Source organism: Panicum virgatum, chromosome 6K, assembly GCF_016808335.1.
Source record: "Panicum virgatum strain AP13 chromosome 6K, P.virgatum_v5, whole genome shotgun sequence".
NCBI classification, from domain to species: domain Eukaryota; kingdom Viridiplantae; phylum Streptophyta; class Magnoliopsida; order Poales; family Poaceae; genus Panicum; species Panicum virgatum.
In genome coordinates this window covers 19,479,438-19,621,136 of record NC_053141.1, presented here as the reverse complement: position 1 = coordinate 19,621,136, position 141,699 = coordinate 19,479,438, and the positions used below count along the sequence as shown (strand labels likewise).

The 141,699-nt window shown below is 47.9% G+C and overlaps 6 protein-coding genes and 1 long non-coding RNA gene across 11 annotated transcripts in view; 4 read left to right on the top strand and 3 right to left on the bottom strand.

The window, feature by feature from the left end:
- LOC120712006 (flocculation protein FLO11-like) overlaps positions 1 to 4,581 on the bottom strand; it is a 5,341-nt gene extending 760 nt beyond the window's left edge. The window contains exons 1-4 of the mRNA XM_039997688.1: positions 4,359 to 4,581; positions 4,191 to 4,242; positions 497 to 2,854; positions 1 to 235 (exon numbers count right to left, since the gene is read on the bottom strand). The exon at positions 1 to 235 is cut by the window's left edge and continues 760 nt beyond it. Coding sequence (XP_039853622.1) covers positions 1 to 235; positions 497 to 2,854; positions 4,191 to 4,242; positions 4,359 to 4,520 — 2,807 coding nt within the window. The 5' untranslated portion in view covers positions 4,521 to 4,581. The remainder of the gene's footprint in view (positions 236 to 496; positions 2,855 to 4,190; positions 4,243 to 4,358) is intronic.
- Positions 4,582 to 38,967: 34,386 nt separating this feature from the next.
- On the bottom strand, positions 38,968 to 80,166 carry LOC120713325 (maternal protein pumilio-like). The gene is made up of 5 exons (XM_039999308.1): positions 79,966 to 80,166; positions 41,452 to 41,645; positions 40,847 to 41,150; positions 39,798 to 40,319; positions 38,968 to 39,021 (listed from the first exon to the last, which is right to left on the bottom strand). Exons 1-5 carry the CDS (start codon positions 80,164 to 80,166, stop codon positions 38,968 to 38,970), a joined length of 1,275 nt encoding a protein of 424 aa, XP_039855242.1.
- A 4,293-nt stretch (positions 80,167 to 84,459) lies between these two features.
- On the top strand, positions 84,460 to 90,884 carry LOC120712004 (probable WRKY transcription factor 32). 2 transcript variants are annotated; one of them, XM_039997687.1, is made up of 5 exons: positions 84,460 to 85,052; positions 86,722 to 87,377; positions 87,469 to 87,615; positions 90,128 to 90,405; positions 90,502 to 90,846. In XM_039997687.1, exons 1-5 carry the CDS (start codon positions 84,546 to 84,548, stop codon positions 90,519 to 90,521), a joined length of 1,608 nt encoding a protein of 535 aa, XP_039853621.1. In that variant the 5' UTR covers positions 84,460 to 84,545; the 3' UTR covers positions 90,522 to 90,846. The 2 variants fall into 2 exon arrangements, with proteins under 2 accessions (XP_039853621.1, XP_039853620.1); XM_039997686.1 differs by having other exon boundaries at positions 90,128 to 90,884.
- A 3,131-nt stretch (positions 90,885 to 94,015) lies between these two features.
- LOC120713323 lies at positions 94,016 to 96,073 on the top strand. Its single transcript, XM_039999307.1, has 2 exons — positions 94,016 to 94,391; positions 95,388 to 96,073. Exons 1-2 carry the CDS (start codon positions 94,016 to 94,018, stop codon positions 96,071 to 96,073), a joined length of 1,062 nt encoding a protein of 353 aa, XP_039855241.1.
- A 5,655-nt stretch (positions 96,074 to 101,728) lies between these two features.
- On the bottom strand, positions 101,729 to 104,533 carry LOC120712003 (photosynthetic NDH subunit of subcomplex B 1, chloroplastic-like). 2 transcript variants are annotated; one of them, XM_039997685.1, is made up of 6 exons: positions 103,462 to 104,394; positions 103,008 to 103,198; positions 102,639 to 102,896; positions 102,434 to 102,551; positions 102,227 to 102,312; positions 101,729 to 102,132 (listed from the first exon to the last, which is right to left on the bottom strand). In XM_039997685.1, the coding sequence occupies exons 1-6, from the start codon at positions 104,062 to 104,064 to the stop codon at positions 101,955 to 101,957; spliced, it is 1,434 nt and encodes a 477-aa protein (XP_039853619.1). In that variant the 5' UTR covers positions 104,065 to 104,394; the 3' UTR covers positions 101,729 to 101,954. The 2 variants fall into 2 exon arrangements, 1 of the variants encoding a protein (XP_039853619.1); XR_005690585.1 differs by adding an exon at positions 104,493 to 104,533 and having other exon boundaries at positions 101,771 to 102,132; positions 102,227 to 102,551.
- Positions 104,534 to 110,305: 5,772 nt separating this feature from the next.
- Positions 110,306 to 114,071, top strand: LOC120712002 (transmembrane 9 superfamily member 10-like). The gene is made up of 7 exons (XM_039997684.1): positions 110,306 to 110,558; positions 111,337 to 111,501; positions 111,653 to 111,762; positions 111,853 to 111,961; positions 112,044 to 112,156; positions 112,262 to 112,415; positions 112,544 to 114,071. The coding sequence occupies exons 1-7, from the start codon at positions 110,448 to 110,450 to the stop codon at positions 113,699 to 113,701; spliced, it is 1,920 nt and encodes a 639-aa protein (XP_039853618.1). The 5' UTR covers positions 110,306 to 110,447; the 3' UTR covers positions 113,702 to 114,071.
- Positions 114,072 to 115,677: 1,606 nt separating this feature from the next.
- LOC120711999 lies at positions 115,678 to 118,889 on the top strand. 3 transcript variants are annotated; one of them, XR_005690584.1, is made up of 3 exons: positions 115,678 to 116,803; positions 118,097 to 118,560; positions 118,667 to 118,889. It is a non-coding gene; the product is annotated as an uncharacterized LOC120711999 (long non-coding RNA). The 3 variants fall into 3 exon arrangements; XR_005690583.1 differs by having other exon boundaries at positions 116,885 to 118,560; XR_005690582.1 differs by lacking the exon at positions 115,678 to 116,803 and having other exon boundaries at positions 116,810 to 118,560.
- Positions 118,890 to 141,699: the final 22,810 nt, after the last annotated feature.

The following is a 141,699-nucleotide window of genomic DNA, read 5'->3' as shown; positions in this document are numbered from 1 at the left end:
TGGTCTCTTGGTAACTCTTGTGTGGCTGGTTCTTCCTTGTATGCTTTATTATTATCTTCTGGTGACTTCACTGGTGGAGGAACAGAAGAAGCTGCGCCAGCATTCCTGGTAGCTTGCCCACCCGGTTGATCATTGGGCGATACCACACTAGTTTGACTGGCTTCAGCACTACCAGTCTTCTTGTTCCTTGTGTCAGATAAGGAAGATACTGGTGGAGATGGTTTTGTCATTTGACCTGCATTATGTCATGAATATACCTATGATTAGCCAGCACACTGAATATTAGCTTACGGAGGTTCTTATATTATCTCTGTCCCTAAGACATGGACAAATTTTACATTTAGGACACAACAGCTTAGCTATCTAAAATAATATTGTACTTAAACCTAATTTGTTCCATAAGAGGCGCCTAATAGTTTCCTGCTATATGAGAAATGATTTTAAGAGTGTAAAATGATATAGTATCAATGATTCAATAGAAATGCATAATTTTTACCTGAAGTATCAGGAAATTGTTTGTCAGGACTTGGTGCTAGCCTTCCTGGTGTAGTTGGGCGCAAGCTTCTTGGATGACTAGAAGATGATTTGGCTGCCTCGTTCTTGCCATCAGCATCAAGATTTCCTTCATGGAGAACTGCAGAAGCATTCTGCCCACCAGAAGCTGGTGCTCGCACCGGTGCAGGCAGTGCTGCACTTGGATCAGCTGTTGCTGCTCTGGTTGACTTATCAGCAGGGGTTCCAGCTGAGGTAGGACCAAGTCCTTCAACTGGTTCTGTTATTTGTAGAAAACCTGAAGTTGGTTCTGCCGTCCTGTTTTCACTAATAGAATTTTTGGTTGTATCACGATCACTGGTATCTAGAACACCAGGGATTTCTTCTTGGCTAACTGGTGCTTGCTTCCCAAGGGTTTCAAGATTTGCTTCTTGGATTGATGCTGGAGAACCTTGACTGTCAGTAGCCTTCCTTTCTGCATCCGGAGCTTTTCCACCCATGGCGGAACTCTTGTATGTCTGTTCATCACTGACAACATGAGCACGTGGATCAGCTCCTTGCACCAATACTGAACCACTTGCATCAATTGGGGTTTGCTGATGCGCTCCTTGTGGTGCTCTTATGTTTGCACCTTCTATTTTGTCCAACTTGTCAGTGCTAGTAGCAGCCGGTGGTAGTTGTTGTATGAGTGATGTTTTTTCTGGCCCGTCAGTAGCACGATCATTGTAAGCCACTTCTCTGGGTGGCAAAATGACTCCCCTTTCATCTGCTACCTCCTTAGTGTAAGGAGCTCTTGTGCCTGTTGGTGGAGAACTGTTCATTTTGTTGGCTGGCTTTTCTCTGTCATGGACATCTGAAGGCGTATTGGATGGGGCAGCTGCTTCCTCCATGGCAGGGTCTTGAGAATCCGGAGCTTCTGGATTAAACATTCTTCTGAGCCTCTTAGTTGAGAATCTTTCATCTTCATCAATGCCATCTTGAGATGATGATGATGATGATGGAGCGCGATCTTGATCAGCCTCTGTTGCTCTCTTTGCAATAGCTGGGGAACTAGTGTGTGTAGATTGTTTTTCCGTTTTACCTCGAGCATAAGGAGAGCCAATCGCACTTTCTTGTTTTTCACCTGATTCAGGATCAAAAATAGTGTCTGCTACTCTCTGTTCAGGAGGCTTTCCATAAGGTGTTTGCTGTTTTTGTTCATCAGGCTTGTCAACATGAGGATGGACACCAAAAGGTTTGCTCTCAGTTTCATTGTAATCAGGTTCAGTAATTCTGTGGGGAGATTTGGCTGATCCTGGACTGGGCTTGTCAGGAGCAACTGCTTCACTGGCCTGCCTGGCTCCAGGGATCTTGGAGGAAGCTTGGGGACTGGGCTTGACAAGGGATCCCGCCTCAGCATTGTAGCCGATCTTGGAAAAATCGGAAAGGTGGGGCTTATCAGGAGCTTCTTTGGGTGATGCTTGATTGTTTTTGCTAGGAGATGAGGCATCTTTGCGGCTTGACTTCTCAGCATCAGTTCTCTGATGTATCTTGGCAGTGGTAGGACTGGAAGGCTGGGTGAAGAAGCTACTTTTAGTGCTCTGTACACCACTAGGTTGTTTCTGTGTGGTAGAATCTGTCTGCCCTGATGTTGGTTGAGTTTTTTCAGAGGTTGTAAAGAAGCCTCCTTGATTTCTTTGCATAGGTGAGGAAGGCTTAGGGTCAGAGGTATTTTCATGATCTGGTGGAGCTGGTGGAATGGAAGTTATGATGGTACCAGTGCTGGGAGGTGCAACCAGCACTGTCTGTGACTTTGTGCCCTCCTGCTGCCGATGGCTTATGTGAATGTCGCGGACACCAAACTGTGGCAAATGTTCTGTTTGCCATTGCTGCTGCTGCCTCTCATGTTCCTCCTTTTTATGCTCCTCCTCCACGGTCCTCATGTCCCTCAGCACCTGCTGCCAGGAATCCCGGGCTGAGATCCTGTTCCACCACTTCTGCACATTCTTTCTTGAGTCATACAGGTAGGCGAATTTCTCAGATGTAATGACATGGTGGGTGCCAGGCAGATGAACAAGGTCGGCCAGGGTGAACTTATTCCCAGCAAGGTAATTGCTCTCACCAAGCCTCTGCTCGTAGACTTCCAAAACTTCCTCCAGCTTCCGCTTCTCTCGGTTGATGTCTTCGTTGTTGTCGTCATCCTCATCATGAAATGGGAAGGCAATATGGCAGAACAATGCTCGGCTCGGAGGGTCGAAGGCATGCTCCTCGTTCCGGAGCCATTGTTCAATGGAGGCCCTCTCAAGGACATCCTTTCCCAGGAGGAAATGATACCCCTGATGCTCGTAGGTCTCTGCTAGATAACGACAGATTGCTCTTGAATCTGCAGTTTGCAGGACAGGTCAGTTCTGCATTCTGTCTCAAGTCGCATCATCTATTTTTCTGGTTTATATGTTTCACACATTTATATTTCTGGTGTAATTTTTCTTGAGAAACAGAATGTTGCTACAATCCATTTGATTTGTATTAGGGAAAGAAGAACCATTTTGTGTAGCTACCATACAAACCTTGCTAATACAGCCATGTAGAAGAGCATCATGTATATTTTCATTCTCAAAACATATCTAGAAAACATGTAAACATCATTGCATTTCATTTCCAAATCATTATCCTAGAACAATTTGCTGCTAATGTTTCATGCATGACTGGGAACAAATGGGTGTACATTATAATGAGTCCATTGTAATCAAAAGAGAGTGAAAAATTTGGAAAAAGAAGGATGAAGGATAAACATCTAATAAGAGTAGTCTTTGTTTTGTTTTGTATTTCATATTACATTGCTAAGCAGTGGAAATCCTATATAATCTTCTGAAATTCCTGTAAGAAGTTAGATTTATTGGACCTACAGACTGTTCCCGCAGTATTTTTATTCTTTCTGACAAATAGCTTCTGGTATAAAGAAGTATACTTATTGGAATATTATGCAAATTCCCCATACTTATTTGGCTTGAACAAGATCTGCACTAGGAGTCTGGGGACTGGAACATTAGTCTTTGTGCATTCCTTCTTTGATGTATCCTGCTACTTTCAGATGTTCCATCTTAATTGTTTCAGGCTGTAGGTGATATTAGACCATATGTTTTTTGTGGCTGCTAATATAGTGATGTCATAACAATTTTAGATGGACAGACTGGTACAAAATGTTGGCTCAGACTACGGTTTCAGCCTGAACTAATATTGAAGTAATTTTTTGTAAAAAAAGCTAGAACTAATTAGAAGCATTTTATGCAAGATTCTGCCTTGGAATGATAATAACAATGCCTTGTAATGATATATTAAGAAGAGAAGGGTGTAAAGAAACCCAAAGTTACATCACAGGGTTTTGTTTTGGGCAAAAAAATCTCTACAAAAAACCCAAAGTTACTTCCGCTCTTGTAATCTGATTTTTTTTTCTAATGACACAATCAGTTTACTTGTGGTTTACTTTGTGTTTTCTCTGAAAAATGTATATGGCTTTTACATGAAAATGTTGTTCACCAGGCTCCTCATACTGTTTTTCCTTTTGGTATGTGATTCACCTTTTTAAATTAGTCACTTGGACAACATATCATTCTAATATGTGCATGTTTAGCTTGCAACATATTATGTTACTGCAATTGAGACTTTAAAGAATTATATAATTGGGATGGCTCAATGATTACACAAGCTAGTGACATTACCTTGAAGAAATACAGGTCCATCGTAGAATGGAACTGGAACACTCCTCGATGCCTGCAGATGAATGAACAGGATACAAAACTTGAGATGAGATCGAGTTGTTTTGAGCCAAACAAACTTCTGCTTCTACTATTTGGTTGTTGCAAAGAACATTGGGGTATACAAATTACCTGGAGGCTTAGTATGTCCTTGTAAGAGGCTTTGATTGTCTCAAACTTGACATTTTTCTCATACAGGCATGTGAGCACCCTTGATACATCGGGTAAGATCATGGACTTCTCATGGTACACATTCACCACTGGAGGCCCCGCTCCAGTGCTAAGGCTTGCCATGGCGGCAAGAGCTCAGGCTCGCTGGCTGGAAGAACTGAAAGAAATGGTGTGCAAGCGTGGTGACCCAACCGTCATTGTTTTAATATTAGAAGTCTTGTTCGTGCCTGCTTGAAGAAGCAAAGAGAAGATGCTTAAAGTGTGGTAGAGTGAGAAGCAGGACTAGAAATAAAAAAAGTGAAAAGTAAAAAAGAAAAAGAGGAGGAAAGGAAAAGGTAAAGTGTACCTGGAGGATTTGGTTTGTAGATGATGTTATTTATGTATCCACTCCATACCATAAGCTTATATCTATTATCAGGAGGTTTGTTTTTTTGAGCATTCTATTATTAGGTGGTTATGGATTGTTGGTGATGTTTAAAGGGAAAGAGGCAAAAGAACCCCATTTGCCAAGGAACTCTGATGTCGCTGAGCTAAGCGTCTTTACCATTCTGCGCAATTGGTTCAGCTAAGTGTCTTTATTCATTCCTTGCCGCTTTGATCAAAGGAGATGCAAACTGCTGGTACGGAAGCACACAGGTTCTGCCCAAGAAGGTACTAGCATCAGAGACACATGATGCTCCCCTACATGTACCATCAAAACCAGCAGACAAACTGGATGGGTGATGGAAGTCATGGGTGCCCTAGGCTTTTACCTTGCAGAGAAACTTCTTTTGAAAAATAATATTGGAATGTACATGTAGCGTGATAAATATTGACTACTGTTACGCTGCCTTCCAAGTTTTTTTCTACTGAAATTGCTCCCCTATCGAGGGCGTGGGCACCCTTGTTTACTTCACATTTCATATGAATGATTTCTTGATGCAGCGTCATCGGTTTAATCTACATTAGACTGATCTGCTTTGAAAATCTCTTGCACGCAGTCCCTGCTCAAGATAGGGTTATCTAATATAGCATGAAGCTTAGAGGCTGCAATTAGTGTGGTCCTACAAAGCAAACAGGGCAGCATGAAAGGAAGAGCTTCAGTTCGTAGCAAAGGAATAAATCAGATTACAATGTTTATTGGGCATGCCTTCTAAAACATAGCGGTTGAAAAAAGAAGGAAAAAGTTTAGTTTACACTTTCGAACTATAACAAAAGTCCGATTTTCAACCTTCAACTATAAAACTGAATAAGAGAGGTCATCCAACTGTTGAAATCGGGTAAATTTGGCCCTTTAGGTGGTTTCGAAGGTGGTTTTTCATTTTATAAAAATTAAAAACATTCAAATTTAAACTAAAAAATTCATAAGTAATTTATGTTAAATAAAAATATGCAATAGGTATCACAAATTTTCTAAAAAATGTAACCAATCTATTGGTATGATATTTGCAATTATTCAGATCTAATATTTTTATGTTCATAATATTTGGTTGTTTATAGTTATGCATATTATTTTTGAACAACTAATATTCAAATAGAGTAGTAATAGATCGGTTATTTTTTTAGAAATTTTTTTTGTACCAGTTTCATAATTTTCCAATTTAAAATAACTAGTTTTAATTTTTTCAGATCTAGTTAGAATTATTTATTTTTTTAAAAAATACAAAACCACCTTAGCAACCATCCTAAGGGACAAATTTACATGATTTTGATAGTTGGATGGTTTTTGTTATCCGGTTTTCTAGTTGAAGGTTGAAAATTGAATTTTTGCGATACTTGATGGTGTAAATCAGACTTTTCTCAAAATAAAGAATTCCATACCTGCTTTTCAAGGAAGACTACAGTGAATAGTAGATGCAGTTGAGGGTGGCAAGTGGAAACTTCAAATTTTACATAGAGATGTTTGGGGTAATAGTTGTTATCTTCTAGAACAATTCAAAGTGAATGCAATTCTAGTGCGATGCCCAAGCCGTACTGTGCTGCTATATGCCCTAGAAAAACATTGAATGCCGCATACTAACATGAATGCTCGAGCCGGCAACGGGCGTTGTTAGTTCATGGGTATTTTCCGGGCCGGAGATGAACCAATGCATTCGTTAAGCGGGTAGCTAGCTGGGTACCTTCGACGCAACATCGATTCTGTGACAGTTCAGGAAATGACTAAGAGTCATGGCAAGGCTTCGCCAAAAACATTTTGTCTGCCAAAAATATACTGCGTAGTTAGAATGATTTAGTACAACTGAGAATTACTCAATTACAGCATGAAGGACCCACACAGACACCAGCGAATTCGGCACAACTTTCACCTGGAGGATAGTAGTACCAGTACGAACTTTGCACAAAAAAAAAGTTGGTGATTACTGCAATATCCAGAAGTGCTGCTTTTTTGACTAGGGAATTTAATTAATTTTTAGGAACGTTACATCAAGATGATACAACTAAATCTAGAAAGAATTCCGACCTCTGCTGTAAAGATACACAATCTTACAAAAGGAAATAAGACAGACACTCTAATAACTAGCAATCCCAACATTACACTGCCACTCATGCGTCCGAGTAAACAAATCTATATTCGTTTTGTACAAAATGCCCCGAAATCTTGTGTAGTAGGCCTCCCAAGGATGATCCAAGTACGGATCCAACGTGCCATTGTGAAAATAACCTGCAAAAAGATAGTTTATTTGTTTTCAAGTATCGGTGCATTGCGAGCCAACCACAAAGATCAACACATAGCTGACGCTCCAAGTAACACAAGAGATTTAGATTGGACACAAGAGATCAACCATCTACCGAACATATGTTTCACAATGCGAGGCCCCAAAGCTGCATGCATGGCCGCCCAAACTAAATGACGAGCATCTCTAACGGATTACTCATCCCTCTCCTCAATACCAAAAATTGATATTTTGATAATTGGAGGTGCTCCAGTAGATTACAAATCCAACCACTATTATGTAAATTTTTTTGGTAATCATCAAAACACACCCCCCTCTCATCTAAATGAAGGGGATTTTGCCTCTATCCTATTCTTGGTGATTGCATTTTGGTAGTCTGCTACAACAACCATTACCAAAAGCACAAAAGTAGTTATTGGTAATGAAGAGAGTATGTTTTGAGTATGAGGTATGAGTAATCTGTTGAAGATGCTCTAAATGGCATCAAAGAACATATGTTGACTTGTCTTATCATGATGAAAAAACAACAGATTGCACTTCCTTGCCAATTTCTTTTGACTAAATTATCTTTAGTTAGGATTAATCCCCTTTGAAGAAACCACAAGAAGATTTTAATCTTTAGAGGGATTTTTAGTTTTCAAATGCCATCGTTATTATTAGGGATTTCACTATGGATTAGTGACATCTAAAGAGATCTCATTGAGAAAACTCCGTTCTGGTGGAAGTTCCATTGAATTTCATATTCGGCCTGACTTAATGCAATATTAGCAATACATATAAGTAAATTATTCCACATTGCTAGGTTGTTGCCAAGAAGGTTTCGATGCCATAGTCTTCGGAAAAAAAAAAGGTTTCGATGCCATGTGATGTTTGGTGGGCTGGTACCCAGAACTTCTACCATAGTAACTTTTTTTCGAGGGGCAACTATAAACCAGGGTACGGGTCTTGTAATGTCCTATTCCCTAACCACTTGTCTTCTCAAAACCGTACTTGGAAACCATCATTAATAATAAATGTTCCGAATTGGAGAATACTCGCATCTAACCATACTTGGAAGCTACTCCCTCCGTTCTAAATTATAAGTCATTCCAAAAATCATGGAGAGTCAAAGTTTTTCAAGTTTGATCAAATTTATATAACAAAATAATAACATTTATGATGCCAATTAAGTATCATTAGATTCTTTGTTAGCTATATTTTCATAGTGCAACTATTTGATGTCATAAATTTTTATATTTTTCTCTATAATTTTGGTCAAACTTTGAGATGGTTTGACTCTCCAAAATTCTTGTAATGACTTATAATTTGGAACGGAGAGAGTACCATATATATATATATATTACTAAAGCAAGTAAGATTTTTATCTAAATTTTTTGTTTTATATGTTGGTTTGGTCCGCCTGTGTTATTTACAGGTGAGCCTTAGTTCATCCCGTATGCGAGTAGGACCAACCCCCTCCGTTCACAACTCGATCACGTAGATCTCTACAAATTAACACATGGTCACCAATATCTATCCAATACTTATACTAACTTTGTCCGTAGTAATGCGCGAGCATAATTGCCTAGTTAATAATAGATGTCCTAAATTGAAGAAAACCCGCATACCGCATTGAACAACTAGACGGAAACAAACCGCAATGGCCCGGTGAGCACCGGCCCATACTCGCAGGGCCGGGAAAGAATTCTCGTATCTGATCCAAACCTGTTACAAATTTACACGATAATCATGCTTGTAATTGATTAAATCACAGCATAAATGCATCCATTTTGTGAGAAATATATCCAGGGCCTTAAGTCTTGTGTGTCTTATAGGCATTCAAAGCTACTATGGTCATGTACCTTTGCGCACATTTATTTGTTGGGTTGATAATGTCTAGTTTCTGTATACTCGAATCTAGGTGATTGGAGACTCGTCCACGTCCCCTCCGCGTCGCCTCTCAGGGCGACGGGAGGGGCGACTCCACCGTCCGCCAAAAACCACACCGGCAAGCCTTGTCCCCAGCCGCCGCCGCCGCCACCGGCACCTGGTCGGCGTGTGGCGGCGGTGGCCCATGGCGGTGCCGAAGCCGGCAGCCGTTCGCATCTCTTTGCTCTGCTGTTTCGTCCCCCCCCCCAATTTTTTCCCTCATCTGAAGTTCTCCGCTTGATCTGTGCGCTGCGGCCGGAGGACGACGGATCCTTGCTTCCGCTGGCTGGATCTTCGTGCTTGCAACTGGATTCAAGCAGCAAGGTGCGAATCTCCCGCGGTGCCCCCGCCCCGTGTCTTCACCGCGCCAGCGCCGGGCTTGGAGGCGATGGCCCGGGGCTACAGATCCGGTGGCCTGGGGTCCGGATCCGATGCCCCTGAGGCCGGATCTATGCGGGGCCGTGGGTGCGGCGCGATGGGTCTAGCCGCCGCCGGTCGGGGGTGCCACCATCGCCGGTGCTTTGCACGCCATCGCCGTCGCTGCTCGTGCCGTGGGTGGCATGCCCGCCACGCGCGTGGGCGCCGCTGTCGCCGGCTGCGACACACTGGCGGCGGCCAGCACTCACGGGTGTCCGCCGACGCAGCTGTGCGGCTGCCGCGTGCAGCCGGCGCATCGGTGCCTCACTTCGTGAATCCACGTGGGGGTTGAACCGCCCATGGATCTGCGCTCCCTCATCGGTCATGCTACTCGTTGTGGATCTGCGGGTATGGTCTTCCTCGTTCAAGCTCGGTGACAGCCATGGCTAGGGCTGTACGTGGCGACGATTCTGGGTGAAAGCTCTGCCTAGCTCATGCTTAGGCCGGCGACAGTGGTGTCTTTTGGTATCACACCCCTCGGTGGAGGCGTCGTCGAAGAACCTCATCTATCATGGACTCTCTTGGTAGCCTTCTTTCTCCAGGTGAAAATCAAGATCCAGCTCTGCCAAATCGAGCAATATTGGCGTCCTAACGTCAAGTCCTCGTTGGAGGCATTGTCTCAGAGATGGGCATCTCGAACTTGTGCATGGTGGTTGCTGCTACAACTTGGAGCTTGTACTTTGCATAGTTGTGTTATTTGCGGTTAAGTCGTATGTTTGTCCTTGTGCTAGGACATGGTGTTGTTATCCGTGGATATGCCATAATTTACCCTTGTGCTAGGGTGTGTTGGCCTAGTTTAGCTAGGTTCAGGGTTTTAGCTCGGTTTTCCAAAATTAACCGAGCGTGGTAGGGTTTTGTCTTATTTTCCTCAAAAAATGAGGCCTTTGATTTGTGGTCTGCCACACTTTTCAATACAATTCAGGTGGGGATGCTCCCCCCCTTGACCATTCAAAAAAAAGTTTCTATATACTCCAGCAGCAGTGCACACATGATGTTCATTCCACGTAGCAGCAGTGCACACATGATGTTCATTCCACGTGCAGAACGTGGAGGGTTACGAGTTGGATAAAATAACGTGCTTTGAAAATAGGGCACTGTTATATATCCAAACGTGAAGAGTTACGATGGCACTAAACAGGGCTGCTACCATCTGAACCATGCAGTGATACAACAATCAACAGGTAGAGTCTAGTCTGGACACTATGTCTACAACCTTTTTTACCAACTCTAGAGTCGTACAGAATTACCCATCTTCATTAGGAGTCCTACTCTAGAGGCATCCACTAATATTAGTGAACAAGCAATCCAGTAAACAACTAGGGAACTAGCAACTACTTAACTAAGAAATTAGAGCACAAAGAAGATCACGAACACTTAGTATGATTGATAAGCATCCGTCGAGGTACAAGCTGGAGAAGAATGTGTCGACGGTCATTATTTTGCATTTTGACCGTCAATTTCTCGGAAATAAATTGAGCTTTATAATATGTTCCATATATATTTTATTTAATTCTAACGAGTTCTACAAGTTTTGGATGGGTTTTGATTTTAGGAGCAAATGTGCCAAAAATGGACGGAAATGGGCAAAATCCCAGGCCGACTGGCTTGGCACCTCCACAAACACGGTGACATCTTCGATCAAGGGGCACAATGACATGTCAACATTGCCTCTACACCGTGAATTGAAGGTCGGTTTGATCAAATGAACCGAAAGGCATTGTCATGGATCAAAGGACCCACAAATCAGTACCAACACGAGAACAAGTCAGTGATCCACCACCCTGCAGTAATGACAAGCGTTGAAATTCAACGTCGGTGCAACGAAGGACCCAAAAGCACCAGAGGCAGGCCGCTTGGCCTCCCTCAGGCCGACCAGCCAAGGTATTGCCTGCGTTGAAGCCAAGTAGCTGAACATTGACTCCAGGAGCTGATCCAAGACGTCCACCAGAAGGTTGGTGCCAGATGGCACAATCCCCAGGCCGGCCGACCTAGAGGAGGCCGGCCGGCCCTACTCTGCAGCTTCTGAAGCTGGCCTTAGCGTGGAAGTTAAGCTCAACTGTCTTACCTGCTTACAACTGACGCCAAGCTTCGTATCGACTCTAAAGTGCTATAAATAGGCAGCCATCCTTCAGTTGTACACTCACAAAGGAGCTCTTCACTCTTCACTTTCTAGAGTAGGTTAGTAGCTTGGGATTTAGAGTCGAGTTGAGCTAGTCTCGGGATTCTAGAGTGATCGAAAGTTTGGTAAAACTCTTGTATCTTTCTTTTGACTTTATTAAATATAAGTTATCTTTTCTACTTTTCTAAGTTAGCTTTACTTTCTGCATTTATTTATCTTTCCAAGTCTGAGTGTTCAGCTTGTGCGCGGAAGTAAGTTTTTCTCTAGCTTAGAATAAGTTATCTTTCTCTTTTATCAGGATCTTTGTGGTAGAACACCCCCAAATTAATCCGGCTCAAGTGCAACGATTAATGCCATAAGGATAAACTAATCTGCCTCGCACTTCAAATGGAGTAAAAAATTACTGTAATGAGTTTATAATTTTCCTTTTCGTTTGTTTTGCTCTGTAAGTATCCCCTTCCACATGTACGTATTCCCTCTTTTTTTTAATGCAAGTGTTGCGGGGAACTCCCCCACAGTTTTATCGTAAAAAAAGATGAAGAAACAAGTATGCCTTCAATCTTTTCCCTACCCTCTACATAACCTTATTAGAGGTAGGTGAAAGATAAGGCATCACTTTGCCTTGGCGAGGAATTCATAGAAACAAAAAGAGTTATCAGAGTGCATAAGTTGAGGAGCTAAGCTATGTTTACCTTTGAAAAAAATAATAAAATCCCAAGTTTTTAAACAAGGAGGGCTATGGAATCTGAAGTTTGATCATTACAACTTTCAATTATCAAGATAAGTCCAGGAGAAACTTGGAATAACTTGTATGCAAGTTCCATAAAAAAGGAGTTGCATCCACTTTGGTCCTTCAACCTTTACTCGAGGATGAGCAAAGGGCCAAGTGTGGGGGTGTTGTTGATGATCCTTAAGTCATAAAATCAACCGTCAACTCCTGCAGTTTTTCAAGTTAAATAATCACCAAACTTAGTTATAGGGCATATAGCTAATGAATCCCACGAGTTTTGGTGAAATATGCTTTGCAGGCACCCATAGTTGAAATACAAAGGAAAATACATGTGAGCGCAGACCCATAGTTGAAATACAAAGGAAAATACATGTGAACGCATAAGAAAATGCACAGATGATCTAGTCCTGCGTTTCACTTACAAGAAGGGCCCACAGACCATAGGAAACGGGTGCACCAAGGCACCAGCACCCAAGGGATAAGGTTGGGGCCCACTTGTCAGCCGGGCAGAGGAAGATGGGCATGGGGGAGTACCATCTGGGGTCAGCCGACCCCTGGGGTCGCCCGAACCAAGAAGGACTCCCGTCCAGGTGCATTTTGGCAAAGAGTAGCGCCTACTCAACCTCAAGCCCGGTAGGATATGCTTCCATATTAATTCTGGCAGGAACCAGACTCCTTAAGCTATAAAAGGAGCCTCCCTCACCCCCCATACCATTCACATTCACCACCCATCCATTCTCTCATTCATTCATCCCACACACCACTAGAAGAGAGATGTAGAGGGGCTCCACTTGTAAGTTTAGGCTAGGGAGCGTGCGAGGAGAAGTTCAGGAGGAGTGCCGGAGTTGTCAGCTTCCCTCTGCTTGTACCTCGATGGATATGAGCCTCTTTCGAGTAAGTATCCGGGTCTTTGTCTACTTGAGTTCTTATCTAAATTAATCTTTTGTTATCATTTGCTTGCGGGATCATCGTCCATCCTCGTGATGGGTGCTCTAGTCTGATGGCTCGAGTCTTGGATGGTGTCTGGGCTAGGTAGTAACCGATAGAGTAGACATGGTGTCTAGGTTAGATATTACCTTTGTTTGCATACCATCTCCACGGTCTGTCGGGGTAGGCGGCAGGTGATGGCAGCACTGTCCGTCCCTTGTAGTCCCCCACGTGAGGGTTAGGTGTAGTGCTAATAGCCAGATACTCTTGGTAGACCAGGAGTAAGACGGTGCCCGAAGCAAGCAAGTGAGAGCTGGTTTATCTGTCTTAAGTATCTCTTCTCTTAGACAACCACACTACCCAAAGGCCAACCTTCTCTCTGTTACTCCATGTAAACTAGTTAAAAGATTGTTACACCTCTGTTCCCCGTGGAAAATACGACACCCTAAATACTCATGGGTGAAGTGCTACAATTGTATTTCCATGTGCTTGCAGACTTCTCTGTGAGAGTTAACAAGTACCAACATGCACACGTTCAGCTTGCCCAGCTACTAAGTAAGGGTAGCAAAACCGTACCCTTGGATGAAGTTGTACCTCGGGCGGAGATTGGGGGTCCGCTGAAGCTGGAGGTGGTGGACTGGTGCCCTTGGGTTTGCCGTGCCCACCCATTGGAGCTAGCACTCTGCCACAAAGAACCACTAGCCTCATGTTGCTGAGGAGGCTGTGGTTGTGGCTGCTGAAGTTCTTCCCTTCTAGCCCAGCTTCTTGCGGTTCTGCCAGGTAAGCCAGAAACACTATGCCTGCAGCTTTCCTATTGTGGAACAAGAGGAATGGTTAGAGAACGGCAGTTATACAAATGATACCCCGCGTTTGACAACAGGATTTCATTTGCATAACCAAGAGAGAAGAAAACCAAGGAATCATCCGGGCCTTTCTTGAGTCTATGGCCTTGAACCAAATAAGCCTCATCGATCAAAGCCCAGGGATCCTCGATGAAAGGAACGGAGTTCCCATCTAAGGCTCCCATGTTTGATTGATGCGAGTAACCAGACAAGTACACTCAATAGGATTGTTGACGCTCACTAACGACCATTTCCAGGCGTCAACTTGATCAGAAAATCATGAGAGTTTGCATTTTTTATACGCATCTTTATCCAATAAAGTTCCTAAACCACACTTTACCTTCTAGAAAATGCAAGTTGTGTTTTTGAGCTAATATGCATGTTACAAGCACACTTTGGCCCGACATAAAATCACAGAAATTATCAGAGCACCATTTCAGGCTCAGATGGACCAAAAGTGGCTCAAGAACCCAGTTCAGACAAGCCAAGATAGACCAAGACCAACATGGACCAGACAAGGATTCCCAGGACAGCCCACCAGAGGAGGTTGGGGGCGGTTGGCGCCACTGGCAGGCCGGCCAACCAGCCTGGTCGGCTGACCGGCCTGTGGGCCCCACCGCCTTAATCTAGACATGTGGCGATGTCTCATTGGCTCCCAATAGCGGTTCACCAAGGAATGGCAGCTTCTCACCCATGGCTCCCTGCTATAAATACAAGGGAAGGGGTAGAGAATGAACACATACACACACACACACACACACACACACACACACACACCCCTAACAAAACTCACCTCTTGCATAGTCTTTAGGCTTAGTGGAGTTTAGGAGAAGTCTAGGAGTCTTCGAGTCGCCGGAGTTGCTCGAGAGTTCTGGTATGGGTTCATCTCTAGCTCTATCTTGTAATATTCGGTTGTTTGTAATAGAATTAGACTATGGTTATCGATATCTGCTTGAAGTATGTTCTGAGTTATCAGATATATGCTTCTTGATCTGGTTGTGTTATTGTTCAATGCTTGCATTGCATGATTGCCCTATGCTTGCGATGGTTAACATATCGTTCTTAGAACTATATCAACTGCTCTAGTATTCGTATGTTTACTCTAGTGTGATGTTTGTCCATCCGGAGGGTGGGGGCTCCATGCGGGACACTAGAGTATCGCTTACTAGTGTAGACATGGTGTCTAGATTAGCTAAGAGTTGCTGGATGTCAACTATACCCACGATTTGTAGAGGTAGCCGGCAGGTGGTGACAGCCCTGTTCGAGCCCTAGTAATCCTCCACGTTCGGTATGGGTGGTAGGAGGTGCATAAAGTCGCCGGGGTGTATAGGTTCCTCCCGTTGCTTCGATAGCGGTCACCCTGTTGTGTAGTTTAATCTCTGACGATCTAACCATAAGATGGCATAGATATAGCTAGCCTAGCACAGTTGACTCGGGCTCTAACTTCTGCCTTGCTCCCGGCCTAGAGCATCTTTTATCTTTTCTTTTATTTATTTATCCAGAGGGTAGTTTGTGTGTGTGTCACACTGCCTCCTACCATGTTATATATCTTATCCCTTTTTATGCATGAGAGTATCCAATCTAGATAAAGTTCATCAACTAGTCTATACCTCTTCATTCACTGCCTTCCCTGCAGAAATATAAATGACACCCCGGTATACTCCCGAGTAAAATGCTACAGCGGTATTCCGTCCGCTTGTAGATTTATTCGTGGCTCATGAAATACTGCCACCCCAAATTGGCATCTGCGGGCGTCATCGCTATTTTCCCGGTGGAGACGTTGGTAGGCGCCAACAAGCATTTTTGGGGCCGTTGCCGGGGAAGGCACAGATTGAAGTATATAGACAAAGTTATGAACAAAATTGAAATTGGTATTCGCTTGCTAAACAGGCTAACTTGGCTTTGTTTTCTTGTCTTCGTTGATATGAAAACAGGGTAGTGTATGAGCGGTTTCGACTTGACGCAAAACTTTCATTCCGATCCAGAGTCACTTTTGAGAAGAGTTCGACCTCATGTCGTACCCCCTCAAATCTCACTCTCGGCAGCTGAACCAGTCATCGCATCGTCGTCAGCTTCTCAAGCTATGGCCCAGAAGACACTCTGTGATTACTTTGCTCCGTCTGCTAACCAGGTCCCAATGGGGCCCGACGTTAACACCGGAGGAGAAAATTTCGAGATCAAGACGGGTCTCATTACGATGGTGCAGGCCAGCCCTTTTTGTGGCAAGGTGAATGAGGATGCCAGCGCTCATCTCCAGCAGTTCCTGGAGCTCTGTAGTACTTTTGTTATAAAGGGTGTATCGCAAGATGCAATCCGGCTCCTTCTGTTTCCGTTCTCTCTCTTCGGGAGAGCAAAACAGTGGTTTTATGCTAACAAGGCTGCTGTGGACACTTGGAACAAATGTGCCAAGGCGTTCTTCTCGAAGTTCTTCCCGACGGGCAAAACCAATGCTCTTCGTGGACGGATTTCGAATTTTCAGCAAGCATCAAATGAGTCAATTTCTGAAGCTTGGGAGAGACTTCACGAGTACATTATAGTGTGTCTGCATGACGGAATGGACAATTGGCTCATTATTATGTGGATGCCGCTGCAGGTGGAGCTTTCTTCTCGCTGACCATTGAAAGAGCTACATCATTAATCGAGAAGATCGTGTCCAACTAAGGTTAGAGCGATGATCGCCTCCAACCACGCTAGCGAGGCATGCACTCCGTCAAGGAGGCTGACCTGCTCGCTATGAAGATTGATCTCCTTCTCAAGAAATTCGAGGATTATTCCCAAGATAAGGCTCAAATGCAAACACTTCAAGCCTTAGAAACTCGCATGACGTGCGAGGTCTGTGGGAATGTTGGACATTCGAGCGACAACTGCCCGGAAACCCAAGAAGAAGCATTATTCCTCAATGCCAACAATAATGAGTTTTGTCCACAAGGAGGTCAGGGGTGGAATCAACCACGCCCATACTATTAAGGAGGTAATGGAAACTCAAATTCTTTCAATCCTAACCAGCCTACCTTTAGAGATCTTGTCTACGGCCAAGCGAAGATCAGTGAGTCCCTTCAGAAGAAGTTGGCCGCTACAGACAAATCTATGGAGACCATCCATGCCAAGATGGACGGATTCTCCACCGCTATCAAGAACCAACTGAGTTTCAACAAGATGCTCAAAACTCAATTGGCTTAGCTAGCTGCTGCTACACCTGCTGCTGAATTAGGGAAGATTCTGGGGCAACCCGAATCAACTCTAGAGAGCGTCAATGTCATAAATGCTATGTGGAAAGAGCCACTTAGCAGGACACCCCTCAGCTACGCAGAAAAGTTCACACGCCCAAGAAGAGGTGTTTGGGGCGAGTTAGCAGCTACAGTAAGAGAAGATCTTGGAACCCCAGTGATAAATTGCCCAATCTTCGATTGTGAATTTGATCATGCCCTGTGTGACCTTGAAGCCAGCGTCAACATCATGCCCAAGGTAATGTTTGAAAAGCTAGGCTATCCATCAATTTCCCCTACTACTATGTGTGTTCAGCTGGCGGATTCCACTGTGAGATATCCTGAAGGAGTCATGGAAAATCTTATGGTGAAAGTCAAGAATACCTATATATTAGTGGACTTCATAGTCCTCGATATGGAAGGAGATCTTGGGATCCCGCTCATACTTGGGCGCCCGTTCCTCAAGGATACAAACGCCAGAATTGATGTAGGGATAGGAAGAATCTGCCTCCGCATCATGGGAAAGACCATGAAGTTCAAGTTCCAAAACAAGAGGGAAGTATTCCTGATTCATGAGGATAGTGAGAAACAGGGGTTATGGCAGAACCCGGTTGGAATGATCAAGACTATCACTCCCCTTCCAAGCCTGCTTGGGAGGATTGGGAGATTCATACTCCCCCAACCGAGCCAGTGGAAGACGACCAGAAGATCCCCGATTTCATCACCAATACAATATGGGAAGATCTAGAGATCGTCTATCCTACATCCGAGGATCCTATTCCTGCGTCGTCAACTCCACCAAATAAGAACAAGAAGAAATGGCACAAGAAGAACAAGACGTCATCGACCGCTACTACTTCTCCAGGTACGGACGAAATGACCTCAAGCTGATCAGGTATGGAGAAAGGTCCTGCTTTTCGGACCCTAAACCAAGAGCTAGCTTGGGGGAGGTTCCCTCCCCTAAGTCAACTATATTCTTTATTTGCTTTTTGAATAAAATTTGACAAAAACTTCCAAAACAAAATAAATATTTATTGCTTTATTTCTCTTTTCATCATGTGCGGTAAGAATGTTTTAACTTTTTATGGAAAGTTGAAAGGATGAGTTTTGCTTTGCTCTACCATGTCTGTTGTGCTTAGTTTGAAAATAAGAGTTCTCTTGAGTTTAAATCTGTTGGTTATGTATAAACCTTGCCAATGAATCTGAAAATTCTGTGGATTGCATATGCTTGATCCAAGTCTAAGTTGTTGTGAGTATAGATATGGTAAATAAGGTTGTACAAGTTTGTTCGAGTGATGCTTGAAATCTAGAGTTGTTTTCGAAAATCTAAAAAGGCAAGTTCCCCAGTGATAAGCAAAATCCTACCAGAGTCATATGTCTTACTCCATGAAAAACCTTACACATATGCTGCTTGATGTTCTATTGAGTTTTGTCAAATTGTGTGACCCTAGTGAGATGCTTTTCATGCTTTCTCGATCATAAGCACGTACACGTCCCATCCATTTGTGGCATTCCTACACTAGGAATTGAGCACCACCATCCATCCACCATCAATGCTCCATGTCTTGGTAATCTCTCTCATAGAACATCCCTGAAATAAAATAAAGTCAGATTATGGTTGCCCCAAAAAGAGAAAAGATGGCATGCCAAAGAAGCATGACCCAAAAAAAAGAAGAAGGGAGAAAAAGGGGGTAGCCATGTCTCGAAAAAAAGGGGGGATGTTTCAAGAGAGAGGACCAATGTTTTAAGGAGTAAGCCACATCCATCCATCCATCCACTCATACACTTGCACCTTTTGATCGAGATTGCATGACCTATTTCTCCATGGATCATCTCTTTGACTTTACAATATATGGAATGCAAGTATGCCCTGTTCTTACCCTACCTTAAGCTCCACAAAGGCTTTTTAGCAGTAGGTGAGACAGAAGGCATATACTGCCCTGGTGAGGATAATAAAAGTTGAGTGCCTCGAGAGAGTCATCCTGGGAACTTTGCCATGTTTTCAAAAATCTTTCAAAAAGTATCTCCAGATGGATTGCAGATCTATGCGCAAGTAAGTACTACTCTATGCACCATTCTATCTCTCGACAGCTCAAGACAAGGAGACAGCTAAGAAGCCCCATGAAGGAGTAAGGTAATTGTGCAAAGGTATGGTAGCCAATCTATTTAAGCTTATAGATGAACATCTTTGCTTCAGACTATGACATGACAGGTAAGGTACGAGTTAAATTGATTTTCTGATCAACAACCTGATTTGTCCTACTTTGCTCGGGACGAGCAAAGGACAGCTTGGGGATCTTGTTGACGCTCACTAACGACCCTTTCCAGGTGTCAACTTGATCAGAAAATCATGAGAGTTTGCATTTCTTACACACATCTTTATCCAATAAAGTCCCTAAACCACACTTTACCTTCTAGAAAATGTAAGTTGTGTTGAGCTAATATGCAGCTTACAAGCACACTTTGGCCCGACATAAAATCACAAAAATTATCAGAGCATCGATTCAGGCTCAGATGGACCAAAAGTGGCTCAAGAACCCAGTTCAGACAAGCCAAGACAGACCAAGACCGACATGGACCAGACAAGGAGGCCCAGGACGGACCACCAGAGGAGGTTGGGGACGATTGGTGCCACTGACAGGCCGGCCAGCCTGGTCGGCCGACCGGTCCGTGGGCCCCACCGCCTTAATCCAGACACGTGGCGACGTCTCATTGGCTCCCAACGGTAGTTCACCAAGGAATGGCAGCTTCTCACCTGTGGCTCCCTGCTATAAATACAAGGGGAGGGGTTAGAGAATGAACACACACACACACACCTCACAACACTCATCTCTTGCATAGTCTTTAAGCTTAGTGGAGTTTAGGAGAAGTCTAGGAGTCTTCGAGTCGCCGGAGTTGCTCGAGAGTTCTGGTATGGGTTCATCTCTAGCTCTCTCTTGTAATATTCTGTTGTTTGTAATAGAATTAGACTACGATTATCGATATCTGCTTGAAGTATGTTCTGAGTTATCAGATATATGCTTCTTGATCTGGTTGCGTTATTGTTCAATGCTTGCATTGCATGATTGCCCTGTGCTTGCGATGGTTAACATATCGTTCTTAGAACTATATCAACTGCTCCAATATTCATATGTTTGCTCTACTGTGATGTCTGTCCATCTAGAGGGTGGGGGCTCCGCGCGGGATACTAGAGTATCGCTTACTAGTGTAGACATGGTGTATAGATTAGCTAAGAGTTGCTGGATGTCAACTATACCCACGGTTTGTAGAGGTAACCGGCAGGTGGTGACAACCCTGTTTGAGCCCTAGTAATCCTCCACGTTCGGTATGGGGGATAGGAGGTGCATAAAGTCGCCAGGGTGTACGGGCTCCTCCCGTTGCTTTGATAGCGGTCTGCCTGTTGTGTAGTTTAATCTCTAACGATCTAACCATAAGATGTCATAGATATAGCTAGCCTAGCACAGTTGACTTGAGCTCTAACTTCTGCCTTGCTCCCGGCCTAGATCATCTTTTATCTTTTCTTTTATTTATTTATTCAGAGGGTAGTTTGTGTGTGTGTCACACTACCTCCTACCATGTTATATATCTTACCCCTGTTTATGCATGAGAGTATCCAATCTAGATAAAGTTCATCAACTAGTCTATACCACTTCATCAACCGCCTTCCCTGCAGAAATATAAATGACACCCCGGTATACTCCCAGGTAAAATGCTACAGCGGTATTTTGTGCGCTTGCTGATTTATTCGTGGCTCATGAAATACTGCCACCCCAAATTGGCATCTACGGGCGTCATCGCTATTTTCCCGGTGGTGACGTTGGTAGGCGCCAACAAGGACTCGTCATCCTAAAATTTGTATGCCATTGCTTAACCACTGCTTTTGCAGGGGAGACTCGGAACTTGTTGACCATTGTTGACGCTCAGTAACGACTAATTCTAGGCGTCAACTTGATCAGAAAATTATGAGAATTTGCATTTCTTATACACATTATCTACCAAATAAATCTCAAAATACACTTTACCCCTAGAACAATTGCAAGTTGTGTTTTCGAGCTAATACGCAGGTCACTAGTACACTTTGGTTCGAGATAAATTCATCGACAAATCGAAGCACATTTTCAGGTTCAAATGGACCAACGAAGGGCCAACCTAAGTTAACCGGATTAGGACAGGGAATAGCATGTGGTTTGGACAAGAGGAGGCCTAGGATAGCCTAACCCCTAGCAGTTGGGGGTGGTTAGCGCCACGGGCAAGCCGGCTGACCATGCTGGTCGGCCGAACAGCCCATGGGCCCCACTGCCTCAACTCTACCACATGGAGGCATCCCATTGGCTCCTCATATCAGTTTGCTGCAGCTCATCCCGTGGCTCCCTCCTATAAATATGAGAGGGGGTGAGAATCAACACACACACCTCAAGTGAAGCTCAAATCACTTTCTTGCTTTAGCTCTATATGTTAGTGGAGTTTAGGTGAAGTCTAGTAGTCATCGAGTCCCCAGAGTAATAGATTTAAACTATGGTCACAGATATCTGCATGATTTATATTCTGAGTTATCAGATATATGTTTCATGATCTGGTTGCTTTATCGCTCTGTGCTTACGTTGCGTTGTCGCCCTGTGCTCGTGATGGTTAACATACTAGCTTTAGAACTCTGGCAACTACTCCAGTATTTGTATGTTTGCTCTAGTATGATGTCTGTCCATTCGGAGGGTGGGGGCTTCGCGCGGGATACTAGAGTATCACTTACTAGTATAGATGTGGTGTCTAGATTAGTCAAGTGTTGCTGGATGTCACCCTTTCCCACGGTTTGTAGAGGTAGCCGGTGTTCACGACCATTACTTCACGTTCTGGCTGTCAACTTGTCGGAATAAATTGAGTATTACACTATGTTCCAATCATATTTTGAGTTCCACAAGTTTTGGATGAATTGTGATTTCAGGAGAACAAGTGCCAAATTTGGATGAAATTGGGTGAAAACCTAGGCCGACCGGCCTCCCCTAAGTCGGCCGGCCTGGCACCCCTACAAACATCACAACGTCTATGATCCAGAGACAATGTGACATGAGTACATTACCTTTGAGTCGTGGATTGGATGTCGGTTTGATCAAATGGACCAAAAGGCTTGCACAAGGATCAAAGGACCCACAACTCAGTGCGAACTTGTGTCCAAGTCATCGATCCAGTACCCAGGGGTGATCATAAGTGTACAAGTGTAACGTCGGCACAACGGAGGACCGAGAGGAGCTAGAGGGATCCAAGACGTCTAGAAGAAGGTCGGTGCCACATGGTGACATCCCAAGGACAGCCAGCCTAGGGGAGGCCGGCTAGGCCCACTTTGCAGCGTCTCAAGCTCCGGCTTCATGTGGAAGACAAGCACACCGGCCTTACCTGCTTTCAAATGATGCCACATTCTTCACCTGCCCGGAGCCAACCTTGGAAGCCTATAAATAGCACCCTCATCCTCACTTGCGAACACACACCATTTGGAGCTCATTCTCTCTTACTTTCTAGAGTAGGTCAGTAGTTTGGGAGTTAGAGTTGAGTCGAGCTTGCTTGGGATTCCGGAGTCGTCGGAAGTTTGGTATTGCTCTTGTATCTTTCTTTTGACTTTATCAATACAAGTTATCTCCTTTATTTATCTGAGTCAGCATTACTTCCCTCATTCCTTTATCTTCTCAAGTCTGAGTTTTCAGCATGAGCACGGAAGTTTTACCTATAGCTTAGGCTAAGTTATCTTGCTAGTGTTCGGGATCTTACCTTATGGGTTTTCTCTCTCGGACTAGAGAACTCAAGTTAGTTCTCTAAGTTGAGGGGGATTTCTTTCGAAGGCCTCGAGAGAAATCCTAACATCGAGTACGGATGTGGTGTATGAGCTTAGTGCTAGCTAGATAGTGTGTTCCACCCACAGAACCGTTGTGGTAGGCGGCAGGTGGTGACAACCCTGTCCGTCCGTCGTATTTATATGTTTTCACTAGTATGGTGTCTGAGCTTAGTGTTAGCAAGATGGTTAATATATTAGCTTTAGAACTCTGGCAACTGCTCCAGTATTTGTATGTTTTTTCTAGTATGATGTCTGTCCATCTGGAGGGTGGGGCTTCGCACGGGATACTAGAGTATCGCTTACTATTGTAGATGTGGTGTCTGGATTAGTCAAGTCTTGCTGAAAGTCGCCCTTTAACATGATTTGTAGAGGTAACCGGCAGGTGGTGACAGCCCTGTCCGTGTCCAGTAATCCTCCATGTTCGGATTGGGGGGGTAGGAGGTGCATAAAGCCGTATGGTTTGGTCGGGCTCCTCCCGTCAAGCTAGTAGTGGTTTCCCTATTGTGTAAGTTTAATCTTCTATTGATCTAATCATAAGATAGCATAGATATAGCTAGCCTAGTACCTTTGACTCGAGCTGCTAACTTCTTCCTTCCTACCTACCTATAGAATATATAGAGTTGAGTGTAAACTTGTGTGTGTCACACTACCTCTTATCCTGCTATTTATCTTATCCCTGTTTATGCAATTGAATATCCAATCTAGATCAGTTCATCAACTAGCCTTAGCACTTTCAACTGCCGCCTTTCCTGCGGAAATATAAATGACACCCCGGTATACTCCAAGGTAAAATGCTATAATAGTATTCTGTGCGCTTGCGGATTTATTCGTGGTTCATGAAATACCTGCTACCCCCTTGGCATCTGGGGGCGTCATCACTGGTGATCAGCGGTGTCATTGGTAGGCACCAACAAACATTTTTGTCGCCGTTTTCGAGGAAGGCATAGGTTAAAGTTGCATAGGCAAAAGTTATGAATGAAATTGAAATTGGTATTCGCTTGCTAAACAGGCTAACTTGGCTTTGTTTTCTCTTTAATGTGAAAACAGGGTACTCTATGACCGGTTTCGACCTGCCACAAAATTTCACTCCTAATCCAGAGTCGCTTTTGAGAAGAGTTCGCACCCATGTTGTACCTCCTCAGATCTCACTCTCGGTAGCTAGACCAGTCACCCAAGCACCGTCAGCTTCTCAAGCTATGGCCCAGAAGATACTTTGCGATTATTTTGATCCTTCTGCTACCCAGGTCCCTACTGGGCCTAAGGTCAACACTGGAGGAGAAAATTTTGAGATCAAGACGGGTCTTATCACGATGGTGCAGGCTAGCCCTTTCTGTGGCAAGGCCAATAAGGATGCAAGTGCTCATCTCTAACAGTTCTTGGAGCTCTGCAATACTTTTGTTATCAGAGGAATATCTCAGGATGCTACCCGGCTCCATCTGTTTCTGTTCTCTCTTCTCTGGGGAGAGCAAAATAGTGGTTCTATGCTAACAAGACCGTTGTGGATACTTGGGAAACATGCGCCAAGGCATTTCTCGCGAAGTTCTTTTCGACGGGCAAACCTAATGCTCTTCGGGGAAGGATTTTGAACTTCCAACAGGCATCTAATGACTCGATTCCCGAGGCTTTGGAGAGGGTTCAGAGTACATCCTTGCGTGTCCACACCATGGGATGAACAATTGGCTCATTCTTCAGAACTTTTATAATGGGCTGACTCAAACATCCCGTGATCATGTGGATGTTGTTGTGGGTGGTGATTTCTTCTCGCTGACCATTGAAAGAGCTACAGCTTTAATCTAGAAGATGGTGTCCAACCAAGGTTGAAGCGATGATTGACTTAAACCACATCAGCGAGGCATGCACACCATCAAGGAGGCATACATGCTCACTATGATGATTGATCTCCTTCTCAAGCAGTTTGAGGATTATTCCCAAGACAAGGCTCAGATGCAGACACTTCAAGCCTTGGAAGCTCGCATGACCTGCGAGGTCTGCTGGAATGTTGGACATTCGAGCATTGACTGCTCGGAAACCCAAGAAGAAGCTATGTACCTCAATGGCAACAACAAAAATGGGTTTCGTCCACAAGGAGGTTAGGGGTGGAATCAACCACGCACATACTACCAAGGAGGTAACAGTAATTCGAATTCTTTCAATCCTAACCAACCTACCTTGAGGGATCTTGTATACGGCCAAGCGAAGATCAATGAGTGTTGGTATTTTTTAACTCTTATAGAGAAGTTCGCAAGTGCACAGAAATACCGTTGTAGCACTTCACCTGAGAGTATTCAGGGTATCGTATTTTCCATGAGGATCGGGTGTGTAACTGTCTCCTAACTAGATTACCCCAAAGAAGATAAGAGATAGAGAGACCTTATGATAGTGTGGTTCTGATCTAAGGATGGGTTCAAGGGAAGATAAACTTATGTTTCCACTCGCTCACTTCAGGCACCGGTCTGACCCTGGTCTACCAAGGAATATCCGGTATCGCTCTATGTCGAACCCAGACGGGGGAGAGTACACTAACCACGCAGACTGACTCCATTGCGGACGGACAGGGCTATCACCACCTGCCGTCTACCCCACAATGCCAGCTGAGCTCGAGGCAAACAAAGGTAATTGTTGGTATTTTGTAACGTCGCGAATAAAATCCGCAAGCGCACGGATACTGTTATAGCTTTCACCCAAGAGTATTCCAGGGTATAGTATTCACTGAGGAACGTGAGAACACCATCTACGGGTTCAGGTTGTCCAAGGACACACACGCACACTGGTGTAGGATGATAGGAAAGAGAGGACTTTCTGAGATTTAGAATCTATGTTTAGAAGAAGAGATCACATCGCCGTTATACTTGGAGCTACCGGTTTTGACCGGCTTATACAAGTTGATAGCTCCAATAATACGTGCTCTATCCAATATCCAAATGTGGAGGATTACTAGGGCTCGAACAGGGCTGTCACCACCTGCTAGTTACCTCTACAAATTGTGGGACTATCAGACAACTGAGTGGTATAGTCCAGCCTAGACCACGTCTACGCTATTCCCTACTAACTCTAGAGGCGATCAGGGTTATCCTTTTCTATCCGGAGCCCAACTCTAGAGTCAAATGCTACTCTCTAAGCATACACTCATCTTATAGAAGGCAAATATAATAACTTGCAATCGAAACTCTAATTCTAAATAAGAAAGTCTCGAACACTTACAACCGAATAAGTATCCGTCGAGGTACAAGCGGAGAAGAGCACCGACAATCCCGGCACATCACCCGACTCTTCCTCACTCTCTTGTAGAGGTACAAATTGGAGAAGAGGGCCATTACCGGTTCCCCTCCGGAGTACCTCTACTCCTAAACTCCCTAAGACAACTCTCAATCCTCAAGTGAGGACTCAAGAGAAGAGTAAATGTGTTGTGTGTAGTGTGTCTTCATTTGGAGCCCCTCCCCTTATATTTATAGGAGGGAACCACCCTCATCTCGCCCGGGAATGAAGCCAAACCGCCATTGGGGACCAACCACACCTCGCCATGTGTCACTGAGAGTCGGTAGGGCCCGTGGGCTTCCACCACATGGCCGGCCGACCATGGTGGTCGGCCGACCATGGTGGTCGGCCGACCGTGGGCTGGCCCCGTTTGCCCCGGTCTTCGGTCAAAAGGATGCTAGGTGGGCCCTCATGTCATATATATGGGTATGGGCTTGTCTTGAGTCGGTTTAGGTTGTCTGGTGGGCCCGTAGATCCTCGTGAACTCGTCTGATTCGTTGAGAAGTTGTTGCCTCGGATCAACGACGTGTCACCTTGCTTTTGGGGTGCATTCTCCTCTCATTTCCAAGCGTAAGCAACCTGCACATATATATACACCAACACTTTGTGGAATTCGTTAGCAATAACTCCTACCATTAGTGTTGACGCTCATCTTTCATACGCTCATGCAGGAGCTGATAGCTTGCTTTGATGGTCGGGTTTGTATCTTGATGCTTGAGGCCCGTTTTACCTACATTTCTGCCCAAAATCCAATATAGCAATATTTCTAAGAGGAAATGTGGAATTGGCCCTTTCTGGATAACATAGGCAGGAATGAGTCTTTATTCTCATGATTTTAGGCTCAAGATGATGCTTGAAATGAGTCGTTAGCGAGCATCAACAGTAATCTAAGGCCCAGACACCACGCCTATGCCTTCGACTACTACTCTAGAGTCACGCAGGGTTATCCCGTCTTTATTAGGGGCCCTCTTCTAGAGTATCCGCTACGAGAACGGATGATGAACCCGTGAACAAATGAGAACAAAAGAATAACTTAACTGGAACTCACCGAATAGAAGAACCCGGATATGTACTCCAAACGTACCGTATCCGTAGAGGTACAAGGCCGAAGAGATGTCGACCAACAGGTGAAGCTTCCCTGGCTCTACCTTCCCTGGCAGGCGGACATGTGGGCCCTGAGCCTTATCCTCATGTGCATCTTGTGTGGCGCGCCCGTTTCCTCTTTTTTGTGGACCCTCCTTGTAAGTAGCACATCTGGGTAGTAATATTTCAAGCATTTCATCGTGTGTTCACCTGTGTTTTTTCCGCTTTGCAGATGTGGGTGCCTGCGGATGACTGTCGGTACCCTGTAGCAGGGATACCCACTCCTACTGCAGGAAGGCAGGACCTGCGTAGTTATCCGTAACTATGCGCAAAGGATGAAGCAGCCGGGCCCCACGGGTCAGGCCCTTTCCTCACCAGGCCAACGGCCCCGGACCCGTTCCTCGCGTGGGGACGGGTCCGGAGGCGCCACGTGTCCTAGAGGAAGGGAAGCTCCGAGCTGACAGCCGAGGCCTCGGACGGGGGGTCCGGGACCTCCTGCGTCCATCCGGACCTCCCCTACCGCGTGGGGGTCCGGAGCTGCCACGAGTCCCGGAGGCACGGGTGCGGCCTCGTGCGCGAGTCTTCCGTTGGAAGACTCGCCCACCCACAGCATTTAATGCGGGTGGTTGAGGCGTGCTCTGTCACCGCGGCACGTGGGACAGCCTTTGTCAGGCCTCACTGTGCACCGCGTATTACCAAGGTACACAGTGCAGCCGCCTGTGCCACACCTACGCAGGGCCCGTCTGCCGCATTAATTGGATACGACGGCACGGCACTTTTCCATCATGCCGCCTACGCCGCAAGCTATGCGGCCTGTTCAGCTACGTGGCAGGCAACGCCGCTAGCTATGCCTGGCACCATTCTGACAAGACAGCGCCTGGACACGACAGACGGAGGATTCCGGGAGCAGGCAATGGAATCCAGGAGAGAGATCTCCTTCGCCTGTGATGCCATAATTGTGAATTGTACGTTATCTTGTACTACATCTTTGGGCCCATCTGTCGGGGTCCGAACGGCCATGTACGCATCCCCTTGAGATATAAAAGGGAGGTGCTCGCTGTACACTACAAGCCGAACAAACACAAGCTCTCGCGGACTCTCTCGAGGCAAGGCAATACAACACACAGTGGACGTAGGGTATTACGCTCTGGCGGCCCGAACCACTCTAATCCTGCTGTGTTCATGGTGTTCTTGAGCGAGATCGAATTAGGACTAGCTAACCCCCGAGTACACACCCTCTGGGCTTAGGCGGGTGTATTCTGCCACCCGGTTGTGGTTTGCAGCACCGCGACATTTGGCGCGCCAGGTAGGGGCGGCGGCTGGTCGCAGTTCATCTCTTCCTTGTCTCCATGGTTCGTGTGGACGACGTGGAGATGACGGAGGGTGTGGCGTCCTCCACACCACATACCTCTCGCATTCCTACTCCAGGGGTAACCGTGCCCGTGGAGCAGGCGCTGCTAGCGGCAGCGCACGCTGCTCAACGGCAAGGGTCAGGGCGGCCGTTACGGGCCCCCTCACAGGGTGCGAGCGGCGGAGCGCTGGCAGCGGCTAGGGAGTTGTTTCGCAACCCTCCAGCTGCTGCAGCCTCGCCAGACGCCCTGAGGCAGTGGCGGGACGACGTGGACCATCTCCTCCATCTGGTTCAGGCCTCCCCCAGTTCTGCAAGGACTGGGCAACGACATCCGCCCGGCAATGCGGTGATACCTTACACCAGCGCCAGGGCGGTGCGTCGGCATCCGTGCACTCCCCCACCGTGAGGGGTGCACGAACAGAAGACCTGCGGGCGGAGCTCAACCGCTGGCGCGCGGGAGAGGATGCCCGCATCTCCGTCGAGAGGGCGCGATAGCGCCGTCTCAACATTGAGGGTCGCAACCTCAACGCCGACTTGGACGTGGCAGCACCCAAGCCTCCAATGAACGCCCGGATACAGGCGTGCGCCCCGGTGGCTGGGGTGGGCTGCGCTGCGCTGGCGGAGCACCTCCGCGCAGTGGCATGACCGTCCAAGTTCCGCCCGCACCTGCCGGAAAAGTACGACGGTACCACTATGTAACACCCGGTTTATAAAAGAACATAAACCGAGCAATCATATACGTGCCAGGATCAAGTCACACGTATATACAACAGAATGAACAGTATATCATAGCACATATCACGAATAAGACATAATAAAGCGTATACGAATGTTATTTATTACATTAATGACAAAATGTCTGATACAGCGGAAGCGAAGTACAAAATACGATAAAACTCTCCGAAACTGAAGCAGGGCGCCACAGGGACGTCGACTGGGAGATGAACACCTAGAAGTCCTCGTAGTCCTGGTAGCGCTGGACGAACTCCCTCGTGTCGGCAGGAACTGAGCAGCAGTAGCGTAACCAAGAGGAAAAAGTAGAGAAGAGGCAAGAGTGAGTACACAACTTGTACTCAACAAGTATAACACAAACTATGAGGCTCTAAGGTTGGCTGACTCAACTGCATTAGCTTTTAAGTGTTGGCAAGATTTTATTAAAGCTATTTACTACGAGTTGATGAATTACCATTAACCCAGTTACATAGTAATTAATCAAGATTAACCATGTTACTACTGAGATCCAAACCAAAACCAAGCCACCAAGATAAACCCCGAGAAGCACCTCCCTCGTCGGAAGGAGATAACTCCACTAATCAAAAGGAGGATCTGGGCCGCTCATAACCGTGAGCACGGCTAGTATACCAGTTTTACACTCTGCAGAGGTTGCACATCTTTACCCACAAGTCGTGAGCTACGCCAGTTGTTCATCACACTTCCTTAGGTGAGATGACTAGCGACTCACTACGAGGCCGTTACAAAGAATCTCGTTGGTAAGGCGTAACCGCGAGAGTTAGGTCAGCGACGATGGGGCCCACCTCTGGGGGTACAAGCACAGGAGCGCAATCCAAGCACAGACCAAGCCGGAGGAGCAGGGACCATTGAAGCTTACTACTCTTGCCCCGCAGGTAAGTTACTCCAAACCAAAAAGACCTAATTAGTAAGCCAAGTCTATCCCATTCTAGCCTTGTGGTAGCGCTGTTGTCCCAGGTTGTCGCTCTATGAACCGGTCCTTATGGAGAGTGGCCAACCAGGCAGTAAGCACCGTGCTGGCCCCCTAAACCATGTTTCTACAAAAACATCTTTTAACGAGACGTGAGCCACTCATCCACACAGAGGGCCACTCTCAGAATTAAGTTCAAGTAAACCATTAATCAAATTAATTAAAAAGGACCAGAGTCTGTTATAGCGCAGCAACCTAGCACAACTAATCAAAATGCAACCCAAAGGATATATACAAAGGATATAAAGTGGCTAGGAAAGTCCTTATAGGCATACAGTATTAAAATGCAGTATGAAATTGTAATTAAAGGTGATAGGTTGTTCATGTTACACTTGCCTTCCTCGTACTGCTCTGGCTGCTGCTCAAACTGCTCCGAAGACGGCTGCTCTGGGTACTGGTACTGGGGCTCCTCAGATGGATCAACGTCTACTCACGAACACATGGCCAAAACAATGCACAACAATAAGCATACAAGCAAATACTCACAAAAACTAAGAAGCAGTACATCAATACATAAAAACAGCACACTAAACTAGTCTAAAACTATTCTACGCATTACGACGATCGCGTGGATATAAAGAACGCTAAAAACGGAGCTAAAACGCATTTTCTAGGCTAAAAACAAGTTCTAGGGGCTTATTTGTAAGAAAAACAGGGTTCCAGGGACTTTTCTGCTAAAATCGAGGACTAAAACGCAATTAAGGATTAAATCTGGGGTCTAACTCGTGAAAAGAACGAACCCGGACGGCGGGTCCTATTTTAAAGAAGCTCAGGGGGCTTCGTGCAAAATTCTGGGCCTGACCGCAATTGTTTCTAAACAGAGGTGGATCGCGGGTTGAATATGGAAAAGTTGAGGGGCTCTTTAACAAAATGGCCAGGGCGAAGGGGTACGGGTGGATTTTAGCCGTTGGATCGAGATCTGAGGGTTCAGGATGAAGGGGTACGCCGATCTAATCTGGGGCGTCCATCCGGGATCGAGCGGTCAGGGCTGGGTGGGCGCGCGGGACGGCGGCGCAGGTCACCGGAGTCCTCTGCTCCGCGGTGGCGCGACACGGGGCTCGCTGGACTTGGCCAAATCTGGCCGTCCGGGGGTCAAATCGACCCGTTCTTGGGTCTGGGGTGACCTACAGGGCACGTGCAGTCCACCTGGGCCCTAAACGGAGCTCGGGGAGGCTCGGCTGGGGCTCGCCACGGCGGAGCCATGGCGTGCGCGGCGGCGGAGCGCCGGAGCACGTCGTGCCAGCAGCTAGGGTGGCACACGGCCTAATTAACCTAGCGCAAAAGATAGCGGGCAACGAGGCGGTGCTCACCGGGGGGTCGTGGTGGCCGGAGGCGCGACGCAGCGGGGTCGGCGGAGAAGTTCGTCGGCGATGGCGTGGCGGAGCTCGTGGACCGGTCGCTGGGGCGGTCCTCCGGGCTCCGGATCTCCACGGGTCGTCGCGGGATGGTGCTACGGAGGCCTCACTGGGGTAAGGGGGGCTCTGGGTCGTCGGCGGCGAGGAATTATGGCGGCGGAGGTTACCTGCAGCGGCGCCGAGATCCCCCTGGCGCGGCGGAGCAGAGCAAGGGCGGCGGCTAGGGTTTGCGGTGGCTGCGGATGGGAGGAGGGCCGGGGACCCTTCTTATAGGACGGCGGCCAACCTAGGCGTGCGCGCCCGGGTTTGGAACCTCGCCGAGATTTACGGCCGGGGATTTCGGCCGGGCGTTGCGCAAGCGAGGGAGACGGATCCGACAGAGGGGCCCGGGCTGTCAGCGGCTGGCGAGCACGCGCGGGCGCCGACGCCTTGGGCCCATGAGGCAGGGAGAGTGCGCGGCTGAGGCGAGCGGGGTGAGCTGCTGTCGCGCAAAGCAGGCCGGGGTGGAGCGGCCCGGTCGCGTGCGAGCGGCTGACCGCTCCGCGCGGGCTGAGGCGCTGGCGGGTTTGGAGCGGCCCAGGAGAGAGGGAGAGTTAGCTGGGCCGGGGTGGGTTGGGTTGAAGTTTTTTTTTGTTTTCTTCTTTTGGGTTTTGTTTCTATTTCCTATTCTTTTCTATTCCTAATTCAAACAAAGGTTTAATTCAAATACCAATTTGAATTCAAACCACACTCAATCAATTAAAAGCTATGCACGAGCATGAATGCAACACAAAATTTAAACCTTATGGTAAAATTTTAATTACTTATAGAACAAAATTTAGATTAAATGCAAGTCTAACACAATAAACCTTAGAAATTTAAATAAAGCCAATTAAATTTATTATTAAATACTGAAATTTGAATTAGGGTGTTACACACTAACCCGTCGGAATTCCTGTAGGTGTACGTTACCGCCATCACAGCAGCTGGTGGTAACAACGCCGTCATGGCGAGCTACTTTCATGTAGCCTTGTCTGGGCCAGCCCGGACTTGGCTCATGAACCTCACACCTGGGACGATCCAGTCCTGGGAGGAGCTCTGTGCGAGGTTCACAGCGAACTTCGCCAGCGCATACCAGCAGCATGGTGTGGAGGCACACCTCCATGCTGTGAGGCAGAAACCCGGAGAAACGCTCTGGGCCTTCATCTCGCGCTTCACCAAGGTACGGGGTACCATTCCTCGTATCTCCGATGCATCTATTATCACTTCTTTCCGCCATGGGGTACGTGACGAGAAGATGCTCGAGAAGCTGGTGACGCACGACGTGGAAAGCGTTACTACGCTTTTCTCCCTGGCAGACAAGTGTGCCAGGGCCGCTGAGGGCCGTGCATGGCACTCAGCCCCCCAAGACGGAGATGCCAAGGCTGGTGGCTCCGGTGCTACCGCTTAGGGCGGTGGCAAGAAGAAGAAGAACAAGAACCGGAGTCGCGGGGAGCCACATTCTGGCGGGCCAGTCGTTGCAGCAGCAGCGCCAGCAGCGGCGCTGGCTGCTGCAGCAGCGGCTGGGGGCCAGAATGCACATGACAAATGCCCTCGGCTGCAAGGTGGAAGCGGAGGTTCATGCCCAGTGCATCCCACCGCTCGCCACAGCGCCACTGACTGCCGCGAGATCCAAAATCTCGCGAAGCGGGTCAGTGAGCGGCGTGAGTAGTCCTCCAAGGACGGTTCACCCCCTCCTCGCCAGCGGCCTGTCAAGGAGAAAGCCTCCGACAGCGGAGCCACTGCTGGGGAGAAGGAGCTGGGGTACCAGTCCCCTGCTCGGGAGCTGAAGGGCGTCTACCATGACGATGACTCCGATTCCGACAATGGCGACCGCCGCAAGAAGCTGTACGTAATGTACAGCGGAAGCTGGGAGCTTGTCTCCCGGCAGGACGTGAAGACCCTTCGCCGAGAGGTCCTTTCGGTGAAGTCGGGGGCCCCGAGGGCGGCGCTGCACCAGAGGTGGATGAACACCACCATCTCTTTCGGGCCTTCCGACTGCCCGGAGAATATGGCAGGAGCTGGTGTACTACCTCTAGTCACCGCTCCTGTCATATCCAACATGAGGCTGTATCACGTGCTGATCGACGGTGGGGCTGGCCTCAACGTCATCAGCTATGCAGCGTTCAAGCAGCTGCAGATCCCGGAGTCCAAGCTGACTCCCTCTCGCCCATTCTGCGGAGTGGGCCCACATCCGGTGTTCCCTCTGGGGAGCATCACACTGCCGGTCACGTTCGGGACCGAGGAGAACTTCCGCACAGAGAGCGTTCTGTTCGATGTTGCGGAGGTGAACCTCCCGTTCAATGCCATCATTGGCCGGCCGGCACTCTACCGCTTCATGGCCATTGCTCATTACGGGTATTTGGTCTAGAAGATGCCTTCCCCTGCCGGTGTCCTCACCGTGCAGGGCGACCGCACCGCTGCCGTCGCTGCCGTCGAGAGACTGCGTGCTTTGGCGGCAGAGGCTGCACGTTCCGAGGAGCACCCATCCCCCTCGCAACCCAGGGCGCCTACAAAGGCACCTAGGGTTCAGCCGTCTGATCCGGACGATGTTCCCATGAAGACGGTGCAGATCGGAGCTAACTCCACCAGGACCACCCACATCGTGGGGAACCTGGGGGAGAAATAGGAAGACGTGCTCATCGCTTTCCTACGGGCAAATGTGGACGTGTTCACTTGGGAACCGTCACAGATGCCCGGGATCCCCAGGGAAGTGATCGAGCACAATCTGAGGATCTACCCCGACGCCACGCCGGTGCGCCAGAAGCCTCGGAAGCAGTCCGTGGAGCGGCAGAACTTCATCCGCGAAGAAGTGCACAAGCTGCTGCACGCTGGCTTCATCGAGGAGGTCCACCACCCCGAGTGGTTGGCCAATCCGGTCGTCGTCCCAAAGGCCAACGGGAAGCTTCGGATGTGCATCGACTACACCAGCCTCAACAAGGCATGTCCTAGAGACCCCTATCCTCTTCCACGTATCGATCAGATCGTGGACTCCTCCTCCGGGTGTGACCTTTTGTCTTCCCTAGATGCATACTCTGGTTTTCACCAGATTTAGATGTCTAGAGAGGATAGGAAGCATATAGCTTTTGTAATAGTAGATGGGCTTTATTGCTACATTGTCATGCCGTATGGTCTGAGGAATGCCTTGCCCACATTTGTACGAGCTATGAACAAAACCTTCTGTAATCTAATTAGAGATATTGTTGAGGTGTATGTTGATGACATTGTGGTCAAGACCAAGGTAGGGTCAACACTAGTGGAGGACCTATCCCTCGTCTTCGACCGGCTCCGCGCCACGCGCACGAAGCTGAATCCCGAGAAATGCATCTTCGGCGTCTCGGTAGGGAAGCTACTGGGTTTCCTGGTCTCACATCGGGGCATCAAAGCAAACCCAGCCAAGATCATGGCGATCGAAGCGATGAGGCCTCCCGGCCGCATCAAGGACGTCCAGAAGCTTACTGGATCTCTCGCCGCTCTTAGCCACTTCATATCGAGGCTGGCTGAGAGGGCCCTTCCCTTCTTCAAGATATTGAGGAGGTCCAGTCCATTCTCCTGGACCGAAGAGGCTGAGCAAGCCTTCCAGGAGTTGAAGCAGCATCTCACCTCACTGTCAGTATTGGTGGCTCCAAAGCCTGGTGAGACGTTGTTTCTGTATCTTGCTGCATCGGCAGAGGCGGTCAGCATGGTGCTGGTCACCGAAAGGATGGTGCAAGCTCGCCAGGGGGACACCAGGGTCTCCCCGGCCAAGGATGGTGAGCCGGACCCCGGACACGGGGGCCCGTCATCCTCACCCCTGCCTGAAGCTCCGAAACCCGGACAAGGGGGTCCGGAGGAGCCTCGTACCAGTGGGAACCCAGGACCGCTGGGGGCCCAAGGACCTGACGTGGAGGATAAGGGCGAACCGGACCCGGTCACCAGGGTCCGGACCATCCAAAAGCCAGTCTACTACGCCAGCGAAGTCCTCCACGAGGCGAAGGCCAGGTATCTTGAGACGCATAAGCTTATCTATGTGATACTTATTGCGTCCAGGAAACTGCGCCACTACTTTCAGGCACACCGAGTTGTCGTAGTGACCTCTTACCCGCTAAGAGCGATCTTGCACAACTCCAACGCCACAGGCAATATCGCCAAGTGGGCGGTAGAGCTGGCTGAGTTCCAACTGGACTTCCAGCCTCGCCATGCAGTCAAAAGCCAAATCCTGGCTGACTTCATAACGGAATGGACTCCTTCCCCAAGCAATTCTGGGGGTCCGGACTTCAACACCGGACCCCCAGAGCCGGAAGTCAGGACACCAGTCTTCACCGAGTCCCACTAGACACTCTTCTTCGACGGGTCCGCCCGCGAGAAGTGGGCCGGAGCTGGTGTGGTCCTCATCGACCCAAACGGAGATCAGCTGAAGTACATGGTGCACCTTGAGTTCAAGGCCACCAACAACATGGCGGAGTACGAAGCTCTGATCTTCGGCCTAACGCAAGCCCTGTCCCTGGGGGTCCGGCAGCTTCTGGTGAAGGGGACTCACAGCTAATCATCAAGCAGGTCCGAGGGGATTGCAGCTGCAACAATCCCCAGCTCGCGGCATACCTCATCCACATGAGGAAGCTCGAGAAGGACTTCGACGCCTTGGAACTGCAACATGTTCCCCACGAACTCAACTCAGCAGCAGATGATCTCTCTGCGAGAGCATCTACCTAGGCATCCGTGCCCGAGGGCGTCTTCGAAAGACGGCTGCTAAGACCTGCCGCCCAGCCTCCCGAGCTGGGTGAAGGGGATCAAGCTAGCACCTCGAAGCTAGTGGTCCCGGCGGCATACCACCTCTGGTGCCCGCTGTGGGTTGTGAACTCTACCGAGGATCCTGGAGACCTCGTGGAGCCACTCCCACCTGCTCAGGGAGCTGCCGATGCATGGATCTCCGAGATCCGAGACTACCTGAAAGACAACATCCTTCCTGATGATGATGTGTCCGCTGAGCGCATAGTACAATTGGCTAAACGCTACGCGGTGGTAGAAGGGGATCTCTACTGCCGTGGCGCCAATGGTGTCCTCATGCGGTGCATTTGCTAGGAAGAGGGCCGCGAGTTGCTCGCGGAAATCCATGGAGGCGAATGTGGAAGTCATTCCTCATCTCGCACGCTTGTTGGCAAGGCCTTTCGGCATGTCTTCTACTGGCCAACAATACTCCAGGATGCGGCTGAGCTGGTAAAATCCTGCAAAGCATGCCAGTTCCATGCAAATCAAATACACACACCAGCTCAAGCTCTGCAGATGATTCCGCCCTCATGGCCATTCGCCGTGTGGGGCGTGGATATCCTGGAGCTATTCCCCCGGGCCGTTGGCGGGTACCGGTTCCTCTACGTCGCCATCGATAAGTTCACAAAGTGGTCGGAGGTTACCCCTGTGGTGAACATCACCAAAAAGTCAGCAGTCGCATTCCTCAAGTCCATTGTGTGCAGATTTGGCATCCCAAACCGCATCATCGCGGACAATGGGACCCAATTCAAAAGCAGACTCTTCCAAGAGTACTGCGAGGACATTGGCATACAGCTGTGCTTTGCGTCCGTGGCACACCCCCGCATTAATGGACATGTTGAGAGAGCGAATGCAGAGATCCTCAGGGGACTCAAAACCCACACCAACAACTGCTTAAAGAAGCATGGTGCCAAATGGGTTGACGAGCTTCCGTGCATACTATGGGGCAATCGGACCACACCCAGCCGAGCCACCGGGGAGACTCCATTCTTCCTGGTCTACGGGGCTGAAGCATGCCTTCCCCCAGAAATTCACCTGGGCTCCCCACGGGTCTAGGCTTTTGACGAATCCATGCAGGAGCAGCAGCGGCGTGACGATGTCGACTTCGTCGACGAGCGTAGGTGGCGAGCAGCAATCCGAAATGCACGCTACAACTAGGCACTCAGGCTCTATCATCAACGGTTCGTGCACAGTAGGGAGCTCCGGGCTGGCGACATCGTCCTCAGACGGATCCTGAACCGAGCAGGGCTCCACAAGCTCACCCACAGCTGGGAGGGGCCCTTCAAGGTGACAGAGGTGTGCCGGCCTGGGTGCGTTCGCCTTGCCACAGAAGATGGAGTGCCGCTGCCCAACCCATGGAATATAGAGCATCTGTGTAAGTTTTACACTTAAGCAGGGCAGGGAAATGAACTTTTCCTTTGTAATAAGATAGAATCAGCGTGCGGCCCAGAGCGGTTGGGGGTCCGCCCCCGTAAACCCGACCTCTGGCAACCATCGCACCGTCGGCTAGCATTAACGCGCGGCCCAGAGCGGTAGAGGTCCACCCTCGTAAACCCGGCCTCTGGCATTAATCGCGCAAGCCATGTATGTCAAATTGCAAAGGAAAAATTTACCCCAGTTCTGTCTTTGTGACAAAATTTAATTTCGCTTTTCAATTCTCGAAGATTCTACTTTTCTAACCTCCGCGTGGACTTCCACTCTTGTCGCTACACCTAAGATCTGTATTGAGTTGCTGGACTGTCGTCCAGATGCAGACCCTCTTGCTGCTGGAGAGGGGTCCGGACTCCTAAGGACCTGCTCTGGAGAGGGGGTGCTTGTTTCCTGGGGTGGTCCGGAGTCCTGTGTAGCCGCTTAGCCGGTTCCGCACCCAAAGCCTACACACTCCACCACCCTGTAACGAGTGCCCTAGTACCCGGGGCTGGGTAATTAGGGGCCTGGACCTCGTTCTAGCCCGAGAGTCGGCTTCCTAAGTCCTAAACGACATGTCCAGCTCCATTTCTCAAAGGATCGAGTACGACAAAATGACCTCACCCACTGCTGGGAAGGGTCTGGGGTGTCGAAGCCAGGTCCGGAAAGATCATGTTGTTTCTTGGAATGGTCCGGAGACCTATGTAGCGCCTTAACCTGGTTCCGCACCCTAAGCCTACACACTCCACCACTCTGTAACAAGCACTGAGCTACCAGGACCTGTGCATCTAGAGCCCCGGACCTGGTACTAGCCTGGGACCCGTCCAGAGTAAGTCCCGCGAGCCTGCTACTAAGCTGTAACTTTGAAGTGGTACACAGGTTAAGCCCTGACTGGTGGTAGCCAGCCTCAAATCATTGAGCCTACCTACCAGGGGGTCCCGGCATCCGCTTTAGAGGTTTCATACAGATTGAAGTCCAGTCTTGATGGTAGACAGACTCAAACAGCTGAGTCTATCTCCCAGGGGGCCGGGGCATTTGCTTTGAGCCAGACGCCAACGATTGATCCTGCATGCATCAAACAGCTAAGTCACAGTATCATTACTACCATGCGAACAAGTTGATTCTTCTCTCTGTAGTTCTTTCTGCTACGCAGGGAAAGGAATAAGATGCTCGCTCGGCTTGCAAACTATGCGGCACCTATGCCCAGGGAGGTCCGGAGTATCTTCTACGGCTCAGGTGGCAGACAGGTCCAAACAACTGAACCTATCCGCCAGGGGGCTAGGGCGCCGGGGTGCTGCATACCGCAAACCAGCAACTGACAAACAGCTAAGTTGAAGTTTTCTTCTATTTCAAAAATTTTCAACTAGTACAATGTTTGTTACATAACACAAAAGGAAAAAGATACAATGCCCAGCTCAACGGTCTGCAGGCTCCCGCTTGAAGTAGGCGGCGATGAAGTCGATGACCACCCGCACGCTGTCCCGAGCGGCGGCCTCCGTCTCCGCTATAGGGCCATCGACCACGGGCGTCAGCGAGATGGCCGGGTCGTGGCTCCGGAGGCAGGTCAGGATGTGCTCCGCCACCATCCGGATCAGCTCACGGCCCTCGGCTTCGAGCTGGCCAGCAAGGACCGGCTCCAGACGCCAGAGCCTATCCAAAGCGGAGCTCAGCATTGGAAGGGCATCAACAATCGATGCTGGCGCCTATGCCACTTGGATTGGGCTCATTCCAAATGGCACTAGTGCTAGGCTCGCTTCGGTCGCCCAGTCAGCAATCCGCTGGGCCCCCATGCGCTGGTCCTCCTGGTGCTTCCGGACCACCTCCTGGACCGCCTCGTGCACCCGGGTGTCCAGAGCCCCCTTGGCTACGTCCATCTCGCGGGACCTCTCCTCGAGCTCAGCCTTCTTCTTCGCCACCGACTCCTTCTGCTTTTTGAGGGACTCGCGCTGTATCCCAAGCTGCTTCTCTATGCTGGTGGCGTGGGACTCCCGCTTAGAGAGGGACTTCCGGTCGTCCTCCAGCTCCGCCTCGGCAACAGCCAGCTTGCTGGCCCTCTCCTCCAGCTGCTTCCGCCATCCGGCCAAGGTCCCAGAGAGCTCATCCAGCTCTTGCTTGTGGATCTCAAGACCCTGGCTGCGGGTCACAAGCTCGAACCGCTGGGCAGCGAGCCCGGTCTCCAGTTCGGACCGCTGAGCTGCGAGGCTGACCACCTCCAAGGCAAAAGTCTCCTCCCGCTGGGCCAGGGCCTTCTCCCGGCTCGATATTGCAAGCTCCCGGTTGAACACCTTCAGAAGGTTGGCTCGATAGGCCTCTTGGTCGGCTTTGAGTTTTGACCGAGCTTCTGCAGCATGGGAGGCTTCAGCCTTCGTGTGCGCTTCCAGGCGGGTGTGCCAGTCCGAGAGGCGCGGGCGCTCGCTCTCCAGAGCACCCCACTCCCGCCGGAAGGCCGCCTCGGTGGAGGAGGTTGCCTCCTCTATTGACCGCCGGACTTGGATCAGCACCTGGGGAAGGGAGTCGCTTGCTCCTCCAGGAGTTGGAGCTGCAGGAGTTGCCTGCCAAAGACCACCTCCAACTCCTCTGCAACAGGACTGGAGCTGGAGGTGGGAGCTTCCGCTGCAGGACTTGTCTCCGGCGCCTCCGCCGCCTCCGCGTCGGGTGCGGCCGCGCCCAGCACCGGCGCCTCCACAGCCGCTGCGTCGGGTGCGGCTGCGCCCAGCACCAGCGCCACCGTCGCCGCCGCGTCGGGTGCGGCGGCGCCCAGCACCGGCGCCTCCGCCTCCGCCGCGTTGGGTGCGGCGGCGCCCAGTACCGGCGCCTCCACCGTTGCCGCGTCGGGTGCGGCGGCGCCCAGCACTGGCGCTTCCGCCGCCGCCGCGTCGGGTGCGGCTACGCCCAGCACCGACGCCTCTGCCGCCGCTGCGTCAGGCGTGGCTGTGCCCAGCACCAGCGCCTCCGCCGCCGCTGCGTCTGCCGCGCCCGCCACAGGCGCACCCGCCGCTGCAGCATTAAGCGCTGCTGAGCCTGGTGATGGCGCGCCCGTCACCACCGCATCGGACAGCATCGGGCTGGCAGAGGTCACTGCACCCGAGGAATCTGCACCCGCCGTCGCCGCCGCTGTCGCCGCCGAGGCCACGGTCGCCTGGGCACCAGCCGACGAGCCGGCGATGGTGGAAGGGATGCTTGGGCGAGGAGCCCTGGCAACAAAGAGGAGCTATCAGTGTTAAGCAGAGCACCGAGAATAAGGGATGTGGCCAAAATAGCACTAACCCTGAGACGATGGATCTCCAGCGTCCGCGGAGGCCCGACGACTGCTTCTGCTGCTGCTGCACCTGTGGCTGCTCCTGCTGCTGCTGATGATGCTCCCGTGGCTGCCGCTGCTGCTGTTGCTGCCGGGGGGAGGTGTCTCTCAGCGGTGATGGCGGCGGCGCATCCGCCCCAGAGGTCCCGCATTGGCCGGGGGCCCGGGAGCTGCCCTGGCCCGCGTCCTCGGCGGACCTCTGGCACTTCGCGCCGGGCTCCCTAACTAAGGTCCCGTCGCCCCGCTGCAGCCTGCGCCGGCTCGCATCTCCAGACGGCGCGCCGGAGCTGCCCCGGGCCTGGCTAGGACCGCTTGTAGCGGCGCTTCCAGCCACGGCCTGCTTGCCCTTGGCGGTGAGGTCGGACCCCGTGATGTCCGGCACGTCTTGATTCTCGGACACACCAGGGATTCAGATCCCACGGTTCGGGTCGCTTCCGGTCTGGCGTGCGGCCAGCCCGCCATCATCGAGAGTCGGCAGGGTGGCCAGCACTGCGGTCCTCAGGCGTGAGTCCTCGCAGAGGGGTATGACACCCTGGGGAACGATCAGCTGCTCCGGGATGAAGGCATCCCCCGTCACCGCTCGCTCCAAGACCTCCAAAGCTTCCTGGGTCAGATCGCTCCCCTCTCTGCGGTGGGTTCTGCTGCAGTCATTGAGGCCGGTAAAGTTCCAAGCAGGGCGCGACCTCTGCTTCACGGGGGCGATCTGGCGCTTCAAGAAATCTCCGAGCACGTGCAGCGAGGTGAGACCGCTCTCCGCTAGCGACCTGATCTTGCCCAGCACGGAGTCGAAATCCGGCTGCAGGGACGGCTTGGCCCTCTAGGATGCTCGGTCGGTGGCGGGTCCCTCGGTCGGCAGGGCGAGGCGCTCATTGGCTTCGGTGGTGGCGATCACCCAATCCCTACGCCACTCCTCCCACATTCCGCTTGTGAGGCCGGGAATGTAAGGCGTTGGCAGGTCGCTCCTTGTCTGGAAGTAATACGCCCCCACCTCATCCTTCGCCCTCCCGGACTGCACCAGTATGAAGAAATGGCGGAAGAGGATGATGCAGGGCCGCACTCCCATGAACATCTCGCACAAATGGACGAAGATGGACGTCAAGAGGAGGGAGTGGGGCGTAAGGTGCTGAAGTTGGAGGCCGAAGTCTTCCAGCAGCAACAGCAGGAACGAAGAGATCGGCAGCCCGACGCCGGTGGAGATGTGCGAGGTGAATAGCACAAATTCCCTGGCGCAGAGGTTGCTGAGGGGAACCGAGCCTGCTCGGACCCCCCGGCCAGTCTCCTGCGCACTCCACCCAAGCAGGCGGCGCACCGTGTTCAGCTCTTCCTCGGTCTGGAAACGGCGGGGATGAACAAGGGATGCCATCTCTCTGTGGAGGCGAGGAGCAATCTGCGCGGGGAGCAAGGGGCAAGGAAAGCTCGAAGGCAAAGGGGCGCAAAGGTTGGAAGGAAGAAGGCGAATGCGGGAAAGTAATCGCGGTATGTGGTTCGCCCCATTATAAAGCCTGACTCAATCGGCACGCCCCGGAACCGTCGCTGGAACCCAAGCGACGCCCTGCACCTGGTGTTAACCGCCGGTCCATGACAAGGGGGCCCAGGCCCATCTGTCAGGAAGAACGGGTAACCAGCAAATGTGTGAAAAGGCGGGATCTGAACCGTCGCCCACGCGCGGAGTGAGGCGGAAGCTGAGCTGATGTGTGCGTACTAAGCGCTGGCGTGGCCGAGCTCTTCGGGAACTGTGCCAGTGGTAAATGTTCCGTTTACTCCGGCCGCAACAATGCTGAGCGTCGCGCGCGTGACTAGGTTAACCACTGTGCGTGGGGGCCATGAGTCAGTAAGCCGTTGCGATGTGATGAGGCAGCAAACAACCCGATGGATGATCAAAGCCGGTCAAGACCCCTGCAGTAAGAGGTTTCAAGTTATGCAGAGCCAAATCGCAGTAGGGCCCCACCTGCGGGCTCGTACCTCCCCCGAGGTGGGCCCGGGGGCCACTGTCGGTACCCTGTAGCAGGGATACGCACTCCTACTGCAGGAAGGAAGGACCTGCGTAGTTATTCGTAACTACGCGCAAAGGACGGAGCAGTCGGGCCCCACGGGCCAGGCCCTTTCCTCACCAGGCCAACGGCCCCGGACCCGTTCCCCGCGTGGGGACGGGTCCGGAGGCGCCACGTGTCCCAGAGGAAGGGAAGCTCCGAGCTGACAGCCGAGGCCTCGGAACCCCCATAGGGGTCCGGGACCTCCTGCGTCGATCCGGACCTCCCATACCGCGTGGGGGTCCGGAGCTTCCACGAGTCCCGGAGGCACGGGTGCGGGCTCGTGCACGAGTCTTCCGCTGGAAGACTTGCCCACCCACAGCATTTAATGCGGGTGGTTGAGGCGTGCTCTGTCGCCGCGGCACGCGGGACAGCCTTTGTCAGGCCTCACTGTGCACCGCGTATTACCAAGGTACACAGTGAGGCCGCCTGTGCCGCACCCACGTAGGGCCCGTCTGCCGCATTAATTGGATACGACGGCACGACACTTTTCCATCATGCCGCCTACGCCGCAAGCTATGCGGCCAATTCAGCTACGTGGTAGGCAACGCCGCTAGCTATGCCTGGCGCCGTTCCGACAAGACAGCGCCTGGACACGCCGGACGGAGGATTCCGGGAGCAGGCAATGGAATCCAGGAGAGAGATCTCCTTCGCCTGCGACGCCATAATTGTGAATAGTACGTTATCTTGTACTACATCGTTGGGCCCACCTATCGGGATCCCAACGTCCATGTACGCATCCCCTTGAGATATAAAAGGGAGGCGCTCGTTGTACACTACAAGCCGAACAGACCCAAGCTCTCGCAGACTCTCTCGAGGCAAGGCAATACAACACACAGTGGACGTAGGGTATTACGCTCCGGCGGCCCGAACCACTCTATTCCTGCTGTGTTCATCGTGTTCTTGAGCGAGATCGAACTAGGACTAGCTAACCCCCGAGTACACACCCTCTGGGCTTAGGCGGGTGCCTTCCTCCACCCGGCTGTGGTTTGCAGCACCACGACATCAATTCACCAAAACTCATAGAATTGTTTAGTTATAAGCCCTATATCTAAGTTTGGTGATTATTTATCATGAAAAGCTGCAGGAGTTGACGGTTGATTTTAGCACTTAAGGACTATCAACAACACCCCCACACTTAGTCCTTTGCTCGTCCTCGAGTAAAGTTTGAAGGACTAAGGTGGTTGCCACTCCTTGAACATAACCTGCATACAAGTTATTCCATGCTTCTTCCAATTCTTGTGAACTTTTTTTTGAGTAGCTACCATGCTTTCTTGGGTAATTGAAGAACAGAATGGAACAGACTTTAGGTTCCTAGCTCTTCCTGCTCAGAAACTTGGGTTTTTATTTTTGAAAACAAAAGTATAGTCTTGCTCCTCAAATTATTCTCTCAAAACACACTTTTTATTTTAGATCCTCACCAAGGCAAAGTTGTTGCCTTCTTTTCTCCCTACCGTCTAATCAGGCTTATGTGGAGCTCAGGGTAGGACTAAAGAGGCATATTTTCTTTGCTTATGTTGTTGAGTCAAAAACAAGATCCAAGCAGAAACGAGTCATACAATATGATCAAGACGTGCAAGTGTGTCGAATATTTTTGGTTGATAGTGGATGAACTCCTTTGCATGATCTATCTCTCTCGTATTTTTCTTGGACATGGGCTATATATTTCTTCTCTCTTTTTTTTCGACATGTCTTGTGGACATGTGGCATACCTTCTTTGGGTATGCATCTTTTCTCTTCTTTTTTTCTTTTTGTCATGCTTTTTGAGCATGTGGCATACCTTCTTTGGGAATACATCTTTTATTTCTTTTTGTATAGCCCATATCCTTCATGATAACCTTGGAGAGAGAGTCATGATAGAACATGGAGTTTTATTTTGTGAGTGGATGGAAATGCTTGCTATCTTCTAATGTGGAAGTATAGCATGTGAATGGACGTATACGTGATCTTGATCATGAGAGTATGACAAGTCTCTAACAAGGGTCAAAGAATTTGACAAAACTCAAAGCAAAGTCAAACTGCATATGAGGGTTTGATCATGAAAATCTAACTTGGTAGGAATTTGTAATTTGAGGAGACAAGCCATTGCGCTTTTTTTAGCAAGAAATCCCAAATACTTTGCACGGAAGAGCATGGTTCCATTCATCCAATCATATCGCATTCGTCAATTACTTAGATATCATGGGTTCCCTATGAAGATTATTGTTCACAAGAACCAGAGAGAATGCAAGGAATAAAGAGTATGCAAATTTATTGATGAAAGCGCATGGAGTGCAAGGCCCTTCTTTGCATTTTGATTTGGAGTTGAAATTTTAGATCACAATTTATTTGAATAGGGAGGTGTGAGTTTAGGAGAGCAAACCAGTGTCATGGATGAAGCAGGGCAGTAGGACCCTCATTAGGAGTTCGGTGGACCCCGGGGGTCAGTTGGTCCCTTTTGTGGGCCGTCAGGTCCCGTCTTTGGCGTGTTGCTTGGAGCTGGTCTGTCGGTGTTGTGCGGCATGTTGGGGGAGAGATCTCAAGTGAGTTTACTCCTTGTGCTTTTGAGAGATCTCCCCACACTTATTCTTGTACCTACTTTTATTCAACAAAACAAAGGTGGAAACAAGCAAGGACTCTGCCGGTTGTAAACACTGGGGAGTCTAAATTTTTATTGAACAAGTATTTGAAAAAGCCTAAATTTCTTTTATTTTGTTTTTTATTATTTTTTTATTTATTTTATTGTTTTTATGTTTTTTTATGGCAAACTAGGCCTAATGGGTAACTTGGCAAGGTGGAAGCATGACATGAGGATGCATGAGTTATGGGATTACTTACCTGAGAATTCGCCAAGCATGAACAATAATGCATAGCTAGGCTTGGTGAAGCAAAGTTTTGCATTTTGTTCTGCTTAGTTCCTCGTGCATCTGTCCTCCATGGAACCAAGGAGTGCTGCATGAGTGTTGGGTTGTCGCATGTTGCTCGAAGGTTGTTTTATTTTTATTCCCTCCAAAAGGTTAGTGGACAACAAATACTCGAGGCATGTTTAAAGAAATTTTGAATGGATTTCATTATTACCTTGAGATTAGTTGCTCACATCCATGCTTTAAGGAAAATTAAATTGGAGGTTCAAAAGCCATGGATCCCATATTGTTTGCCATTATTTTATTAATCATTTTATTCAAGAGAAAGATATACTTTTTTCAAAGGGTATTTATTGTTGTTCACCAAATTTTTATTATTTTTTCAGCAAAACTCAAACAAGACTGGGATAAAAATGCATGAACGTAACGGGCGTTTTGTCGAAATACTCACGGTGCACCTTGAAAGGTGATTTGTGCCTCCTTTGTACGTTGTGCATTTGTTTTTCCTTCGAAGTACATCTCAAGCCTTGATTCACCTCCAGTATGAACTTAGCTTCAGGACTTACCCACCTATTTGAAGTCTTTCCTTCAGGGGTTAGTCCGCAAAATATATACATCCAATGCCTATGAAAGTATTAAATCTGATGGATCATTAATCAAATTTGATATGAAGTCTCACTTGATTAAAGATCCCAAGCACTAGGCTAAAACCAGATCATACAAAAAAATAGGCAAAGGTTGCATGCATTTGTAAAATCAAGCTATGTTCAAAAGAAGATAAATATGAGTGAAGGATTGATGAACATTGACTTACCTTTGCACATACCTGAGCGTACTTACCAGCAGCACATATGAATGGAAGTCTTGGAGTTGCTGCAGTGGTAGCATGGTCGCATATGGTTGTTGACGATTCCTCCTTTGATGTTAGCTTGAAGCGGAGGAGAGCACCCAGACCATCCCAACTCAGGCGAACAACCAAGGCCAGGTCGTACACACTGCTAGTGTGTAGAAAACATAGACCTTGGTGGCATGATCCGTTGGCACAATGCTTTTGGGATTGGAGGTGCAAAGTATGTCTCCTTTCTTTGCATATGAGCATGTGCCAAACAAGGTGGAGTAGGAAAGCCCCGGATCAGAAGAGGAGCATTCCTCTTCTTTGCGTGCGTTGGGACTACTAGCAATGCTATGCAAAGCCGGCAGCGGAAGAGAGTTATGGCAAGGCTTTGCAAGCGCGTGAGAGCAAGGTTGGGTCGAGCCAGGTGGTGAAATATTTTTCCGCTGAAGTGTAATGCCACAGCTTGAAGGTGTGCACACAAGACAGCCTTTGATGTGTGTAGAGCTAGCTAGCTCACTCTCACTCCCTTCCTTTCTCACTCCCCATTTTTTTATATATACCCTCTTTTTTCTCTCTTTCTTTTTTCTTTTTTTTCTCTTTTTTTTGACTCACTCTTTTTTTTCTTCTTTTTCTTCATCTCTCTTTTTCTTTATTTTTCTTTAGAAGAGTAGGCTAATACCAACCTTGGTACGGATGGATCTTATTGCGGGGTGATTACTATCTCCCCCCACACTTGGATTGTGTCATACGACACTAAATCAAGTGTGCGGTGTTGGTGCCTCCTTCAGAGTGTGCTCCATCGCAGATGTACCAAAGTGTTGATGCAGCCCCCATATTTTCGGTCATCGTATGTCCCTGTTCTTCTCAATCTTAACCTGCATTGGTTAGGGCCAAGAATACCCGAAGATGCATACTAAACTAAAAACATGTTCATGATTATTATTATAAAGAAGGAATTTTTTATATATATTATATATATCCTCTTTTTTTTTTCTTTTTGATAATCCGGGCTGTCTCCCGGCAGTGCTTCGTTTAAGGTCTCGAGCTCGACCATGGGGGCTTCTTTCTGCAGCTATCAATTTGGTGATGTAGCCCTTACCTTCACCACCGTCCGTCGATTGTGCTTAAGCTGCAAGGTTAGTGCGATAGTGCAACAACGAAATTTACAATGCTTACGATAAACAAAGGCGTCTACAACCATCCTTCTAAATGTTTTGCTAGAGATAGTTTTAAGGAGGTTGCAGCTCGCGACAGCATTCATGGTGCAACAAGTGGCTGTCTCTGGAGGAGTGCTATATCGGCATGGTGTTGGTGATTCAAGGATGAAGCTACCATGCTCTTCTATTGAGTCTTTTTCTTCGCGCTCCAGAGATAGTGCCTCACTAGATTTCCTTGCCCAAGGATTCCCTATCACTAGAGGTTCATCGTGGATGATCATGGTTGTATCTCGATCATGATCGAGAACAATATGATTTGGGCTAGTGGGACGAGGCTCGAACTCGATCAAGGATGATGAGGTTTGCACCATCATCTCGAGCGGGTTTTGCTTGGGAAAAGGCTTTGCCGAAGGATTTTCTAAGCAAGGTGTGGCAGAGGTCATTTTTCCAAGTTTCTCGAATAGGCTCCCTAGAGGTGTATGATGAAGGTTGTCCGGAGGGCAGCCTATGAGGAGATCAAAATAGAGGACATCAAAGATGTAAAAATCAAGATTGACCTCGATTTTGTCTATAGTAATTGGCACAGCACTTGCGACCCCTCGGCACTCAAGAATGTGTCAAAAGGGACAACTTTCAAAGAGTTTACCTAATGGATTTTGTGTAATACTCCCCAAGAGAGAGTGTGCCAAGTGTCATGGCATGATATTACCCTCCATGTTGGGGATAAGCTGGGCTTTTATGGTGATCCCCCGTATGGAACATGGAATGATCGTGGAGGGTGACTCAACCCAAACTGCTTCAGAAAAGTCTATTATTCTATCTGACCATCCCTCCTTGGTGTTTTCCTCGAGAAGTTCTTCATTGAGAGGATCAAGAGGAGAAGCAATGTTTGGAGAGATCAACTGTGACGCAAGCATCATCTCTTCGAATAGGTTGTGGTCGTAATGATGCTCCACCATTGGAATTTCCGGGCAAGAGATAGGAGTGGTGAGAGTAGTTTGCCCAGAATCATAACTGAGGCTCCCTTGCGTTGATGTTTCTTGGAGAAGGTTTTCTAAAGGGAAGCCTATAAGAAGTTCGAAATCGACGATCGGGTAGATGTAGAAGTCTAAGCGAACCTTGATTTTGTCTATCTTGACTGGCACTGCCCGTGCGATCCCCCGACATTCAAAGAATAGTCCTGAAGAACATCGGAGGAGTCTATCGGTCGGGTCTAGAGGCATGCTTCCAATGAAGGTGTCTGTAAGGCATTCGGACATGATGCAAGCCTCGGCAGTGGGGTCATGAAGGGCTTCTACGGTTGTTCCTCTTATTGAATGTTGGCGCTCCTTAAGTACCCATTTTATCCCTTGTTTATCCTTGATAATGGCATGAATTTAATATCAAAATCACTAACCGTCCTAACCCCGGCCTTATTATTGGTCATTTTCACATTTGCACATATATTTTGGAGGAACTTTGTTTTTGTAGGTTTTTGGCCTATTTTGGAGCATGAAATGATGAGGCCCGTGATCGAGCGCTAACACGGAGAAAGACGAAGGCCAAAGCCCAAAGGAAGGACCAAAGCCCATGTTGATTCGAAGCCCATTCATGCACATCCATCCTCCAAGAGAGCCCAAAGGACCAAGCCCACGAAGATGAGATCAAGATACTTCGGGATTAAGCAAAGCAAATGAAGATTTACGGAAGGATTCCCTATCCTGTCCTTTCCTCGAAGATATCTCCAAGATAACGACGTCCAAAGGGGTGCAATTGTGAAGGACATAAACTCTAGAAGATGTGAGGAGTCTACACGCGAAAGATGAGACCGAGGCGGGCCCGAAAGAGGGTAGGCCAGCCGGCCTAGGCCTATGAGCCGGCCGGCCTAGTCCGTTTCCAAGGCGGTTCGGCCTCCCCTTCGACCGGTGGCTTCCTCGGCTCATAAATAGCTCGCACCTTATTCAACTCGCGGCATCCATCCACCCAGAACTCGACAAAAACCTAGTGCCAAGACTGGAGGGAGACGACGGCCGCCGCAAGTCTTCGAAGTTGTCTAGGAGATGGCTTAGGCCGCCCTTAGCTGCCATGGATGTAACACCCGGTTTATGAAAGGACATAAACCGAGCAATCATATACGTGCCAGGATCAAGTCACACGTATATACAACAGAATGAACAGTATATCATAGCACATATCACGTAAAAAGATATAATAAAGTGAATACGAATATTATTTATTACATTAATGACAAAAATGTCTGATACAGAGTATGCGGAAGCGTAGAATACATATACGAAGTCTCTCGGAAGCTGGGCGCCACAGGGACGTCGACTGGGAGACGAACGCCTAGAAGTCCTCGTAGTCCTGGTAGCGCTGAGCGAACTCCCTCGCGTCGGCAGGAACTGAGCAGCAGTAGAGTATCCCCAAGAGGAAAAAGAGTAGAGTAGGCAAGAGTGAGTACACAACTTGTACTCAACAAGTATATAACAAACTATGAGGCTCTAGGTTGGCTGACTGACTGCATTAGCTTTTAAGTCTTGGCAAAATTTTATTAAAGCTATTTACTACAAGTTGATGAATTACCATAAACCCAGTTACATAATAATTAATCAAAATTAATCATGAACTACTGAGAACCAAACCACAACCATACCAAAACCCCGAGAGGCACCCCCCTCGTCGGAAGGAGATAACCCCACTAATCAAAAGGAGGATCTGGGCCGCTCATGACCATGAGCACGGCTAGTATACCAGTTTTACACTCTGCAGAGGTTGCACATCTTTACCCACAAGTCGTGAGGTACGCTAGTTGTTCATCACACTTCCTTAGGTGAGATGACTAGCAAACTCACTACGAGGCCTTTACAAAGAATCTCGTTGGTAAGGAATAACCACGAGGGTTGGATCGGTGACTATGGAGCAGGTCTAGTGGGCGTGAAGAATACCACAGACGAGGCCACTCAGTACGAGGGACATAGAAGCTTACCACCCTTGCCCCGCAGGTAAGTTACTCCAAACCAAAAAGACCTAATTATTACGCCAAGACCGTCCCATTCCAGTCTTGTGGTAGCGCTGTTATCCCAGGTTGTTGCTCTATGAACCGGTCCTTATGGAGAGTGGCCAACCCAGCAGTAAGCACCGTGCTGGCCCCCCTAAACCATGTTTCTAACAAAACCATTTTAACGAGACGTGAGCCCCTCAACGGGCCACTCTTAGAATTAAGTTGCATATACCATTAATCAAATTAATTAAAAAGGACCAAGTGTGTTATAGCGCGGCACCTAGCACAACTAACCAAAATGCAACCCAAAGGATATATATAAAGGATATAAGTGGCTAGGAAATCCTTATAGGCATACAGTATTAAAATGCAGTATGAAAATGTATTTAAAAGTGATAGGTTGTTCATGTTATACTTGCCTTTCTCGTACTACTCCTGCTGCTGCTCAAACTGGTCGGAAGACGGCTGCTCCGGGTACTGGTACTGGGGCTCCTCAGATGGATCACCGTCTACTCACGAACACATGGCCAAAAGCAAGGCACACAACATAAACATACATGCAAACAAAGGCTAACACTAAGAAACAGTACAACAATACATAAAAACAGCAAACAAAACTAGGCGAGAACTATTCTACGCGTTACAACGATCGCGTGGACATAAAGAACGCCTAAAACGGAGCTAGAACGTGAAATCTATGCCTAAAACAAGTTCCAGGGACCTATTTGCAAGAAAACTGGAGTTCCAGGGGGTTTCTGGGCAAAACCGAGGACTAAAACGTAATAACCAGAAAGATCCGAGGGCTAACGAGCAAAAAGGCCCTAACTGGACGGCGGGTTCTATATCTAAAAAGCTCAGGGGTTAAAACGTTAAAAACTGGGCTTATCTGAGAATATTTTTGAACTGGACCGGAGCTCGGGTTGATTTCTAGGAAACTGGGGGGCTCTTTAGCAAATTCTTCAGGCCGAAACGGTATGTTTTGATATCGGCCGTTGGATCACGATCGGGTGGTTTGGATCTAAATGGGGGGATGATCTAATCTTGGACACGGGTTCTGGATCGGACGGCTCAGGGCCATCGCGGGCTACGGCGGCGGCGGGGATCGCCGAGAAACTCTTTCCCGTGGTGGCGCCTCGCCGGACTTCGGTGCTTTGGTGTTCCCGGGCTCAAAACAGAGCGGATCTGGGTCAGCTAGGGACTACGCGACATGCGTAGTTCACCTGGGACAAGATCTGGGCGCGAGCGGTTCTGAGGCGGCGCGAACATGGACGGCGGCGGCTCTGCACGGAGACTCTCGCCGGCGAGCGGAGTTCTAAGCACTAGAGCGGCCTATGATCTAAGACAACAGGTGCAAAAGGAAAGGGGAGGTCTAGGCGGTGCTCACCGGGCGTGGATTGAGTTGGGGACGTCGCGCAGAGCGGTCGGCGATGAAGGCCAGCGGCGGCGCACGGACGGCGTCGGGAAAGGGGTGGCTGCAGGGCGTCTCTGGCTCCTGGAACTCGTGATCCGGTCTGCACGGGTCCTGTGAAAGTGGTTCAGGAGTCAAATAGGCACTAGAGTCGACGGCGGTGAGAAAATTGGGCGGGCGGCGCAACTCACCATCGAGCGATTCGGGCGCGATTCCGGCGAGGTGGGGCCTGGGCTCCGGGGCAAAGAACTTGGGGAGCTCCCTGGGTGCACGGCGGTGCTCTTGCGAGGATCTGCCGGGGTGGAGGGGCAGCGGGGTGGCGTGAGCGCGGCAGCGCAGAGGAGCGGCGGCATGGCGGAGCAAGGCGCGCGGCTTGCTAGGGTTCTGGAGTGGTGGCGGAGGTGGATAGGGTGCAGGGAGGGTCTCAAGGCTAAATAAAGGAGGGCACGGGGATCTTGGGAGTGCGTGCCCGCGGTGAGTGCGGCGAGGATTGCGGGTGGCGGCGTGGCCATTGCGCGCGAGGAAAGCGGGAGGCGGGGGATGACATGCGGGCCCGGCCTGTCAGTAAGGCGACGCGTGGTGAGAGGAGGCAGGCCGTGCGGCGCGCTAGGCTGAGTCGCTAGCGGGGTGCTGGGCGGCCGGCCGCGTTGAGCGAGCGGGCCGAGCGGGAGAGATAGGCCGGCACGGAGCGCGAGGCGTGGGAGAGAGGGAGTTCTGGGGAGCGCGGCCGAACGCGCTGGTGGGCCGCGGGGAAAGAAACTTGGGCTGCGGGAAAAAGGAGAGGGATGAGCGGGCTGGGCTGGTGTGGGTTTGGTTGGGCCGAGGGGTGAGAGATGGGATGACTGGGCCGGGTTAGAGTGGGTTTTGGGCTGGGTTTTGGGTTTTCTTTTCTAACCATTTCTAAAACAAACCAAATTTGAATTCAAAACCTTATTCACTCAAACAAATAAATTAATGCACCAGCATGAATGCACAAACATTTTGACCCTATGATAAATTTTAATTACTTGAGGATCAAAATTGGATTAAATGCAAGTTTAAACACAATACACCTTAGAAATTTAATTAAAGCCAATTAAATTTATTATTAAATAGGAAAATTAAATTAGGGTGTTACAAATCCTACCCCCTTACCGGAATCTCGGGACATTCTGGTGGGATGGCTAGCAAAGAGACCAGGATAGGTCTTCCGCAGCTCACCTTCTCGGTATGGTGACTCCATTGCATTCTGCACATCTTTGTCTTCTTGTCCCGAGTAACTCTCTCAGATGTCTCCAAAAAAATTTTCACCGAGTGCTCGTTGTAAGTCAGATCTGCTTGCGCATCCAACCCTTTCAACGGTGCTTGTTCTTCTGGCACTCTCAAGCATTTCTTCAACTCAGATCTGCATAACTCTTCCGCCTCGTCCGAGTAATCCTCAAATTCTCCCATACTATCTTTAGGCCGGGGTGTCACATCCCTACCCTCTTACAGAAATTGACGTCCTCGTCGGTGAATTTCTGGATATCACATCTTCTTCGCACTATTTTTCTTCAAGCAAGACAGAAGAACCCAAGGCATGATAAGGTAGAGAGGATAGAGTGGATGGTTTTACCCCCAACGATCTAAATCGTTTTATTAATTAATTAACTTTAACTTAAGACTGATTTTCTTTAAACAAATTTAACTACTAAACTATGCAATCATTCAAAAATCCAAATCAAACATGTAGCACAATAACAAGCATACAAATTTCACAACTTAGCCGAGTTTAACATACGACTCGACTAACACATCGCGTCGCAGAACGTGCTATCGTATTATTATAAAGGGTCATTTAGCTTACACCTATGATGGTCAGACGACTGATTTCAGGCCAGAATCTACGAAAACCATTCTATAGAAAGAGAAATCAAGGCAAGACGAGTAAGAGTCTTGGAATTTCAAGAAATATAATAGCAAAATAGTTTCAGCAGACAAGGCTGAGAGAGAAGAAGGCTTAAAACTTGACCAGTCCTATCTAGGCTTTCGTCCTACAGTCGATACGGCTCTGATACCACTCTGTAACACCCGGTTTATAAAAGGACATAAACCGAATAATCATATACGTGCCAGGATCAAGTCACACGTATATACAACAGAATGAACAGTATATCATAGCACATATCACGTAAAAAGATATAATAAAGCGAATACGAATATTATTTATTACATTAATGACAAAAATGTCTGATACAGAGTATGCAGAAGCGTAGAATACATATACGAAGTCTCTCGGAAGCTGGGCGCCACAGGGACGTCGACTGGGAGACGAACGCCTAGAAGTCCTCGTAGTCCTGGTAGCACTGAGCGAACTCCCTCGCGTCGGCAGGAACTGAGCAGCAGTAGAGTATCCCCAAGAGGAAAAAGAGTAGAGTAGGCAAGAGTGAGTACACAACTTGTACTCAACAAGTATAACACAAACTATGAGGCTCTAGGTTGGCTGACTCACTGCATTAGCTTTTATGTCTTGGCAAAATTTTATTAAAGCTATTTACTACAAGTTGATGAATTACCATAAACCCAGTTACATAATAATTAATCAAGATTAATCATGAACTACTGAGAACCAAACCACAACCATACCAAAACCTCGAGAGGCACCCCCCTTGTCGGAAGGAGATAACCCCACTAATCAAAAGGAGGATCTGGGCCGCTCATGACCGTGTGCATGGCTAGTATACCAGTTTTACACTCTGCAGAGGTTGCACATCTTTACCCACAAGTCGTGAGCTACGCTAGTTATTCATCACACTTCCTTAGGTGAGATGACTAGCAAACTCACTACGAGGCCTTTACAAAGAATCTCGTTGGTAAGGAATAACCGCGAGGGTTGGATCGGCGACTATGGAGCAGGTCTAGTGGGCGTCAAGAATACCACAGACGAGGCCACTCAGTACGAGGGACATAGAAGCTTACCAACCTTGCCCCGCAGGTAAGTTACTCCAAACCAAAAAGACCTAATTATTACTCCAAGACCATCCCATTCCAGTCTTGTGGTAGCGTTGTTGTCCCAGGTTGTCGCTCTATGAACCGGTCCTTATGGAGAGTGGCCAACCCAGCAGTAAGCACCGTGCTGGCCCCCCTAAACCATGTTTCTAACAAAACCATTTTAACAAGACGTGAGCCCCTCAACGGGCCACTCTCAGAATTAAGTTGCATATACCATTAATCAAATTAATTAAAAAGGACCAAGTGTGTTATAGCGCAACACCTAGCACAACTAACCAAAATGCAACCCAAAGGATATATATAAAGGATATAAGTGGCTAGGAAATCCTTATAGGCATACAGTATTAAAATGCAGTATGAAAATGTATTTAAAAGTGATAGGTTGTTCATGTTATACTTGCCTTCCTCGTACTGCTCCTGCTGCTGCTCAAACTGGTCGGAAGATGGCTGCTCCGGGTACTGGTACTGGGGCTCCTCAGATGGATCACCGTCTACTCACGAACACATGGCCAAAAGCAAGGCACACAACATAAACATACATGCAAACAAAGGCTAACACTAAGAAATAGTACAACAATACATAAAAACAGCAAACAAAACTAGGCGAGAACTATTCTACGTGTTACAACGATCGCGTGGACATAAAGAACGCCTAAAACGGAGCTAGAACGTGAAATCTAGGCCTAAAACACGTTCCAGGGACCTATTTACAAGAAAACTGGAGTTCCAGGGGGTTTCTGGGCAAAACCGAGGACTAAAACGTAATAACCAGAAAGATCCGAGGGCTAACGAGCAAAAAGGCCCTAACTGGACGGCGGGTTCTATATCTAAAAAGCTCAGGGGTTAAAACGTTAAAAACTGGGCTTATCTGAGAATATTTTTGAACTGGACCGGAGCTCGGGTTGATTTCTAGGAAACTGGGGGGCTCTTTAGCAAATTCTTTAGGCCGAAACGGTATGTTTTGATATCGGCCGTTGGATCGCGATCGGGTGGTTTGGATCTAAACGGGGGGATGATCTAATCTTGGACGCGGGTTCTGGATTGGACGGCTCAGGGCCATCGCCGGCGAGCGGAGTTCTAAGCACTAGAGCGGCCTACGATCTAAGACAACAGGTGCAAAAGGAAAGGGGAGGTCCAGGCGGTGCTCACCGGGCGTGGATTGAGTTGGGGACGTCGCGCAGAGCGGTCGGCGACGAAGGCCAGCGGCGGCGCACGGACGGCGTCTTGAAAGGGGTAGCTGCAGGGCGTCTCCGGCTCCTGGAACTCGTGATCCGGTCCGCACAGGTCCTGTGAAAGTGGTCCAGGGGTCAAATAGGCACTAGAGTCGACGGCGGTGAGAAAATTGGGCGGGCGGCGCAACTCACCGTCGAGCGATTCGGGCGCGATTCCGGTGAGGTGGGGCCTGGGCTCCGGGGCAAAGAACTTGGGGAGCTCCCTAGGTGCACGGCGGTGCTCTTGCGAGGATCTGCCGGGGTGGAGGGGCACCCGGGTGGCGTGAGCGCGGCGGTGCAGAGGAGCGGCGACACGGCGGAGCAAGGCGCGCGGCTTGCTAGGGTTCTGGAGTGGCGGCGGAGGTGGATAGGGTGCAGGGAGGGTCTCAAGGCTAAATAAAGGAGGGCACGGGGATCTTGGGCGTGCGTGCCCGCGGTGACTGCTGCGAGGATTGCGGGTGGTGGTGTGCTGTTGCGCGCGAGGAAAGCGGGAGGTGGAGGATGACAGGCGGGCCTGGCCTATCAGTAAGGTGACGCGTGGTGAGAGGAGGCAGGCCGTGCGGCGCGCTGGGCTGAGTCGCTAGCGGGGTGCTGGGCGACCGGCCGCGTTGAGCGATCGGGCCGAGCGGGAGAGATAGGCCGGCACGGAGCGCGAGGCGTGGGAGAGAGGGAGTTGTGGGGAGCGCGGCCGAACGCGCTGGTGGGCTGCAGGGAAAGAAACTTGGGCTTCGGGAAAAAGGAGAGGGGTGAGCGGGCTGGGCTGGTGTGGGTTTGGTTGGGCCGAGGGGTGAGAGATGGGATGACTGGGCCGGGTTAGAGTGGGTTTTGGGCTGGGTTTTGGGTTTTCTTTTCTAACCATTTCTAAAACAAACCAAATTTGAATTCAAATCAAATTTGAATTCAAAAACTTATTCACTCAAACAAATAAATTAATGCACCAGCATGAATGCACAAACATTTTGACCCTATGATAAATTTTAATTACTTGAGGATCAAAATTAGATTAAATGCAAGTTTAAACACAATACACCTTAGAAATTTAATTAAATCCAATTAAATTTATTATTAAATAGGAAAATTAAATTAGGGTGTTACAATGGCCTCTCTGCGTGGTTGTGCCATGGCGGAGTTCATGAGCTAGTTGGATTCATCGATGGTGTGCACATGGCGGTGATGATCCAAACACATCTATTATGTGAGTAATGATAATCATGTCTTCCGAATCTGTCGGTACCTCTGGACTAAGGTACCCCCTCTTGCTGTGTCAAGACTCGTAGTTATCCGTAACTACGCCCAAAGGAGCTGAGCAACCGGACCCCTGGGGTCCGACTCCATCTCACCGGACCAACGGTCTCGGACCCGTATATACTATCCGGACCCCTCGGCAGGGAGGGAACAGACACCCCGCCTGGGGGGTCCGGAGCCGCCACGTGTCCGCAGACGCGGATACACGCGCGGCTGCCTAGCTTCCTCGGAAAGACTTGGCCACCTACCGCATTCAATGCGGGAGGCGTTAAGAGCGCTCTGCCACAGCAGAGCCCGAGGAGACTTTCGCCAGGCTGTACTGTTGACCGCGCGTTACCAAGGTACACTGTACAGCTGCTGGCGCCACTCACGCCACGCGCGTCAGTCTGCTACACCAGTTAGACATAACAACTCGGCGATGGAGTATCATAACACCTACACGGTAGGCCCAACAGTCTACGCCGCAACCTACACTGCCTCAACGGGCGCCTCACCGATGAGACAGGAGAAGACCCCCCTCGGCCAGAGAGTCTACAGGACGATGAAGTGTATCCGGCAAGAGATTCTCCATCACTGTAGCACCACTACTGTCTAGTAAAGTATACGTCCCTGTTGGGCCCACCTGTCGGGGTCCGACGCTTGTGTACGCGTCCTCCTTGCTCTATAAAAGGGAGATGCCCGTTAGAGGAAGGCTCAAGTCAAAAGGGAGACTTGGGGGCAGAGGATAGATTCATTCATTCCTAGCGCAATACACCACATAGTGGATGTAGGGTATTACGCTCCGGCGGCCCGAACCACTCTAAATCCGTGTGTTCATGCGTTCTTGCCCCGAAGCTAGATCGGCCTAATAGCTTAGCACTTCCCCGAGTACTCCCCCTCGGGGAATAGGCGGGTGCGTTCCGCCACCCGGCTGTGGGTACCCCCAAAAGCCCACGACATTTGGCGCCGTCCGTGGGGAAGATGCAGGCGTTGGCTGGATCTCCAGGCTTCTGAGTTTGAGCTCATCCTCTGCAACAGCGACGAGAAGATGATGCCCTCGGTGCGGCGGCGCGTGGCAGCGGCGCCTGCTATGCGTCGCCACTGCGACACCTCAAGGCCGGCGCAGTGGCGCGCACGGGGGATACCCGCTGTGCGTCACCCTACAACACCTCTGTGTCGGCTCAAGATTTTCTCTCAAGCAACCGCCAGGGTTCCCCGGCGGCGGCATGATGTCGGCTCAAGGCTTTCTCTTAACACGAAGCCTGGAGCCAACCACTGTCGCCCGGGGGAGGTTGACCGTCGACTCCTCCCTCCCCAGGACCGAGTCTCTCTCGGTGCTGCTGCAGACAGGACTCCGCCACGAGGCGCGGGGGCCCAACGCCAGCACCAAGGTCGAGCCGGCGAACGACCGCCCTTCTACACGCTCCGTGCTCATTCAAACGAGCACCCAGCTCGTGATGAGCGGTCATCGGGCCGGCTTCCGACAGCAGACGGCGATAGCTGGCAACGGCAGGGCCATTCCCATTCAAAGCCAAAGAATTTGTTCCCATGCTATCTGAGCATAGGACAACTCTTGTGTTGGGAGGAGCCCCGCAAGCTCCCGAGATGATGCTGGATGATGCTGTACAAGCATGTCCAGGGCGCCATCGCCCCAACGACTCAGAAGAGCCCCCAAGATGGCAGCTCCACTACGGCCAGCAACGTGCATGCCTTGCGGGACGACGGCTGTAGGTTATCACTAGATAGGATTGAGTGTGTTTCTCCTTTGTAATGATTTGGTTCCTACGTGTGGTCCAGAGCAGTAAAGGTCCGCCCTTGTAAACCCGATCTCTGGCTTCATCGCACAAACAGGCGACACCAGCAAGTGGTCCAGAGCAGTAGAGGTCCGCCCTCGTAATCCCGACCTCTGATGTACACCACGAGTCAAGCAATAAAGGAGATTTGCTTTCTCAGTCCTATCTTTACTTTAACCTAATAGCACTTGTTCGTTCAACCTGCATGTTTCTTTCTCCCGCACGGAGTTTTTTCTTTAGTTGCTAACAATCCAAATTGAGTTGCTAGCTTGTGGTCAGGTTGGGACTCCCCTTCTAGCTGGAAGGCAGTTCGGACCCCTAGGGACCTGCTCAGGAGAAATGGTGCCCGTATCCTGGGGTAGAGAAGTTCTGCGTAGCTTAGCCTGGTAATGTACCCTAAGCCTACGTACTTCACTGCCCTGTTACGAGTCCCCTAGTATCCGAGTCTGCTGTCCCTAGAGGTCCCGGGCTCCTTTCTAATATAAGGCCTGGTTTCCTACACCTTGCCGCAAGGACCGGTGACGTAATGCATGGGATCGTCAGCAACGATCCAAGTCCACTCCGGTGGCCCGCTCCGGCGGAGACCGCTCGCCACGATCCCTCCAAGTCCACTCCGGTGGCCCGCTCCGGCGGAGACCGCTCGCCACGGTCGATCCAAGTCCACTCTGGTGGCCCGCTCCGGCGGAGACCGCTCGCCACGGTCGATCCAAGTCCACTCTGGTGGCCCACTCCGGCAGAGACCGCTTGCCACGGTCGCTACAAGTCCACTCTAGTGGCCCGCTCCGGCGGAGACCGCTCGCCACGGTCGCTCCAAGTCCACTCCGGTGGCCCGCTCCGGCGGAGACCGCTCGCCACGGTCGATCCAAGTCCACTCCGGTGGCCCGCTCCGGCGGAGACCGCTCACCACGGTCGATCCAAGTCCACTCCGGTGGCCCGCTCCGGCGGAGACCGCTCGCCACGGTCGATCCAAGTCCACTCCGGTGGCCCGCTCCGGCGGAGACCGCTCGCCACGGTCGATCCAAGTCCACTCCGGTGGCCCGCTCCGGCGGAGACCGCTCGCCACGGTCGCTCCAAGTCCACTCCGGTGGCCCGCTCCGGCGGAGACCGCTCGCCACGGTAGATCCAAGTCCACTCCGGTGGCCCACTCTGGCGGAGACCGCTCGCCATGGTCGCTCCAAGTCCACTCCGGTGGCCTGCTCCGATGGAGAACGCTCGCCACGGTCGCCTGGAGCCGGGTCCGGCGAAGTTGTGCTAGCTCCCTGGGCGGTTCAAGGTCCGAGCAGCCGCTTAGCTCGGTTCCGTACCCTAAGCCTGCACCTTCGCCGCCCTGCGGAGAGCGCTCTGGTACCTGAACCTGGCAACAAGTGCTACGGCCTTGAAGGGGTCCGGAGCACTCGCTCTCAACATGAGCACGCCAACGCAATCAACATTGTGTCACAATAATGGCCCCACCTGCGGGTTCGTACCTCTCCCGAGGTGGGCCCGGGGGCCACTGTCGGTACCTCTGGACTAGGGTACCCCCTCTTGCTGTGTCAAGACTCGTAGTTATCCGTAACTATGCCCAAAGGAGCTGAGCAACCAGACCCCTGGGGTCCGACTCCATCTCACCGGACCAACGGTCTCGGACCCGTATCCCGCTCGGGGTCGGGTCCGGTGTCACCACATGTCCCGGAGAAGGAAGCACTCAGACAAAACAGCCAGGGGCCCCGGACCTCCCACAGGGTCCCGGACCCCCATATACTATCCGGACCCCTCGGCAGGGAGGGAACAGACACCCCGCCTGGGGGGTCCGGAGCCGCCACGTGTCCACAGACGCGGATACACGCGCGGCTGCCTAGCTTCCTCGGAAAGACTTGGCCACCTACCGCATTCAATGCGGGAGGCGTTAAGAGCGCTCTGCCACAGCAGAGCCCGAGGAGACTTTCGCCAGGCTGTACTATTGACCGCGCGTTACCAAGGTACACTGTACAGCTGCTGGCGCCACTCACGCCACGCGCGTCAGTCTGCTACACCAGTTAGACACAACAACTCGGCGATGGAGTATCATAACACCTACACGGTAGGCCCAACAGTCTACGCCGCAACCTACACTGCCTCAACGGGCTCCTCACCGATGAGACAGGAGAAGACCCCCCTCGGCCAGAGAGTCTACAGGACGATGAAGTGTATCCGGCAAGAGATTCTCCATCACTGTAGCACCACTACTGTCTAGTAAAGTATACGTCCTTTTTGGGCCCACCTGTCGGGGTCCAACGCCTGTGTACGCGTCCTCCTTGCTCTATAAAAGGGAGACGCCCGTTAGAGGAAGGCTCAAGTCAAAAGGGAGACTTGGGGGCAGAGGATAGACTCATTCATTCCTAGTGTAATACACCACACAGTGGATGTAGGGTATTACGCTCCGGCGGCCCGAACCACTCTAAATCCGTGTGTTCATGCGTTCTTGCCCCGAAGCTAGATCGGCCTAATAGCTTAGCACTTCCCCAAGTACTCCCCCTCGGGGAATAGGCGGGTGCGTTCCGCCACCCGGCTGTGGGTACCCCCAAAAGCCCACAACAGAATCTATTAGCGATCATGTCTCTCCTTTTTGATTTTGTTCTTGCCTTGGGTGCGCTTATTCCTAGATCTATTCTTGAGATAGATTGCATGGGGTGTTCTTGTAGCTATGGTGGGTAGGAGTTCATACCGGATCTACCCAAGGGGCTTCGACATGTCTAGCGTGCTTCAGGGTGCTTTTGTCCAAAGGGAGCGTTGTGACAGGGCATGGCCTGAGTAGAAGGTTTCCCGAGGGGTTGGATTGGAGGTTTTGATTTAAGGATGCTATTGATTGAGATGCATGATTTATTTGCTCGTTAGCTTGAACTACAACTAGATGACGATAGGCCTAGTCATGTCTTTTGTGTTGCTATGGTTACGCCTAAGTTCATGGATGAGATCAACCTTTACACAACACTCATATCTATCAAAGGTTTACTCTATATGTGCAATTCATGCTTCATGTTAGGATAGATCCGTTAGATTAGATGGAAAACCTTAGGTAGTTCTTTGTCGATCCACAGATTGATAAACCTTGGGGGAATACTCTAAGGGAAAAGCTACCACGATCCGTGCGCTTGCGTTACATAAATTGGGCCGCTAAGGAGCGTCAACAATCTTTTCTGGCGCCGTTGCCAGGGATCGACAACTCGAACCCTAGGGCGATCTATCTAGTTTTTTGGACTAACCCTAATTTTTATTATTGCATATACCCTTGTTTTCTTGTTTGTGTCCTTGAAACCAGGTGAAAAAAGCTAGACACCAAACTTGGACTTCGAGAAGTCCATAATCTACTTCAACAAATTTCAACAATCAGCAAAAAGATGATCGAGGAGCCTCGACATGGAATATCGACAACGTCCACATCGACATGATGGCAACAACATCAAGATTCGCTCTTTAGTGGTAGGTGCAAACTTTTGTTAGTGGCCCAGCATCCGCTACCGAGTCCCCACACCCCAAAGCAAAAGATGATAAATAAGGTATGCCTCCGTGTCAATTAATTTTAAAGACTAATGCTTTTGGGAAGAATTGTTTGTTTAAGCAATAGGTATGAAGCATGCCCGCGAAGAAAATCGTGCGATCATCATCATCTATGAAGTGTTACTGTTGTGATGAGTTTTTCGTCCAAGATCAGAGAAGTACCATGAGCAAATAATAGATTATTTTGAAGCTCCGTCAAGTCTTTTTTCCAATGGATCAAGAACCGTCAACTTTAGAGATCGGTGTGAAGAGTTATGGTAAAATCTTTCAACGCTGCGTGTTCTGAAATCCCTCTGGACAGATTGCAGCGCCGTAATAAAACAAATAACTTCTTTATCCGGAGTCTAATTAGGGCGAATAACCACTTGTTGGAAAGATAATTTGATGCACCTTGTAATTGAGCAGAAGTTTGGTACATGTTATGCACTGGATGAAGGGTAATTTAATGAGGACAGAGGCAGTAGCACCCGACGAAGAAGGTGATGACGATGTCAAAGGATGATTGGAAGGCTGTGTACGCAAAAGATGATGATTTGAAGTTGACCAAAGCTGGTGGCAACAAGATTAGAAGAACCACGACACCACCTATCTTCTCCAGTGGGATGCTCGATATACTTCTAATCGAGTGATGCTATCAAGGAAGGAAACCGTTCGGATCATCAACACGAAGCACAGGAGCATCTTCCAATCCCGACACCTTGGGTAGAGCAAGAACAATGGAGAAGACACATTATTGAAGCCGTGATATTTGCTGATAATCAATGGTGATGACCTTGAAGCCTAGGGATGCACGACACTACGCTCCAAAGACCACATGATCGAGATCATTGACATCTTTGGATGAATTCACAAGAAGATATTGTTCTCATCAATGTCCAGCTCGACCTCAGAAGCAAATAGCAGAATATTTTTGGATATTCAAAAGCTCCACGAAGTTCCCGTTCCAACGAATCAAGAACCAAGTCAATCGGATATTCCTACAAGCGGGTATGGCCAAAACATTGAAGGTTGTGCACTCTGAAAATTTCTGGACAGCACGCAGCACCAAAAGTGAAACGGGCATAACTCCCTCGTTTGGACTCGGTTTAAGATGAATGACTACTCGTTGGAAAGGTAATTTCATAAACATTTCAATAGATCTATATTTTGGTATATGTTCTGTTGAGTATATAGGAGAGATTCCACGAAGAAGAGGCAGGAGCAACGCGATGAGAACAAGATAGAGAAGATGACGATGACAACAATGAAGGGGAGCTTGGGCGATGCTTTCATCAAGCGTACATGATAAAATTCAGAGGCTTGGAGCAGAGGAAGAACCCCAATGATATTGGCAAATGAAGGCACAAGCGGTCGACCTTCGACAAACGAAGATGTTGCAAACAAACCACGACGGATTACAAGAGCGCAACATTCAACACATGGAGACGTGAGAAGCAAACCACGACAGACCACGAAGAGTGCATCAAGATGACATCTCGCACAAAGCACCACGACTTCAATGAGTATGAAAAAGCTCCTAGGCTAAGGTATACATTGAATTCTCAAGCTTCTATTGGTTTTGTTGATAATCTTTAAAAATCTCATGCTCGAACCGATAGTCGGAATGAAAGTTTAAATTCTATGCCTTGTTCTTTTCATGATGGGTTAGAGTTTTTTGAGAATATTGATTTCATACTCATAGAACCTCTACCTAATAATGAGCTCCACGCTATGCAAGAAACACATGCTGTATTTAATTACACCATGCCTTGTTGATGAAATTTAATTGAGGATGTGATTATGTTGCATATGTTTACAAATAATTGCAAATCTCGATCTTGCTTTGCGCTTGGTCAAGCTCATGACCCTAAAAGAGCACATGTCGAGAGAAGCCCCAAATTTCACTAACCATGCAGGATATGAAACTCAAATGATGAGAAGGGAAACCGTGCCCAAAATTTTGAACACCATCATCAACATCTTCAAGTTTCAAGAACGGACGTCGCTAAGCCTATTCAATTTTGTGCACAAGTCCAGAGATTTACAATGCAAGAAAGTTGAATATTCAGAATCTTCATCAATTCCTCGGTTCAACGCATCCATGATCAATACAATTGAAGACCCACGGGAGGAGCTATGTCTCAAACATCGGAGATGCACATGCTGAAATCAGCACGGGGCATATTGCAGTGACGGGAAAAAGGGGCATAACTCCCTCAATTGGAATGCGTTTTGGGCAAATGAAGTCTTGTTGGAAAGAAGATTTCGTGCACCTTGCATTGGATTAATTGTTTGCACAACTCCCAATCCGGACAGAGAGGAAAATCCGTGAAAAGAATGGTAGCGATGAAAGACAACAAAGAAGGAGGTGACGATGATGTGAGAAACGATTGGGCAAGTTTTCCATTAAGCGTGATTGATCATGTCCAACATGAGAAGTGGAATAAGAGCTGCATGGAACACCTTCACCTCTTGCATGAAGGACCATGGCTTCGCATCAGTTTGAAGGTTTGAAAGTCGAGCTCTATGACTTTAAATGAAGCGCTTTGCGGGAGGCAACCCGATCTTTTATTTTATATATATTAATATGACCGTCTACATTGCACTTTTTAATCGGAATATCAAGTAATATTGTACCATTGCTCTAACAAAAACCACAACTTCATGTTGTTCATTCTAAATGTTATTGAGGGAGCACTTTATTATTTGATCTTGGGAAACTTGTAGACCTTTTTGTGTGCCTATTATTGTTTTGAGTCTTTTACTTTGTGTCCTTTTAGAGAGATTTATGAAGCATTGCACCACCCTTTGATTCTAAACTTGTGGCTAGTTAACTTAGGCTAACTTTTTGTTTTGTTTTAGACCACCTCATCATGTCATATCATTTTGTTCACCCACCCCGTGTTGCATTGCATACCATGTTGTTCGTCTCACCCTTGCATTGCATTGCATGTTGCATTTAAAAAAACTTTTTCTAAAAACATTGACTAGCCTCGCTTTTGAGATCCTAAAACCCTTAGGAAAACCACTCATAGAGCAATCCTAAAATCATAGGTTATGTTTTTCATTCAAAAAAAAATCTAACTTTTGTTTCTCTCTAGTTTTTTAAAAACCACCTTAGATAGAATTTCTATACCCAACACTCTCTCTTCAAAATTTTTGTTTTAAGCCAAAAAAATATAGGAAACCCATAAACCTACTTCTAAAACCTTGTTAGCTCGGTTGCTTGGTCCTTTTCGATAAATAACCTTTTCATTGACAAATGCCTCACTTCTTATGAAGTGCCGCGGAGGCTTTTTGTCACTCTTAGCAATTGTTTTTGAATAAGCTAGTTGTGGAACAACATCGAAAGGTCCTTTCAACCCTGCTAACACTTGTTTTTGCTAACTTTATATTTGCACTTTACATCCATTCCATTGTTCATGCCCTCATTTTGCTAGATTGGTCTCAATCTTATTGATGTATATTTTCCTATCCATGTAATGCTTATCATGATAGCATTTACCTTTTGCAATCTTGTGTAAACGTGGTGTTTAAACTTGTTTGCAGACCTCCATCTTTAAGCTCTTTTGACCAAGATAGCAATCCATTTTGTTCTCATGTTGCTTTAGGTTGATTTATAAGCATTGCAATGCGCTTTACCTTTCTTGCGTCGTGAAAAATTTTTAACCTTGAAATGAACATGGTGTTTTGACCTCAGTTATATCTTTATAGCTATATAGAAAATTAAGCAACCTAGTTGTAAACATGGTGTTTAGAACTTGGTGCAAATATTGTCATTGTTTATATATCTTCCTTTCATCTGCATTTACACTTGCACACACGTACACTCATCAGATTTCGCTAAGCTAGCTATCCCACAAGTTGAGATTCTAGGGATGGTTGGTTTGTTGGCATTTGTCTCTACTCCCGACCGTCACCCCGGGGGTAGTGTGTGCACTTGATTGTTTTGCAGGCATGACAAAGCATTCCCATGAATTCGTGATCAAAGAAGAAATCAAATTCGTCAACATCTCCAAAGTTCGAGAGCAAGCCCCACTGTTTTCATCAAATTTTGCACATGGACAGAGACGTACAAGGAAGAAAAGGTTGATATTCATAAGCTCCATGAAATTCCCGTTCTAACGCATCCAAGATCAATGAATTTGAAGACCCGTACAAGGAGATATGGCAAGAACATTAGACATTGCGCGTTCTGAAATTCGTTGGGACAGATTGCAGCGATGGGATGAAATGGATATAACTCTCTTGTTCGGAATCAATTTTGAGCGAATGAGCACTCGCTGGAAAGGAAAATTCGTGCACTTCGCAATGGAGCAATGTTTCAGTACATGTTCTGTTCTGGAAATTGAAAAAAAATTCGTGAAGATGAGGCAGCAATGGGACAACGAGGAATTGAAGGAGGCGACGATGATGTGAAGCAATGATTGGGACCATGATTTAGTACAAGAAGAAGTTAAAGGAAATTGAGGCAACAAAGGTGAAGACACATTGAAGATGATATTCATACAAATGAGGGAAGGACTTCAAGAATTACAAGATGGTCCATCTTCTCCTTCCACGCCTAGCATCATGCTAAGCATGGGGGAGGATTTCGTGAACAAGGAAGAAAGATCTCATTGAGTAAGATAATCACGGTTGCCACAAGATTCTCATGATTCTTCTTCCATGCTTAGCACAATGCTTAAGTATGGGGGAGGCCGCGCTACACTTCATTACGAGCATCGAGAAGGACGGTAATTCTTCCTCAACTCTCTCTTTTTCTAAATGCTTGTACATATATGCCTTCAACCATAGATGCAACCTTTGTATATATCTCTCAATCTATCACATGGCTTCTAGGAGGACAACCTAGTTTTGTTTTTGTTTGCAATAAGTGTAGGATCACCATAATTTGTGCTCACCACATTGATACATTTTGGCAATGCCTTTTGCTTATGGAAAAATGATGAAAGTTGCTGCTTTATTTTACCTACGCTATGTTGTATATGATTTGACCATTTGCTCTCAATTAAATGGAATTAAAATGATTAAATACCGGCTCTTTTATTTGTGGAGGTTAAATGACTAAATTCTAGACCCACATATTCTATGTTGCTCTTTGATTTAAGTCTACCGATGACCTTACACCTTATGTTGTTTGATTTGAAAACTTAATTCCTATGCAATCTACATTTGTGAATCTCTTGCAAAGTTCTACCTACCAAAGCCTATACATACATATTCTTTGGTATGAGACTAAGAAGCTGGTCATTCCGTTTTTTTTTGTGTAACCTTCTTTTTGCTAGCCTATTTATCCATGCATTGTGAGTTTCTACTTCGGGAATTTTGCAAACCTCGCTGGATATCCACCCTAAACCAAAAATATCTTTTTGTGATTACCTCCTTGACCACAACCCAATTTGAGTATGGATTATCATTTCGACGGAATCAAAAGAATCAAGGGCACCATATAAAGAAAAGTTTTGGGAGACAAGGCTCCCCGGAGATTCAAGAGGTTCTACGAAGAAGAAGGTGAATTTGAGATACTTACCCTAGCTAGTTGATTCTCCCACTATTCATACTCGAGGACGAGCATTCGTTCAAGCATGTGGGGATGGCTGGGTAAGTATTCTATGTTATCAAAAGTTCTAAGGAGCAAAAAGAAAGAAAAAAAAGAAAGAGAAAAATAGAAAAATGAAAAAAATGAGAAAAGAAAAGAAAAATGAAAAAAAAAGAAGAATAAAATGCTCCTTAGTTCTTTTTGGCTTCATTAATTTTCCAGGTTACTTTGAAGAACTATTCCATACTCAAATCTTCCAACAATGTGCAATCCGATAACGAGAACTTCATTTGTGTCTCGGGATCATCCATTTGCCACTTGCACATGTCCACCTATCTAAATGTGTGTGTTTCATCTTTCTGGCCTTTTTAACTAGTCTCGGTAATTCCATTAGATCTCTCTCTTAGTTTGATAATATTTCAAGTATAATATTTTGCTAGGATTGTTTTTACCTACCAAGCTCCACATAAGCCTTCCACTTTTATATATGAGTAGAATAGGTTGAAGACAATCTAATGTAGGCTTGAGCGACTTGATGACATGAGTGTTTCCATGATCTTTTGCAAGAAAACCTCACTTATGTTTGATATGCATTCTTTTGAAAACTCTTCACGATGAAACAAGGTAAAGGTTTGAAGTTCGCTTAAGTTTGAGAGCATTGCATTTATTTATTATTGTGGCTTGTTCTTTAATTGCTAGTCTATCTTCCATAATGAAAAAGTAGCCGGTCACAACATGAACTTAAATGCCAAATACTTGAGAGAGCAATATGTCTTGTTATGTATGATTAAGTGCAGAGAGGACATTGAGGGGCAATGCTGATTTCTTTATAAGCAAAGCTCCTGGACTTACTCGAGGACGAGCAAGGTTTAAGCATGGGGGAATGTTGGCGCTCCTTAAGTACCCATTTTATCCCTTGTTTATATTTGATAATGGCATGAATTTAATATCAAAATCACTAACCGTCCTAACCCCGGCCTAATTATTGGTCATTTTCACATTCGCACATATATTTTGGAGGAACTTCATTTTTGCAGGTTTTTGGCCTATTTTGGAGCATGAAATGACGAGGCCCGCTAACACGGAGAAAGACGAAGGCGAAAGCCCAAAGGAAGGACTAAAGCCCATGTTGATTCGAAGCCCATTCATGCACATCCATCCTCCAAGAGAGCCCAAAGGACCAAGCCCACGAAGATGAGATCAAGATACTTCGGGATTAAGCAAAGCAAATAAAGATTTAAGGAAGGATTCCCTATCCTATCCTTTCCTCAAAGATATCTCTAAGATAACGATGTCCAAAGGGGTGCAATCGTGAAGGACATAAACTCTAGAAGATGTGAGGAGTCTACACGCGAAAGATGAGACCGAGGCGGGCCCGAAAGAGGGTAGGCCGGTTCGGCCTCCCCTTAGACCGGTGGCTTCCTCGGCTCATAAATAGCTCGCACCTTATTCAACTCGCGGCATCCATCCACCCAGAACTCGACAAAAACCTAGGGCCAAGGCCGGAGGGAGACGACGGCCGCCGCAAGTCTTCGAAGTTGTCTAGGAGATAGCTTAGGCCGTCCCTAGCCGCCATGGCCTCCCTGCGTGGTTGTGCCATGGCGGAGTTCATGGGCTAGTTGGATTCATCGATGGTGTGCACACGGCGGTGATGATCCAAACACATCTATTATGTGAGTAATGATAATCATGTCTTCCGAATCTATTAGCGATCATGTCTCTCCTTTTTGATTTCGTTCTTGCCTTGGGTGCGCTTATTCCTAGATCTATTCTTGAGATAGATTGCATGGGGTGTTCTTGTAGCTATGGTGGCTAGGAGTTCATACCGGATCTACCCAAGGGGGTTCGACATGTCTAGCGTGCTTCGGGGTGCTTTTGTCCAAAGGGAGCGTCGTGACAGGGCATGGCCTGAGTAGAGGGGTTCCCGAGGGGTTGGATTGGAGGTTTTGATTTAAGGATGCTATTGATTGAGATGCATGATTTATTTGCTCGTTAGCTTGAACTACAACTAGATGACGATAGGCCTAATCATGTCTTTGGTTTTGCTATGGTTACGCCTAAGTTCATGGATGAGATCAACCTTTACACAACACTCATATCTATCAAAGGTTTACTCTATATGTGCAATTCATGCTTCATGTTAGGATAGATCCTTTATATTAGATGGAAAACCTTAGGTAGTTCTTTGTCGATCCACGGATTGATAAACCTTGGGGGAATACTCTAAGGGAAAAGCCACCACGATCCGTGCGCTTGCGGTACATAAATTGGGGCGCTAAGGAGCGTCAACATTGAACAAGAAATGGTTGTGGAGGGTGAGCTAATAATTTGAAATACTTCAGAAGAGCATTTCATTCCTTCCAACCATTCCTCATTCATGGATTTTTTAGGAGAATAAAGGGATACCGTAGGTCTCCTTTCACAAAGGTAATTCGAGGTGTTTGTAAGGACATCATAAAGATAATCCTCGAATTGGGAAGAGAACTTTGAAGGTTGAATTTCTTCTTCCTTCGATGTTTGTGGTTCAGGAGAGGGCTCAACAGACGAGTCTAGGGATGTGGAAGTTGAAGGGTTGGATTCAGCTGATGAGGGGCTCTCATGGTGCGACTGGGACTCGTGCTGGGGCTCGCAAGGGTAGGCAGGAAGAGAAGAATTTCTTAAGTTGCGATCTAGGATTTCCCTTCCTTCTGTTGGAGATAAGTGTGCAAACGAACCTCCAGCGGTGATAACGAGATCGTCGGATGAGTCCATGTCTAAACCCGTGTAAAAGATGTGCAAGGATACATCATCAGGTATAGACCAGTCTGGGCATGAAGTTAAAAGGTGTGAGAATCTCGCCCATGCTTCACCTAAGGACTCCTTCTCTAATTGTTCAAATGCAAGGATTTCACTTCGGAGAGAGGCTTCATGGGATGAAGAAGAGAACGAGAGACAAAAGTCATCTCGGAGCACCTCCCAGTCTTAGATTATACCCCTCACTTTGTGAGTGTACCATTGTTCCGCCTTCTCCACAAGAGAAAAAGGGAACAACTTCCACTTCAAGGTTTTCTGTGACATGCCTGGTATTACCAAGCACGAACACAGTTCCTCGAACACATGCAAATGATGTTCGGGGTCTTTGTTTTCTAGTCCAGAGAAGGTTTGTGCCCGAACCATGGCAATGATGCGAGGGTGGAGTTCATAGCCAGAAGACGTGAAAGGCCTTGGAGAGGTTGATGGCTCTGAGAACTCATCCTCGGAGGTAGAGAGTTGGTGGATAGAAGAGGATGACATGGTATAAGGATAAAAAGAAAAGAAAAGATAAAAGAAAAGAAAAGGTAAAAGAAAAGATACACGGGCAAACTAGGTTCGAAGATAACTACAGCAACCGATCCCCGACAACGGTGCCAGAAATGGTTGTTGGTATTTCTTAACTCTTACAGAGAAGACCGCAAGCGCATGGAAATACCGTTGTAGCACTTCACTCGGGAGTATTCAGGGTATCGTATTTTTCACGAGGAACGGGTGTGTAATTGTCTCCTAACTAGGTTACCCCAAAGAAGATAAGAGATAGAGAGACCTTAGGATAGTGTGGTTCTAATCTAAGAATGGGTTCAAGGGAAGATAAAATTATGTTTCCACTCGCTCACTTCAGGCACCGGTTTGACTCTGGTCTGCCAAGGAATATCCGATATCGCTCTATGTCGAACCTAGGCGGGGGGAGTACACTAAACACACAGACTATCTCCGTAGCGGACGGACAGGGCTGTCACCACCTGCCGTCTACCCCCACAATGCCAGCTGAGCTCGAGACAAACAAAGATAATCTAAGGCCCAGACACCACGCCTATGCCTTCGACTACTACTCTAGAGTCGCGCAGGGTTATCCCGTCTTTATCTGGGGCCCTCTTCTAGAGTATCCGCTATGAGAACGGATGATGAACCCGCGAACGAATGAGAACAAAACCATGTTTTAAATAGTGGGCTATAGGATTTAGCGGCAGAGTCCTCAAAACGCTATTAGCGCCGCTATAGCCCGCTATTGCCCGCTATAGCGCGCTATTTTGTACTGCAGTGATCATAGCGGAAGCTCTACGAAAACCGCTGTAGCGCCGCTATAGCGCCGCTATAGCCCGCTATTTAAAACAATGGAACAAAATAATAACTTAACTAGAACTCACCGAATAGAAGAACCCGGATATGTACTCCAAACATACCATATCCGTATAGGTACAAGGCCAAAGAGATGCTGACAAGTCTGGCTCTTCTCCGCACTCCTTCCTCACACACTCCCTAGGCTAAGGATACAAAGAGGTGGACCCTCTCTACTCTTCTCTTCCACAAGTGTGATGAGTGAAATGGATGGTGGAATGGATGAATGAATGGGTGAGGGGAGGCCCCCTTATATAGTGGTGGAGGTCGAGTAGGGGCTACTCCATGTGGTCCTTTACGAGGAAACCTTATCTCCCCGAGATGAGGTTGCTTAGGGGCTACTCCTCTCCAAGTTGCACCTAGATAGGTGCCTGTCCAGGTTCGGCCGACATGTGGGCCCTGAGCCTTATCCTCAGGTGCATCTTGCGTGGCGCGCCCGTTTCCTCTGATCTGTGGGCCCTCCTTGTAAGTGGCACATTTGGGTAGTAATATTTCATGCATTTCATCGTGTGTTCTCTTGTGTTTTCCATGCTTTGCAGATATGGGTGCCTGCGGATGACAATTCACCAAAACTCGTAGAATTGATTAGTTATAAGCCCTATATCTAAGTTTGGTGATTATTTATCATGAAAACCTGCAAGAGTTGACGGTTGATTTTAGCACTTAAGGACTGTCAACAACACCCCCACACTTAGCCCTTTGCTCATCCTCGAGTAAAGTTTGAAGGACTAAGGTGGTTGCTGAACATAACCTGCATACAAGTTATTCCACGCTTCTTCCAAATCTTGTGAACTTTTTTTTGAGTAGCTACCATGCTTTCTTGGGTAATTGAAGAACGGAATGGATCAGACTTCAGGTTCCTAGCTCTTCCTGCTTAGAAACTTGGGTTTTCATTTTTGAAAACAAAAGCATAGTCTTGCTCCTCAAATTATTCTCTCAAATCACTCTTTTTTTTTAGATCCTCACCAAGGCAAAGTTATTGCCTTCTTTTCTCCCTACCATCTAATCAGGCTTATGTGGAGCTCAGGGTAGGGTTAAAAAGGCATGTTTGCTTTGCTTATGTTGTTGAGCCAAAAACAAGATCCAAGCAGAAATGAGTCATACAATCTGATCAAGACGTGCAAGTGTGTGGAATATTTTTGGTTGATAGTGGATGAACTCCTTTGCATGATCTATCTCTCTCCTTATATTTTTTTTGAACATTGGATATATATTTCTTCTCTCTCTTTTTCTCGACATGTCTTGTGGACATGTGGCATACCTTCTTTGAGTATGCATCTTTTCTCTTCTTTTTTTCTTTTTGTCATGCTTTTTGAGCATGTGGCATACCTTCTATGGGAATGCATCTTTTATTTCTTTTTGTATAGCTCATATCCTTCATGATAACCTTGGAGAGAGAGAGTCATGACAGAACATAGAGTTTTATTTTGTGAGTGGATGGAAATGCTTGCTATCTTCTAGTGTGGAAGTATAGCATGTGAGTGGACGTATACATGATCTTGATCTTGAGAGTATGACAAGTATCTAACAAGGGTCAAAGAATTTGACAAAACTCAAAGCAAAGTCAAACTGCATATGAGGGTTTGATCATGAAAATCTGACTTTGGCCTTGGTAGGAATTTGTAATTTGAGGAGACAAGCCATTGAGCTTTTTTTTAAATAGAAATCCCAAATACTTTGCACAGAAGAACATGGTTCCATTCGTCAAATCATATCGCATTCATCAATTACTTAGATAGCATGGGTTCCCTATGAAGATTATTGTTCACAAGAGCCAGAGAGAATGCAAGGAATAAAGAGTATGCAAATTTATTCATGAAAGCGCATGGAGTGCAAGTCCCTTCTTTGCATTTTGATTTGGAGTTAAAATTTTAGTGCAAGGCCCTCATTAGGAGTTCGGTGGACCCTGGGGGTCGGTTGGTCCCTTTTGTGGGCCGTCAGGTCCCGTCTTTGGCGTGTTGCTTGGAGCTGGTCTATTGGTGTTGTGCGGCATGTTGGAGGAGAGATCTCGAGTGAGTTTGCTCCTTGTGTTTTTGGGAGATCTCCCCCACACTTATTCTTGTACCTACTTTTATTCAACAAAATAAAGGTGAAAACAAGCAAGGACTCTACCGGTTGTAAACACCGGGGAGTCTAAACTTTTATTGAACAAGTATTTGAAAAAGTCTAAATTTCTTTTATTTTGTTTTTTATTACTTTTTTATTTATTTTATTGTTTTTATGTTTTTTTATGGCAAACTAGGCCTAATGGGTAACTAAGCAAGGTGGAAGCATGACATGAGGATGCATGAGTTATGGGATTACTTACCTGAGAATTCGCCAAGCATGAACGATAATGCATAGCTAGGCTTGGTGAAGCAAAGTTTTGCATTTTGTTCCGCGGTAAGAATGTTGCTTTATTTCCTTTTTTAATATGCGCGGTAAGAATGTTTTAACTTCTCTTGAAATTGAAAGGATGAAATTTGTTTTGTTCTACCTCACCTAATATGTCTAGTTAATGGCTCAGTGTTCTCTTAAGTTTGAGTTTGTTAGCTATCTAACATCTTTGTCTTGATCCTAAAAGTTTTGTGGGTTGCGAATGCTTAATCCAAATCTAAATTGTTGTAAGAATAGATACGGTAATTAGAGCTTTGCAACCTCATTCTAAGTGATGCTTGAAATCTGGAGTTTTGTTTTCAAAAATCTCAAATGAAGGCAAGTTCCTCAGTGATAATCAATTTCCTACCAGAGCCATATGTCACACATGATGGAAAAAAACTTATAAATATGTTGCTTGTCGTTCTGTTGAGTTTTGTCAAATTTTGTGACCCTAGTGACAATCTTTTCATGGTTTCTCGATCAAGATCATGTACACATCCACGTCCACATCCACATCCACTTGTGACATTCCTAGACTGGGAATTAGCACCACTATCATCCACCAAATAAATGCTCCTTGTTATGATAGCAAAACTCTCTCACGGTAACAACCCTGAAATAAAAGTGGTGTTAGACTATGGTTGCCCCAAAAAAGTGAAAAAAAAGAAGAATGACCCAAAAAAAGAGAGAGATGATGAGAAAGAGAAAGTGGGTAGCCATGTCTGAAGAGAGAGAGAGAGATTAAAGGGATGATAAAAGAGAGAGGAAGCCAACATTTGGAGGAGTAAATCATACCGTTATCCATCCACACACATGCACATCTTGATATTGATTGTATGATTTGCTTCTCCATGGATCTACGTTTTGACTTTACAAGATATGGAATGCAAGTATGCCCTATTCTTACCCTATCTTGAGCTCCACAAAGGCCTTATCTGTAGTAGGGAAGACTGAGAAGGCAACTACTACCCTGGTAAGGATACCATAAAGTTGAGTGATCTAAGAAAATCATTTGAGGAACTTAGCCATGGTTTCGAAAAAAATCTTTTCAAAAATATCGCCATATGGATTGCTGATCTATGAATAAGTAAGTATTGCTCTATGGGTCATTCTAACTCCCAACAGCTCAAGACAAGGAGAAGGCTAGACGCCCCATGGATGAGTATGGCACTAAGGCAAATGTATGAAAGCCAGCTTATTCAAATAAATAGATGAATATCTTTGCTATAGACTGAGACATAACAGGCAGGTAAGACTCAAAGTGATTTTCTGATCAACAACCTGATTTGTCCTGCTTTGCTCAAGATGAGCAAAGGACAGCTTGGGGGATCTTGTTGACGCTCAGTAATGACCAATTCTAGGCATCAACTTGATCAGAAAATCATGAGAGTTTGCATTTCTTACATGCATTATCTACCAAATAAATCCCAAAATACACTTTACCCTTAGAACCATTGCAAGTTGTGTTATCGAGCTAATATGCAGGTCACAAGCACACTTTGGTTCGAGATAAATTCATTGACAAATCGGAGCACGAGTTCAGGCTCCAATGGACCAAAGGCTCAAACACCTAAGTTAACTGGCTTAGGACAGGGCATAGCACGTGGTTTGGACAAGAGGAGGCCCAGGACAGTCTAACCCCTAGTAGTTGGGGGCGGTTGGCGCCACGGAGCAGAGCGGCCGACCATGCTGGTCGGCCGACAAGCCCATGGGTCCCACTGCCTCAACTCTGCCACGTGGAGGCGTCCCATTGGCTCCTCGTGTCGGTTTGCTACAGGTCACCCCATGACTCACTCCTATAAATATGTTCAACTCACTTTCTTGATTTAGCTCTATAGGTTAGTGGAGTTTAGGTAAAGTCTAGTAGTCAGCGAGTCCCCGGAGTTGCTTAGGAGTTCTGATATGGGTTCCTCTCTAGTTCTCTTGTGTAATTCTAAGTTGATTATAACAAATTTAAATTATGGTTACCAATATCTGCATGATTTATATTTTGAGTTATCAGATATATGTTTCATGATCTGGTTGCGTTATCACTCTGTGCTTACGTTGCGTTATCGCCCTGTGCTCATGATGGTTAACATACTAGCTTTAGAACTCTGGAAACTACTCCAGTATTTATATGTTTGCTCTAGTATGATGTCTATCCATCCGGAGGGTGGGGGCTTCGCGCGGGATACTAGAGTATCGCTTACTAGTGTAGATGTGGTGTCCAGATTAGTCAAGTGTTGCTGGATGTCGCCCTTTCCCACGGTTTGTAGAGGTAGCCGGTGTTCACGGCCATTACTTTACGTTTTAGCCGTCAACTTCTCATAAAAAATTGAGCTTTACACTATGTTCCTATCATATTTTATTTATTTCTAATGAGTTCCACAAGTTTTGGATGAGTTGTGATTTCAGGAGAACAAGTGCCAAATTTGGATGAAATTGGGTGAAAACCTAGGCCGACCAGCCTCCCCTAAGTTGGCCGGCCTGACACCCCTACAAACATCACAATGTCTGCGATCCAGAGACAAATGTGACATGAGTACATTACCTTTGAGTCGTGGATTGGACGTCGATTTGATCAAATGGACCAAAAGGCTTGCACAAGGATCAAAGGACCCACGACTCAGTGCGAACCCGTGTCCAAGTCATCGATCCAGTTCCCAGGGGTGATCACAAGCGTACAAGTGTAACGTCGGCACAACGGAGGGCCGAGAGGAGCTAGAGGGATCCAAGACGTCTAAAAGAAGGTCGGTGCCACATGGTGACATCCCAAGGCCAGCCGGCCTAGGAGAGGCGGCCAGCCCCACTTTGTAGCGTCTCAAGCTCCGGCTTTTTGTGGAAGACAAGCACACCGGCCTTAACTACTTTCAAATGATGCCACATGCTTCACCTGCCCGGAGCCAACCTTGGAAGGCTATAAATAGCACCCTCATCCTCACTTGTGAACACACACCATTTGGAGCTCATTCTCTCTTACTCTCTTGTATCTTTCTTTTGACTTTATCAATATAAGTTATCTTCTTTATTTATCTGAGTCAGCATTACTTCCCGCATTCCTTTATCTTCTCAAGTCTGAGTGTTCAGCTTGGGCATGAAAGTTTTACCTTTAGCTTAGGTTAAGTTATCTTGCTAGTGTTCGGGATCTTACCTTACGGGTTTTCTCGCTCAGGCTAGTGAACTCAAGTTAGTTCTCTAAGTTGAGGGAGTTTTCTCTCGAAGGCGTCGAGAGAAATCCTAACACCGAGTACGGACGTGGTGTCTGAGCTTAGTGTTAGCTAGATAGTGTGTTCCACTCCACAGAACCATTGTGGTAGGTGGCAGTTGGTGATAGCCCTGTCCGTCCCTCGTAGTCCACCACGTTCCGGTGTTTTTATAGCAGTAGTTTCAGGTTGCCATTGGACTCCCCTCTCATTTTCGGGTGTTTTCATAGCAGTAGTTTAAAATTGCCATTGGACTCCCCTCTCATCCCTTTCTGAAGTCCTTCCTCTTCCAGCCGCCAAAGTAAGCTCTAGGTTCCCGAAGATTAGCTAGGTGATTAGTCTGATCTAGAGAGGCTAGCTCGATAGTTCAGAAGTGTATCGGGTGTCTTATCACGCTCGTTGTCCTCCTAGCTACTAGCTCTCTAAGGAGTTGAGCCTCCATTTGTCACTCGGTCATTGACTGGCCATTTATCTTACCTACCTATCTAGCTTACCCCCGTCGAGTTAGTCGGTCGATTAAGCTAGTATGGTTATCATTCGATTTACGATACTCTTTGCCATAGTGCTTTCCTAAGGATAATTACGATACCCTAGAATAATCGAAGGTGAAGCGTTACAACGGTGATTCTGTGCGCTTGCGGAATATATATTCTATCAGGCATAAGAAACGCCAACAGTTGCGGTAGGTGGTGACAGCCCTGTCCGTGCCCAATAATCCTCCACGTTCAGATTGGGGGATAGGAGGTGCATAAAGCCATATGGTTTGGTCGGACTCCTCCTGTCAAGCTAGTAGTAGTCTCCTTGGACTCGAGCTGCTAACTTCTTCCTTCTTCCCTGGCTAAAGAATATATAGACTTGAGTGTAAACTTGTGTGTGACACACTACGTCCTGTCCTGCTATTTGTCTTACCCCTGTTTATGCAATTGAATATCTAATCTAGATCAATTCATTAACTAGCATTAGCACTTTCAACCGCTGCCTTCCCTGTGAAAATATAATGACACCTCGGTATACTCCCGGGTAAAATGCTACAACAGTATTCCGTGCGTTTGCGGATTTATTCATGGTTCATGAAATACCTGCCACCCCCTTGGCATCTGCGGGCGTCATCGCTAGCGATCAGCGGTGTCGCTGGTAGACACCCACTGGTCGTTGCATACTGGTCGGGGATCATCTCTTGGAAAGAGAGTGATGGCCACCCACCTATGCATCAAATGAAGGGTTGGATTTTGAATGTCATTGCATCGAGGTGCAAATTTGCCATGGACAACTTGACCCAAAATCAAACCCCAAAACTCATATCGATTAAAACCGCGACAAGCTTTTTCAAGGAAAGTTTGCAATCGGACATTAAAACCAAGGAGGTGGCTAAAATTTTTCCAAGTAAAATAGTATTCATTTCCGGAAAACCGAAAACAAACACCGTCGTCCACCTCCTGAATAGTGCAAAGAAACTGGATGGTGAGGGGGCGAGAACCATCCTTCTCAACGGGCACAAAACCATCTCATCCAACCGCATGCCAAACATAAGCGAAGTCAACGTCCATACCTGTTTTCTCGAGGAGGTCCGGATTGAATGCTTTGGTGTGACCAAGTCCCGATGCTTGAGCATGGAGTAGGCTTGACGCTTGCGGTCGTCTTGCAAGTCGAGGTACAGTGCATCATCATCGTCCATCTCCATGTCCTCGGCTTGTGGTTCTTTAGCTTTCTCCTCAACTTGCTCTTCTTGTTCGTCTTGTTCATAGTCCATCGTGGTTGGTGTTGGTGTAAGTTTGGGAGAATGACGGGAGCATGACCCCACCCCGCGAATGAGATGAGCTTGCCCCCGTCATCTTCTTAAAAGATCCGGAAATCTTCCGACTTACTCCCTTCATGCTTGTAACAAGAACGAATGAGAAAAAAAATCAATTCGTGTTATGTTAGTGAAATCAAAATGAAACTCTTATCCAAAAGTTGTTCCTCCAAGTGTATGGACAATCTTGCAGCAAAGAAATGAGAGAGAGAGGTTTCTTGAAACCAAACTTGAGCCAAAATCCAATGAAAACACGAGCAAAATTTGTGAGAGGAAGTGAGAGAGTGAAAGGGTGAGTGTGAGTGAAGCACACCCCTCTCCCGGCCTCTATTTAAAGATCTCGGGCTCAAGCATACGAGGAGGGTCAAGCCACAATGGCTAGTGAGCCGTTGGAAAAAGCTGGGCCGATGCAACGTCTACCCAGGGGTGACCGACCTGTGGGGTTGGCCGCCCCGCCTAGTGGGCCGGCTGACCTCCCACTTTGATCCTTGAGCTCCAACGGCCATATGGCAGATGACATGGGGTGCTCGGCCAAAACTTGCTCGAAAAGATGTTCAAAATAATTTTCTAAAGGATTTTGAAAGTTGGAAAATATTTTTGGTATTTTTTTAAAAAAAGGAAAAGGTGCTAGAAAAATTGTAACATGCAGAAATTAATTTTCAAATTTTAAGATGCAGTGGGAAAAATAAAAAAGAAGTGAAAAATAAAAAATGGCGGAAAAAATGAGATAAATACCATTTACCTTTGGCAAGGACGTGTCGTTTAAAGTCCGACGTGCAAGACTTTTTCTCCGACGTGTTTACCATTTGTTGGTTCGTCCTAGAGCCTTGGACGAGGCCGAACTTTTGACCTTTCGCCACACCTTCTTTGATCTTCTCTTTCGCGACAGTGCGGTTAGTCGGTGGTCTAGCTGGGGGAGTGGTTCACCCCAGAGTGCTTGCCCTTCGCTATCCTGACGTATCAGGAAGTGCTGCTCTTCTTGTGCTTGAACCTGAAAAACATGTCGTCCTTTCCAACACGGAAGCAGATTTCTCCTCTTCCAGCGTCAATCCTTGCTCTGACGGCCCTCAGGAATGGTCGCCCAAGAATGAGCTGCACTCCGAGGTCGCCCTTTATACCCATTACCACAAAATTGTCAAGGATAAAGGAGTCGCGTACTCACACCAGCATATTTTCGACTATCTCTTCGGGATATTGAATTGTAGAATCTGCAAGCTGCACAACCATGTATGTTGGGAAAGGAGCAGGGTACTAAAATTCTTCAAAAATTACTTTGGCATTATGTTCATGCTTGACCCCAGATCGCAAAGACATTGCTCGTAGTATTGTTCATAGATCGAGCAGCTGATCATGGGGACCCGTGGATCCTCTTACAATACTGGTACCAGGCCATCCCAAGAGCCGTTTCTTGGGGGATTGTACCTACCTGCAGGGTTAGTGTGTGGTGGCCATCGAGACGAGGGTGGACACCATGCTGACATTTTCCAAGGGAGCCTCGGGTTGCCCCGGGATCTTCTCGCTTTCAGACGCAGGTATAGAAGCAACAATTTGTGAAAGCTGGGTTTCGATCATTTTATTAGAACTTAATTTGTTTTTAAGAGATGAAGACAAAGTTTTAAGTTTTACATTTAAGCTTTCTAGGGTTTTATCATTGGCCAAGAGCTTTTTATTTATATTTTCGTTAATTTAACTTGACTGTTAACGCTAAATAACGACCAATTCTAGGCGTCAATCTGATCAAAAAATCAAGAGAGTTTGCATTTCTTACACGCATTATCTATCAAATAAAATCACAAAACACACTTTACCCCTATAACAAATGCAAGACGTATTTTCAAGCTAAATTGTAGGTTGCAAGCATACTTTGGTCCGAGATAAATTTATCGATAAATCAGGGCACAGATTCAGGCTCAAGTGGACAAAAAAAAAAGCCCAAACACCTAAGTTAATCGGCTTAGGACAGGGCATAGCACATTGTTTGAACAAGATCAGGCCCAAGACAACCCAACCCCTGAAGTTGGGGGCGGTTAGCGCCGTTGGCATGGCAGGCCAACCGACCATGCTGGTCGGCCGACCAGCCCATGGGCCCCACTGCCTCAACTCAGACATGTGATAGTGTGGGATTGGTCCTAGACGTCGGTTCCTTAGAGCTCAGTTGCTGAAACTGACCCTGCTGCCGGTGGCTCCCTCCTAGCATCCATCCCAACATCTCATAACCTAAACAAATTTTTTGCTTGGTAAGATACTCACGGCTGACTGAAAGGGGTTGGCAAGGGAATGTAGTTTGCTCACTATGCAACCATGAGGATGAATCGACCGCTCATTTGATTCTGCACTGCCTTTATGCATTGGAAACCTGGAACAAAGTATCCTTTTGGCTTGGGGGTGCTGTGCAGGTGCCAGTACAAGATCTGGACATCCGTGATTGGTGAAGCAACAATCTGAGTGACCTTTCAAAGGAGAAAAGCTTCAAGGCTGCTATGTATGTTGCCTGGAAGGCCGAAACATTTGGAAAGAGAGTAGTAGAAGAATTTTTAAGGCTAGAGGATGGAACCTGTGCAGATCCCTCAAAACCATTAGCTATCTATGTTAAGTATTTTCTAGAGTATAAGCTTTTGTTTACTTTATGCAATATCGTCATGTAAGAACCAGATTGTTTCTTCTTCTTAAATGGCAATGCAGCACTCCTGCAATCTTTTCCAAAAAAAAAAAATTTACATATTTCAAGATGCTCCATAGGTAAATTCTGCACTTCTTTACTCACTAATTTATTTATTTTGTTTCTGTTGTTTGGTCTTGATATGCTGTCACGAAAATGAAATCGTTTGATACTCTGTATCGGTCTATGCACAACAATATGTTAGAAACAAAAATATAAAAGTAAGAATGGAACAAAGATGTCTAGATTCTGTAGCTCTCCGATCTTATTCCGACACTTGTTGAATTTTGTTGAAAGAATGTATAATAGATTACTGGATTATTCAAAAAGCATGGAGCAATTTTTGCTTTTGCAGTCATGATAACTCTATGAGAGCAACTCCAAGAGACTCTCTATATCCATCTCAATTGTTAGGAATAGAGATTTTGATAGAAAATACCCTCCAAGAGCACTTCTAAGTAGTTATCCAAATATAGCCATCATCTATTTCTGATTTCTCGCTAGCCATAGCTAGATAGCGAAAATGACTCTCTAGAGTGTAAACAAGAGATATAAAAGCTGTTGGAGAGTGAACATGTATAGAAAATGATTTTTATATAGATGACTCTCCAAATGATGATTTAGATAATGAAATTTATAAAGACTTTTGGAGATGCTTGGGCCCCCCTTTTTCTTAAAAGGTTGATGCAACTCACTATATAAAAGAGCCGGTTCAAATGGCAAGTCAACTATGATGGATGTAACACAAACTTACTCCAAAACTTTTTGGAATTTTGCAATTTCACTGATAGCATAAAAGGGATGGAAATTGCTCGATCTTAGTTGTAATTTCAGATCCAACTTAAATGCACCACTCATGCAGTTCAGATAAAAAGAATCGAGGCACAATTATGATATATACCAGCTTACTCAATTATAGTGTGGACCTCACTATGAAACTATCACATCACTATATTCATACTAAAGATTGTCACCCCCGTTTTTTTTACAAATGATAGGGAACCTCATTGTCGTATTCCACGTCTACCAACCAATTTTGTAGTTTTTTGCAAAAAAAATTAAAGATGTGCATGATAGTTTTCAACAAGTTGAAGGGTCCCTAGGCTACCTAATTAAAATTTTGTTTCGATAATATGTTTAGACAAATCATATGACTTGGTTATTTATGTTGTTTGAATAAAAAAATGGTACTGTTACGTATTTTTAAAGAATATAGAAGATGCATTTAATATATTTTCTAATATACGTGCGGCACGCACGTACCCTTAACTAGTGGTATAAAAGGAACGAAAGATAAATTTTGTGATAGATAGAGCAATTCAAAAAATTTCATGGCAAATAAGTAAGCACAACATTTTTTTATGGCAAATAAACAATTTACTCTTAAGAACGCCCTTCCCAACCACGAGTGGGGCCAACCAGGGCTTTTGACCGTTCGATCATTCGTTCTTTGTTAATGACCCCTTCTGTAAATAACGGCCGTTAACCCCGTCCGTGCCGTCCCCTTGTAACTGTAACGGCCGTCACTCCTCCGTGTTCTTGCACTCCACCCCCCGGCTTTTACTACTCCCTCTCTGCTGCGGTCAATGTCAGTCAAAAAGCTCCCCCTCCTCTTCCCCTCACCCACCTCTCGAACTCTCCGGCCCTCCAAACCCTAGCTTTCCCCCACCTCCCCCCCATGGCCGACGGCGATCCGGCGAAGGCGCCGGCGCCGGACAGCGAGAAGCCTTCAGCCCCGGCGGCGGCGGTCGAGGTGGAGGAGACGCGGCGGCCGCCGCCGGCGCGCCCCGGGAGTCCGGTCGAGGAGAAGCGCCAGTCCCAGGTGGACGCGACGGCGGCCGAGGCAGTGACGCGCCCGCCGCCGAAGGACCCTGGGGCGCCGCCCGCTGAGAACCGGGAGAAAGAGGCGAAGGAGAGGAAAGAAGTGGAGAAGGGGATGGGGGATGAGACGAAGGAGAAGCGGGAGGAGGAGGATAAGGGGAAGGAGGAGGCGAAGGAGGAGGCGGCGGCGAAAGAGAAGGCTGAGGCAAAGGGGAAGGTGAAGGTACATGCGGTGGTGAAGGTGGAGGGGACGGAGAAGGAGGTCAAGCCGACCCGGCGGCCGGCCGGGGCCAGCGCGGAGACGTCCATCCTCGCGGTGCCTGTGGTGGCCGTACCGTGCTTCATAGCGCCTTCGGGGTTCGCGGTACGTCTGCCTTTCCTCACTCTTTGAGAGTATGTCTTTCTCTGTCGATGGGCCATGGATGAAGTTTCTAAGCGCACATTTCTGAGCTGATTTGTTCGTGGACAAAGTGATATACTTGATTCATATCCTACTTAGACGATTAGAACTGATGTTAAAGACAGTATATGATGTCACCTGTGATAGCCAGTGCTGGAAATGGTGTGGATTATTTAGGCCACATTTATGCAGTTTTAGGTATATGCTAGATTAGAATTATCGATGTCGTGGATATAGAGGAGGATTGACACTGGTGCAATGCTGAAAGTAACATGCCGCAAGTCATGCTTTAACTTTAATATGCAGCCACATACTGCTAGAGATCTTCTATTTGCTGTAGTTTTATTGCTTTACCATCTTCTGATATTGGTGCCCTTGTAGTTAATTCATGTGTGGTCAAACTGGTACTTGGTCTGTGTTCTAGCCTTCGTACTGAATCAGAAGTATAATAAAATGTAGTAGTAACTCGAGCAGTTTGGAGTTTGGAGTATCCATAGGTTCTTGTGCAGTTATTCTGATAGGCCTTGCAATTATATTGTAGTTTTGTAGTTAATAATTTATTCATGACAGTTCAGTGATATTCCTGCAACATATTTAGATTGAAACCCTACATGGCTTCAAGATGAACCCTTTACACTAAAAGGTGTTAGGATTCTATAAGATGATAACAAAGCGACTGAATATGTTGCAATATCACTCCAAGGTGTTAGGATTGTATAAGATGATAACAAAGTGACTGAATATGTTGCAATCTCACTCCACTGTGAATATATTGTTAAATAGGGAGGACTCTCTGTTGTTGACGAGAACTAACAAAACACAAACTTAAGAAAACCCTTTAATTGGAATTTTCATTTTATAATTGTGATATTTACACATAAACATGCTTATAAGAGTAATACAACTAAAAACATAACAGGTTCTGTAGGAGTTTGTAGTTTCTTCAAGTGTAACATAGCAGCAAACCGGGCAGTGTCTCGAAAATTGGCTATACTCAACCATGTAAAAACAATGGCTGCCTCTGCCTTTTACTGTAAATTCAGCGGTTAGGCCAAGCTATTTTCCATTATATTTATATGTACAATTACCTCTAAGTCGGTGGTTGGTTGATTACTGGTTACCGAATTTTTGGGATCTTGAATCCAGGCACTACTTTTTTTTAATATGAGGAGCGCCCCACTTTATATTATAGATGATATTCAAAGTTCTTATACAAGTTAGTAGTATCTATATTATCCTACAATGCAATCTGCATGTCCTTTTCCTAGTAATTCTCCGTAAACATGAAGATGATACATGAGTTGAGCCCATTTATCTTAGATTACCGGGTCATCTTCTGTTTCATGTTGTAAAATGCTGGATTAATCTTGTTCAACATATCCCTTGAATTCTTGTGTGTATGTGTGTGGATTAGCGCACTCATATTTGAGTTTTCAGATCTCTGTCATTGATGGATATAGGTTATTAGGTTATCTTGCCAACGTGCCACATAAGGCATTACTAAATGCACTGCTTGCTACTTGGTTGTCATGTCTTCTGCATGTTATCGTATTTTTCCGCCTGTTCTATATAGTGCTTTATTTTGGTGGACTACTTAGATTTTGTAAAATTCTCTTTTTTTTCTGAATCTTAGGGCCAATTTGCAATGACGCATCAAGCAGCTTTGGCGAGTGTAACAGCACAGGCACAAATGCACTTGCAATCCCCAACCACATCTACATGTTCAGAAGCGCCGTCAAGTCCGTTTTATATAACACCAAGGTCTATAGTGCCACTGCAGCAATCACCATCAACTGAAGGAAATGTTTGTAGACAATTAGCAGACAAGCCATTTTCATCGGAGCCAAAATCACCCCACCTTGTAAATATGGTGGCTGATGGCTTCAACTGGAGGAAATATGGCCAGAAGCAGGTGAAAAGTAGTGATAATTCCAGGAGCTACTATAGATGCACTAGCTCAGGTTGTTCGGCTAAAAAGAAGGTTGAGCATTGCCCTGCTGGCCGTGTCGTGGAAATCATTTATAGAGGGGCTCATAATCATGAACCACCTCCAAAAACTAGATTTGCAAAAGAAAAGGTGACTCCTATTAGTGTTCCCTCTGGAGGTGAAACCTTGAGACTTGTGAATACAGAAATTCTAGAATCCAGTACACCTACCTGCAAATCGGACCATTGTGCTGTCACAGAAACCTGTGAGCAGCAGCTCTTTTGCTCGAGTGATTGCGAAGGTGATGCTGGTAACAAATCTGAAGATGAACATCCTAGTGAAGAACCCATGCCGAAGCGAAGGTCATTATACTGTTGCAATATTTGCTTTGTTTATGTTTATGTTAACTAGTTTTTCTTACCTTTTGTTTCCTCTGTTATGTTCTTTGAGCAGGGTGATTGAAACGACTGCACCTAACTTAACCCCTGTTCTCAGAACTGTTAGAGAGCAAAAGATAATTGTGCAGGCTGGAAAGATGAGTGATGGATACAGATGGCGCAAGTACGGACAGAAAATTGTTAAGGGAAATCCAAACCCCAGGTGGGAAGCTGCTCTTTATTGTTAGTGCAATAAACAACCGTTACAGAGCAATTTTACACTACCCTATTTAAAATCAGTATTGTGTACTGTTAGTTTTTGAGGATCTTGGACCCCGCACAGTGCGGGAAGCCTACGGCACTGGGTACGCCCTTTTTTTTGGCCCATTTTCTCTACGCTGCTGTTGTTAAGAATGCACATGCCAATTGTTCCTGCAAATATCTCTCAACAAGCTTCAGGCTACTGTTATGGGTTAGATGCTGATGAAGTCTTAATCATGTTAGTGATAAAGTTCCTTTATCTTCGTTACATGTTTGGTTGCCATCACCCATGTTCTTTTCAAATCATTGTAATGAGCAAGCTTTTTATTAGGGTAAACTGTTATTTTAAGTCCACAACTAATTAGTCTATGTAGGTACGATTTCATTTTATTCTTATTTATTCTTACATGTAAAATTTCACAAATCTCCCTGTTATTCGCCCTGCAAATGGGCTGGAATCCGTGCTGCACCCACACCAGCCCATATGCAGCATACACTAATTAATATATCCACCCCAAACCTGTTTATCAACGTATAGATCCAAATCGCACCAAACTGTGACTTCCTTTCACCCCGCACCGATCCAAACCAATGTTTTATCCATGGATTCCACCCATTAAAAAACCATTCCCAAAATCATGGGCTGTCTACGACGACTGTCGTGATAGAGACTAGCTATCACCCCCACCGTCCAGAGTAGCAATAGCCCTTGGGGAATAGCAAATGGATTGATGAATGCGAGAGGTGGCCAAATCTAGTGAAAAATCTGGTGAAGTGGTGGTTCCTTTGCGAGATTCCTGCACCTCCCTCGATGAGTGATGACCAGCAACTGCAAGAAGGGAAGGGAAGCAGGGTGTCGGACCTGCTATGAAGGACCAAAATCTGGGTAACCTTTGCTGCGGCTTGCACCGGTCGCTGGATTCGAGCGGAGGGCGGGGGTGTTGGCTCCAGGCCTCCTTGAGAGATTCTCCTCCCATAGTGCAGTGGGCAGTGGTGGTGCGGCTCCGCCGTGGCAGATCCAGGCGAGCGAGGAGAGGAAGCTCATGGGGGAGGCGGAGGCATGGCGGTAGCAGAAGGGAGGCGGAGGCGGAGTCGGAGGTGTGGCGGCGTCAGAAGGACGGAAGGGAGGCGACGGGGGTTAGCTTGACTGCCTGCTAGGCTGCTACTTGAGCCCATGTTAGAGAACCCGGACACAGCCCACGGTTGCAACTTGTTGGAGATCAAATGGTTACAACCCCAGCCCACACCGAACCATACCGCTATGCAGCTACAGCCCAAATCAAATCGATTCGTTAACATTATAGCCCATTAGCACCCAGCCTAAATAAGCCCAAAGTGAAATCCAAACTATTAAAACTGTTAGCATCCAAACCATTTGCAGGGCGATGTTATTGCACCTAAGAAAAGGGTATGGTCCTCTATATAATGCTAGGTCAGCTATCCCATTGACCAGGAATCGAGGTGTTGATCCCTTAACCCTTCATGCTATGTATATACCTATTAATATGATCGTATGAGTTCTTCCATTTGCAATGTGCATTAAGTTTGGGTTCAACTAAAATATGAGGGTGGTTTTGTGTGGTAATTTAGATGAATGGGTGTTTGTATATCAGCATTGAGCTGTGGAAATTTTTCTATTAAGTGGACATTGGAGACACATTGGGGGGTAAGCTGTTGGACCTCCATTTTGCATTCAATGTTTTGTATTACAACTTAAACTAAAAGTGATAGCACTCAATTCTGTTGGTTGGTGCTCCCTGTTGGTTTGTGGTTGAAAATAAGTCATTTAATTATTTGTTCCAATCTGTGCATTGTTTCTGTTGGTATGATATGATCACATATGTCTAAGTGTCCAATTTTCCCTGCTCATTTTTTTAATTGTCTTCTATAATAGCTTCCCTATGTTCAGAATATATTACAGATGCATTTTCCTTGGTGATATGTTGTATAAAGTCTCACTATCATGATACAAGTAGTTGCCAATTGCCAACAAAAACTTGCCATAGAATGAATGTACAAATTCACTAACTGTGCTGTGGCTCAAATACAAAATTTAGTAAACATCTGTCATGGCCATGCGGCAGTGAACGGATTGAATAGTGTGGGTTGTCACCAGCCATTACTTGGCTGGTTTCTTGTCCATGATGAGGGAGATGACACTGGCAAGATGTTAAACAGTATGATTGGTCTCAAGCATGTATATAGCCTGCCAAACTTAATCACCGAGCTACCCTAAACCTTTTCTTCCCACAAACTCTTAATATATTCCTAACCAAACAAGTCTGGCAATTGTTATTGGACATGACTATGATACTTGTGATCGCACATGGCTATCAGTTTCGTGTGCACGAAACTAGTACATTAATTTTCAGTGCACATTCTTCCCCAAACCCTTGTTTATGATGTTCTGCTGATATGTCCTGTTTTACTAGGTGCTATTTTAATTAAATTGCTCTCTGAACCAACCTATGCAGGAGTTATTATCGTTGCACACATGGTGGGTGCCCTGTCCGTAAGCATGTGGAAAAGGCACCAGATGATGTCAACAATATTGTTGTAACTTATGAAGGTAAACACAACCATGATGAACCATTTAGAAGCAACAGCATACCTGTGTCTGCTATCAGTCCACCAACGGTAACCATCGAACAACCCAACACATCAACCACAACAGCAGATGGGAAACCCCCAACCATCACTCAGAAGGATGCCAATGGCGAGTCTGATAAGGAAACTACTTTGGAATTTGGAGGTGAGAAAGCACTTGAATCTGCACAAACACTGCTCAGCATCAAAACTAATTCTGATGACATGAAGAACTCTGTCCTGAAAGAAACTTCTTCTGCAGTTCCTGTCCAAAACAGCTGAATTCTGCTGAGATAGGGTGATTCTATTGACGTATTAGCCTGTGATATTTGTTGGTTGTCTGTTATTGTGTTAGCTTGTGTATGAGGTGATGTTTGCGTTCGGCATTCTGTGGAGCACTGGAGGAAAATTTGAGGAAACATTTAGGTTCTGGAACCCATGACTGGTCGTGTACCTGTATAGATTTTTAATCCTTAGTGTGTATAGGTACTGTATTTCTTACCTGACGCTAAGCAACAAAGAGACCCAATGAGACCTGATGAGAGTTCTTCAGAAATTGTGTGCTGTATTGTTCAAGTTCCATTTATTGCATAGCTGATCTGAGATATGGTTTATTTATTCATCAGTATGACAGTAAAGTTGTAATCGCTGCATCATTGCGTGAAGTCCACCCTTGTTTCTTACTAATCCATAAGCTGCATTTCAGGCTGAATCATTGTTGCCAATTGTCTGCTATAGTTGCACTATAGCCCTATGATATTGCAAATATTACGGCTAATGCCGCTAACTCTGCTATAGCTTGAAATAGTGTTGCTAAATTCATTAGTGTGTTTGGGACACCACCTTCGGTCTGGACGTCAAAGGTACGCGAAGACCAAGCGACGCGCGTAATGAAGCGAAGGACGAGCGAAGAACATGAAGGTCTTTGGTCGGTTCGTCAAAGATGCTACATGGGCGCGACGGCAAGGTGCCGGAGCTGCTTAGCGAAGGGCGGATGGTCTTCGAAGAATACGACGAGGCTGATGGCCGCGAAGAAGGTGCCTGTGACAGCGGGGTCCATCTGAGCTGTAATTCACTCGCGACTGTAATAAGAAAATTACACGTGTGTCCAGGAATATTCAGGGAATAGACCGTTGTAAAGGCTTAGGATAGTATTTACACTTGGGAGGTGAAACACCGCCTATAAATACCCCTTAATAAGCTTTGATGGGACACATTATTGAAGCGGGAAAGCTATATTACACTCGAGCATTTCTACTCCTCCCCACACTCGAATTTCGCTACCCATTCTTCTTGAGCTCCGTTGGTGAGAAATCGCGCGTCGAGGTTGGAGGGGTGGGAGGTGGGTGGTGGCGGCCGGTGGCGAGGTCGCCGCCGGCCGCGGGCGGAGGTCGAGGCGGCGGCCTTTAGGGTTTGGGTTTCTGGGGTCGGGGGAGGTCCAATGGCCGGCGGATCTAGAGGAGGTCGGGGGCGGCGGTAGGACAGGCGGAGGTGGTGGTTCGGCCGGCGGCGGAGGGCAGGCGGCGCGGGAGCGCCGCCGGCCGGGCGGGGCCGGATATCCGGTGGCCGGTGGCGGAGCGGTGGGTGTGCGGGCAGGCGGCGCGGCGGCGAGGTAGCCGCCGGCCGGGGAGGAGGATGAGGGGCGGGGGCGGACGCGGAGGACGGCTGGAGGAGGAAGAAGACCGGGAGGGCGGGCCTCGACGGCGCCGGCGAGGCAGTGGGTCTGGAGGAGGAAGAAGCAGGGGTGGGAAGATATGGTGGAGTTGGGTTGATCTGAGCCGTTTATTCCCGATCGTAGGGTCAGAAATTCGGGTGTGGGGAGGATTCTCTACACTCGAGTGTGGTGTAGACAGCCCCTATTGAAGAGAGAGAGAGAGAGAGAGAGAGAGAGAGAGAGAATATTGCACGGCTGTCCGATTGCCTGCGCTGTTCACTTGTTCGCATTCCTCTTCGTCTAGTGCGCTCTTCCTTACTATTGTAGTGTTCATCCGACCCGGAGACACTCTCCACCAATAGTTTGGCGCACCCCCACCACTGAAGCTCGAACTGGGGCAGATACCGGAAAGAGCAACTGATGCACCCTCCGGCAGCATGGTTAACATCATCAATGACATCTCTGTAGGATCTAATGAACCAGTGCACGAGACGAAGAGACAACGCAAAGAATACCTCAGAACTGTTTCTCAAGTAAGCGAAGGCAAATGCTTCCGAACCCCGTTGTCGCATGTCCCGATATCCTTCACACAGACAGATCTTTGGCTGCAACACTACCCTCATAATGATCCCCACGTCATCAGAGCCAACATTGACAAGAATTCAATACACTTCGCAAGGAATGATGTAGGGCGAATATTGATAGACAACGGAAGCTCCGTAGACATCCTGGTATGGCAGTGCTTCGTCAAGATGAGTTTCACTGAAAAAGCCTTGCAGAAGTCACAATACCCACTCATTGGCTTCGGAGGAAAGCGGATAGAAGCTCTCGGCAAGATAGAGCTCAATGTCACTTTCGACGAAGGAGCTACGCAGAGAACTGAAGCAATAACCTTTGATGTCGTGGACATAAACTACCCCTACAACACCATCTTCGGCCGCAACACACTTATGCATGAAGTTGCCTTCGGCCGGAGGAGTCGTCACAATCTTCGACAATTAGGAAGAAGCAAGAAGATGCGAAGACAATGCATCCACCGCCATCAAGAATGTCCATGTCATCAAAACACCAGAAGAGGACATTGATACGGCAGCCAGCGAAGACTCAAAAGAGGCAGAAGAGGTATCACTGGCAGAGCACACGAAGAAAGTACCATTGTGCGAAGATGTGCCCGACCGGATGGTAATCATCGACAAAGGGCTTGAGGAGGCCGAAGAGGCAAGACTCATCCAATTCCTGCGCAATAATCAAGATGTGTTTGCTTGGTCCTCATCAGATCTGCGAGGGGTCAGTAGAGCGGTCATTGAACACACGCTAAAGGTAAACTTAAAGGCGAAGCTAGTAAAACAGGCCAAGAGAACAATGTTCGAAGAAAGGCAAAAAGCAGCACAAGCCGAAATGCAAAAATTGCTAGACGCGGGCGTCATCCGCGAAGTGCAGTATCCAGAATGGCTGGCGAATGTTGTCATGGTGCCGAAGAAAAGCAGAAAGTGGCGAATGTGCATAGACTTCACAATCCTAAACAAGGCATGTCCGAAGGACGAATACCTGCTGCCACAAATCGACATGTTGGTCGATGAGGCGGCCTACTCGGAGATGCTGAGCATGCTAGATTGCTTCTCCGACTACCACCAGATCTTCATGAACAAGGTGGACGAAGAGAAAACTAGCTTCACCACTCCCTTCGGGACATATTGCTATGTGAGAATGCCAGAAGGCCTTCGAAATGTGGGTTGCACCTTCAACAGAATGATCAAAATTGTACTGGGGGGCCAACTGGGCAGAAACATCTCCGCATATGTTGACAACGTGGTTGTCCGAAGCAAGAAAAAGGAAGACCACATTCAAGTTCTTCGCGAAACATTCACCGACATGGACTGAAGCTGAACCCAGAGAAGTGCATCTTCGGCGTCGAAGAGGCAAGTTGCTATGCTGCATGATCACTGAAAGGGGAATCGAGGCGAACCCAGAGAAGATCGAAGCTATCTAGCGGATGGAACCGCCAACTACAAAGAAGGGGGTGCAAAAGCTCACAGGTAGGTTGGCTTCGCTAAACCAATTCATCTCCAAGTCAGCAGAGAAGTGTCTTCCATTCTTTAAAGCATTAAAAGGCTCCGGCAACATGGAGTGGGGCGAAGAGCAGGCGAAGGCCTTCGAAGCCCTCAAGAAATACATTGAAAATTTGGCAGTCATGTCCAGCCCTTCGGAGAAGTCGGAGTTGATGTTATACGTCGCCACGTCAGGTGTAGCTGTCAGCGCGGTTCTCGTCGAAGAGCGCACAGTCGAAGGGACATTGACGCAGGTGCCCATATATTTCGTCTCCGAAGCCCTCAACGGCTCAAAACTGCTATACTCAGAAATGGACAAGATGGCATATGTTGTGGTCATGGCAGCGCGAAAGCTTCGCTACTATTTCCAAAGCCACAAGATCAAGGTCCCGACCTCTTTTCCTCTTCGGGACATGTTTGAGAACAGAGAAGCCTCCGGCAGAATTGGCGGCAAGTGGACTACCCAGCTAGTTGAGCACACAATTGACTTCGTTTCCAGATCAGCAATCATGTCCCAGGTCTTGGCAGATTTTATCGCAGACTAGACTCGAGCTACACTTTCGCATGAATAGCCGAAATCGAAACAATATGGCAGCTCGAGTGTGATGGGGCCTATCAGAGAGATGGAGCTGGTGCTTCGGCAGTTTTGACAGCCCCTTTGGGAACGCAACTGAAGTACGCAGTGAGGCTCGACTTCAAGGGGTGCACGAATAACATCGCAAAGTACGAAGGCCTACTCTTGGGTCTTCGAAAAGCAAGAGCGCTGGACGCGCGAAGGCTATCCATCAGGTCCGATTCTGTGTTGATTACAGGCCACATCAACAAATCCAACAGAGCACTAAAGCTAGAGTTGGCGAAGTACTTGGCTGTAGTGCGAAGCATGAAAAAGTATTTCCTTGGGTTCAGCATACGCAGCTTCCCCAGATCATAGAACAAGCAGGCCGATCAGTTGGCGAAGGCGGCAGTACAACATGATCCTTTGCCACCAGATGTATTCTTCGAAACATTAAGGCAGGGCTCCGTAAATTATGCCGAAGAGCCTGCAAAATTCATCAATGCCATAACCAGCGAAGACTAGAGGGCCACTATTATGGCCTACCTTCGCGGACACTTCGTACCGGAGGATGAGAAGGAAGAAAAGAGAATGGCGCTCCGTGCCCGGAATTACAGAATCATCGCGAGATGAAGGCAAGCAGTTACTCGAAGAGATACACGCAGGGATGTGCTCCTCGCACATCGCAACAAGGGCTCTAGTAGGCAAAGCTTTTCGCGAAGGTTTCTATTGGCCTTCGGCTGTGGCAGATGCACACGATGTGGTTCGCACATGCCCAAACTGTCAAAGTCCTGCCCCATACAGCAAATTCCCACCCGACGAAGTGTAGTGGTTGCCTCCGGTATGGCCCCTCGCACAATGGGGCATCGACATTGTTGGGCCACTACCTACAGCACCAGGAAACTACAAGTACGCTGCAGTTGGAGTTGAATATTTCTCGAAATGGGTCGAAGCCAAGGTGCTCAGAGACATCACGGCCGGAGCCCTGCAGATATTCTTTTGGCAGAACATTGTCTGTCGCTTCGGCGTCCCGAAGGAGGTTACAGTGGACAATGGCAAGCAGTTCGACTGTGCAACTTTCAGGGAATTCAGTACACAGTTGGGTACGAAGCAGTGTTTCGCTTTGGTCTACCACCCGCAATCAAATGGAGCAGTGGAGAGGGCCAACGGCATCATCTTCGCAGGCATTAAGAAAAATATCACCGAGCTACCAAAGGGAAAGTGGGCGGATGAGTTGCCAAGAGTCATATGGTCTCATAACACAACAGAGTCGAGGGCCATGAAATTTACCCCATTCAAGCTTTTGTATGGCGAAGAGGCAGTCACACCAGAAGAGATCAAACTCAAATCTTGGAGAACAGCCGAAGGGGCAGAAAGAATCGAAGAGGACATAAAGCCTTCGATCGACACGATCGAAGCAAGCAAGATGCAAGCCGCAATTAACCTGGGCAAGTATCAAGAAGAGACAAGAAGGTGGAAGAACAAGAAAGTGAAGCCCAGAGATATCAAAGAGGGAGATCTAGTGCTTCGAAGAATACCAAAGGCCAAGCAAAAAGGCAAGATGTACAACAAGTGGTAAGGTCCATTTCTCGTCGCATCCATGGCGAGGCCGGAGGCTTGCAGGCTCCGCACGCTGGAAGGCACCGAAGACCCATATTCGTGGAACAAGGACATGTTACAAAAGTACTATGTGTAGGAACTATGTAAGAGCCACCGGAGGAAAATAACCGAAGGGGCTCGTAGATTAGTTTTTCCTTTTATGTAAACTTTTTTTTTCATTTGCGAAGATTCGCACAATGTACCGAAGGGCCCGTACTCTTTTTCTCACGGGGGAAGCCTTCGCGCGTTCAAATTGGGCGTCGAAGGTGTGAGGTTTTTAACGAGGCGGAACCCTATGTAACCCCTTGTGAAATATAAGCAAGGCCCGCAAAAAGAAAATCTCAAAGGCACAGGTATATTCATGAGGCACCGAAGCGTCTATCCCTCTTCGTCGAAGCGAAGAGGGGAGTCATCGGCGTAAATTGCAAGCCATGATGCTTGAAAGAAGTAAGCACGGGACGCAATCCCGAATAGGGGCTTGGCCTCCCTTAGCTTCACTTCCAAAGAAATAAAAAGAAATTCCTTCGCATAAAACGCGAAGGGTGGAAAGTCTTGTTGGGCGAAAGCCGAAGGCTAGGTGACCCTCTCTGGCTAAAAAGCCGAAGGCTCCCTAACCAAGTCCTTACGCGCGAAAGCCTAAGGCGGGAAAGTCCTGTCGTGCGAAAGCCGAAGGCTAGGCGACCCTCTCCGGCCAAAAAGCCGAAGGCTCCCTAACCAAGTCCTTATGTGCGAAAGCCTAAGGCGGGAAAGTCCTGTCGTGCGAAAGCCGAAGGGTAGGTGACCCTCTCCGGCTAAAGAGCCGAGGGCTCCCTAACAAAGTACTCAAGCAAAGAACGGGGTAAACCGCAAACCTGTTCGTCGTCTGCGCCAGCCGAGCGACAGGGGGGAGGGGATGGCACTTCGCAAAACCAATTCGCGCGCGACGGCCGCGCTAACGAACAAAACAAAACACGTTCACCCTCGCCCGCGCAAAGGGGGGTGGCACTTCGCAATACACGTTTTGCACGACCGAAGGGCCAACGAGAGAGAACACATTCATTACGAAAATAAAGTAAAACCTTGTTACAATAGGCATACACTTTGCACAATGGTGAGGAGTCACAACACTTAAATGATTACATCCGAGGACTCCTCCTCGAATATAATGCGGTCCACTTCAGATATGACTTCGTGGACCGCGCGATCTAAAATTTCTTCAGCTGTTCGGCAAAGAAATGCTTCGAAGCTGTCCCTTGCAATTGAGGGCAATGCAACATTAACCAGGCCTTCGTCGAAGATGCCTTTGCGGCGATACATAAATTCGTGAGGAGTCAACGGCTCTTCGTCCACGGGCTCCGGTTTCGGTTCGAGGAGACCAGCGGGAGCACTATACGGCCTATCGGTGTCAAGGATTCGTTTTACTTTGCGATGAAGCGCACAGTCAGTGAGAATCTTCGCGTGCTTCTCCGGATCGCGCTGAAACTTAGCAAAAAAAAACGCTTCGTATCGGCGTTCCGACGCTTATAAACCCGCTTCCTATCTGACCAAAAGTCCTCGAACGAGAGTTAGGGTTGATAGGCGTGAAACTTCGCCCAAGACGCACCAGCAACATAGAAGTCCTCCCGTTTCAAAACTCGAGGAAGGATACATTCGGTCACCTGCGCAGGGGCTAACGCAAGGTCCTGCACAGATACCGAAGGTTTTAGTTCTCAAAAATATTAATTACAACCAAAAAGTTATCCACACAATCACGAGCCACGACCCTCACACCTCGCCAGCCGCCGGGCGAGAAGAAGCCGCCGTCGTGTGGTCTTCGAGCATCGGGGCTTCATCTGCAGCCTGCCGACCGTCTTCGCCAGAAGGCGGTGCGATGGTCTCACCAATTTGACGATCCTCGCCTTCAGGTCTTTCTTCAGCAGCCGCAGGCGCCACAGCTTCGGCAAGAATGGGCTCCATGACGGCATCAGCCTTAGCTTGGAGCTGAAAGAAACCAATACCCAGAAATGGTGAGCAACGCTCAAAGCGAAGAAGCAGAGGAATCACGGAAATTCGTTCAACTTCGCGCGCACAAGAGCACGGCCTTCACCCTTGAAGAAGTGGTCCATGAAGTTCTTGGCAATGTTCTTCGCCAAGGCCGGCAGCATCTCAGGACGGACAACATCCTCCCCAGGCTAGCAAAACCCTTCGTCGCGGAAAGAACGGAGCTGCGCCTTCATCACACCGCCCGTGTTGCTAGCTTCGGTGGGAAATAGACCATACACTGCGGCGCTCAGAGTGTTAACGGCGACAACAGCGCTGAGATCTTTGTGGAAATGAGCCCTAGCGTCCAGCATTGTAACGCACACACGAAGCCACTTGACGAACGCCTCCAGCCCGACAGTGTCAGTGTCCTCCGAAGACATGTCGGGGGCCACAAGCCCGTACTTCTCGAGGAGATCAGGAAGCTCCTTCTGCAACTTCGCCGCACCAGTTTTTATTGCCTCCTTGAAAGTATGGAGCCGATTCCGCATCAGGGTCTGGCGGGTCTCCGCTTCCTCGGCAAGCTTCTTCGCAGCCCTCACCACGTCTTCCGCTTGGACTGCCCGCTCAGCCGTTGCCAAAAGTTTCGCAGTAAGGGTGGCCTTCTCTGCCGCGGACTTGTCAAGGCGTTGTTGCAGGGTGGCTTTCTCTTGCTCAAGGGCGGCCACCTTCGCTTCCATATCTGAAATAGCAGATTTCGAGCTGCTTTCGGCCGCCAGTTGCCGGAGCGTGGCCACGAAGGCTTTGAGCGACAAATCCTGGGCGCTCTCCAGCATATTCTCCAGCCCAGATTCCATCAACTTCTTCTCCATCAGCGGGAAGCAGAAAGAATCCCCCGCTTCGGTCTGGAGAGCATGCTCTCGGTCCCGGCTCTCAAGGCGAAGAGACTTCATGATGTTGCCGCCAAGAGCCCAAGACGCACGGCCGTGGGCTTCGCACCTAGCTCGACGGCAACAACCTCCGGATCAGCATCACGAACAAAGTAGCTGCTGCTATCCGAAGAGCTACTCTCGTCTTCGCCATCGCTTCCTCTGGCCTCGGAGCTAGAGGAGGCTTTGTCCCGCGTGGACGACGCCTTAGCATCCTGGCCAGAAGCAGGAACTTTGCGTGCCACAGGCGAGCAGGGGGGGAGTCGATCTTGATCTGCACCTCTTCTTCGCCCCCTCATCATCACTTTCAACGGCGGTGCTGAACTCTAGGTCCAGGCACGCCAGAGCTACTTTCAGCGGCATCACCTTCTTCGGAGCAGGGGGTGGCACTTCGGCGGACGGACGGTTGCTATCCTCGCTCCCGGCGTCCTCGAACTCCCCTTTGCTCTGCAGAGGCGATGGATGCAAAATGTCATCAAGAATCCAGCTTTGCTTCGTCGGCGGCGCTCGTAGGGGCGGCGCTCTGGCCCTCAGCAAGTTTCACCTCGGCCAAACACTGAGGAGCGGAGCCGGAGAGGCCCAAGGCATGGAACACCCGGTTCCGTCGAACTCCGCCAAGGTGCCCCACCAAGGCTTTGTGCTCGTTCGTGGAATCCGGTCCGACTATCTCGTCGGCCCAGCTCTCAATGACAGCTGGATCCACACCTGCATGGCAGAAGAGGAACAGGGCATAAGTGACAAAGCAGAGCAGTGGTATTCGCAAGAGCGAAGAACCAAGGAATAAGAAACTTATGTTCGGCCCGAGGGTTGAAGATAGTCGCAAAATCAGGAATCAGAATACCTTCGATCCAGCGGTCCTCAGCCAACCAGCTAGAGATGGCCTAGCCAGCCCTAACGGGGAAGCAGTCGCACGCCACAAACTCTTCACTGATGTCCTGCGTGCCGAAGGTCTTCGACAACTTCCGAGGCAGCGCGAGCAAAGCCTCGTCCTCGGCTCGGACGTGGGAGGCGACCTTCGGCACATCGCCAAGAGCAGGGATGTGGTCTATGACAAGGGGAAGAGTCTTCGTAGTCGGATCCAATGCAATCTTGTGATAGAACCAGTGGGACGCCCAATCAATTGCCCACTTGTTCTTGCTCGCAGCCACTGGACAAGGCAAGTTCTTGTGGAAGGCGAAGGTATAGCACCCGTATTGAGGGATAGCCGATATCTTCGCGCCATCCGAGGACTGTACGGAAATCTTCTTCGGCTGATAATGAATCCTGAAAGCAGGAGCAAAGCCCTCGGCGCTCGGAGCTATTTGGCAGGTCTTCGCTAGCCACATGTACAGACTCAACGGAAGGATCGACGTCGGTGTCATCTGATGCAGGTATACCCCAAATAGACCAAAGATGTCCACCACCACGGGGTCTAGTGGCAGCCGAAGACCGGCGGTGAACAGGCCACGAAAAACGACCACTTCATCGCTGCGAGGCTGCGCGATCGTCTTACACTTCGGCGGTGGGCGGACGACGTCCGCAGAAACAACGCCTCGGCGAACTAGATCGTCGAGGAGAGATGGCGTCATCTTCGACAGATCAAGAACAGTGGTTGTTGGTCCCTTCGAAAGATCCTTCTTCGGCGCCATATCCGAAGACGCGGAATTGTCTGACATCGCCACTTTCTGAAACACTGCAACCAAAGCGAGGAGAAGAAGATGCTACAAGGCCTGAAGGCAAGGGCAACAAGCAGTAGGGTCCGCCTTGCGCGGCACTGGTATTTAAAGGGGGGTGGGGCGGCCGCGATCGAACCAAAACACCAGCGCCGCTAAGTGAAATGACGCCCACACTCCCGTGCTCCACGACTGAGGCAAACAAACCCGAGGGTCAAAGCTGTCTCTTCAGAAGTCAAGGAACCAACTCCGAAATTTTCTCCTGCCAAAATTTTCTTCGCCAACTTCCGGGCGCAAGCTAACAAACTAACTCCGAAAATTTTGTTTCTTCGGCAAAAAATGTGAGATATTTTTTGCAGGATGGCATGGACTGCGTTTCGCCGACCACCGCTGCGGTGCCCACAAGGTCGAAGCCACGCCCCTCCCAAACTCGGACCGAGGTTCCGAGGGGCTACTGTTGGGGACACCACCTTCGGTCTGGACGTCGAAGGTACGCGAAGACCAAGCGACGCGCGTAATGAAGCGAAGGACGAGCGAAGAATATGAAGGTCTTCGGTCGGTTCACCGAAGATGCTACACGGGCGCGACAGCGAGGTGCCGGAGCTGCTCAGCGAAGGGAGGATGGTCTTCGGAGAATACGACGAGGCTGATGGCCGCGAAGAAGGTGCTTGTGACAGCGGGGCCCATCTGAGCTATAATCCACTCACGACTGTAATAAGGAAATTACACGTGTGTCTAGGAATATTTCGGGAATATGACCGTTGTAAAGGCTTAGAATAGTATTTACACCTACGAGATGAAACGCCGCCTATAAATACCCCTGTAATAAGCTTTGATGGGACACATTATTGAAGAGAGAGAGAGAATACCGCACGGCTGTCCGATTGTCTGCGCTGTTCACTTATTCGCATTTCTCTTCGCCTGGTGCGCTCTTCCTTACTGTTGTAGTGTTCGTCCGACCCAGAGACACTCTCCACCAACATACATAGTGTAGTGCAACTAATTCCGCTATAGATTATAAATTAATGTACACAAGTGATCTATGAACTATTAATTGTAGGTTATGATTTATTTTTTTATATTTGGTTATATCCGTATCCATGCTTGCACATGTACTTATGCAATAAATCTTTCGCTTTTGCATACGGCTACAGGCCATAGGTGCCGCTATAGCTTCTATAGCCCTTTTTTTATGTAATCCACTAAATTTTACAGCTCGCGCTTTGCAATATTATGCTGAATTGAAATTGCACGACGCATGAACCATGTTGTGAGCGTTGTGGCTCATATAAATTCTCTTAATTTCTATGTACAAAGCAATTTGAGATGATCTTGTCAGCAGCTACTTTGCCATTGCGAAGCTTGGAGCAGGCTCAAAGTCCTTCACTGCCTTCTTCACAGCCTCGACGTCGATGTCGATCAGTTTCCCTGTCGCTGACGTGATCACGGTGCAGCTGCCCTTGTCCTCCATGTACGGCAGAAACAGCCTCGCCTTCTCAGCCGAGGAGAACAGAGCCACACTGGAAAAAGAACAAAGACCAGAGCATGGCATGGCATGAGGAAGAGGAACCAAGAACTGCAGACACTGGTAAATATGGCAAGTTTCCTCCTCACCATGGCTTGTTGCGTGCGTTGGCGAGCTGGACGGCTGCTGTGTTGGTTGCGACCACGCCGGCGGAGTCGTTGATGAGGCAGGTGAGCTTGACAAGACAGTCAGACAGGGCATGGTAAGAACTCAAAGAGTCATCTCTGAAATGTTGCATTCCACAATGTATGAAGTTTTCATGGAGGATGGACAGATGGGCCCATAACCTCCTGTACCTGGCCCGGGGTGGTGAGGAACAGGATGTTGGTGTCCTCACCCACCTCCTCCTCAATCTCCTCCCTGTGCTTCTCATGGGGGATCACGAACAGAGGCTTCAGCCCCTTGTCGTCAGAGCTGCCAAAAAGATGTGTGAGCACTCACTGCAAATCACAGGTTCACACATTCCAGCCAAGAGACGACGACGGGAAGCGAACGGCGAACCTGATCTCCTTGGCTATCTGAGCCCAGTGCTCGAGGGGCAGGAGGCAGTCGTCGTCTCCCCTGGACTTCATGCTGGCGACGGAGTCGGAGGCGATGCCATGGACGACGACGTACTTGCCCTTCTGGACGCCGGCGCTGTCGTACTTGCCCTCCACGTACGCCCGCAGCTTCTTGGAGATGGACACCCGGAGCGGCGGCGTCGGCTGCTGGGGCACGTTCTTCGCCGGCCGGCCAATCCACTCCAGCATCTCCTTGTACCTGACAGAGTAGTCTTGCTTGAATTTAAGTTTCGAAATTGGCATATATAATTTGTCTGAACATTCAGACGGCCGGACATGGTCTTTGCGCTGCGAATGGTGGTGATCTTACATGTGGTAGCCGCCGTCGGAGAGGTTGGTGGTCGGCGCCTTGAACATCTCGGTTAGGAACAGCCCCGCGCCGACGCTGTTGACGTTGGGGTAAACGTAGCCGATCTTGTCGCGCGCCGACGACATGAAGAGGAAGAGCGCGTGCCCGATGCCGGCCAGCCTCGTGGACAAGATCAAATCATAGTACCTATTCTGCCAATTGCAAGTTTGCAACAGCAACATCACGAGGTTCAGCCAACCAAAATGTTGGGACAAAGCAAGCTAACAGCAGCACAAAGTGGCCAGGTTTAGCAATTCAAATTTCCAAAAAAAAGTTGTGCCTATTTCTATTCACAATCAGTCATCAATTCTGTCACTAGCTGATCATAATTGCAACAGATGATTGAACATTTTCTTACAGTACAAACGCCATGGATGTAGAGGACCCAATTGCAACAAAGCCCAAGAAGCAGTACCTTGAGGATGCCGAGCTGGTGCGTGTACTCGGCTGGCTCCGGCCAGTCGTCGTCGGGGTCGTAGACGGTGGCGTACCTGACGTTCTTGCACATCTCGTAGACCTGCTTCCCCCTGGCCGACGTCACCACGTCGACGACCACGCCGGGGTAGCGGTCCTTGAGCATCTGCACGACGGGGAAGAAGAGCACGTTCTCGTACACGCCGCCCGACACGACGCAGCAGGCGCGCCGCACGTCGCCGCGGACCTTGGACGCGAGGCTGTCCAGCTCCGGGTTGTACCCCTGCGGGAACCGGAGGAACCCGTAGGGGTTGGCCGGATCCTCGGGCGGCCGCGGGTCCTCCTCCTGCTTCCCGCCGGCGAACATGCCCTGGTAGTCGAACTCCTCGTCGGGCCCGTCGTCGAACGGGTCCAGCCACGGGTTCCTCTTCTTCGCAGACCGCGCCACGATGCTGCCGCGGCGGTGGCGGTGGCTGGTGGAGGGGAGGAGGAGGAGGTGGTTGCAGCACGGCCGTGGCGCGGGGGGCTTCGCCGGTGCCGGCGCCACGGCATGGGTGGTCGCCGGCGTGGTGGCCATGGAAGTCGACATGGTTGGCGCCTGCATGGCAGAGCTTGCTTCTTGCTCGGCTCACTTGCTCTTGCTCTTGAGCGTGTTGATGTGTTGCTCCTAGCTTTGGATATTGTTGCTGCCGGTATCTGTCTGTGACTCTTTCTTTTCGGGTCTTTTTTTTTGGGTGAGGGAAGAGTGGAGGGAGAAGGGATTGGGTTTGAGCTTGGATGTATGGACGAGGAGGGATAAAGTGCATGCAGATGCTGCCATGCATCCGGGCTTTGTTCTTTTCTGTTCTTGTGCTCTTTCTCTTTTGGCATGTATCTCGGTTGGGTGCCGGGTGCCAGCTCAAAGACAAGTGAATCTTTTGCAACCGATCATGCGCTGCATGACATGTAAACATTGAGTGAAGGAATGAAACAAATTCTTCAAATGCGATGTTCTTGAAATATAGAGATAACATATTATAATAAATGTTTTACCTTAAATAAATAATGTTCCATCTTAATGAAAGCGTCCCAGCTCCACAAGAAATTAAAGATGATATGTTTAATATAAGGGAAAGCTAGCACTCACCTGAGTGATTTGAGGCATCTCCTCACTTGATTTTTTCTTTCACCAAATCCTCCCTTTCTTCTCCAACTCCGGTGAGGTTCCGGCAGGCCGGCCCGGCGGTGGCGGCGGGCGCAGCGGCGGCAAGGCCGGCGGCGGGGGCACTGCCAGCCCGGGCGGTGGAGGACGGCGGTTGGGCCGGTGCCGGGGCGGGGGCGACGGCAGCGCGAGGCGGCGGAGGGAGGGGCCGGCACGGTGGCCGGCGCAGGCGAGCTAGGTCTGCGCCGAAGCTTCTATATGTCACTTGAGTGAAAGAAGAGCTCTCCTCACTCGATTTTTTAGACCGCTGGATCAAAATCCAACGATTCTCCTTCATCTTCCTCCTCCAGTCATCTTCTTCCCAACCTTCTTCCCCTTCCCGTGCCGGCCCGCCCCCGCCGCCGCCCCTCCGGCGCATGCGAGCTAGGGCTGCGCTGGAGCTCCGGTGCGGCCGCCCTAGCTCGACCGCGCCGGCCTTGCCGCCGCCACCGTCGGGCCGGCCTTCCGCCGCCGGCCCTCCTAAGGACGGCGGTGAGCAGCAGCCCCACTAGCAAACCCGAACCTGAACCCTAACCCTAACCTCGCCGGAACCTCGCCAGAGTTGGAGAAGAAAGGGAGGATTTGGTGAAAGAAAAAATCGAGTGAGGAGATGCCTCAAATCACTCAGGTGAGTGATAGCTTTTCCTATACTTAATGATGCGCTAGAACTTTGACCTCATTGTTACGAGGGGATGGTCACGACCCGTGTGATAATGTATATATTATTTTTTGTACATGCATATTTGCTAGTAAAATGTGAAAAAATGAACAGAAATAAAGTAGAAAAAATGTGTGGTCTTCTACAAAACATGGAAACAAAAAGAAAAAAAATCTAGTTTACTTGGAATAGAAAGGAATCTATGAATGAATAAATATACATTGCAAATGAGAACGAGAAAGAGAGGAAATATAAAATGGAAGAAAATAAAATAGAAAGGGAAAAGCCCCCACATCGTGAAAAAACTAAAAAGAAAAAATATCAGAAAATGCTCGCTGAAAAGGAAACAAAAACGTCTGGACCACCATTGAAGAAGAAAAATGATTTGATAGTGTGCCAACCTGGGCTAATCTATAAAATCTATATAGGCCTTGTTTAGTTGCAAAATTCAAAATTTCAAATCTATCATATCAAACGGGAATCTTACATGTATGGAGTACGAAATCTAGACGAAATAAACAACTAATTGCATAGTTTGCTTGTAAATTACGAGACGAATCTAATGAGTCTAATTAGACCATGATTAGACACTAATTGCTACAATAGTTGCTACAGTAACCATGCACTAATCATGAATTAATTAGGCTCATTAAATTCGTCTCGTAGTTTACAGACGAGTTCTGTAATTAATTTTATAATTAGTCTACATTTAGTACTTCAAATATAAAAAAAAATCATTCCAAAAACTTTACACCCTACAACTAAACGAGGCCATAGTTAGTCCCCACTAGAGATTTCTCTTAATATGCAAGCTGTCCACCTCAGTAATACACTATCACGTGCAATTAAAACTCACTACACTAACATTTGTTATCCTTGTCAACATGTTATGCAATCCACTATCACTAATTTATAATAGTTTATTCATTTAGATAAGTAATTACGTAAGTAATAATTTTATATCTATATCTATAAAACTTATATAGAAATTCATATCTATATCTATAAAACCTATATAGAAGCTCCTCACTAAAGATGACTAGAGATTTCTCTCAACATAAGACTGCCGCAGCAACTGGTGTCGGTGCGAAGAAAGGTATGGTTGCTGCCGCTGATCAGCAGCATGTAGCTATAGGGCACAAGAAGTTGGACTACAAGACAATACCTAAGTGGCACATCGACTCCCTACCAGGGTTTTATTTCCCAACCGGAAACCGGTTACCGCCGCCCTCCGGTACCGGTTTACCGGACCGGTTAGGCCGGTAACCGGTGGAAACCGGTTGAATTCAAATCCAAATTCAAATAAATTCAAATTTTCCCGTGCAACCGGTTCCGACCGGTTTACCGGCCGGTTTTACCGGTTTACCGGTCGGTTTGACCGGTTTGAAATTCAAAAGCTCCCGTGCAACCGGTTTACCGGCCGGTTTTACCGGTTTACCGACCGGTTTGACCGGTTTACCGGCCGGTTTGACCGGTTTGATCGGTGGGCCTTCATGGGCTGGCCCATTTTTTTTTCTTTTTCTTTTTTGATTTAACTTTAAATTCCCACAAACTATACTAAATGAATGAATTTTTGAGAAAATTTGACACTATTAGATTCATCACACCTTGAAGTATTTTTAGGAATTTTTTGAGAATTTTTCATTTTTTGAATTCAAATTTAAAATTTGAATTTTGGCCGGTTGGGTACCGGCCGGAACCGGAACCGGACCGGACCGGTTTGACCGGTAACCGGTCAAACCGGACCGGTTCCCACCGGTTAGGTTAACCTTGCTCCCTACTACGAGAGTATGGTTTACACGCCACCGACGGTCTCAACAACAAGTGGAAATTCGCCATTGGGCCATGGGCACATCTCTCTGTTCTCTCAAGTAACCATATCGTCACCTTGATTATTCTAGCCATTTAGATCAATTTCGTGCACATCTTCCGTCCATCAAGATTATTATTTTTTTATCATATTTTAACGGAAAGCATCTTCAAATCCCGCAGCAACGCGTGGGAAATCATCTAGTATTGTAGAGAAAAGCAAGTGTGGCCTGCCAGAAACATATGTTGGGTTGTAAATGTAAATCATTCCGGTGGGCTGGCTACCTCTACTTTTTTTTTTTGAAAATCAGGGCAGGGGCACTACCGAATTATGTTAGAAGAAGTCGGAGTCTTACATAGATAACTTAAAACCTCTGCACGCATGAAAGGTAAATGCATAGTTAACTAAAATACATCAGATACATCAGGGTGTTGCACGCCCTGAACCGAAGATAGACTTCCTCCGTGACAAAGTGTAGTACCGTCCAAGACTCAGCTTCGTTCCCTTCAAAAATTCTCCGGTCCCTCTCCTTCCATAAGTTTCAGGTCATGTACATGTGCACGACCGTTTGTTCTTTTCTGCCCTCTTGGTAGGTTCTGCGGAGAATGAATCCACCAGTCCTCCAAGCTTATGTCAGTTGCCGGCTTGCGAACTAGATCATGCGTCTAGGTCTGAATGAGCTTCCAAACCCTCTGCGCAAATAGGCATTGCAATCAGAGTAGAGCAGCAGTGCGTGGACGACAAAAGGCTCATTTGTTGCTCGCGCGATGGATAGCTGTTCCGCTGGGACGCACATGGAAGTATGATGGGAAGTATGATGGCACGTAGGGGAGGTAATGAATCATGACTTTAGTGGTCTCTCCACAATTCAAATTGACTCTTACATATTTTTAGATCAAAATTGTATAAAATTATTCCGACTTTTAAATAATTAAAATCAAATTTTAAGGCGCTTTACCACCCCTGCCTAATGGTAGGTTGACCGCGTACATGCCTTCCGAGATGGACCAGCTTGCTTGCTAACGCACGACGCTTTTACGTGGGCGCGGCTGGGCATCGCTTCAGGTGATGAGATCCACATCCATTGCCTCAAGCAAACATGTCTTCCTCCTGACGTCCGCCACCCGCCGGCCTCAAGCAAACATGTCTTCCTACCGCCGCCAGCCCTTCTCCCACCCCACTGGCGGCGGTGGCGGGAGGCGGCGGCGGCGGGGGTGGGAGGGCGGCCGGCGCTGGCCCGCCAGCGCCGGCCGCCCTACCACCCCCGCCGCCGCCGCCTCCCGCCGCCGCAGCCGTTGCCGTCGATTCCCCCGCCCCGGCGCCGGCCCAACCGCCATCTCCACCGCCCGGCCGGCGGCGCCCTCGCCGCCCCCGCGTCCGCCTCCTCCGCCGGGCCGGCCTGCCACCGCCGGCCCTCCCTCTATGGCCGGTGGTGAGCGGCCACCCCCCGGCAACCCGAACCCCGAAACCCTAACCTAGCACGGGCAACAAACGACGGCGAGCGGCAGCGTGAGCACGACGGCGGCGAGACGGAGGAGGAAGGAGGAGTGGCGGCGTCACCTAGGCCCAAATGATAATTGGGCCGAAATCGCGAACTGGAACTCTTCAGACGATGATTTTATGGTTTGCAGCGTGCGCGACATATAGTCGCAGCGCTTTTACGTGCCCCAATTTCTATATCTCGGATACACGCACGCCCGGCCCACGGCGATATGGTGTGTACAGTACAGTTGTAATCACGCATCTATGCATGTGGAGCGTCAAGTGTGATGATGGATGATACAGAATCATGGGCTGGCACGTCCACCGGCCTTCACGGTACGAGGACGTCGTGCACCAGTGTCGTGCTTGCAGGGTTTGGCGACATCGACACTTCGACAGACAGATCCAGGCTCCCGGCTGAGGCTTGTCCCCGTCGGTGATCGAATTACCATCCAACTGTTTGTTTTGTTTGAAGAGTCACGGTGATCTTTAATTATATCTTCTACTTCCTTCAGTAGAACTCCATTAACATATCAACAGTATGGAAAAATGGCACCCCCAACACACAAAATAACCGTGCAGAACGTCCAGGCGGGAGCTGGTGCAGAAAGAAACCATCTATCTTTCGGTGTCCTTTGCTTTTCTCAAGATTGATACCCCTTTTCTTCTTCTGTTCACGGTCCCTTGAACTAGTGCAATACGGAGGAGAATTGACTTGAACTGGAGTCTTAAAAAGAAACCCAACAACTAGTACGGAATTAAAAGAAAAGCAAGCAAATTAAACCAGCAAACAGCTAGTAGTACTCCAAGACGTACATCTGGACTCATTATTTCACACAATGCAACGGGAAATGGTTGAACTGCAGCATTTGCTCTGATGGACAGGCTTGCAAATCCCCCACTTACCACCCCGGAAGACCTTGGCCCCACCTGTCATCGAGACCGTGTCTCACGGGGTGGGTCGTCGCCGATCGCCACCGACAGAGACCGGATCCGTGCTCACCGCGCGCTAAAGAGAAACTTCAACCCGGTCTCACCGGCAGGTGGACCCCGGCTGGCCGGGCCCGCTTCTCAGTTGCTGGTGCAGGGTCGCGGCAGTGGTTCGCGCCGGCCGCCTTGCGGTCCGGTCGTGCCCGTGCGTGCTCCCCCCACCACCGCAACAACGCGCGCGCACCAAACTCACCTTTTCTTTCCGTGGCGCGCACCTAACGCACCCGCTGACGCACGGGCCCTCCTTGACCGGTTCGGGGGGCGAGCGTGGGCCCCCCTACCCGAATCGTTTGGCACGAACGCAAGCAAAAGCTCGTGTTGTCACGTAGGTGAGACGTTCCGGTCCCTCTCTCTCGCCGCGGCTGGCTGCATACTCCGTGCCGAGCACCAACCGGCGGCCGCGCCGCGCCGTCACTGAACGGTGGGACCGACGAGCTACCTGACATTCTGGCCCGCGTGTCAGCGTAAGTCCCTCCTTCAAGATTCGGTAGGCGCTGAACCTCGTGCTTTTCTCTGACAGGTGGGTCCACTGATTTTATCCGTTACCGCAACGTAGAAACACCAGCTAGACTGAGCAGTGGGGTCACTAGGCGGGACTAACTAACGGGCCCACGTGTCGGTGATGTGTTAAGTGGTGGCAGGCCGCGCGCCTCCGGGCCCGCGTGGGGTGGCACTGCGCCCACCTCCATTAAACCGTCACCACCACCCCCGCACCTCGTCGCGCGCCGCAGCGGAAAAGCGCCATCTCGTCCTTGACTCCTTGGTCGCCCCCGCCGCTTGCCTGCCCCTCTCTCTCTCCCTCGCCCCCACCGCGCGCCCGGGGGGAAGGGGAAAGCAGCGAGCGCCGCGCCACTCCGCCCGCCCGCCATGGCGCCGCCGGGGTGGGCCGTCGCCCTCGCCGCACTCTGCCTCGCCGCGCTAGCGCCGCCCGCCGCGGGGTTCTACCTCCCCGGCGTCGTGCCCCACGACTTCGAGATGGTACGGTCCCCCCCCCCCCCGGCTCTCTCTCTGTCTCGTGGCAGGCGTGCTTTATGCAGCTGCTCGGAGCTCGACTCGTCGGATCGAATCCCTGGTCGCTGTCGGCCTCATGCGTGCTCGCGTCTGCGTCCCGAGCATATGGCGGAGGGCGGATCTAGGCGCGCGATGAGTCGCGACTCGCCTCCGGGGGGCACTCCGGGCGGAGCTGCAAAATTTTACATTCGCGATTGCCCGGTGCTGGGGTGACAACATCACCATTCACCAAAGAAGCGTATCGGGCATTTAGATGATTATTTAGTGTTGGTCGCTGTCGGTGACGATTTTTTTTTAAAGACTGTTCTGGAATTTACTTTCCATTGATTTTTTTTTCAAGCATTTAACCTCTGTAGCTGTGGAGATCCTAGTTTTCCACCCTGGGATCGCGATAGTAGTTGCACTTATTTTTTCCTGTTAACCTGTAAGATTTTTTTTATACTTGGTTTATATTTTGGTATATGTTTTACTTGTTTATTTTTTCAGTATCTGACCTAGTGTCGACTTGTGGTCTTACTTGTTATTAGTATAGGTGATATATACATGTGGAGTGCCATTTGAATTATTTAAATGGTATATTTGCCAGCATTTTGCATTGTATTGTGAGTTGTGACGTCTTATTCCTTGAAAGGGCTGGAAACATGTGCCATACTTACTGAAAAATATTCTTGCAGTTTTGTTAATTGTGACCGCTAGCTTAATACTAGTTTCTAAGAATCATTTCTTCTGATCCATCTTCATACAGAAAGATCCTCTCCCGGTGAAAGTCAACAAGCTGACTTCAATCAAGACCCAACTGCCCTACTCCTACTATTCTCTCCCATTCTGCAAGCCGGATACAATAGTTGACAGTGCTGAAAACCTTGGTGAAGTTCTTCGTGGTGACCGCATTGAGAACTCTCCATATACGGTGTGTTATATCACTGTACATTGGTTTCATAGATCACTGTTTAACATATTAGGATTGCTGCTAGTTTGTTCTGTCACTGTACATTGGTTTTATGGATCACTGTTTAACATATTAGGATTACTGCTAACATTTTCTCATGTATGTTTTCCAGTTTGAAATGAGGGAGCCTCAGATGTGTCAAATTGTTTGCAAGATTTCTGTCGGGGAGAAAGAAGCAAAACTTCTCAAGGAAAAGATTGAAGACGAGTACCGCGTCAACATGTATGTCAATCAATAATTTAGCTTCTTCATTCTTGACCAATTATTCATGTCCCTTAGTTGTTGTAAACATGAATTTCTCTAAATCAACAGGATTCTTGACAACCTACCTCTAGTTGTTCCTATTCAAAGAATGGATCAAGAAGATGCTTATTTCTATCAGCATGGATTCCATGTTGGAGCTAAAGGAAAATTCTTGGGGGTAAGTAGCTATGCCGCATTGATAAAATGTCATATAAATGTGAAGTTTACAACATGAACTTGAACATTTATCTATTTGGCAGAGCAAGGATGAAAAGTACTTCATCCACAACCATTTGTCCTTTACGGTGAAATATCACAGGGATGAACAAAGGGATGTTTCCAGGATTGTGGCCTTTGAAGTGAAACCATACAGGTATATTTCAGTTGTTGATGTTTTAAACAATTATGTTCTGAAGTATTTGAATGTTGACATCCTCCCAGTTGTTACATTTGATCACAAAAATGACGTATTCTGCAGTGTTAAGCATGAATATGAAGGGCAGTGGAATGATAAGAAGACCCGCCTGACAACATGTGATCCTCATGCTCAGCGTGTAATTACATCATCCGAATCTCCTCAGGAGGTTGAAGTTGGCAAGGACATCATATTTACTTATGATGTGGATTTCAAGGTCGAATTGAATATACACGAGATTTATCTTGTATTTGGAACAAGTGATCATAGTTGCTGTAGTAAACAATAAGTGAAACATGAATACTGTCTGTTTTCTCATTTCTGAACCACTCTGTCAATTTTCAGGAGAGTGATATCAAATGGGCATCTCGGTGGGACAGCTATTTGCTAATGACAGATGATCAGATCCACTGGTTCTCCATTGTGAATTCTCTCATGATCGTTCTCTTCCTTTCTGGAATGGTTGCAATGATCATGCTCCGTACCCTTTACCGGGATATCTCCAAATATAACCAGCTTGAGACTCAGGAGGAGGCCCACGAAGAGACTGGATGGAAGCTTGTCCATGGTGATGTTTTCAGGCCTCCATCAAACTCTGACTTGCTCTGTGTCTATGTTGGCACTGGTGTCCAGTTCTTTGGCATGCTGCTTGTCACCATGGTATTTGCAGTTCTTGGCTTCCTTTCTCCATCAAATAGGGGTGGACTAATGACAGCTATGCTCCTGCTGTGGGTATTCATGGGGCTTCTTGCTGGCTACTCTTCTTCACGTCTCTACAAGTTGTTCAAGGGCTCAGAATGGAAGAACATTGCCTTGAGGACAGCCTTCACTTTCCCTGGCAGCGTGTTTGCTATTTTCTTCTTCTTGAATGCTCTTATCTGGGGGCAGAAGTCCTCAGGAGCTGTACCATTCACTACCATGTTTGCTCTTGTGCTCCTTTGGTTCGGTATCTCAGTGCCATTGGTTTTTGTTGGAAGCTTCCTTGGCTTCAAGAAACCTACCATTGAAGATCCTGTGAAGACAAACAAGATACCGAGGCAGATCCCTGAGCAGGCCTGGTACATGAACCCAATCTTTTCAATTTTGATCGGAGGAATCCTTCCCTTTGGAGCTGTGTTCATTGAGCTTTTCTTCATCCTTACGTCCATCTGGCTGCAACAGTTCTACTACATCTTTGGGTTCCTCTTCCTCGTCTTCCTGATCCTTATCATCACATGTGCTGAGATCTCAATTGTGCTATGCTACTTCCAGCTCTGCAGTGAGGATTACCTGTGGTGGTGGAGGTCATACTTGACATCGGGTTCCTCTGCTCTCTACCTGTTCTTGTATGCAACCTTCTATTTCTTCACAAAGCTAGAGATCACCAAGTTTGTCTCTGCCGTTCTGTACTTTGGCTACATGCTCATTGCCTCGTATGCCTTCTTTGCCTTGACTGGCACGATTGGGTTCTATGCTTGCTTCCTGTTCACAAGGCTTATTTACTCTTCCGTCAAGATTGAATAAGGTTCAAGTGATCTCTTGCCTAATTCTTTGTTTCCACGAAGAAGGATTCTGCGGATAAAAAAATCTACAGAGAAGCCCTGAAATTAGCTGAGCAACCTTTGGTTTTCAGTTCTCAAAGCTGGTAGTTATGATGAGGTGACGATTCGTTATCATATAATTCAGGTATTATAGCTAGTATAGTGACTTTTTGTCTTCTCTATTTTGTTTTCTATTTTGGGCTGTGCCTTTGGACTGCAAGGATGTATGCTTATTATGCACTCCTTGCAGAGCGACCTGTATACGAATGCTGAGTAATCTATTTCTTGTTCATGTCAGAATCTATGTACTTGTTGACTTCCAAAAGATACATCACAGTTAAAATGTTTGAATAGCTAGTGGGGGTTTGTTATGAACGCTAATGGGATCGAGAGGGAGAGGGTGATGCCTGCTGCCCACTACAGTACCCGCGGTGCTACAGTGCCGCGGGTACTGTTCACGGGATGGCGGCGGCTAGGGTTGGGGGCGCTGGGAACGCCGGCCGCGGGGCTTCGCCCACGGCCGGCAAGAGGGAAGGGATTTCCTTCTAATCTCTTGCTTGATTAGATTGATACATCTACTCTCCTTATATAGAGAGGTTTACTTGACCCCTAAGCAAGCGACTAATAAACCTTAATGGGCTAAGGCCCAATAGGCCCTTGACTCCTCTAACACTACACCCCACCTGGACATGCAGCTTGTCCTCAAGCTGCAATCTAACGATGACGCTAACAATGACTCCACTAGACGCAAACCGAACTCCTAAGAAGTCTTTTACATCTCGGCTTATTTTAAATAGACTGTGACTCTTTATTTTTAAAGACACCTGAAGATACGGCGGACACCCTCCGCGTGCTGGATCTGCACGTATGTCACCGCCTGGATCCCACGGAGACCATCGAAACGAGAGGGGTGCGCGGGTACGGCCACCTGGAATTAATCGTGACTGCGACCAGCGGAGACGTCCTCGCGGTGGCCGGTAGCGAAAAGCGGTGGCGCTAGGCACTGCGTCCCCGCCGATGACAAAGGGGAAACCGCCTTCCCTACCACTGCTGTAGAATTGGAGTTCGCTACCCAGCGCGCGCTTGAAGACAGCGGCGAGTTGGCGCGAGCGCTGGTGGCCTTCCGACGGAATAAGGTCGCGCCCCCAATTGCCGAGGTCGATCGTTGTCAAAGCCGCCTCTTGCATCTCCAAGCGCATCTTCTGCAGCCGTCGCCGCGCTAGGAGGCCGCGTGCTGCAGCCTGCAGCCGCACCGCCGCCTGGATGAATGAAGCCGCTTGGTCCTGTTGCTCCTTGCGCATCACGCGGACGAGCCGTCGAACCAAGAACTTGCGCGTTGCCGCTTGTAGGTGCACGGCCGCCTCTTTCTTTCGCTCAAGTTGTATCATCTCCTGGAGAGCGGCTTGTATCTGGACTATTGTAACCCTTATGTCGGCGCATAGATCCTTGGTAATCGGCTGGGTCGGCGAAGACGTTGGGGGTGCCATGGACAGTGTGGCGGCGGCCGTCAATGAAGAACTCGCCAGGGTTGTAGATCCGTACCCTGGCATCCCATAGGACATGGACGCCGTGGGGTTCAACGTCGGCGGCGGTTGAAGGCGCGACTCCATAGAGGTGATGCGCGACTCCATAGAGGTGAAGCGCGTCTCCATGTCGCCCATGCTGCTCAGCAGCTTGGTCATCATGGCGGCCAGACCCTCCATGGTTGGCGGTGGCAGTGGTGGCTCAGACTTGTCGTCGCCTGGCATAGCTGATACCAGATTGTTATGAACGCTAATGGGATCGAGAGGGAGAGGGTGATGGCTGCTGCGCACTACAGTACCCGCGGTGCTACAGTGCCGCGGGTACTGTTCACGGGATGGCGGCGGCTAGGGTTGGGGCGCTGGGAACGCCGGCCGCGGGGCTTCGCCCACGGCCGGCAAGAGGGAAGGGATTTCCTTCTAATCTCTTGCTTGATTAGATTGATACATCTCCTCTCCTTATATAGAGAGGTTTACTTGACCCCTAAGCAAGCGACTAATAAACCCTAATGGGCTAAGGCCCAATAGGCCCTTGACTCCTCTAACAGGGTTTTTTTTTGCATTGAATAGGTGCAGTGTACACAGATTACAATTTTTTATATTAGTTGTACATCATAATTCCTATGTTCTCATTTGTTCAAACGGATGGTTTTACATCAGAACTCACTCTATTCCTAACAGTTTGACTAAAGAGAACGGGGATTCCAAACCAACACTCAAATGTTCTTCCCAGTCCTCAATCAATTTTTTGTTTTGCCCATCAGTTCCTTTTGGGCTATCTACTGTCACTCCCAGAAAGAATTGGGCCCTGAATCGCGGGTTGGGCCCAGAGCAGCAGGGTCTTGAAGGGGTTGGATTTTGGATTGGAGAATGGAAGGGGTGGGCTATTGTTCGACTGCACCGCTACTATTTGCTGGCCATGGGTTTGTTGGGCTGCTCCTAGGCTCTTGGCTCACCTGGATCAGGTGCGCCAATCTTCTAATATCGAAACCTGGGTTCATTCCCCGGCACCAAAGCGTGCCACGTCGCGTCCTCGCCTCGACCGTCAGATCGGGCACGCGGACGGCCCAGATCTTGCATTTGCTGATCATTTTGCAAAAGGATCCTCAAACTTTAACGAAATCAATCCACGGTCCATCCTCTCTCAGGTTTTTTTGCGGAGGCAGAGACGCGCGGCGCGGGGACCGGGTGGCCGTGCCGGAGGCCGGCGACAGAGGGCAATGCGACGCCGCTTTCCGCGCCGCAAATGTCATTCCCCCTCGCCTCTCTTCGCCGGCGACCGCGTCTGGGCTCAAGTAGTCTGCGTAAGCCGCCGGCGACATTCCCCCTCGCCTTTGCCATTTGCGCCTCCCTTCGCTAGCGACCTCGTCCGAGCTCAAGTAGTCTGTGCACCGAGGGTAACTGCTGCACCAGGATTGGCCACCGACACCAGTTCCAAGCGAGCACGTACCTCTTCCCATCCACTGCATCAAGGAAGATGGGCCCTCCATCTAATCTGAAATTCTGAACTACCATCGCCGATTTAGCTGTGCCCATCCGCACAACCAGCAGGATATATTAGCGAGGTAACATCATAAGCTTTCCCTTGATTCAATTTAGCACCATTCGGACTAACTTTTGTTTGACGAATTTGTCAATTTTGGCAGGCATGCAGTTCTGAGATTGCATCTTTATACAATGGCTCAATGCTTTGTGTAACTCCAAATTCTGAATAGACATTCAGTTTTCCCCCATTAATAATTAGACAACAATTGACATCTCTGTTAGTTATAGTAAATAAGCATACATTCGGATGGTTCTTATACAAGGTAAATATAATTCAGGATACAAAATAAACCCTCATGCTGTTATCCTTTATCTTACAGAAAATAAAAAGATTCAGCATATCAATATCATACGTCGTAATAGCCAATTTATTTTACTACCTTCAATTTTTTGTGGTGTATTATCAAATCAGTACAAATCAGAACATCCAATGGATTACTTCGCACAAGTCCATCATGATTTATGACAAGGACCTATTCAAACTATCTCTGAACTTTCCTTATTGCTTTCCGTATATGCTAGGTTCTGAATAAGTCAGCTAATTTCCCATATATTTCTGGGGGGGGGGGGGGGGCACCGAGGTGCTATCCTCTGTAGAGATGTTTAAGGTTATAGTGATATAGATGGTAATATTTGGTAACTTTACAAATGTCATTTCATGGCAGCTCCTATCCATATATCAATCAGCATTTTTAAAGTGTAGGGATGAAAAATAAAATAAGCCTTTCTGAGGTGTACAACTGAGAAATGAGTTGGGCATACTTAATCTTCCAATGCATGTATATATGTTTTGTATACTGCAAATGAAACAAAATGAAGTGTTTACATGTTCATCTATCTGCTTGTACTCTAAAATTGAAGAATACAAGTTGTGAACTACACTTTCTTTTATTCAGTAATTCTGAATTAGTTTACTTGGGGGTTATATTTTCTTTCATCCAATAATCCTGACTCAATTGAGTTCTTATCTGAAAATGGTGTACCAACAGTTCAAGAAAGTGACAGGACAATTTACTTTTCATATGCCCTTCTGAAATGATGAAATTTTAAATGACCTGGTGACTGCACTCCTAAACCATTTATTTATGTTGTGAAATCCATCTCTGTTGATGCATCTATCAACATTATTATTTAATCTCTCATATGTTATTTCACTATACATACACATTAAATGAACATCTAATAAAACTTTGTAAAAAAAAAGAACTACATATTCACTACTGTTACAAATCACTTCCATAGCTGTTGCTACTCTTCAATGCTCGGGGCCTATATTTGGAGAACATGAACTGCTACACTTTTTTTTTTTGCAGATCCCAAATATCAGAAATCAACAAATCAACCAGACACAAGGAGAGAAAAAGGAAAATAAGTTAAGAACTCATTTCCTTTTTAATACTTATTTCAAGTACACATACATCTGAATGACTTAGTGCTACCTACATTACTTACCTGCTTTGCTTTCCTCCAAAAGGGAAAGGCTTACTGAAACTAGCACTAGCAGTGCGTCTTGCAATCACAAGGGCGATAGTCAAAAATCCCCAAATCTTGCTACTTGATTGTATATCTTGTGCTGTTTACTTGAGAAATCTATTGATAACTCAATATTCCAGCCTGACCAGGCCAATCTACAGCTTCCATCAGCAAAACTTGTGGAAGAAACTGATGATCATATTACACACGTTCAAGTAACAAGCTGCAAGGCTGGCCGATGGTCAATGGCAAACAAAACATCCTTGCAAACCTGCATGATCTCATTCGTCATGTGCTAGATTAGGTAAATATCATAATCTAGCATTGTTGTTCATCCAATATTGCCATCTACCTTTTTTATTTTTTTACCATAGGATTTTTAGAGTTATTCTGTTGTGGTCAACATACAGAAAAATGCCTAGTAGGAGCTATACCATGTTACCTGCTTGGACCACGACATGCGAGAGAATGGACAGAAGGGCAAACTGTACGAGATTATGGAATATTTCTTTCTCAATATTTCCTAGCAACCCAAATTTAAATTTGTTACTATCGACAGATATGTATCCGGGCTCATGGTATTCATGATGGCCAATCAAGGCCGAAGCGCAGCAACGCCGCGCGTTAATTCTAGTCCTATCTATTTTTCGTATAAAAAAATTTCTCCACCTTTTAGTATTTGAGATTCATACAAACAGCTATAGCTCATGGATTCATCTCAAATCCTACCTTTTCTCTCTCCCAAAACTTCTGCACCCCCCCCCCCCCCCCCCCCCCCCCCCCCGCGCACCGCCAGCCGCCCACGGCTGCATGCCCCTGCCCGCTCCCCGCGCGTCTGCCCACCCTGTTTGGCGCCGCTGAGGCCGCATGCTGCGCCAACGTCCGTGCACCCGCAACTAGCTTTTGAGCCTTGCCGTTGCCCGCAGCTAGCTTCTGCCTCGCATGGTTGCGACTCCCAGCGCGGGCTTAGTGGATGCACAGAGCTGCAGATGCAAGCGATGTCTTTGGCTCTCCGCCGGCAGTGGCTGCACGCTGCGCCGTCGCGCCCGCACCGTCGCTGGAGAAGAACTCGCCATGGCTGCACGCTGCGCCGTCGCGCCCGCACCATCGCCGGAGAAGAAGCTTGCCTGCTCACCGTTCAACAATTTGAATTCAACATTCTAAGATTTTGTGTTTCTAAACATTTTCATATGTACAATTTCAACATTTTGATCGTCAAATGTTGAACCAGTTTATAAAAATATTGAATTCAGCATATCAAAATGTTGAACATGTTTGTAGAAATTTATACAAAATAATTAGGCCAAATAGACTTTAAAGATGAATAACTTATCTAACTTCGAAAGACATATAAGAAGCCCCGATCAGTTATGGCTGAAATCACGAACCAGGAGCAGGAGCCAGTTAACGAGCTTCCAGCCTATAATCTGTCTGTAGAGACTAGAGAGCACTTATTTATGTAAAAACTATGGGAATCGTAATTTAAACAGTGCACTAAGAATAAATCATGGACATTAAATTTAAAGTATAAACAATGCAACAAACATACTCTACCCCAAAATATAATGTGTGATCAAATTTAGCACGGTCTCCAATACTAACATTGACTCTTAATGTTCTTCATAATGTCATGCTTATAGCAACAAAATTATAGCCATACAAAATTACTTTTAAATACAAATATAATTATATTATTTTTATAAGGTAATTTTCATTATACAAGATTGATCGTAGGTCAAAAATTTCAAAGTTGGAGACAAGCCCATGCGAACTGCTGATTTTTGCTGCATCTGTGGAGCTAGGCTGGGGCATGCATTTTACATCACGAAGGCTAGGCTTCCATCCAACCAATCATGCACAAGTCGCATCCCGAAGGTCTGACTTGGTAATACCAACCAACCAGTTACCCTCTTATATTATGGAGGATGGAAGGAGTATGCATCATTCAATCGATGTTGTCTAATGTTTTCCTAGTGTCTCTTAGGCCAATCTCAGTGGGAGTGTCATAAGAGTGTCATGGATATTAAATTTGCTAATATATACCAATAGTATGAGGAGAGAAAAGAGAGGAGTCTCATTACCATAACACTCCACTGGCACAATTCTTAAGATTCCAGTCTAGGTAACTGTGTCGATAACACTTCCACTGAGACTGGCTTTAGGTACTCCATTGTTGACCCGTGACTACATTCAGCCTGAAGCTTTACACGGAGGAATATAAACATTTTTAGTGGCACTAAGACATTGGCAAAACTACCAGTGGCTTGAAAATTTTGAATTTCTTCATGTGAATTATCCTCCAAAATTTTGAATTTCGAGTTATGCAACAATACGCTATGAAGAGGTTGGCCATGTTGAGAAGCAATATTTACCCTTGGTCACCTTCTAGACTAGCACGACAACGGCGTGGCGGAGCGGCTTGGCTCGACGCAAACAAGGACAAAGGCGTGGCCTTTAGGCCTGCCAAGCCGGTGTGTGGGGTGTTCCAGGGCCACGGCGTGGGTGGTCGACACGTGGGCATCCGGGGTCTTGGAGCCGCAGCGGTCGGTGTCAGCATGGACCGCGGCGGCAAGGGTCAAGCTGGCTTACCTCGTTCCAGGTAGGGAAAAGGCACTGTTTTTTGGGGTGGTACATGGCGACGGGAAGATGCGGCATGAAGGTTGGACAATGGGATGGGAAGGCCCTAGGACTCTAGGGGGAGGGGGGCTCATCGGCACGGTGGTCGGCAGCGCAGGAGGTCGGAAATGGGGTCTCACAGCGGGGGGACTCACCGGCAAGCTCGAGAGACAGGTGGGCTTTGCGTAGTAGCAAGTCGAGGCCGGTCGGGGCTAGAGTCGTGCAGGACACGCAGCTACGATGACATGGTTGATCGGGCACAGGCTTGCACGGAGCTCCCACGGTGGCGTCCTCTTCATCCTCAGCTTGATCGGCGACGTCTCCTCCTCCTCCTCCTCCTCCTCCTCCTCCTCCTCCTCCTCCTCTTCTCCCTCCAATTCTCCTCTAGGTTACAACGGTGGCGGCGGATTGGGAAGGGGAGGTCCATGGATTAGGTAGGGTTCATGGTAGTGGGGAGCTAAGGAATTTTATAGGACGACTGGTAGGGTTTAGGGCTCAGGAACTTCCGGCAATCCCCGACGCACATGCCACAAACACGTGGCTCGCATCGGGTGGCTGTGGCTAGGGTTTAGGGCTGCAGCGGTCGAGGTGAGGGTGTGGTGCGGGCAAGTGACACTTGCGCCTTGTCACGGAGCGGGGAAGGTGCGAGTGGCTTGGTCATTGACAAGGGTGAGGAGTGGTGCGGTGGTGACGCGGTGGAGGGCCGACAGGCCCTGACACGCATGGGCTTGTCAGCTCCCATATGGCTATGTGGGTTCGAACAGGGGCATTCGAGCAGAGCGCGTGCGAGTGTGGAGGCGTCAAGAGGAAGAAGGGAAAGATGACGGGTGAGGTCCACCCGTCAGTGGCTTGGGAAGCCATGAGGGTTAAAGGGGTAGTGCGACGGTGCGGTGCCGGGTCGGATGGTTAGCTGTGGAGATGCGACGGTGTGGTGCTGGGTCGGCTGGTTAGGTGTGGAGGTGCGGCAAGTTAGCGGGCTGGTCCGACCTTTGCCTCCGGCTAGGCCGAGCCCGGGTTGGGCTGGGTCTTGTAGCGGGTTAGGGTTTTGGACGGCAATGGATCCGGATCTGGGTAGGTTATTTAGTTAGGTTAGTTTGAATTTAAATTTGAATGGTCCAATTCAAATTTAAATTCCACACATTATAAATTCAACCAAAATAAACCCAATTTAAATTCATATAAAAGCCAAATGAACTCACACTAACAAATGCTATCCTTAATTTATATTAGGTTTTAGTTACTAGGAACTTTAGAGAGGGAAGCAATCACACTTAAACTGGTCTATCTACAACACTTGCACAAAAGTTTTTGAAATTCACTAAAATTTTACTATAAACATTCCAAAAAAAATTGGAATGTTACACTCATATACAAGCACGCAAATTAACCGCTATTAGTACATATAAGCAACCCTACCCCTATGAGCACTTCATATACAACAATTTAGAATAAACTAAAAAGTTTATCCTAAACATCATTTGTTTAAAATGGAGCAAGTAAACTTGTAAAAATTTGGCACGCTAAGTCAGGAAAGAAAAACAAAGTGTTAATATTTGTTTGAAGGATAATAGCTGTGATTTAACACATCAGGTACATGATCACTTAACAATTTAACTCAACAGTTGTGCTAAAAAAAATTAACTCAACAGTCCATCAACTTAGTTAACCCATCGAAATAATCGCTGAAAGTCTTGCGCGAAGATGAGCACAAGTAATACAAATATAAGAGTGTACTTGAATTTAAATCACAACACTGACTCTTTTAAAATAGGCACGGAATACATAAATAACCTAGTCTTCGTTCCTGTAAATGTTTTCAAACTGTGCGTGAAAAATGCCGTTACATAAGTTGTAACTGCAAAGGGTCGAGCACTCCAAAAACCACCACGTTTGAGCTGGCTAAGGGGCATCACATGCGCCTGATATATATCTTACCTGAAATAATACTTGAAATTAGGCAATGATTAAACAAAGCATTCACCCATGCTGTCTTGAACCGGATGCAGGCATATCGACAATTATTCTCTGACAGACGTCAAGTCTCGAGGCAATATATATGTGTCTACCGGAAAAGAGAAAAGTGATTAGAGGCCTTGTTTAGTTCCTCTTGGTAAAGTTTATGAAATAGAATATTTTTACACTTAAAGTACTAAACATAGACTAATCACAAAACAATAACAGAACTCGTCTATAAACTACGAGATAAATTTATTAAGACTAATTAATTTATCATTAGCTCATATTTACTGTAGCAATTTATTGTCTAACCAGTCTAATTAGGCTCAAACAATTTGTCTCAAATTTACAGGTAATCTGAAAATCAATTTTTTTATTTACATTTAATACGTCATACATGTATCCAAATATTGATGTGATTGATGTGTAAAATTTTTTAAAAAGCAACTAAACGAGGCATGGCAAGCACCAACAGCCGAGGTGCAGTGCAGAGACGATCGATGTGGCACTTAGGACTTTAGGAGCAGCCTGGATGCGGCTACCGTGGTTTTCTTTAAAATGCACAAGTCAAATCAATGGCATGTATAAGAACAAAGGACGTCATTCTCAACCAGATTTGTAATGGAACTAGGATATATATAGTTAGATTAATTTATTTCAGGGATGTTTGTTTTACACAAAAGGGTTTTGAGTTCCCTTTTATGTCATTTTTAAATGCAAAATTAGTTAGCTTTCTAAGGCCCCCCTTGGCACCGCTTCTCCGGTAGGAACTTCAGCTTCGTGCTACAGTGCCGTGTCACTGTTCGGCACTGTGTGGCATTGTCGCGCGAAGCCGGAACAGGAGCTGAGGGAGCAAAATGAACTAGCAAAGTGGTGAAGCCGGAGATGCTAGGAAACCGAGCTTCATCAGTTTCGCCTCGTTACAGTAGTTCTTCAGTAAATGAAGCCGAAACATCCGAAGCGGCGAAAGGGGCCTAAGTACTCTCATCTTTTTTTGTAAAACAATATATGTTAATGTTACACTGCAGGATGAAAAAGAAAGTGTATATTTATACTAAAGATCAAGAGATAACGCTGTCAAAAAAGATCAAGAGATAACAAACAGAGATTTACACCAGTGGAAAAGGGTACCCTAATTTTCTGGATAGCTAATTGCTGTAAAAGCTCTCCCTTTGATAAAATGGAGACACACGGTTTCAAAGTTGAGACATTGTCTGGCTCGGTAGAAGAGGGACCATGAAACGCTTTCCCTTCTTTTCATGGCGACGAAACAAAAATTCACTGCAAAATTGTGCTTTTCACAGCCTTAAAGGTCAACCAGGTCCATCATGCTCCTAGACTGAACATGTGCTCTCGGACCCCCTCTTTTAACAAAATTTGACCGCCTTATCGTCAAGTCACACTGTCCTAGAAGCATTGACCAGTACACAGCACTCGTGAAGCTTACCTTCCTGTCTTTCTGCATTCTGCATTCTGCTGAAAGGATGAGACTGAACAAGAAGAATGGGTTTTCTATCAGTAAAACATTATCACTCAAATTCGAGCCTAAGAAATCAAAATACTTTATGCATACAAAAACCACACCATGTTTATGAACTTATTTTGCTTCTTGTTGTTGTTGTTTGAAGAAATTGAGATTCTGTTGGTGCTCCATGGGTGTCTTCCACTCGTCAACAAAATCAGGAAGGTCAAATTCACAAGGATAAAGACATCAGCATCTAGAACTGACAAGTATCTCACGCAAAGCAACCATGCACTAAGACAAATTGACAACCAGCCAACGATCGCTGCCTCACCAAACTGAGAGATCATCAGCAGTCAGCAGATACATGATCCACAAATTGTCCATTGCAGAGACATGTCACGCTCCCTGAACCCCAATCAAACAAAACCCTAACCATAAACTAATGGGGAGGAACAGCATACTGGGAGCTGGAAAGCCATGTGGGGCAGAGCAAAGTCATATCATGGGTGGGGCAGTGTGCCACAGCACAGCACTTTGAGTGCAAAACCCACAAGTGACCACACCAATAAGCAGCAACATTTCCAACAGTAAACTAAAGTATTGTTCATGCTGCTAAATGCTAATTGAGTGCCATCTTGGCGGCCTGGGAGGGCTCAGTTAGTCGGTTGCACATTGGAGTTTTGGACCACCCCACTAATGCATAGCCTTTGTGGAAGCTATGGTCTATGGAATGTTAAGTATGAACTATGAAGCCCAAAAGGCATAGAGTGGTTATATGCGTATGAACAAATTTTCTTTATAGCGATGTAGTTCGATGGGTCGGAAATATAGATGGCAACGGGTAAAATCCGCACGGATATACTCTGACAGATCCGCCGAGTTAAAACGCTTAATTAAGCGTAACCGCCATCATTTGAACACATCAGGCGCATTAGCTTAATTAAATATAATTTGACAGGCTGTTTCCAACCCACAGGCCAATCGAAACACACCAGAAGTCTCGCACGACAGCGAGCGCAGACGGTACCAGCATGACAATCTTAAAAAATAATAAATAATATTAAGGTATTTAAAAATGACTTTTCAAATTAAAGTGCACATAATAAATAAGAGCAGCGAAAGAGAGTCTAACCTGAAAAAAATTTCATTAGAACCAAACGAAATAAAATGAAATAAAACAATAACTATGAAGATGTTAGGACGTCACATCGAGCCCACCGATGTGAATTCGGGTTAGCTCCTATACCTGAAATAGGATAAACAACAAACCTTGAGCAACTAATACTCAGCAAGACTTACCCGACTATCGGGTATACTTAGCCCACATATCTAGACATACAGGCCATCTGGCTGGTTATTTATTTTGTGGAAAAAGCGACTAAAGTAATTCCTTATTTTCAATATTTTAGCTCCAGGTTCTATATAGATTAACCATAATCTAATATTTGCATAAACAAACTATAGCAAATATGGTGGAGCAATAACTAATAATTGAATGTATTCACCATCATATATAATTCACATTCCATCATCTTACTACGATGCAGCAAAGAGATCAAGGCTCTCATAACCGCGAAACACGGCGAATCGATCCGATTTAACCTTGCAAGGTGGACCTAACCAACACGGCATGTATTTGCCCCGTCGGACTATATATGCCAACCATTCCCCTCCCTGCCTTGAACTACAGAACTACCCCACCAGCGTATAGTTAGCCGAGCCCTACGAGAGGCCGCCAAAAGTAAACATATGCATCCTAATTCTCCGCGGCCACTCGACTGCCCTAAGGGATGGGAAGAAGTTCTGTACTTTCGAAGTGAGGCAGTACTAGACTTATCGGTTTCGACTAACTCCTACTCCCGGCATGCGGTTAGTACAGTTCAATCCCCGATCAGCACAACCAACAATGGTACGGTCCTTAATCGACACAGACGGGGCTAAGACAACCAGAAACCCTGTCCTGCTGCCATACCTATATTTCATCATCATTCCCCGTCTGGTCTCAAATTTCCATTCATTCCATATCAAATTCAATAACTCATGTACTGGAATATAAATATATCCTATATCTCACGAGTAACCGAAAATTACTCGACTTCTAAACATCCTATATCTCGCGAATGACAAGAAATCACTCGACTTGTACCGAGAACTATTAAGCATAGCATTACTATCGTCATATACATACTAGTATAAACTCAAGGGAACCTAGAGATCATGCAACTAGAGTTCCAAATAATTCCTGAAACGTAATGCACAAGTAATAAATATATATAGTGAGTCATAATTTAAAATAGTAGGTCATGCACCGGGGCTTGCCTGAGGGTAACACTAAGTTAGTGTTAAATCTATCAAGGCCTTGGGCCCTTCCGACCTTGGGCCGGGTCTTCGGTTGGTTCAGCGGTTCCTTCCATATTCTGGAGATGCCCACCGAACACCGTCTTGTGGTTCAGCTCCAACACCACGTGCTTCACGTCCACACGTTGCGTCCACACGTATATCTAGCATACCTAAATGAGATGCAATAATGCATATTTATAAATGCATGGACGATGCACAAAAAGTGCAGCAATACAAGCACAAAGTCACTATTACCTAAACCTAAACAACTACATAAGCGGGGATTAATTAAACCTTACACGAGTCTAATAAAGTTAACCCAACTGGTTTTACATTTTTAGCACTTTCCTAGCTCTGATTATGCATTTACAAACTATAGAAGCATTTTATCTAGCATAATTAAAACTATATAGTAAAAGTTGTCAAATAACACATTTTATAGTTTTATTACATAGAGAATAAAAAATACGAAGCTAACAAAACTGATTTTGTATTTCCCCCATTTTTCTACAATTTTCTACGTATTTTACAAACACTAAAGGTCTGTGCTGATCGGATGATCCGACCCAAGGCCGGATGATCCAACCAAACAATTTTTTTTGCCTCTGGAAGGTGCCAGATCATCCGACCCTAGGCCAGATGATCCGGACCTGGGCGCGCGGGCGGCGTGTGGTAGTGCTCCGGCGAGGAAACTACGGGGAGAAGGCTAGAGAAGGGGTGGGGAAGGTGGAGGAGCTCACCAAGAACCCATTCTTGGGGTCGATTTGGGCGGAGAAGGACCGGAGAAGCGAATCAACGCGAAGGGGTGGAGCTTGAGCGACTCCAGGGATGATCTCGGCTGGGAATTGGGGAAGGTGGAGGAAGGCTTGGGGAAGGTGCTTGCGCGAGGAATAGAGGCATGGTGGCCGGAGGAAGGAGATCGACGGTGGGCGGTGGTGGGTCTGCTAGGCTCGGTTTGGGGGAGAACAATGAGAGGATGGGGGGTTCGGGAGCGAGGATAGGCATGGAAGGAGGAAGAGGAGATGACAGCCGGGGCCCACAACCAGGTAAAATATCTGGGGTGTTACAATCCTACCCCCTTAAAGAAATCTCATCCCACAACTGCATGTTTGAAATTTTTAAAATTGTTTTCTGCATGCTGGAATTTTTTCTATCATTTTCCCTTTTTACAAAAAGACCAAAAATATTTTCTGAGTTAAAAATCCTTTGGGAAAAATAATTTGGACATCTTTTCGAGCAAACTTTTGGCTGTGCACCATATTTCCAAAGTTCATAACCGTTGAGGAAGCATCTTACCAAAGGGGGGCACCAGGGGCCCACCCTGGGGCCACCTGACCCCACAGGTCGGCCAACCCAGGACCAACGGCTCCTGGGCCCCACCTTCACCAACGGCTACCTGACCGTTGTGCCTGGCTCTTCCTTGGGTGCACTCGCCCAAATTCCTTTAAATAGAGGCCGAAAGAGGGGTGATGAGCTCTCATTCTCCACTCTCACACCCTCTCACACATTCTTGCTCGGGTTTCCTTTGGATTTTGACTCAAGTTTGATTGTAAGAACACACTCTCTCTCATTTCTTTGCTGCAAGATTGATCACATATTTTGAGGAACAACTTTTGGGTAAGAGTTTCATTTTCATTTCACTAACGTAACCCGAATCGAGTTGTTCTCGTTCGTTCTTGTTGCAAGCATGAGAGGTGCAGGGCGGAAAATTTCCGGAGCTCTCAAGAGGATGACGAGGTTGGGCTCATCCCGTTCGTAGGGCGAGTCGAGCTCTCATCATTCCCCCGAACCTGCACCAACACCGACTACAATGGATTATGAGCAAGACGAACAAGAAGAATAGCTCGAGGAGCAAACTGCAGAACCGCAAGCCGAGGACATAGAGATAGATGAAGATGATGCACCATACCTCGACTTGCAAGATGACCGCAAGCGTCAAGCCTACGCCATGATCAAGAATCGAAGCTTTGGTCATACCAGAGCCTTCGATCCGGACCTTCTCGAAAAAACAGGTATGGACGTTGACTTCGCTTGTGTTTGGCATGCGGTTGGATGGGATGGTTTTGTGCCCGTTGAGGAGAATGGTTCTCGTCTCCTCACCATCCAGTTTCTTTGCACTCTTCGGGAGGTGGACTATGGTGTTTCTTTCCGACTTTTTGGAGTTGAACGCAATTTTAATTGGAGAAATTTCTATCACCTCCTTGGTTTTAGCGTGCGCTTGCCAGTTTCCCTTGCAAAAGCTTGCCGCGGTTTTGATCGACATGAGTTTTGGGGTTTGATTTTGGGTCAAGTTGTTCATGGCAAGTTTGCACCTCGGTGCAATGACATTCAAAACCCGACTCTTCGTTTGATGCACAAGTGGGTGGCTATCACTCTCTTTCCAAGAGATGATCCACGACCAGTGCGCAACGATGAGTTTATGATATTATACGCCATAGTCAACAAGATCCGAATCTCCCCCGCACAAGCAATGGTTAAGCAATGGCTCACAAATTTTTGAATGACGGGTCCTATTGAATGCACTTCTTTGGTTACCCGCATCGCATCAAACATGGGATTCTTAGACGGGAACCCTGTTTCTTTCATTGAGTAGCCCCGTGTTATGATCGATGAGGTGTACTTGGTTCAAGGCCACACGCTCAAGAAAGGCCCGGATGACTCCTTGATTTTCTTTTCACTTGGTTATGCAAATGAAATCCCATTGCCAAATGCGGGGTATCATTTGTATAACTGCCGTTCGCTAACCATCCCTCTTGTTCCACAAGAGGAGAGCCGCCGGCATAGTATTTCTGGTCTTCCTAGCAGGGTTACAAGAAGCAGGGCCAGAAGGGAGGAGTTCATGCAGCAGCAACCTTAGCCTCAACCACAGCAATATGAGGCTGGAGGTTCGTCATGGCAGAGTGCCAGCTCCACTGAGTGAGCACGGCAGGCCTCCAGGCACCGGTCCACCAGTTCCAGCTCTAGTGGATGCCCGCGACGTACAGCTTCATCCAGAGGTTTCGCCACTCTGACTCGGCAGATGGGCGAGCTGAACGTGCGCACCGCCAACACCGACGAGTCGCTGGGTCAGCACATTGAGTCAACACAGAACTGGCAGCAATATACTGGCGAGAGGATCCGCAACCTGGAACAGCAACAGCAGCAATCCCAGGAGGAGTGGAGGGCCCACTACCGTTGGGCTGGGTTTAATCCCATCCAGCAGCAGTGAGCCTGAAGCTAGCTTGGGGGAGGACCCCCATGAGAGGTACTTTGTATCAAACTCTATCTTTACTGCTTTCAAAACCTTGCATGAAACCAAACAAAAATTTGCAAAATTCTAAAAATCCATAAAAAATTGCATAACTAAAATTAAATAAAAATGGGCAAAACCCATAAAAACCCAAAAATATTTACTTGCTTTCCAGTATGTGTAGTAAGCATGTGTAGTTTTTTCTTGTTGAGATGATGAATAGTTGCTCTATTAGTTCCTTTCTTATGCCTAGTTACAACCTTGTGCTCTGCCTAAGTTTTGAGTTTGGTGGCTAAATTGTTCAAACCTTAAGCTTGAAACTTGTGGGTAGCGAAAATCAGAATTCGAATCTAGATTGTTGTGGGTTATGATATGGCTGAAAAGAGTTGCTATGATCTTCTCCTACGTGATACTTGATATCCGGAGTATTTCTTTTCAAAAATACAAAAATAAAATATAGTTCCTCGGTGATATACAATTCCTATCCAGAGCCATATGAGTTACAAGTTTGAAAAACCTTTTCTACACATGCAACTTGTCTTCTTATTGAGGTTTGTCAAATTGTTGTGACCCTTTGAGAGAATCACTTCATACGCCCATGATCAAGATCACGTACACGTCCACTCACATGCTATACTTCTACACCTGGAAGATAGCAAGTACATCCCCTATTCATCCACAAATAAAACTCCAAGATGTGCCATGTTTATCTCTCTCCAAAGTTATCATCATAATGTATGGACTATACAAAAAGAAATAAAAGATGCATACCCAAAGAAGATATGCCACATGCCCACAAGGCATGTCAAAAAAAAAGAGAAAAGATGCATACCCAAAGAAGGTATGCCACACACCCACAAGGTGTGTCAAAAGAGAGAGAGAGAGAGAGAAAAAGGAAAATATAGCCCATACCAAAAACATTACAAGGGAAAGTGAATTCATATAAAGGAGTTCTCATCCATCATCCACCAAAAATATCCACACACTTGCACATCTTGATAAAGGCTTATGACTTGTTTCTCCTTTGGATCCGGTCTTTGACTTAGCGAAATATGAGAAGCAAGTTTGTCATTATATCCTCCATACCTACAGATCCACCAAAAAGAAGCCATTAAAAGTAGGATGGAAAAAGAAAGGCACATAAAAAGGCCTTGGTGAGGAATGAAACACATTGAGCGATCCGAGAGATCACCCGAGGAACTACAATATTTCTTTTCAAAAAGTTTATAAAACCTCCGGATTGACGGTTGAACAAAGGAGTGGTAAGTGGTACTCTACAAGCCGTTCTAACCCTCAACCGCCAAAGATGAGGATGATGCTATAAGCCCCACAGGAGTAAGGTAAAAGGTGCAAACAAGGCCAACTTATTCAGAATAAAGGTAAGAACACTCGATTGTGCCTTGGGCATAAGTCAGGAATGTGACATTGTAGCAACTCCTGATCAACAACCTAAGTCTAAAACTTTGCTCGGGACGAGCAAAGGGCTAGCATGGGGAGTTGTTGACAGTGCTTAAGTGCCATTTTCACCCGTCAACTATACTCAATAATAAAGGAAAACCACATTCCTTACTCACATATTTGTATCACTAACCTCGCTCCACAGTTGTTTTTGAGTTTTGTACATTTCAGATGAGCAGGAGCGGAATAAGACGAAAACACGCAGCAGACGCCATACAACTATGCAGAATATCGCATCCAGCGTCACACCCTTACAAAGAGAGCCCACATGTCAGAGGAAATGGGGCCTCCACGCAAGATGCACCAGAGGATAAGGATAAGGATCAAAGAATATACCATCCAGCAGAAGATCAGGCCGAGAGGCTGCCAGGTGGGGTCGGCCGAACCTGGCTTGGTTCCTGTCCAGGTGCACTTTGAGGAGGAGTAGCTGCCAAGGCACCTGATCACCTTCCATATGTGCATTGGCAGAAAACCGACCTCTAGAGCTATAAATAGGGCCTCTCTCCACCCCCCCCCCCTCAACACACACACACACACACTTCATTCCATTCTCTCCAAGAAGGCTCTCCTCTCTCTTGCTCTCTTAGCTAGGTAGTGGAGCTAGGCTAGTTCTCTTTAGCGAGCAAGTCGTCCTCGGGGTCGTTGAGCAATCCTCGGCTCCCGGTATGGCTTTATATCCGACTTGTCAGACTTCTATTCATAATATAGAGTTCTGCCATGGTTTCTTTACTATCTTGATAGTTTATCAATCCATGCTTAGATCGTTCATAAGTTATGCTATGGTCTTGGTTAGGCCAGATGATCCGGGTACGGATAGAGGTTCGTTGTGCTTTAGGGCTTGCTCTAGTGTTTTACTCGTCCATCCGAAGGGTGGGAGACCTGGGGGCACTAAAGTAGTGATTTCATACACGAGCGTGGTGCTAGGGTATGTGGGATCCTTCGGATATGTCCATGCTCCACTGTGTGACTGGGGTAGACGGCAGGTGGTGACAGCCCTGTCCGTCCAGCGTAATAGCGGTGCTGCATTTAGCGTACTCCCCGACGTTCAGGTTCGGTGTAGGAATTCATGCAAATAGGTAAAGGGACTGGATGTACTCCGGTGAGGGACCTTGTCCCCACTATCCCATTTTCCTGGCACCTGAAGTCCTAACCATGATCTAACATGACCCCAGCTTTGGATAGAAGCACTAGGACACCTAACATAGCCTAAGCTCCAGCTGACTTGACGTAGGATAGAGTAGTTCTTTATTTTATAGTTTCTCTCCTTTATTCCTTTCTCTTGGATTGTGGATGTGTGATGTGTCACATTACCCTTGCTTATTCTTTATCTGTACTTACCCCTATTATAGTATTGCCTATTGCTTGAGGCACAATGTCATGGTTAATGTTGAGTACAATACCTTTGCCGCTGCCGTCCTTTGGGACACAAATAAATGACGATACCCTTACTCTCCGGGTGAAATGCTACAATGGTATATCCATGCGCTTGCGGATCCATCTATAATCATATTGATTATACCACGAGATTGGCACCCCTTCGGTGCAGTTACTAGGATGGGTTCGGCGCCCTCATTTCTAGTGATTGCACTAAGGACTGCCAACAGGCATTTCTGGCGCTGTTGCTAAGGATTAACCATTTCTAGTGATTGCGCTAAGAAATGTCAATAGCCTTCGGATGCCCCTCGACCCTGTGGTGGTGGACATCTTTCGCTTATTCAAGGTGTTCTTGCATCAAATGACTCCTACCTCGATTGTGCGGCTAAATCTGTACATGTGGTTGGCGAAGACCTACCGCCTGTCTCCGAGCGCCGAAGGCTTTGCTCGTGTATTCAAAGTACATTACCAACCGAAGAAGATTTCTATACAATCGATGGGAGGTGCGGAGATATCAGCCACTCCTCAGTATAGCTGCTATACCTTCGCCTTCAACAAGAACCTGCCATGTCCGGTCACTGCAAGCAAGAACAAGTGGGCCAATGATTGGTCATCCCACTGGTTCTATCACAAAGTGGCGTTGGATCCAGAGACGAAGACCCATCCCCTTGTCATCGACCACATCCCCGCTCTTGGCGAAGTGCCGAAGGTCGCTTCCTACGCCTGAGCCGAAGACAAGGCTTTGTTCGCGCTGCTTCAGAAGCTGTCGAAGACCTTCAGCACCTGGGACCTCATCGAGGATTTCATTGCGTGTAGCTGCTTCCCTGTCAGGGCCAGCTAAACGATCTCCGGCTGGTTGACCGAAGACCGCTGGATAGAGGGTATTCCAGTACTCGATTTTGTGTCCATCTTCAGCCTTCGGGCCGATCGTGAGTTTTTGTTCCTCGTTTGTTTTTCTGCAGAAGTTAACGCCCCTTTTTGTTGCTTACATCTTGTGCTTCTTCGAACTTGCAGGAGTTGACCCTGTTGTGATTGAGAGCCGGGCCGACGAAATGGTCGGACCGGTCTCGAAGGACGAGTACAAAGCATTGGTGAGTCACCTCAGCGGAGTTCGACGAAACCGGGTGTTCCACGCTTTGGGCCTCTCCGCTCCTCGGCGGGCGGTCGAGGAGAAGCTCGCCGAAGGCCAGGGCGTCGCCCCCACGAGTGCCTTGGAGAAGGCGAAGATGAAGTAGGCATCTTTGACGGCGGCACCAAAGAAGAAAAGTCAGATCTTGGATGAGATCTTGCAACAGTCTCCTCTGCAGAGCAAGGGTGATTCCGAAGATGGTCTGAGCAGAGACAGTAACCATCCCATCGCCGAAGCGCCTCCCTTCGCTGCGGAGAAGGTGTCACTGCTGAAGGCGGTCCCCCCCAAGCCTGGACCTTGAGTTTAGCACCGCCCAGGAGAGTGACGACGATGGGGGCGGCGACGAAGTGCAAGTTGAGGTCATCTCCCCGTGCCACTCTCCTGCCGCTCGCGAAGCTGATGCGCTTGGCCATGATACCAAAGCACCATCCCAGCACGACACATACTCCTCCGGTTCCAGGAATGAAGGCAACAGCGGCGACGGCAGCAGCAACTCTTCGGATAGCAGCAGTTACTTCATCCGTAACGCTGATCCAGAGGTCGTGGCTACTGAGCTGGGTGCGAAGCCTACGGCCTTGTGTCTCGGTGGCAACGTTGTTAAGTCTCTTCGCTTCGAGAGCGGGGACCGTGAGCATACTTTGCTGGCTACGGTAGGGGAGTCATTTTGCTTCCCGCTGATGGAGAGGGACCTGATGTACACTGGGCTTAAGAAAATGCTTGAGAACGCCCAGACCTATCTCTCAAGGCCTTCGTGGCTACATGTTGTGCAGCTCGGCAGCTGAAGGCCGAAAGCAGCTCGAAGTCCGATGTCGCGGACCTCGAGGCGAAGGTGGCCGCCCTTGAACAGGAGAAAGCTACCTTAAAAAGCGCCTTGAGAAATCTGCTGCGGAGAGGGATACCCTCGCCACAGAGCTGTTGGCAATGGCCGAGCAGGCGGTAAAAGCCGAAGACGCTGCGAAAGCTGCGAAGAAGCTGGCCGAGGACGCGGAATCCTCTCATGAGGTGATGCGTACCCAGCTTCGGACCTTCAAGGAAGCCATAAAGATCGGGTCGGAGAAGCTGCAGGAGGAGCTCCCGGACCTCCTTGCCAAGTATGAGCTCGTGGCTCCGGACATCTTTCCACAGGGCACCAATACTGTCGGCCTTGGATGGTTCTTCCAGTGGCTTCGTGCCTGCGTCGCCATGGTCGAGGCCGGGGCGCACTTCCACGAAGACATCAGTGCGGTTGTTGCAGTCCGCACCCTGAGCGCCGCAGTATATGGGCTTTTTCCAGCCGAGGCCGGTGTCTCGGGCGGAGTGACGAAGGCCCAGCTCTGCTCTCTCCGCGACGCAAGTTTTCGCTGCCCAAGTGAGGAGGCCATTCGCCCGGAGACACTGCCAGCCTTGGCCAAGAATATCGCCAAGAACTTCATGGATCACTTCTTTAAGGGAGAAGGCCGTGCTATTGTGCAGCGCGAGGTCGAGCGTATGAAGCCCCAGGTGAGATGTTCGTTTCCCTTTTTTGTGTTGGCCCTTCGGTTTGTAGGGTGCGTACTCACCGAAGTTGTTGTGCAGCTGCAAGCCAAAGCCAATGCTATTGCAGAGCCCATCCTCAAAGAAGTTTCGGCGACTGCGGCTGCCGAGGATGGTCCTGGTGGCGAAGGTGCAAATGCCGAAGGCGGCCGTGAGACTGCCGACGAAGACCCAGCGCCCGAAGATCCGATCACGGGGGCATCCCCATCGCGCGCAGCTGGCGAGGTGTGAGGGCAGCAGTTGTGCTATATCAACTTTTGTGTTGTAATATAAATTTTGTAAACTAACACCTTTGCTATCTGCGCAGGACCCTGTGTTGGCCCCTGCGCAGGTTCCGAAGGGATTCTTCCTCGAGTTCTGAAACGAGGAGATTTTTGCATTGCCGGTGCGTCTTGGGTGAAGTTCCATTCTCATTACCCTTCACTTTCATTTGAAGAGTTTTGGGCAGATATGGTGCGTGTTTACGAGCTTCGGAATGCCGATATGAAGTGTTTTTTTGCCGAGTTTCAGCGCGATCCGGAGAAACACACGAAGATTCTTGCGGACCGTGCACTTCGTCGCAAAATAAAATGGATCCTCGATACTGATAGGCTGTATAGCGCTCCCGCCGGTCTCCTTGAACCGAAACCGGAGCCGGTGGACGAGGAGCCCCTTTTGCCGCATGAATTTATGTATCGTCGCAAAGGCATCTTCGATGAGAGCTTTGGTTAATGTTGCGTTGCCCTCGATTTCAGGGGACGATTTCGAAGCATTTCTTCGTCGAAAAGCCAAAGAAATAATAGATGTTGTGGGCCGCGATGTCATATCTGAGGTAGACCGCATGGTCTTCGAGGAAGAAACCTCGGATGTAACTGTTTAACTTACTTGTCTTCTCGCCTTTTTGCGAGGTGTATGTTCTTATTGTAACAAAAACAGATGTAATTTTTATTTGTACTGGATGTGTGCTAGTTCTTCATTTGTCCTTCGACTGTGCACGGATGTATTGTTGCGAAGCGCCACCCCCCCTTTGCGCGGGCGAGGGGACAAACACGTTTTGGTTCGTTCATCGACACTGGCGTCGTGCAAATTTGTTTTGCGAAGCGCCACCCCCCCTTCGCTCGACTGGCGGGGAAGATGAGCTTCTCTAGCGGCTTTTATCCCCTTCAGCTTCGAGCATGGTGAGAGTTCTGGTTTTGAGCTTTGCTCGTAAGGATTTTCACAGTGGCCTTCGGCTCTTTAGTCGGAGAAGGTCTCGCGTGGCCTTTGGCTTTCGCACGACAGGACTTTCCGCCTTAGGCTTTCGCACGTAAGGACTTTGTTAGGGGACCTTCGGCTCTTTACCAAGAGAGAGGTTCGCACCTAGCCTTCGGCTTTCGCGCGACATGACTTTCCGCCTTAGGCTTTCGCACATAAGGACTTTGTTAGGGGACCTTCGTCTCTTTAGCTGGAGAGGTTCGCACCTAGCCTTCGGCTTTCGCACGACAGGACTTTCCACCCTTCGCTCTTCATGCGAAGGGATTTCTGCTAATTTCTTCTAGAAGTGAAGAGGAGCGGAGCCCCTAATCGGGATTGCGCCTCATGCTTACTTCATTCAAGCGCTATTGCTTGCATTTCGCATCGATGACTCCCCTCTTCACTTTGACGAAGAGGGATAGACGCTTCGGCGCCTTCTTAGCATACCTGTTTCTTCGAGATTCTTTTGTGGGGGCCTTGTTTATATTTCACAAGGGCTTACATAGGGTTCCGCCTCGTTAAAAACCTCACACCTTCGGCACCTATTTGGACGCGCGAAAGCTTCCCCTGTGAGGAAAAGAGTACGGGCCCTTCAGTACACAGTGCGAATTTACACAAGAGAGAGAGAGAGATTGCAAAAAAAGAAAAAATTGCTCTATGAGCCCCTTTGGTTATTTCCCTCCGGTGGCTCTTATACAGTTCCTACACGTAGTACTTCTGTAGCATGTCCTTGTTCCATGAGTATGGGTCTTCGGTGCCTTCTAGTGTGCGGAGCCTGCAGGCCTCCGGCCTTGTCATAGATGCGACGATGAATGGGCCTTCCCACTTGCTGTGCATCTTGCCTTTCTGCTTGGCCTTCGGGATTCTTCGAAGCACCAGATCCCCCTCTTTGATGTCTCTGGGCCTCACTTTCTTGTTCTTCCACTTTTGTGTTTCTTCTTGATATTTTTCCAAGTTAATTGGTGCCTGTATCTTTCCTGCTTCGATCGTGTCAATCGAAGGCTTCATGTCTTCTTCGATGTTGTCTGCCCCTTCGGCTGTCCTCCATGACTTGCGTTTGATTTCCTCTGGTGTTACTGCTTCTTCGCCGTACAAAAGCTTGAATGGGGTAAACTTTGTGGTCCTGGACTCTGTTGTATTATGAGACCAAATGACCCTCGGCAATTCATCCACCCATTTTCCTTTCGGCGGCTCAGTGATATTTTTCTTGATGCCTGCGAAGATAATGCCGTTGGCCCTTTCCACCGCACCGTTTGACTGCGGGTGGTAGACCGAAGTGAAGTCTCTGAAAGTTGCACAGTCGAACAGCTTGCCGTTGTCCACTGTAACCTCCTTCGGAACCCCGAAGCGGCAGACAATGTTCTGCGAAAAGAATTTTTGTAGGGCTCCGGCTGTGATATCCCTGAGTGCCTTGGCTTCGACCCATTTGGAGAAGTACTCAACCGCCACAGCGGCGTACTTGTAGTTTCCTGGAGCTGTGGGTAGTGGCCCCACGATGTCAACGCCCCATCGTGCGAGGGGCCATACCGGAGGCAGTAGATGCACCTCGTCGGGTGGGAACTTGCTTTATGGGGCGTGTTTTTGGCAATTTGAGCATGTGCGAACCACATCATGTGCGTCCGCCACAGCCGAAGGCCAATAAAATCCTTCGCAGAAAGCTTTGCCTACTAGGGCCCTCTTCGCGATGTGCGAAGAACACATCCCCACCCCACATGTATCTCCTTGAGTAGTTGTTTGCCTTCTTCTCGTGAAATGCACTTTAGGAGTGGTGCGCAGACCCCCCCCCCCTCGATACAGCTCTTCGCCCATGATTTTGTAGTTTCGGGCACGAAGCGCCATTCTCTTTTCTTCCTTCTCATCCTCCGGGACGAAGTGTCCTCGGAGGTAGGCCACGATAGCGGCCCTCCAGTCTTCGCTGGTTATGGCGTTGACGAATTTGGCAGGTTCTTCGGCACAATTAACGGATGCCTGCTTTAAAATTTCGAAGAACACATCTGGCGGTAAAGGATCGAACTATGCTGCTGCCTTCGCCAGTTGATCGGCTTGCTTGTTCTTCGTTCTGGTGAAACTGCGGATACTGAACCCGAGGAAATATTTTTCCATGCTTCGCACCGCTGCCAAGTACTTCGCCAATTCTGGCTTGAGATCCCTATTTGACTTGTTTATTTGGCCTGTGATCAATTCAGAATCAGACCTAATAGTCAATCTTCGCACGCCCAATGCCCTTGCTTTGCGAAGACCCAAGAGAAGGCCTTCGTACTCTGCAACATTGTTGGTGCACCCCTTGAAATCAAGTCTTACTGCATACTTCAGCTGTGTGCCCGAAAGTGCTGTCAATACTGCCGAAGCTCATGCTCCGTCTCTCTGGTAAGCCCCATCACACTCGAGTTGCCATATTGTTTCTATCTTCGGCTGTTCTTGAGCAGGTGTAGCCAGAGTCCAATCTGCTATGAAGTCTGCCAAGACCTGTGACTTGATTGTTGATTTGGAGATGAAGTCGATAGCGTGTTCGGCTAACTGCGTAGCCCATTTGCCTATTCTGCTGGAGACTTCTCTATTTTCAAACATGTCCCGAAGTGGGAAGGAGGTTGGGACTTTGATTTTGTGGCTCTGGAAGTAGTAACGAAGTTTCCGTGCTGCCATGACCACCGCATATGCCATCTTCTCCATTTCTGAATACAACAATTTTGACCCATTTAGGGCTTCGGAAATGAAGTATATGGGCACCTGTGTCAATGCCCCTTCAATCGTGCGCTCTTCGACGAGGGCAGCGCTAACAGCTGCGCCCGATGTGGAGATGTACAATAAAAGCTCCGCCTTCTCTGAAGGACTGGACATTACTGCCAACGTCTCAATGTACTGCTTGAAGTCTTCAAAAGCTTTCGCCTGCTCTTCGCCCCATTCCATGTTGCCTGAGCCTTTCAGCGCCTTAAAGAATGGAAGGTACTTCTCTACTGACTTCGATATGAACCGGTTGAGCGAAGCCAATCTGCCTATTAACTTCTGCACCCCTTTTCTTGTGGTTGGCTGTTTCATCCGCCTTATGGCTTCGATCTTCTCTGGGTTTGCCTCAATTCCCCTTTCGGTGATCATGCAGCCCAATAACTTTCCTCTTCGAACGCCGAAGACGCATTTCTCTGGGTTCAGCTTTAGGCCATGGCGACGAAGGTTTGCGAATGTTTCACGAAGGTCTTGAATATGATCCTCCTTCTTCCTGCTTCGGACAACCACATCGTCGACATATGCGGAGATGTTTCTCCCTAGTTGATCCCCCAGTACCTTCTTGATCATTCTGTTGAAAGTACACCCGGCATTGCGAAGGCCCTCTGGCATTCTCACGTAGCAATATGTCCCGAAGGGGGTAGTGAAACTGGTCTTTTCTTCGTCTGCCTTGTTCATGAAGATCTGGTGATAACTGGAGAAACAATCCAACATGCTGAGCATCTCCGAGCAAGCTGCCGCATCAAACAAGGTATCAATACGTGGTAGTGGGTATTCGTCTTTTGGGCACGCCTTGTTCAGGATTGTGAAGTCGATGCACATTCGCCACTTCCCGTTCTTCTTCGGCACCATGACAACATTTGCCAGCCATTCCGGATACTGGACTTCGCGGATGACGCCCGTGTCTAGCCATTTTTGCACTTCGGCCTGAGCCGCTTTCTGCCTTTCTTCAGACATTGTCCTTTGGCCCTGCTTTACTGGCTTCGCCTTCGGGTTCACCTTGAGTTCATGCTCGATGACTTCTCGACTGACTCCTCGCAAATTCGAAGAGGACCAAGCGAAGACATCCTGATTGTTGCGGAGGAACTGTATGAGTCTGGCCTCTTTGGATCCTTCGAGCTCCTTTCCGATGATTACCATTCTGTCGGGCACATCTTCGCATAATGGCACCTTCTTCATATGTTCCGCCGGGGATACTCCTCCTGATTCCTCTGGCTCTTCGCTGATTGCAGCCTCCTTGTCTTCGTCTGGTGTCTCGATAACATGGACATTCTTGTTTGCGGTCGATGCATTGTCTTCACATCTTCTTGCTTCTTCTTGGTTGCCGAAGACTGTGATAATCCCTCCTACCGAAGGCAGCTTCATGCACAAATATGACTGGTGAATTACTGCTGCGAATTTTACCAAGGTGTTGCAGCCGAAGATGGCGTTGTAGGGGTAGTTGATGTCAACCACATCAAATGTTATTGCTTCGGTTCTCTGTTCTACACCTTCGCCAAATGTGACATTGAGCTCTATCTTGCCCAAGGCTTCGATTCTTTTGCCTCCAAAGCCAATGAGCAGGTATTGTGACTTCTGCAAGGCTTTTTCTGTGAAGCCCATTTTCACGAAGCACTGCCATACGAGAATGTCTGCAGAGCTCCCATTGTCCACCAAGATTCTTCCTACATCATTTCCTGCGAAGTGGACAGAGTTCTTGCCGATGTTTGCCCTGATGACGAGGGAGTCATTGTGTGGGTAGTGTTGGTGCCGAAGGTCTGCCTGTGTGAATGATATCAGGATGTGCGACCAAGTTGTGCGGAAACATCTTCCTTCGCTCACATGAGAGACAGTTCGGAAGTACTCTTTGCGCTGCCTCTTCGTCTCAAGTACTGGTTTGTTGGATCCTCCGGAGATGGCATTGATGATGTTGACCCTGTTGCCTGAAGGTGCATCGATTGCTCGCTCTGGAATTTGCCCTGGCTCAAGTTTCAGGGGGTGGGGGTAGATTTGTTGTGTCGCAAGACAGTGGTGTGGAGCTTCTCGACCATGTCTGAGTGTACTGCGGAGGTGGTAGCATTGGTACTGTTTGTTGCGGAGGTGGTGCATACGGTAACGGGTTGTAATTGAAAACCGGGTATGACACCATCCAATTTGGCATTGGAGCCCAAGTGGTTGCCGTTGCCGAAGACTGTGGGGGCAATTTGGAGGTATGATTAACTGGCTTCGCTGGCTGGGAATTCTGCCGATCAAACTCTTCTTTTCTTTCAATGGCGAAGGGGCATTCATTTGTCCAATGGCCTTTGTCCTTGCCGTGGAAAAAATAGAATGGAATTTTCTCTCTTCGACTGCCGCTGTCACTTCGGCCTTTGTTGTGTCGTTCTTCGTGATGGTGGTGATCATCACGATTGGACCTTCTTCATGGCAGTCCCTCTCGCCTTTCCCCCGGTGA

What these genes read in the sequence shown, in the direction of transcription:
- LOC120713325 (XM_039999308.1), bottom strand. Translation starts at nt 80,166, where the DNA reads ATGGACTATGAACAAGACGAACAAGAAGAGCAAGTTGAGGAGAAAGCT. An exon ending in CCCGGCGCGAAGTGCCAGAG is followed by an intron (nt 41,151 to 41,451) that starts GTCCGCCGAGGA and finishes CTTTGTTGCCAG; the next exon opens with GGCTCCTCGCCCAAGCATCC. An exon ending in CAGAGGCGTCGGTGCTGGGC is followed by an intron (nt 40,320 to 40,846) that starts GTAGCCGCACCC and finishes GCGCACACGAAG; the next exon opens with GCTGAAGCCTCCCATGCTGC.
- LOC120712004 (XM_039997686.1), top strand. Translation starts at nt 84,546, where the DNA reads ATGGCCGACGGCGATCCGGCGAAGGCGCCGGCGCCGGACAGCGAGAAG. An exon ending in TAGCGCCTTCGGGGTTCGCG is followed by an intron (nt 85,053 to 86,721) that starts GTACGTCTGCCT and finishes TCTGAATCTTAG; the next exon opens with GGCCAATTTGCAATGACGCA. An exon ending in GAACCCATGCCGAAGCGAAG is followed by an intron (nt 87,378 to 87,468) that starts GTCATTATACTG and finishes TTCTTTGAGCAG; the next exon opens with GGTGATTGAAACGACTGCAC.
- LOC120713323 (XM_039999307.1), top strand. Translation starts at nt 94,016, where the DNA reads ATGGAGTGGGGCGAAGAGCAGGCGAAGGCCTTCGAAGCCCTCAAGAAA. An exon ending in AGCCTCCGGCAGAATTGGCG is followed by an intron (nt 94,392 to 95,387) that starts GCAAGTGGACTA and finishes CACTACCTACAG; the next exon opens with CACCAGGAAACTACAAGTAC.
- LOC120712003 (XM_039997685.1), bottom strand. Translation starts at nt 104,064, where the DNA reads ATGCAGGCGCCAACCATGTCGACTTCCATGGCCACCACGCCGGCGACC. An exon ending in TCCGACGGCGGCTACCACAT is followed by an intron (nt 102,897 to 103,007) that starts GTAAGATCACCA and finishes CTACTCTGTCAG; the next exon opens with GTACAAGGAGATGCTGGAGT. An exon ending in TCCTCACCACCCCGGGCCAG is followed by an intron (nt 102,313 to 102,433) that starts GTACAGGAGGTT and finishes TGTCTTGTCAAG; the next exon opens with CTCACCTGCCTCATCAACGA.
- LOC120712002 (XM_039997684.1), top strand. Translation starts at nt 110,448, where the DNA reads ATGGCGCCGCCGGGGTGGGCCGTCGCCCTCGCCGCACTCTGCCTCGCC. An exon ending in TGCCCCACGACTTCGAGATG is followed by an intron (nt 110,559 to 111,336) that starts GTACGGTCCCCC and finishes ATCTTCATACAG; the next exon opens with AAAGATCCTCTCCCGGTGAA. An exon ending in GACGAGTACCGCGTCAACAT is followed by an intron (nt 111,763 to 111,852) that starts GTATGTCAATCA and finishes CTAAATCAACAG; the next exon opens with GATTCTTGACAACCTACCTC.